At 39.2% G+C, this 121,896-nt stretch overlaps 1 protein-coding gene and 2 long non-coding RNA genes across 5 annotated transcripts; 2 read left to right on the plus strand and 1 right to left on the minus strand.

Moving 5' to 3' along the window:
* Positions 1-7,125: 7,125 nt before the first annotated feature.
* LOC309707100 (A-type voltage-gated potassium channel KCND3-like) lies at positions 7,126-116,865 on the minus strand. 3 transcript variants are annotated; one of them, XM_082534217.1, is made up of 8 exons: positions 116,398-116,865; positions 114,357-115,516; positions 33,494-33,656; positions 21,037-21,138; positions 14,735-14,830; positions 13,612-13,713; positions 13,019-13,272; positions 7,126-11,301 (listed from the first exon to the last, which is right to left on the minus strand). In XM_082534217.1, exons 2-8 carry the CDS (start codon positions 115,457-115,459, stop codon positions 11,064-11,066), a joined length of 2,058 nt encoding a protein of 685 aa, XP_082390343.1. In that variant the 5' UTR covers positions 115,460-115,516; positions 116,398-116,865; the 3' UTR covers positions 7,126-11,063. The 3 variants fall into 3 exon arrangements, with proteins under 3 accessions (XP_082390343.1, XP_082390344.1, XP_082390345.1); XM_082534218.1 differs by lacking the exon at positions 13,612-13,713; XM_082534219.1 differs by lacking the exons at positions 13,612-13,713; positions 21,037-21,138.
* On the plus strand, positions 57,970-58,796 carry LOC309707181. The gene is made up of 3 exons (XR_014276929.1): positions 57,970-58,142; positions 58,216-58,274; positions 58,606-58,796. It is a non-coding gene; the product is annotated as an uncharacterized lncRNA (long non-coding RNA).
* Positions 64,934-66,310, plus strand: LOC309707182. The gene is made up of 3 exons (XR_014276930.1): positions 64,934-65,656; positions 65,730-65,788; positions 66,120-66,310. It is a non-coding gene; the product is annotated as an uncharacterized lncRNA (long non-coding RNA).
* Positions 116,866-121,896: the final 5,031 nt, after the last annotated feature.

Here is a 121,896-nt window from a genome sequence, read left to right on the forward strand (position 1 = left end):
AACAGTCTCCTCAAGGTGCTATATATTGTAAGGTAGACCCTACAATAACACATACAGAGAAAAACCCAACAACCCCCTATGAGCTTTGGTGACAGTGGGGAGGAAAAACTCCCTTTTAACAGGAAGAAACCTCCGGCAGAACTGGGGTCAGGGAGGGGCGGGGCCATCTGCTATGGGAGAGAGAAGGAAGACAGGATAAAAGACGCTGTGGAAGAGAGACAGAGATTAATAACAAGTAATGATTCAATGCAGAGAGGTCTATTGACACATAGTGAGTGAGAAAGGTGACTGAATAAGAAAAACTCAATGCATCATGAGAATCCCCCAGCATTCTACACCTATTGCGGCATAACTAAGGGAAGATTCAGGATCACCTGATCCAGCCTTAACTATGTGCTTTAGCAAAAAGGAAAGTTTTAAGCCAAATCTTAAAAGTAGAGATAGTGTCTGTCTCCCGAATTCAAATTGGAAGCTGGTTCCACAGAAGAGGGGCCTGAAAACTGAAGGCTCTGCCTCCCATTCTACTTTTAAATACTCTAGGAACAACAAGTAAGTCTGCAGAACAAGAGCGAAGTGCTCTAATGGGGTGATATGTTACTAAGGTCACTAAGATAAGATGGGGCCTGATTATTTAAGACCTTGTATTTAAGGAACAGGGTATTGAATTCAAGTCTGGGTTTAACAGGAGAAGCCAATATAGGAGAAATATGGTCTCTCTTTCTAGTCCCAGTCAGTACTCTTGCTCCAGCATTTTGGATTAACTGAAGGCTTTTCAGGATCCTGATAATGACGAATTACAGTAGACCAGCCTAGAAGTAATAAATGCATGAACTAGTTTTTCAGCATCACTCTGGGACAGGATTTTTCAAATTTTAGAGATAAATTTTGCCCAAATGGAAGAAAGCAGTCATCCATATTTGTTTAATATGTGCATTGAGGGACTTTCTAAGCTTGTAATTGTTTGGCTTTGCTGTGTATTTAACATGAGCTGATAAGAGTACCAGTTTCAGGCATGTGTACAAACTTTAAATGGTAAATGGCCTGTATATGTATAGCACTTTACTAGTCCCTAAGGACCCCAAAGCGCTTTACACATTCAGTCATCCACCCATTGGTGATGGCAGCTACATTGTAGCCACAGCCACCCTGGGGCGCACTGACAGAGGCAAGGCTGCCGAACACTGGCGCTACCGGGCCCTCTGACCACCACCAGTAGGCAACGGGTGAAGTGTCTTGCCCAACGACCCAGACTGTCCAAGAAGGGCTCAAACCAGCAACCTTCCAACTCTTGAACCACGATCGCCCTTTACTCTGAAGCCTTTTAACAATCTTGTATGTCAACAAACAATTGCAGGGACAGCACTGTTGCATCACAGCCCCAGGAAAGGAAGACCAAGAGTCACCTCTGCTGCTGAGGATAAATTAATCTGAGTCACCAGCCTCAGAAATGACAGGTAAACAGCACTTCAGATTAGAGCTCAGATAAATGCCACACAGAGTTCCAGTAACAGGGACATGTCTACATCAACTGTTCAGAGGAGACTGTGCGAATCCTTTATGGTCAGACAGCTGCTAAGAAACCACTACTAAGGAAAAGCAACAAGCAAAAGAGATTTGTTTGGGCAAAGAAACACATGGAATGGACATTAGACCAGTGCAAATCTGTGCTTTGGTCTGATGAGTCCAAATTTGAGATCTTTGGTTCCACTTGGCGTGTCTTTGTGCGACACAGAAAAAGTGAAGGGATGGTCTCTGCATACATGGTTCCCACTGTGAAGCACGGAGGAGAAGGTGGTGTGGGCTTGATTTGCTGGTGACACTGTTGGGGATTTATTTTTCAACAGGACAATGACCCCAAGCACACCTCCAGGCTGCGTAGGGGCTATTTGTCCAAGGAGGAGAGTGATGGAGCGCTGCACCTGATGGCCTGGCCTCCACAGTCACCTGACCTAAACCCAATTGAGATGGTCTGGGATGAGATGGACTACAGAGTGAAGGCAAAAGGGCCAACAAGTGCTCAGCATCTCTGGGAACTCCTTCAAGACTGTTGGAAAACCATTTCAGGTGACGATCTCATGAAGCTCATCGAGAGAATGCCAAGAGTGTGCAAAGCAGCAATCAAAGCCAAGCGTGGCTAGTTTGAAGAATCTACAATATAAAACATGTTTTGAGTTATTTCACACTTTTTGGTTTTACTTCATAATTCCAAATGTATTTATTCACATTTTTCATGCTTTCAGTAAGAATCTACAACGTAAATAGTCATGAAAATAAAGAAAAACCATTAAATGAGAAGGTGTGCCTAAACGTTTGACTAGTAGTGTATATTAGAAATAAAAAAATAAATTAAATTATCTCAACCAATAAATTTCTATATGAATGATCTGAGGGGGCAGCAGGGTGGCATGGTGGTTAGCACTGTTGTCGCACAGCAAGAAGGCCCTGAGTTCATCATTCTGGGGTCTTTCTGTGTGGAGTTTGCATGTTCTCCCCGTGTTTGCGTGGCTTCCTCCCAGAGTAAGCGAATGGATGGATGATCTGAGAACACTCATCATTAAGAGTTTTTTTTTTTTTTGCAGTACCAGATTAAAAGGGACTTTTTCTCCTGCATGCCAGCTTTAGTCAAATGTTTCAGTCACATGGAAAAAAATGACTCCATCAAACTTTCTTTGTGCCTGCAAACTAATTTTTTTTAAAGGAAACTCATATGAGAATGAGTGTACTGTCCTCCTCAGGACTGATATGATGACACATGTGTCTATTTAACATTTAGCAGGCTGGTTCGTGATCAAGCAGATTCATAGCAAATGTGATCCAGACCTGCAGCTGTTTCTTGTTCACGAGCCTACTTCCTCCCAGCTGTCAGCATGAGCATACACTAGATAAGGCAGCGTCTCCTCAGATCACTCAGCACGGCAACACAGGCTGCACAGCGGCAACTGCCTAACTGCACATCAGCACAGAAAGTTTTATGATCCTCACTGTGACTCACTTACTGTGATGACTTGTTTTGGTTTTTGCGTTCAGGCCAAAAAGGAATTTAATCACTGAGAAAAGAAAAAGCATAACAGTATGTGGATTTATTGTCATTAAAAAAAGCAGAACAATAAGCCAATTACAGAGCTGCTCTGCTGAAAATAAGACACCAAAAGCTAAACCATGAAACTAAAACATACTGCACATCCATTCATCCATCCAGTCCAATGCAATCATGTGCATCTCTTCATTTTAAGTGGCCAGAGACTTGTTTAGCAATGAAAGCAGTGAAAGATGACTTTTGATATCTATAGTTGCTTTGCCAGCAGCTTACCACCTCAAACAGAGCACTTATGTGGAAAGCTACACAAAGGCTACTGCACATGTTACTACAAGTTGCGCCTTTGGATTGCCTTTAACCAAATGTACAACATTTGAACAAGTTTGGCTAACAAGCTCTCTACATGTGCATGCCAGTGTGCAAAATCCTGTAGGACTCAGACGTTAATCACACTAATCATCTTTTCTTTCAAATAGCTTCTGATAGTTTTTAAGAACCCCTACGCTGGTTGAAATCCCACTATTATCAAAACATAAGATGTAAAATTACTTGCTGAAGTCAATCAGTGTAAACTGAGGGTTAACTGTGCCATCAGAACCAGTAATCTCTCTTCAAAGCTCAAATAAATTATACACCTGGTCTTTTAATGGTGGTATTGTGTGTGTGAGTGCGGTTCTCTCCGTGTGTTAAGTTACTTCATTTTACTGAACTGCACAAGATGCATGCTTTCATGTTTTGCATTATAAACAGCAGGCACAGGGATGATGTAATATCTGCCAGTTACTGTGAAAACCGGTAGAAATTTAAAGCTGTTGTTCTAAAACATGTAATAAAACCACATCGGCGCTCTGAGCTGACAGGTTATTTCTTTGGACCGCGGCACACAAAGGAGCTGATGAATGATGTGTTTGTGAGAAGATTCTGTAACTTGCACAACTTCGTAATAACAGTAACAACAGTGCTTGCATAATTTTGTTAGTATGTGGTAATTGTGATGTTTTTCTTATGGATGTAGAAGACATTTTTTTTTCACAGAATAACATTTTCTTTTTCTCTTTAAGTTGATTTTATCTGTAGAAAGATTTCATTTTTCATGTTCCCAATTACTACTTTAGTTTAATATCATAGTTTGCACAAAAATGGGAACTGTTAAAATGTGAATTATGTTTTATGAACACATCAGTGTCTTAATTAGCAAAAAAAGCATGGAAGATTTATCTAGTTTAATAAAAAGGACATCAAAATGATTACATTTTATACTACATATGATCTAAATGGGTCTAAATTAAGGGCTAATATGTACTGTGATAACCAACCATTTGGTAGTGCTGCATGGTCTACCAAATATTTTAGTGCACTGCCATCTAAAGGCTCGAATGGATAATTACAGGGCTTGCGGTAATCATGGTTAAAATTAATTAATCATGATCTGCAAACGATTTGGTCCAAATAGTTCCACAGCTCCGTTCTCAGTTCTCCAATCCAAGCATTAAAAGGTCACTTTTCCAAAACAGCTTGATGTCAGTGCAATTTGAAATGAAACATCAATTTTTATTTTTATGTCTTAATATTTTCAAACGTTTCTATAAACTGTGCCATAGACATCATCAGTCACTGGATTAAAATAAAATAATAACATGAGAATAAATTAAGTTCTCACAGGAGCAGGGTGGTGATCAGCATTTAACAGCAGTATAACACACTGCTTAGATATTCAAAATAATTCTGCTGACTATCTCTTTTTAGTCTTCCTCCTTCTTCCTCTCCCCCCTCTCCCTCTTTATTCTTTTGTCTTAGTCTCTGTGGAGTTACCAAAGAGTGAATGTACCAGTAAAACAGATTTTATAACCCAATTAAAGGCTGATATACATCACTTTATAACAATATTCTGATATGAATATGAGATACTGCTGGCCATTGAAATGCAACATCCCTCTGACTCACTGGAGCTGTACTGTACTGTTAAAGTAATACAATTAAAGTAATAATATACATTAGTTCCTTGGCAAATAGCAGCATGGCACCAGACTACTGAATAAGAAAGCTAAAGTTAGCTCATGGTCTCTATCTAGCATACATTAGCTAACTTTTTGGACACTATTTAAAGATCAGATGTACATCAGAAGACATTTTTCACATCACAGCAATTACCCTGCATTTTAAGATAAAATGTGTTTAAAATTAGCCCATGAAATTACATCTTCATCCTCTTTCAGCAGCAAAACAAGTCCTATTTAACAATTTATGTTTTAATTTATGTTTACATCATGACAGCGAGAAAACTAGACATTTAGACCTGATTTCCTTGTAACCTTTACCTTCTGCAATAGACAAGTTGAGAATATATATAAAATTAGAGACATCAGTCAGAAAATAATATCAAAATACACTATTATTGCTACCATAACTTAGTTATTTTTATGGGTGGTATGTTGAAATTTAGGGGTACCAGAAAATAGGGTCTAAACTCACAACAGTTGTACCTAGTGCAAAATCTTCCAAAACTAGTAATGCATAAAACTGAAGTGGCATTTACTTTAATATCTTCAAAGCGGGTTTGTAAAGATGTGTTTGTTGGGTATGTTTGTGTTTACTTCAAGCAGTGTTAGTCATTGAGTTTGAGTCATGCAGTTCTTCCATGTGCTGATGTCAGTCACACAACCACTAATGGCAAATATTAAGCTTCAAATGGTTGTCAAGACCACACCTGTGGCTGAGAGTAAGCTGACATCAAAACACTCGTGCACACATGAAAGAGGTGTTTTAGAAAAATAACATGACTCAAACAGCATTTTAACGTAATATGATATGTAATTTATGCAGCGTTTAAATTCTGTTTTTCAAAGCATTCCTATCATGTCTGCTGCTTTAAGTGATGTGCTTACTTAACTGGGCTAGTTTTATCATTGAATAATACACCATCTGATTGCTACAAATTAAATTTTGTTTCATAATGAAGCACCTTCCCTGCTAAAATCACCACATGCTGAGTAACTGGCTGTTTTATAACAAATAAATCCTAAGAAGTGCATTAAAATAAACAAACTTGTCCTCAATTACTAAAAGATTTGTTAACATGAAAATTTTTCTGTATCTGCTAAAACTCTGCAAGATTAAAAGAACATTAAAACGTTGTTGTATTAAAATAAATGTGGTCGCATGATCTTAGATACAGCCTACAACCTTACCCATTAAATATATTGCATTAGTTTTGGTGATAAAATATTTAATGTGTGTTTGGTAATATGTTTAGTAAACACAGTGGCATCGATTCTACAAAGGCTGATTCATACTTTCATCTCGTGAGGCATTTACTAATGTGCAGACAGATTCATGTTTGTGGTTATGTAAAATATTGAAGGGTGTAACATTTTGGCAATGCTAATCCTGCTTTTGAGAATATGAAACGTACGTGAACAAACATTCAGTGGTTTTTAAAGCTCTATTTTATAGTCACAAGAAGAAATGTGGTGTTTATTCACAACAAAATAAATGTAACTGACACAATAAAAGATTCTGCAGAATATTGGGTTGAATAGACTTAATGGATAAAAGTATCCGGGCACATGACGCTCTGTTTTCAGTCCTATAGCCATGCAGCTATGCAGTCTGCTTTCACAAACATTTATGACCGAACAGGCCATTCTCACTACATTTGAGTAATACCACACTAGATATTACATGATCAGCTGTGGTATTATTGCAAAGTGGAACCACAGCAAGTCAGCCATGAAGTAGCAGACCACATAAAGTTACAGACTTTACGTGGGGTCACTGTGCCAGTGCCGAAGTGAATAGTGTGCAAAAGTCTGTGTATGTATGATGCATACATGGGCTCTGCTTGAAGTCTGTGAAATACTATGTCAGTAATTCCACTTTTATAAAGCTCGACTTGAGTTGGAGATTTAAGTGTAAAATATAAGAGATGATGTGATTTATTCCTAAATTTAAACAAGACTGGGCTCATCTTGAAATTTCAATCTGTGTAAAATGAAACAATGAAACCAAAATGAAAATGCAGATTTCTATGCAAAGATACTGGTGACGGGAGCGAGAAGAAAGACAGCGTTTGACTGTTGTGGCAGAGTTTAATTTTCTGACACTTCATAGTTCTTATAACAAACAAACTGACAGAATACCGTACACACAGCAAACAGACAGAAAAAGCTCAGTTCAAAAAATAAAAAGAATAAGAAACAACACAAACAGCAATGCCAAGACTTTTAGAACAGACCTCAACGACGCCTTTGAAGTAAAGTCCATCAGATAATCACAACAAAAATCTTCATATATGAGTCACTCTGGTGTGAGAAAGGTGATTTCTCTTAATATACATTTTTAAAAAAGGTGAACGTGGTCTATGAAGCTGCAAAAAAGCCTTAATATGTAAATACTGTTTTAATGGTAACCAAAATCCAGCTTATGAACACCACGGCCGGGCAGATGCTCAATATTTCCAACAATAACGAGACAAAAAGTGTCTAAAGGGTTTGTTTTTGTAAAGCAGCATAAATAATACCACTACTTTGTTGTTCTTACAAAGGACAGAAAAGTGACCATTTTCACACAATACTTTCACCTCGTTGTTAAAACGTGACAAAATACAGAAATGCAACACAAAAAATACCAGTACAGCAAAAAAAGACCTCACTTGGTCCCTCAGGTTCCACGTTAACAAACAAAACCAAGAGAAAAATAAACACATTGTATAATTGATACAGATAACTATAGCACACTTGGCACAAACTATTCCAAACACGCATCTACCGACTTCAAATGTGCAACAGTGTGCAGCAAGTAGGTCTAGAAATGATAATCCAGTGAGGAGTAAGGCCAGAAATCAGTCCTACGGGGCTCAGCTCATTTTGATTTAATGTTAGAAAGTATCTCTGCTGCCATCCTGTGAGCATCTCTGAGACTGACCGAATTATTAGCTGCATATTCTTTAGAATGAGTTTGTTTTTGACCTTAAAAACAGCAGTTTGACAAAACTATGCCAACTCCAGGGTCACTCACATGTGCTGTTTATCCTGCTCAGAAGCTGGTATAATATTGGTTTAACTGGCTTTCAAGATAAACACATTTAATGTAAGAAAAAAAAACATGTTTAAGGTGGAAATCACTGAAAACATTAAGTGGATTAAGTTATTTTATTTTTCTAAACATTTGAGAAGATATGAGTTGTGCTTAGTGTCTCATGAACAGCACACAAATATTTCAAGTCATCAGTGAAATCACATCTTTTCAGAGACATTTAGAGAAGACACAGAGGGCTACAAATATGTCAAAAAGAAAGTAAAAAATAAAAAATCAACTAAAATTTTTAAGGTAAGACAGAATACCTGAAAAAACAAATAATTTTTTAGCTCTGGGTATTTTATCTACACTTAAAATATTTTCAAATATTCAGCGGATTTCGTTTTAGTTTTAGTTTTATAATGCCGAACCGAACACGAATACGTTACGTCCTGTAATTGTCCAGGTCGAGTGGTGCTCAACCTTCATGGCATTCAATACCCAAACATTCATGATGAACATGCACAGTATTATTTTCCATTTCAGTGTCCTGCTCAACCTTCAACGTGAGTGGCAGCAGCACAGTGGGCATAAAGCGTCAGTGTGCTATCAAATTCATACAAGCACTTAACCACAATTTATTTTTTAATATGAATTTTGTAGGTTGTTTGTCAGGATAAGCCCGGCAATATTCTCTGTTTCTGTTCCATAAGATGGCAACAATGTAACAATGAATTTAACCTAGCTCAGTAATTCTCAAAGTCTGGGCTGCAGCCCACTTGTACCCACAGTAGGTACTACAGGTGTTCTGTGAGAGGTATTTTATAATAAATAAAGTTTAACCTTATTTTTTAGTTACAAAAAATTAAGATTTTTTTATGATGGCTATTTAAATGTAAACATCCTATCAATTCATGCCATGTATGTGACCTAATTTGATCTGTAAAGTTTCCCCAATGTTGCCAATGGCAGGAAAAAAGGTGAAATGCAGTGATTTAAAACCGGCAAATCAAGAGACGATCAAAGTGAATCTGTGCAAACACAACGATTTCCAATCTTAAGTTGTGAAAAAAAAATTGAAAATAATTTTTGATATTTGAAATTAAATTGTGGTGTTATTAAGATCGGAAATTGCTACAGTCACACCAGGAAAGAGTGCTTGGAGAGCATGACACCAAAGATATTGTGAGAGTGTGCAGTTGACTTGGAATCTTGCTTCCTTCAAAATGGCTTTTTCAAAGATGGGGACCAGGTCTGCAACCCCAGTTGCTGTCTTCAGTTTGCTGTCAGTTTGTGACAGAAGGGGCTCCAGTTGGCAAATTGTGAATCTGTTGCTGTCTGTTGCAAATCTGTTGCTATCTACATACACAGAAATTTACACTCAACAGAAATTTAAATGAACTACTTACATTCAGAGTCCAGTTACAACCTCATAGACTCAAAACAGAAATTTCTCCACAAATAGCGATGTGATGGTTGCTGCAAGACAGCGAAATGATATAGATGCAGCTTTGCTTTTATTTAGGAATACAAGCAGTTGGCAACAATTTGTGTTAAAATCAACTGCAAAGAGATGAGGCACAGATGAGTCCTGCACAGACTGACTCAGATTGATTGCTACTTGTTGGCAATCTGTCTACATTTATAAATTAGACGGCAATTATTTGCAAGCTTTAACCAGTCTGTCTGAGAGTGACTGGAGTCAGTTTGAGTCAGACTGTTTGGACACAGGCTGCCACGGAGCAGGTAACCTACAAAATCACCTTAGGATCAAAATTGGGCACCCAGTTAGTTTTTGAAACTACCTGCAATCGGTTGCTGAATGCAACAGTTTTACTGTAGTGTGACTGAGCCATAAACGATACTTCATTCTGGGACACTGTCGATACAATCATGTTATTCAGTATCCTGGCCTTACTAACACTTGCTGTTGTACTGAAACCAAATGTTGTAGTATTTCCCCTCCCAAAATATGCAATGTTATATACCTTTTATTATTATCACTGTTTCACTGCATGGCTTGTTTCTTCTTTACATTAACATGTCAGAACCCTCATGTACATTGTCCTTCTGCTGTACAAACTACTGCAACACATATATTAATCTGCAGGAGAAAATTATTTAAAACAAGTTATTTTCCTGTGTTTTTGTAACACAAACAGTTAAGACTAGGATGAATGAATTTCAGCTAATCAAGTGGTTGGTTTTGGTCTTTTCATGGGATGTACTGTAACCTCATCCTTCAACATTAAATTACACATTTGCTTTATAGTAATTCTCCGGTCAGCTCAAGGCTGAGAACCACTGCTCTGTTTCAATGCAGTACGACGACCGTCAGCCTTCAGTCCACATTCAGTGGGATTTTTCAAATACAACTAAAATCACAGTTTGGTTTGAGGAATCAACATAATGTATCGATACAATTATCCAACGAAAACAAAGAAACGCTGTTTCCAGTCTGCAACAAATGAAATACACATTTCAGGGATGATATTAGCAGCATCAGGCATGGCGACTTTAAACTAAAACAGTTTATGTTTCTCAAAATACTATAGACAATCACATAACACAAACATGACCAATCAGATTCAACAGCTTTGTTCTTCAGTATTTAATCCAACAAATCTTCTTTTTCACTGTGAATTCACGTCAAATTTACTGTGAATTTGTGATGGTCAACAGGGTTTGTTGATGTTTCTGCCAGTTGCACAATATCATCAGTTATTTTCCACCATCTCCACTGCTGTAAGAAACGTTTAGAAATGCAGCAGCTCTCATCGTATCTACAGTACATACACGACATGACACGAGCGTGATTCTCAGGTCACATATCTACAGTCCTCTACCTCAATAATGTCTCCATAACTGGTGAGTCCTCTGGAGTACACCTCTCTTCTCACTGACCCTGTATTAGGGAACACGGTACGTCCATGAATGTAGTGTTACCTGCTTCCTCCTCCTCTGCTTTTCTTCCCCCTGGTAGGGTGAGTTACATCTTTCAGCCACACAGTCACAGAGCCGAGACTTTGACGATGTTGGCGCCAGCTGAGCTTGTTGTGGTCTGAATGCTCAAGGGTGGTGGGTGACTTGGAGGTTGGGGCGGCCTCCGCTGTGGGGGCCCGTGGAACCCGTCTCCATCAGGGGTTAAAGCAGGGGGTGTTGGGAGGCTGATGATGGCTGTGGTGATCCGGCCACTTTTGCAGTTGATCCTGCTGCTCTCGTCAGTTTTAAGGTTGAGGTTGGAGCGGCTGTTAAGTATAATTAAATGTGGTTAATGTCTAGTACAAACAGTAGTAATTGCATATGTAATTACATATGATTTTTAAGCAAAACATGTTCTGTAATTTCTATAATGTTTTTGTAAATTTGGGCAGGAAATGAAGATTCTGGAGAAATTTATATACCAAAGTTTTATCAGTTAACTGCACTCACAGTCAGCTTTATTATTTATGCCTAAACAAATCTTTAAAACAACACTTTATGACTTTATGGACAGAAGTACTGGGCCACCTACACATTACACCTACAGGAGCTTTTATGACATCCCATTATAAATTCATAGGCATTAAAATGGAAATGGTCTCCCCTCTGCAGCAATAATGGCTTCTACTCTTCTGTGATGACTTTCTACAAGATTTTGAAGTGTGTCTGGGAATTCTTGCCAATTCAACCGGGAGAACATTTGTGAGGTCAGACACTGATGAGGGGTATGACTCACAATCTCCACTCTTGTTCATCCCAAAAGTGTTTAATGGGCTCTGTGTGGGTCACTCAAGGTCTTCAGCACTATCAGCTGATCATAATGTTATGGCCCATGCTTTGCGCACTGGGATACAGTCATGCTGGAAGAGAAAAGGGTCTTCCCCAAACTGATTTTTTCAACACTGAAGCATAGATCAGTCCAAACCAGACCAGACCAATCCTAAAAATAAACAACCCTATAAGGTAAAATTCGGTGGAGGAGGGGTCTGGCATTTGCCAAACCAAGACTAATCCGTCATTCTGCCTGGAACTCCACAGAACATATTTCCACTGCTCCAGAATCCAGGGGCAGTGGACTTTACACCATTCCAGCAGACGCTTGGCATTGTGCTCGCATGCTGCTCTCCAGACGTGAAAACTCATTCCACGAAGCTCTCGTCAGACAGTTTCTATGCTATCCCAGAGGAGGTTTGGAACTCTGCAGTTATTCAGTCAGCAGAGCATTGGTAAGTTTTAAGCCCTGTGTGCCTCAGCACTTTGTAACTTTACTTGATCTGACACTTAGTAGCTGAATTGCCGTGGGTCCTAAATGCTTCCACTTTGCAATTTGCATACCACTTACAGTTTATCGTTGAATATTAGAAAGGAAGATATTTCAGACAGACTTGTTGCAACAATGGTATCCTAGTACTGTACCGTGCTCAAATTAATTGAGCTCTTTAGAACGACACATTCTTTCACAAAGGTTTGTGAAGGCAGAAGTCTAAATGCTCGATTTTATACATCTGTAGCAATGGGACTGAAAACACCTGGAACCAGAGACCAAGAAGTGTGACCAAATACCTTTGTCCATATAGTGTATCTAGTGATGCATTTGAGAAGTAAAATATGAAACATGTGAGTCCTTAAAATACCTTTTATTTTGAGAGGAATTTGTGTAATAAAGCTGTACAAAACTAAAATGACATTTTTAAAAGTTAATGTACTCTGCTAGTTAAAAAGTATAACTAATTTCTCAAAGATATATTTTATTTAATTAGATTATTTAAATGCAGCTGGATTAATGTTGACAATTGCCTATTCAGATCCATCTATTAAATGTCTAGAGTCGAGTGAGGGACTTCAAAGTGTACCCCCAGAGATGTGTTTTGGAGTGAAAGATTAATGCTTGCACACATAAAACAGTTTCAATGGCCAAACACCAGGAGTTTGAAATTTTTGCCAAACCTCTGATGCTTGCCCCTGCATCTGTTTTTGTTTCACCTGGCGGTGTGGGACAGTGGGTCACCACACTGTATGTGGATGGCACTGAGCTCCTGCAGCGGGCCCTGGTGTGTTGAATGGGTGGTGGGCAGGCTGGTGTTAGGCAGAGGAACATTTCTCTTTCTCTTTCGACTACAACAGGTACGTGTGGAGCTGTCATGGCTGGATACAGAGGGACTGCGTGAGGGATAGGTCTGCAGAGCCGTTTCCAAACAGTTCTGCTCGTATATCTGCTCGTCCACAAACTCGTGAGCCTGGAGAGAAAAAGATGAATGAAAAAAAAACATGGGGATAGCAAAACAGGAGAGAGGAAAAACAGCAGTCTGTAAATAGGCTACACAACAGCGTTATAGGACATGTTGCCCAGTTGTACTTCACTTATAATTTTACAAAAGGAACCACACCAAAACAAATACAATTTAAAGAAATTATAAAAAATAACCTTCATCCTATCATACAAAAATCATGCACCTGGCTGATTTCCTTTATTGGCTGCCTGGATAACACTGTCAGTGTTTAATACAGATCTTAGCCAACATCTTTTGCAACAGTAGCTTTAAAGACTTTACAGTGGATGCAGATTTGAGACAAACCTTTACATGACGATCTAAATCCTGTCCTGTCCTCAAACTGTAGTACGAACCAGTGTCTTCTGTGTCTTGTTGCACAGGTCTGCACAGGTTACCATAGCTAAACTTTAACACAAGTATACCACAGACCAGGTTTAAGTGAACTTAGGGGTAGTTATGTTTAACAGATACTGTGAATATTCCTTTAATATCATAATTTAAGTTCAAGAGTAGTTTCATCCTCATACAGAGACTAAAGGAATACATAAATGTCCAACATTATGATGTACAACTGTTAGCTTGAAGCCAGAAAGTTCTAATTCAAGCTCGACTGACTATCACAAGTATAAACTGACGTATTCTGTCTAATAGGGAACCTTAAATTTAATGTGATTCAGTACTGAAAGGAAACTCATTTAAATGTTGAATCTTTACTTCATTGTCATGCCTGAAAATCTGAACAACTGTGTACAAAAACTCAGTTTGAATAAATATAAAACAATATAGAAATGTGAAAAATAGTGACAACATCGCAAATCACAAGCGACAACACAGAGAAAATAATAAAAGAGAATATTCCTCTGTCCAAATACACACTGGTGTGCCGTCAGTGACGCCTCATCTGTGTGAACTGCATGACAAAACTGTGGTGGGCAGTTCAGAAACCAGGTTCACTGCAGTGTAGCAGATTTGGCATCGTAATATGCCAAATGTAGTTTATGGTGCAGCTGAGTTGTAAAACCCCGCAAGTTCCAGTTTTTACAGACCCACTCTAAACCCCACACCCACAAAGTCCCATAACAACTGTCAACCTGGCGTGCAAACATTATGACATTTTTTTTAAAAATTATTTATTTTACCAAGAATGTGTTTTTTGCTTCCAGCTGAACTCAAACCACAGATTTGAGAGCAAAGAACACCTTACTGTGACAATGACAGACATTTTTGGCAATGCCCTAAACACCTTTTTTCATCTGTTTTGGGGGAAGTTGGCAGCTACATGCAAAGTCAGTGTGAAGAGCAAGCTTCTGATAAGGTAACATTTGGAAAATCTAAAAAAGTTTCATCGCTAGCTTCATTAATGTTAGCCAAGTTTTCAGCCATAGCTACACAGTGGACATGTATATTTATAACAGAGTGCACTTACTGTTGTTTTCTCCAGACAGTGCAGTAGGTGGTGGTGTTGGCTCTCTAACAGAGAGATGGACTTCTGGGTCAGCTTCTGCTCATCCTCTTCTGTACCCTGATTGTACACACACGCACACACACACACACACGCACGCACACACACACGCACACACACACACACACACACACACACACACACACACACACACACACACACACACACACGCACGCATGCACGCACGCACGCACACACACACAGTAGGTATTAGTAGGTATTATGAAATTATTCAGGAAGTTGCCCTTGGACATAAATCTCTAGACATAAAGACCCAGATGCTGAGATTGCTCTTTGATATTTACTCAATACTTAATACTTTGAAAATGAACTTTTAGTAATGAAGTAGTAATAAAAAGCCGGAGGTTCTGCTTCATGGCATTCAGTTTCATCTGAACTCTTTTTGTTCATGTTTGATGAGTTTCTCCTCATTTCAGTTATGAACAGGTAGACAACAGCTCCTGCCAATTGCTTTCAAATAATTTACTTGTTACATAGTGAACCACATTCCTGTTTGGAGTGAATTGATCCCTTATCTTTAGGTCTGCTTAGCAAGTGGTTTGTCCACTTTCTCCAATTTGTAATTTATTTCCTATTTTGTAGTTTTTTGTTTTTTTAAAAAAAATCCACAAACAGCCTACTGTTTTTCTTTGATTTGTTTCCTTGTCTAAGCAAGCAGCAAAATAACTTCCAATTTCAGTTTATTGAGCAAACAACATGCAAATTATAAAACCGTGCTACTGCGAATCCTCTAACTTAATTGTCTAAGTAGGTACTGCTGAGTGTTATTTGATGCTGGAGGCAGCTAAACAGTTATTGATGTCAGAAGCTTCAGAAAGAAGAGAAATCGCAGAGTTTGAGGAAGGGAAAAAAACCCCACTGAAGCAGAAACTTATGGAACCCTTTGTTGGTATTTTTCCTGACAGGCTTAGTTTGAAATTCAGCCTTTAATATTCCTTTGTCTCAAAGTAACTGCAATTACCAAATAACATGAAAACTGAAAATGGTTAATTCTCTCCCCACACTGTTCATTGTTACTCAGAGGATTGGGGTAGGAGGCAAACCAGCCCATGGACTCTCATTTGGATTCCAGGAACATGAACAACACCGTCACGTGGGCACGTTTTCCGATCGCTGGATTTGTGCATTTATCCTCTGGCAGAGGACCTATACACACATAATATAGATACAGAGCGAGATTCAGTGGTCTTTCATGTAAATAAAGAAGCTGACTTTGTGCAGTCAGTAAAAGGAAGCTGATCACGATAACCGTGCTGCTAATGAATGATTGGACAATAACTAAATGTGTTTTTTCCCAATGTATTTGTAATAAAAAACTCCCCCTGAAGCAGTGGTTCCCATATTTTGTTATATTTTATTTTCAAACTCCATTGCATTTAGTATATTTAGTAAACAACTAAACAAATACAAGTAAACTGCAGTAAATTACAGGTAGCAATGAAATAAACTACTAACTGTTTTACGTCCACATCTACACGGGTATTTTTGAAAACGCAGCTGTTTCTACGCGTTTGGGCCTTTCGTCCACACATAAATGGTGTTTCGAATCACCGAAAACTGCGATTTTTTTAAAAACTCAGGCTACGCCCACGTGTACACGGGTATTTTTGAAAACGCAGATTTTTCTATGTGTTTGCACCTTTCGTCCACACTTTGGGAACCTCTGCCCTTAAGTATTCAGTGTTATTCATGTGATGTCCAAAACTACAACAGTAATAATGAGATGTGTATAATTATGTGAACATATCTTTTTGAGGGACTGAGTAAATGAAATAATCCAAAAATTAATTGTCTTGATTAAAGATGTATTCAGGGATGCAGGACTCTTTTTATAGGTTATTTTATTTAATATTAAATGATGTATCAATTAATTTTGTTACTTTGTAGCAACTCAATTTATTTATTTCAGATTCAAGAAGGTCTTCTACCATCTGGGCATTTTTCAATATCCTCAAAATGGATGTATGACCCAAATGTCAAGTTCCTGGAGATGTCATTAGAGGGCTGTGATTTGTCAGTCTGGCTATCCAACTAATGTTGTAACTGCACTATTCAATCACATATTACCATAAATAGGTGTTCAAATCAGTTAGAGAATGACATTAATGCACTTTATCCAATGTTAAGTTACTTCTGTATTCTGGAGCTGGCCTGGCCATTGCCTCAATGGAAGTGTGAAGGGTAATATCAGTTAGTTTGGCATTTAGCTGTGAGTCAGGTCCAGGATGCTGTGAGTTCAGGATATATAGAGTGCTATGTGCTGTGGCCTCAGTCACACAGGCCTAGACCAGCTGGTCACCATCTGGCAATCACCGGTCATGAGGATTAAATGTGTATTCCTTGAATATGCCTCACCTTTGTCACAAGGTGAAATAAGTCACAAAGAGGTTTACACTGAACACCTGCAAACACTTGCCAACTGCTCTCTCCAAGCGGTAGTGAAAACAGAGAGTTGTACCTCAAAGTAAAAGGCATAACTTGACTTTGAAGGCAAATTTTCTCCATTTTTGGTAATAGTTAGGTTATAATTGCAGACAAGATTTTCTATACAGAACACAACAGCAGTTGTCTCAAGGCACTTTAACCCCAACAATCAGACGACCACCTATGAGCAAGCACTTGGTGACAGCGGGAAGGAAAAACTCCCACTCCCAAAACTACCATAACTGTGGCAGCCATGGCAAACTGCTAACGACCAAAGCCATCTGAAAGAGGTAATCGGTGCAGCATCGTCTTTGCAACCAATTTCACCAAGTGACTCATAATGACCTCCATGCACCCAGTTTTCCTGGTGAGTTGTGGATACCGGATCTCTAGGCCTTTGTGATTGAGGTCTAAGCTAGCTGTTGAGTTACTACAGCAGTGCCTCCCTTTAAAGTTGGGTCTGCTTGTTGTCACTGTTTGTGCAATTATGCATATGTTGAATATAAATAATACAATTGTGAAGCTTCCCACCTTTTTTCATTTCATTTGCTGAGTAACCAGTGAAATAATAAATATAGTTTTATTTAAGCTGATGTCCGAGTTGTTGCATACTTCTATAGCACATTGATCAAGATAGTACCTAAACTCAGATCTTATTCAAGATTCAAGATTCAAAGTGTTTATTGTCATGTATACAGAAGAAATAGAATTTCTCTGTGCAATGAAATTCTTCCTTTGGTGTCCATACACAAATGCCAAGTTAGGTAAGGGTTAAAGGAACAAGATAATAAAGATAAAAATAAGGATAAAAAGTGTGCTGATGTACAAATTGCAGTTGGGGTAGGTCAGCTGTTCAGGAGTTTTATAGCATATATTCTGGATGTATGCTGCTATTTGAAAAAAAAAGCCATTGTTTCTTAATAACAATTAAAATAAATATCTTGTTATATTTATCTTGTTATGGTCCAGTGTTCCACGACCAGGACGAAAACCGCATTGTTCCTCCTGTATCCGAGGTTCGACTAACGGACGAACTCTCCTTTCCAACACCCTGGCATAGACTTTCCCAGGGAGGCTGAGGAGTGTGATCCCCCTGTAGTTGGAACACACCCTCCAGTCCCCCTTCTTAAAGATGGGGACCACCACCCCGGTCTGCCAGTCCACAGGTACTGCCCCTGATCTCCACGCAACATTGCAGAGGCGTGCCAACCAGGACAGCCCTACAACGTCCAGAGCCTTCAGGAACTCGGGGCGGACCTCATCAACACCAGGGTGAGGGCCTCCAGCTCGCACTGGAACGGTTCGCAGCCGAGGGTGAAGCAGCGGGAATGAGGATCAGCACCTCCAAATCTGAGGCCATGGTTCTCAGCCGGAAAAGGGTGGAGTGCCCACTCTGGGTCGGGGATGAGTTCCTGCCCCAAGTGGAGGAGTTCAAGTATCTTGGGGTCTTGTTCGCGAGTGATGGGAGAAGGGAGCCCGAGATCGACAGACGGATTATGGCTGCAGCTGCAGTAATGGTGAAGAGGGAGCTGAGTGTAAAAGCGAAGCTCTCAATTTACCGGTCGATCTACATCCCTACCCTCACCTATGGCCACGAGCTGTGGGTAGTGACCGAAAGAACGAGATCGCGGATACAAGCGGCAGAAATGAGCTTCCTCTGAAGGGTGGCTGGCCTCTCCCTTAGAGATAGGGTGAGAAGTTCGGCCATCCGGGAGGGGCTCAGAGTAGAGCCGCTGCTCCTCCACATCGAAAGGAGCCAGCTGAGGTGGTTCGGGCATCTGACAAGGATGCCCCCTGGGCGCCTCCTGGGTGAGGTGTCCCAGGCATGTCCCACCGGCAGGAGGCCCCGGGGCAGACCCAGGACACGCTGGAGAGATTATATCTCTCGGCTGGCCTGGGAACGCCTTGGTATTCCCCCGGATAAGCTGGAGGAGGTGGCTGGGGAGAGGGAGGTCTGGGCCTCTTTGCTTAGGCTGCTGCCCCCGCGACCCGGCCCCGGATAAAGCGGATGAAGATGGATGGATGGATAAATATCTTGTGTTTCACCTTTTTGAGCTGCCAGACAGATAATTCAGACTTATTTCAACAGACTTATTTATGTATCCTTACTTTCTGTAAAAGGAAAAAGTTATTTCTTTTTTTTTTTTTCTGAAATGGAGATGCTGTAAACCTTCAAAAATAAGTGGGTGACATAAGGTATAATACCTATGAAAAATTTGATTTGGTCTAAGCGCATTATCAAGACTAGGAACACTCAGCTCCTGGGGCGGAAAGTTGATCATTTTGGAAACCTGAAAGTGTACTAATGCATAGCTGATGGCATGGGCATGCAGGAAGTACAAATATATGTTTATATACATATTTCAAGGCTTGATGGCATCAAGTAAATGAGTGACCCACTCATTTATTTTATATATATTGTCCTAGTTCACTACAGCCTTCTTTTTTTGCGTTCTTGTATGTGCTGATTTTTGTATAAGTGAAGCTGGCTTTTATGGGTGTGTGGCTTCTTTCTTTGTTTCTTTAGTGCATGACGCACCATTCCTCTGTGATACTGTTTTGAGCAGTTTTTTTATAGATTTAAATGACTCCAGGAAAAAAGATCAGATAAGAGATAAAGCTGTAATGCCTTCGTATGCAAGATTACCATAAAACTCAACAGGATTATCAATACCCGTGATCTAAGTAACAAATAAAAAAAGCCAAGATGCAACCAGACCCCGAGTGAACTTCTAGTCTAACTAATGACTGTGACAGAATCAGTGATTTTTGTCATATATCTCCACTCACTCCTACCTCGGACCCACGCAGCGTCACCGACTGTCAGAATTGACACCATCGTAATTTGATGCATCAGGACTCTGGCAGCTTCATCACAGACACGAAAAGGAAAGGGGGGTGCTCAGTGCTCACAGATGGCATTTATATGATAATTCTAACCACTTGCAGACACCCATGAGCTTTCATACTGGACTCTATTAGGTCCAAATGGATTTTAGTAACCATCTGCAAGGAGGGGAGTGTGTCACTGAAAACATATATATATATATATATATATATAGTATAAAAGAGTGAGGGGATGATTGATTTAAAAAGTAGAAAGTTCTGATCTTTATGCGCAGACATGCATTACAGTAGAGCAAATAATTATTTATGTCCTCTTCTTAGGCTAGGCATTAGAAACTGAATTTCAAAACTACTTTCAAGTTAATCTCTATTGTCTCCACTGTTTCATTGTTCAGCGGCTCCGTTTTGCTTTGAAGCCTCCTTTAATGCACTAACAACCTAATTATTACCAAGAGCGACTCGACAAGCAAGTAAGAACAATCTTACATCCTAGATAACCTCAGCTTACCGTTTTCACAGACACAGATTAAATCAAGTCTCAGACTGATGAACAACCAAAAAAAGCACTTTGTGTTATTACACAGATAACACTCACATGGGGCATTATTAGCCTCTGCTATCACCTCTGCCCTGCATAACAACAAGAATGTAATGGCTCCAACTTCTTCTTTTATAGCCTCTAAATTACTTTTAAATTGTTCTCTGTTTATTTGACAGTAATTGCTGCCACTTTGCTTGTGTTTGCGTACTGCAGATGTGAAGTTGTTGCCTCCAAGCAACTGAGTTGCAGTGAACTGAAATAATTAGTACATGGGCGTTTGACAAGGAACAACATGATTAATACTGAATTACAACCTGCTGGCATTGCACCATTTTTAATGAGCACACTTAATTAAAACAGCTTCCAAGAAATCATCGCGCCCACTTTGCTGTTGGTGGATCTTCGCATTCAGAGGGTCAGGGGTCTTTCTCACCGTCAGCTCCAGCAGTTCGTTGAGAAGTCCGTTGCGTTTGCTCTGAAGGAAGGCGTTGGCGCTGCCGGACTTGGCTATTCTTATCCTGGCCAGTCTGGCTTTCTGGGTGTGGGACGAAGAAGAAGTCACAGCATCAGACAAGGTAGGCGGGAGGTCGGAGAAGATGACTAATACCTATTTAATGATAAGAATCTGCCAACTCATCACACAAACTCTGTAGTAATTTTCACAGCTACTACATGACTGCTCTTATCTCTGCATTTTCAAGTTTCTCTCTTTCATTATATATGACAGAGACTGCTGTCATGTTCTTGTGTCTGTAACATGCTGCTACTGAGTATGTCTGTAAGTCGGCACCCAAACAATACACTCATTTGGGATTGCTGAAAATTTAATTTCAAGTCTGAAATGAGCATAAATATGTTGCTATCTAGCTGCTGCAGATTTTTGCTCACATTTAGCTGAAATCCCAGTAGTGATGTTGGGCGATAAGGCCTGGCTCAGTTTCCAGTTTTTCCCAAAGATGCTGACTGAGGCTGAAGTCACCAGCTAGAAAAAGGTTTTAGACAGCAAATTCTACGATAATGGCTTGTCTTTGTGTTTGGGGGAAACATGATAGGATTTCAAGTTACTGGAGGCTTATACCAACTCTAGATTACAGGTGTGCAAGAATATGAGGACCTTTAAACAGGTTTAAAACAGTTAAATAATATGTAAATACTTTGATCAGTTTTTAGTCTAACACAGTGCTCTTTTTAAATATATAAAGATCTCTTATGTTTTATAGAGAAAACAACAATCAAAATCATGAAAGCAATTCTTGGGTAGTTGTAGCTTTAATTGGGATGTCTAACAACAATTTTGCCAAGGCAGTGTAGATTGAATCACAAAGCTTTTTTTAATGAATGTCTTCTTTTAACTTTTTATTCTTTCATCTGTAACTTTAGCCCTTATATTTTCTGATTCTTTACAGCTTCGCTTTTTCTAGTTTTTCCTTCCAGTCCATTGATACAGAGTTTTTTTTTTTTTTTTTTTTATAATTCATTTTATTTGGATCCCTGGAAGAGCAGCAAACTCTGACTAATCGTAAATAAAGAATGAAGAATCACGATGATCTCTTTGAAACTCCAATTTTTGGCAGAAAGTTGTGAGACTTTTGAGTCTGAACCCTTCAGATTGATTCTTCTAAAAAGGATAAAACTAAAGAGTCGGTCCACCAAGAAAAGCAACAACAAAAAAAAATGGGCTCAAACTAAGAAAAATATAAATGCAACATGAAGCCAAGTCTTGCATTTAATGGTGCTGCAAGCACAAATTGATAATTTGCTGCATTAGTGCCAATTATGCCCATGAGAACCTACTGAGTTCACAACATTGCAAAGTCTGTTTGCCAACATTTATCAGTTTATTTTATTCCCTTTCTGTTGCAGCAAAAAGATAAAATTGCTTTAAATAACAGATAAAATAATAGAACAAAGGAGGCAGGAAATGAGAGAGATATTGCATTAAGGATTTCATAAAATGAAGAGGATATTATGACAACTGTAAGGTGAGCTTTATCTTTAACCTCACCCCACTGTGCTCTCTCTCTCTCACCCCCTTTATATACATTTAAGAAACAGGAGATACCGAAGAACATCTGCTTTCCAGACATGATTCAAAAGTAATATTTAGACGCTTCAAAAACTGCCTGTCAGACTAGTGAAGTTGTATGAAAAGCTGGAACCTGAGAGGTAATAATAGTGCTTGTGTATGTACGTGGTCAGTATGTGAAACAGGGGTAAAATGGGAGGATCATTGACTGCTTCTTTCTGCAGCTGAAGATTGAATGAATTAGGAACCAGTGAAATTACCGTCACAAGCTGCCTGGCTTTATGATTGATCAAAAGTACTACTTGACACAAGAAAGGGAAAAATATGAAAGAATAAGCGTCTCTGATTCTTCTGTAAGTGCAAAAGGTTGTGCTGAGCGTCTGTGATGAGCTGCTGAGCCCAAACAGTTCTCTAAGAAACTTTTACTCTAAACACATGACAACTCCAGAGGTGTGATTGAGTCTCATTTAGTTCAAAGTTAAAGACAGTGGAAAATATTGAAGCAGATTAAGTCAAACTGCTTTAAAATCAAGTCCCTGAATAGTTAATAAAGGTATCACACATGGATCAATATCTGTCTATCTGCAATAAAAATGATTTGTTTTCCAACTGAGCACTGTAGTGTTCATTTTTATGCTGTAAACCATTGTGTATGCTCTTGAACGAACTGCAAACCAGGCCTTTTAAAGGTCAATTTGCTTTTGATGGCCTTAAAATCCCATTGATTTAAAAGTTTGTCTGAGCCCCAGAAGGACTGAATGAATCTTTCACTGACATGTTAGTGAAAATGTAACTGAAAATTCTCTACCAATGATAATGAATTTATTGTTTTGTCCTACAAAACTCATCATCATGAAAATGCCAAACAGAAAAAAATTATGTTTACTTAAAAGTAAGTAAAAAATGTAAATAAATAACTGAAACAAACCGAGGAATTTTCATATGTCAGATCAGGGCCGAATCCCAGTCCTCGAGAGCTACTGCAGCTTTTAGATGCATCCTTACTCCAACACAGCTGCATCAAATGGTTGGATTACCTTTTCAGCATGCCACCAAGTTTGGCAAAGGCCTAATAACAAGCCATTCATTTGATTCAGGTGTGTTAGAACTAGAGATGGCACGATACCACTTTTTTATGTCCGATACCGATACTGATATCATAAATTTGGATATCTGCCGATACCGATATGAATCCGATATAGTGTTTTTTAATCAACAAAACTGTTTTTTTTAAATATCTTGCTGCATTTTGTATAAGTTCATACTCAAGTTTAAAACAACAACTACACTAAAGCTATTCTGTTATACCTGTATGCAAAAAAAAATATTTCATAGTTCAGTAATACTGATCAATCTAATAAACTTAAACCTACACCATCCTTCCTATTCTGGTATTTTAAAGAGTACTTAGCGTAAATATTAAGCAACCTAACTAATAGGGTTCCAACTCCCAGCAACAACAAAAATAAATAAATAAAAAATAAGGAACCACCCCTCACGCTCCACCTCATGATGCTTAATCGACGTAATCAACCTTAATTTGATGCAGTGTGAAAAAAAATGCACAGAAATCAATTATTTTTCAAGAAATATTAAATAGATTCAACATCTTTCTTCAGCAAAATTGCAGACTGCACAGATGGTACCTTCCCAAAGGAAAAAGTACTATAGCTTACTAGGGTATATTAGACTTAACAGTTACTATATACAGTAATGGACTTCTATACATTTTACATCAGATTAAAACTTTGGGTGTCAGATTCAGATAATTATTTATTAAAAGCTCGACATTTTAAATGAGAATAAGAAAGAAAAGTATGTCTTTGTGCCCCCTTTTCCCTGTTCATGCCCTATCGGCTCCCCTGGCTAAACTTTGCTAGATCCGCCCCTGCACAGTTACAGCCGTCAGCTGCGTAGAAAAAGATCCTGGTGTAGAAAGTAATATTAAATACATTCTAACAACAGGGCCCTGTTTCAGAAAGCCGGTTTAGTGCAAAATCTGAGTAAGTATACCCTGAGTTAACGAAAACTCTGGGTTTTCGGTTTCACAAAGCGAGTTTAGATTAATTCTGAGTGAGTTACTATGACGACACACTCCGTGAAGCTAACCTGCCCCCTATCAGGTTTACTTCAACTAACCCTGACTTTCTCCGCCTCTTTGTCAGAAACCTGTAGATGTTGAAGCCCAAATTCTCCGCAGAGCTCTCCGCCGGGAGAGAGTGATTAGAGTGCATTTTATCATTTCCTGATGATTTTCTGTGTGAACGTTACCGTTTTTCAGCACAATCCATAATTTATTTGGATAACATCCTCAGGCCATATATTGCTCATGTGACACATCGCGGACATCCTCTCAGTTCTGTACATATTATTTGTATTGCACTTCGGTTTTTTGCAAACGGGAGCTTTCTGTATAATATTGGTGATGCTGAGCACGTTTCCAAGGCTACCGTCTGTCGGGCAGTCAGGAATGTTACAGTTACACTGAAACGTCTCGTGTACTCGTTTGTGGTGTTCCCCGGTCATAGACCCACAAGATTTATCAAAGAGGGATTCCACAAAATTGCAGGTATCAGGATGAACAAAACTTAATTCATGATGTGGTGATACTTGGACTACTACTTAAATTTTACATTTATTCTCACGGTTCCCAGGCGTGATTGGCTGTATAGATGGCACTCACATTCCAATCATTGCTCCTTCAGTAAATGAAGGAGACTATGTGAACAGGAAGTCTTTCCACAGCATTAATGTACAGGTACATAGTTCCCTGTAGCATTTCAAACTAACAAATTATTTCATTATAGTAATGGATGGTAATTTGTGTTCTCTGCACTGTGAAGATCATATGTGATGGTCAAAGGAGCTTGCAAAGAAAAGCGTCTGGACTTCTTTAAGTTGCTTGAAGACGTTTCACCTCTCATCCGAGAAGCTTCTTCAGTTCTAAGGTCAAATGGTGGAGAGTCCCAGATATAAACCTAGTGGGAGAAACCCCCCACAGAGGGACAAAAGGACCCCCTGATGATCCTCTAATCGCCTGAGCCAAGGTGTGAAACAGGGTGTGGGTCCCAATCAGCCAGAGTTTCGGGTGTGTTCATTGTGAAACCTGGCCCCACCTTATCATGCGAATTCCTGAGATCAGATGGCCCAGGATGTGAGTGGGCGTTAAGGCGTCTGGGAAGGGATCTCAAAACTGGATTATAGATGGCAGAGAGTTGGTGTCGTAAACCCCCGCCTCTGTTCAAAGATGGTCGCTCACAGTGGACTCTTTGTTTTTTAAAGTGTGTGTTCTCTTGTGCGCACCACGGGTCCATCCGTGTTAACTCCGTGTTTTCTCCCTGTGTATCTTAACCCATGTTTGCTCTGCTCTCCATCTCCTTCAGGTTTCAGATTTGTTTGTTTGATCCTTAGTTTTTCTAGTTCAGGTTTTCTTAGTTCTGATTTTGCCTCCCTTGCTTTTGTTTAGCTTTTGTTATCGTAAGTAAAGCTCAGTCGCATCAAGTAAGTGCCTTCATTTTGGGTCCTTCTTCATAACTCCACGTGGCTTGCCTCGCTAGCCGTTACAGTACCCAAGTTCATCATGAGAAGAATGTCTTCAGTTCATTGTGCCTCATTAATGTATACTAAGAAAGTGTACTAGGAAAATACTACTGTATATTAGGCTTTGGCTGCACAATTTGCAAGTTTAAAAGTTCAAAAAAAGGTAAAAAAAAAGAAAGAAAAAAAGATGGGCATTAGTAAGTAAGTAAATCTCACTTGAATTTCTTTTTGTGCATAATAATTTGTTACTCTTTAAAAGAAAAGATACAACATGTCAATCTTGTAATCAATGCACAAAAATGTCCGCTGTTACTGTAGCCAAAAAGCTTCTGTCTTTATCCTTTATTCCAAAAAGTCTTTGCGTACACGTTAGCAAGCTGCAGTTTTACTCTAATGTTCATTTTGGATAGAAAGAACTTTTTAATGGCAAGCTTCACATGCAGGTTAAGCTTGTGATTCTCTTTCAGACTATAAATGTGTGCATGCTAATAGCAACAGTTGCAAGCATTACCTGCACATCCTGTAATGAAATCTTACATTATCTGAGGCTTCTAGTCTAACCCTGGACAGACTGGCATTTTTTTCTCATGTTGTTGAAAATCTTTTCTACTTCTAGAATATTTTCCTTGGACTGGAATGGTTAGCTTTTTTTTTTTTTTTTTTTTTTAACCTCAGTACCAGATTCATAAATATCCCAAAGGTCTCAGGAAGCTCTTTAGATGTAGGCATGATGATGCTACACATTTCAATAACAAAGAGAAGACACTGGATGTTTGGTGTCACATATCATTCCCTACGGAGAATCTTACAACCTTACACCCAAGCTGAAATGTGATTGATCTGCTTTAACTTCATTTGACCAGGAAGTTCTACTGAGATCAAATTTCACAATTCTTGACCGAGGAAGCAAACATTAAATACAACCTCTACAACACAATATATTGCATACAAATACCCACAACATGAAGCATAAAACACAAGAGGAAAACACCCACAGCTCTAATTCCCCATATTCCCTACAATGCTTTTAAATTCACTAGAGGCCTCTTTTTTCTGAAATGTTATGTCATTTATATATTCAAATTATGAAAATGATTAAAAATTTTCTGTCTTTTTCATACAGCTTTCATCTAAAAGAGCTGTTTGAGAGTTGTTCATATGTTTGCTTGTTCAAATATGTTGAAAAAGTCCACAGAGTTTAATTGATATACTTTACTGCTTTATTCCTTAAGATTCTACTGTAAAATAAAACGGAAAACCCCATGAATGAATGTGTTATTTTTATGGCAAATACACTCAAAGCGCTTTATACAGCATCTCCCAATCACACAAGCACTTTCTAACATTCCCACTCTAATGAATGCATTGTGAGCAGCTCGAGGTTAAGTATCTTGGCCAAGGATACTTTCACAGGCAGACTGGAGGATAGGGATAGAACCACCCACCCTCTTATTAGCAGATGACCTGCTCTGCCTCCTGAGCCAAAGCCACCTGAATAAACCTCATTCTTCTATTAAAGTATAAAAATTCTGATGAAAGTATCAAATACTTGATACTTTGTTATTCTGATACATCAAATTCCCTCCATAAAATTAAAAACAAAGCATGATACTGTAAAAGGGGAGGAGAGGTTATGTTAAAAATCCGTCAAAATCCCAAAAATTGAAATTCACTAAACTCAACTTTAGAAGTAAATGCCTCCTAAAGGGTGATGAATAAGTATTTCATGGCTGGGGAAGTTCTTTAAGAAATTACTCTAAAGTTTGGTGTGCCCCGAACGAGCCTCTTCAACATCCTGACTAAAATCCAGTCATGATTGTGGTGATTTTACTTCATCGGTGGTCTCAGTTGACCGCACAAATCAGACCTATATGCTCCAACATTACCACCCACAGTCTGACAGTCAGACAGCAGAAAGGTTCAAAATGTTCACTTCCAAGACAAGTGAGCCTTGAAACTACTGCTATATAGAGCCCTCTTCCTGTTTTTTCTTTCTTCTGCCCCAATAAGACCTCTCTTACACTTCCTCCTTCTGCTTCCTCGGTCTTCTTTTTATTCTCTTACTCTTTTTACTCTTGTCAGACCTCCATCCCTCTTTCCTCTCTTGCTCCCATCGTCTTGTTTTGCCCTCACGTCTCTGGTCTCAGGACTTTTTTTCCTTAACAACCTGCCATCTCTCAGTGTGGCTCCACTTGACTTTGCTGTCCCATTACCGGTGTGACCTCAGTCCATTTACTGCCTCGACACTTATCGGCACTCTGACTGCACTGTGCTGCAGTGCTGATTTGCTGAAGGAATAAAAGAGGAACCTGTCTTTGTCATCTGCACGTTTGGTTTTCAAATTATTGGGGAATTAGGAACATTAGTATCAGGGCAGGGGTTGTTTCTGTGGCTAGTTATATCCTCAATGGGTTACTGAACTTCAAGACAGACTGTACTTTGCACTGAGGCATACACTCCAGTAGTTAGCAGGCAATAACTATCATTAAGCCCAATTTGGTTTCTCTACTTTCTATTTAATGACTGAGAAGCCACAATGGATACACGAGAAGACCTTTTTGTAAAATCAAATCCCCTGATGACTACATAATTGTAATAAGAACCGAGAGCAGTGTGTGGTTATAGAAGAATGAAGACGAATGAGTTCTGGAGAGAAATGGGAGGCCAGAACATATAAAGTAATAAAAGGAAAATTAATTTTTGAACAGAGTTACCATAACAGATATTTCCCCTTGATTTTTCTTCCTATTGTTTTAAGTTATATTAAAGGCAGAAGAAGAAGAAGAAGCTACTTCATTAGACCAAATATAGCTCACTGGGGGACACTGTACAAAAACCATGAGCAGTAGTCCATAATTTTTTTATATTTTGCTGGAAAAACAAGGAATTGTTTCACTGGTTTATTGAAACATGTGCCAGCATATGTATACAGCCATCTTTATTCTTCAGTACAGACTGAACTCTCAGAGGGAAACTTTCCTGTAGTCTTCAGGAATACCCCCAACCCCCCAGAACATTTAAATCTCTTGGCTGCCTTTTGTTCCCAGACTGTTCTAGTTAATGTCAGGGTCCAGGCTCTGGGCAGGCTGGTCTACGACTGATAGTGTTGCTTAGTTTTTCTGCCCAGATCCCCAACATCACCTTTGACAAGGTCCCCAACGCCACTTGCTGAAATGAAGCTGCAAACCATGTCAGAGCCTCTGCTGTGTTTAACAGATGATTGTAGACACTCTTGTACCTCCTTTGTACATATTGACAATGAAACAGACAAAATAAACTCAGCTATGTTCCTGCTCCTGCCCTGCATTTGTGTTGGATTTCATTGTTGTTTTAGTTCATTCCTGTATTCAGAGTCCTGCATCAGGGTCTGTTATTTTGCCTGCTATAACTGTCATATGTCAAGAAGAGCTTCTTGACAGCCACCCTTCCACCATTTCTAATGAGGCTTCGGTGAACAGTAGATGGATCAATTGAAGGGCCAAATGCATCTCTCAGGGTTGGTGTCGGTGTCTTGTGCTATTTTCTAAGGACATTACTTTGACATACTGTTCATTTGCTCTTTTAGGCCTGCCACTTTTTCTTTTGTCCTCCACTTATGCACTTTAATCATTTTGTTACCGACACACTGCACACTAAATAATCTAAATATTCCAAATCAGCGGTCCCCAACCCCCGGGCGTTTGGTACCGGGCCGCGAGAGTTGAGGCTCGGGTGTGAAATGTATGGTTTTCAGGGTTTTTATCAGTTTTTTGTTATTGTTTTTATCGTTAACTCTGTTTTCCTCGGTCTTTTCACGTGTGTTATGAATAAATCTTCTTTTTTCGGTACCGGTACTAGTTTTATTTTGTTGTATTTATCTGCGACACCTTAAAGGCCGGTCCCTGAAAATATTGTCGGGCATAAACCGGTCCGTGGCGCAAAAAAGGTTGGGGGCCGCGATCTAAATAGCAAAAACACTATTTTATGCTAATTAACCATGTTGTTTTTCGCATCTTTTAATAAATTCAACTAAAGAAGTAGCAAGAAATTATATATTTTTGGGATGGGTTCTTGTTTCTTGTGCCTAAAATTTATAATCTAGAACTGGTTTGTTGCTAACATGTTTATTAGGTGTAAGCACAACACTGGCTCATCCCTTGAGTTAGGTGCCTTTTTTCTTCTTGAATGATTCACAGGTCAGTGTTAAGAGGCTTAAAAAGCAAAAACATTCCTCTGAAAGTGGTCAGATAGAAAGACTGGAAAAACTGAAAATGAGTGAAAAAGCAGACAATGACCAAGATAAACTAAAGCTTCACAAAAACACCAACGTGTGTGAGGGACATTTTTGTTGTGTAATAGGATTAAATCCATTTAAAGCCATGACAGAGTGCAGCTTGTCATGTTGAAATACCAGAACAAGTTATTTTTTCATTTCCTATTAATTGCAAGGTAACAATTTTTTTAATACAATACCAAGTCCAGACCTACTTTCTTTTTTTAAAATTTGTTTTATTTACGTGACACTTTAGATACAAACATTTATGCTAAATTACTATATTAAAGCCACCTATAGACCTTAACTCTAATTGCTGAATCAGATTTCTTTCTAAGCACTTTTGCACTTCCGTGTTTGCTTACATTTTGTTGTCCTGTCCGTTGTTTCAACTTTGAACATTAGTTTTTAAGCCTTTAAGCTTTTAAAATGTGAATAATGGTTTACTTGCATCAGGGATTTCTATTGAGGGAAGATCCTCAACGACCACGGCAAAAAGCAGCAATAAAATGTTATTTCTTTTTAATTATCCTTTAACAGCTTAATAATGTTTTTGTAAATTAATTCCTCATTGAGAGTTTCCCAGAGAGCCTCCTCACTGCTTTAATAGGCACTATAAGCCTGAAAAGCATCAAAAAGCTAAAAGAACTTCATTAGTGTGAAGAGTTTATGGTCCCTTTGTGGTCTAAAAATGTTTTACAACCACTGAAAGATGATATCTAAAAAAAAAATCCTTCAAGATCAATATAAAAAGCAACTTGCACAACAAATGCATGGGGAAAAAAAGCTGCTGGGTCATGGAGTATATTTGGTCAGCCCTACTGTCAGTCGCTGTTGCTTAGCAACAGTACGACCATGCCCACTTAAGCATGTCAATATCAAAACAATAGACATTCTGTCAATGAACAAGTAACTACGCATCTGTTATGAAAGTGTTACAGAAGAAGTGCTGCAGAGGTTGTATTTTCTGTATACTACATCAGTGAGAAACAGTGTTTTAAAGTAGCAATGACACGATAAAATTATTTAGTGCGTCATATTTTTATGAAACATACACAACTGGGCAGCCTTTCGAAAATATTATGAAACCAGATCTAAGTACACAAGGTTTTTCTCAATTTCTTGAATGTAAATATTACCAAGACTGACTGAGGTTTGATCTAACAGGATGAATCCAACTTCACCAGTTCACCATTTCATTACCTCTATCAGACCTATTTTACTCAGAACTGAGCCTCACTGGACTCAATAAAGGTGCGAGAGAGCCCATGCTGTTGTGTTTGAACTGATTGAAATCAGTATATTAATTAGAAAACCACACACCTAGGATTCTAATATCAGTAAGGATTCAAATCACACTTTTCCCTCCTCAATTAGCTATCAGCAGCTGCTCTCTAACTTAATAGCGCTCTTATCTAGCCCCATAGAAAGGTCAAGCCTACTGGGGGAATTGTAGTGAATGGCTGGCTAACATTTGGTACTTAGTGTGTGTCTAAGAAACTTGTGTGTGAGTGTGTCTAAAAGTATGTTATGTTAATGTGCATCTGAAGGGCAACACATTTCTTGTGTGTATGATGGTGCTGAAAAATGTGGGATGAATTATGGTGAAGGACATTCATTCGCAAAGCAGTTGTACAGTTCCTAATTGGGGTCAGTCCCTTTCACCAGCACCTTTTTTTAAGTTGGTAAAAATACCCGTGTGCCTTCCATATGAACGAAACTCATCTGTCATCAAGATCTTTAAACTCACATCCATTATTTTAATGATGTGAATAAAACAAAAGGACTTTCAAAAGTTTTTATTCCCATTTTAGGACTAACTATTAGTACAGCACATCCAAAAGTTTTACTCAACACTTCATCCTTCCATTTATTCTCATTAATTTATTAATGTGTCATATTGCATTACAACTTCGGCCTTTTGAAAATAAAGAGCATGCACTCCTCTGGTAATATTTGCACATGATTTAACACAGCCACTGATTTCAGCCACACATATTCCTTAGAGGTGCAACAATACTCGTATCGATATTGAACCGTTCGATACAGTGCTTTCGGTTCGGTACGCATGTGTATCGAACAATACAAAATTTTTAATTTATTTGATCAACTTTTCTTCTGACGATGCTGTCTGTGTGAGCGCTCAGTGGATCTGCGCTCGACAGTGCAGCCTAGGCGGAGTAGCCGAACGCAGTGACGCACTGACCGCAGGGCAAGCTAGCGAGACAGAGCTCTCGTTGCAACATGGCAAATTGAACCTCCCCCACCCTCATTCAGATCTGGCGTTTGGAATTATTTTGGTTTTCATGTGACGTATGACCCTGAAGGTAAGCGCGTCATGGACTAAAGTAAAACAGTATGTTGGATGTGCCACGCAATGCTCAATTACATGGGTGGGAACTAGTGTGTTAGCGCAGTTTGCTCGTTAACGTGTTGATGCCGTCCAGCCCCATGCACGTGGCGATCCGCCGTAGCTCGTTAACGGAGATTTGCCGTGTTGTGGCGTTAACGTCATTTCAACGAGATTAACGCTGACAGCACTAGTGGGAACACAACGAATATGACTGCACATTTACGCCGACATCATCCTAGTGCAAAGACAAGTGGAAGCAGACAAAAACAACAAGCATGCATGCTACAAACTTTACCCGAGTCATTTAGACAGCCGTTAGCACATGATTCTCCTTATGGGGACCTGATATGTTTAATATTCTGCTGAGAATATAGCCCAGAAGAAGCGTGTAGTATAGCTTTTATTTTGGAAAGAGCCATTTCTCTGTAACAAACTCTCTTTTCCAAAGATGAGTGATTTCTCGATCATATAGATTTATTTTTTTATTACTTTCAGCAACATTAAATTTAAAAACTGTACTTTTGAGTTAAAACATATATTTATAATTTTAATAAATGACAAAGTAAAAAGGCATGAACATTTTTTTCTATCAAAAAAATATCGAACCGTGACACCAAAGTATCGAACCGAACGGAACCGTGAATTTTGTGTATCGTTGCACCCCTAATATTCATTGTTGTCCCTGTCGAAGCACATGAGAAAAAGACACTAACTTGTACCTTCTGAGCACGCCGTTTATCTGCTCTCTGGTTCTGGTGGTAGATGCGGCTGAAGTTGGAGACAATGACAGGGACGGGCAGAGCGATCACCAGGACGCCACTCAGGGAGCAGATGGAGCCAAAGATCTTTCCAGCAATTGTCTTTGGCACCATGTCCCCATACCTACAAAAGGAGATAAATGAGAAAGGTTAGGAAAAAGATGAACGTTGATGCATAGTTTCAAATGCACTTTACTGTGTAATTATATGCACCTGTTTTAATGTGTTTCGAATATGTGCATGAAGAAACGAGAAAAAAAGAAAGAAAAGAAAACACTTTGTATAAAAAGTCCTTGCTCGTTGACTGATGTGAAAAAAAGCTGGCATATTAAAAGAAAGGCTATAGTTTTTGAATACACTTGATATTGTGGTGCTTGCTTCTGCTACTGTAGACAAAGCAGCAATTCACACTGCCTGCCACTCATCAGAAAGGTCAAAAAATACAGAATAAACACTGCAGTGGAAAACTGTAAGGACTCCCCTTTAAAGTCTGGACTTTTGTTACACATCACTATAGCAGAAGCAAAACTGAAACAAGGCACATGAGACGAGGGACTGACAAAATAAAACAGGAAGTAGCACGCATACGACATGCAAGCGTAAAATCTGTGAGATATATATATATATATATATATATATATACAGTCCTGTTCCCAGGACTGCGCTCTTCTGGACAGAGATCTCCGATGTTATTCCCGGGATCTGCTGGAGCCACTCGCCTAGCTTGGGAGTCACCGCTAGGCGAGTGGCTCCAGCAGATCCCGGGAATAACATAGGAGATCTCTGTCCAGATATATAAGATATATATATACACACACACACACACACACACACACACACACACACACACACACATATATATATATATATATATATATCTCACTGACTTTCAGCTTGTTGTGTTTGTGGATATATGACTGACTTTAATTATTAAACAAATAAGTGACGTCATATTCAGTACTTTTGACAGTTCACTCTTCGGCCGCTCCATCTCATTAGGGAAATTCCATATACATAAATTTCAAAACTCAACCCCATCATTTAATTTGCTTTTGATTGAAATTAAATATTACTTAAACTCTCTTAAATTAACTTCCAATAAAAAAGGTTTATCATTGATTGAAGTTAATTCAGAAATGTTTAAGGAATGAGCTGTCACAACTTTCAAGTACAAAGTTGTTATGAAGTCTGTCACATTCCCCCCCTTTTTTTTTCTTTTTTTATCCTTTATTTATTTATCCTTCTTATTCCATTGTACTGTATATTGTTACTCTTATTTGCCTTGTATGTCTACTGTACAAACTGAACTGGAATGACTGACTGTTCGCGTTATAAGTTCAATAAAGTTTGGAAAAAAAACAAAAAACCCCTCTTCGGCTGCTCCCTTCTGCCGTATTTTGCGGCAAAATTATCCACACCCACCGCCGCACTATGAATTGTGGGATATATGGGACCAAGAAGCGTGCACCGGACCACGCTTGATATTTGGGGAAATCGACGGCGCATTTGGAGTATGCATTTGAAGTACACTTCGAATTGGGACAGCCGTCGTCGCGTGGCGGTGACGTAACCGCACTTGAAATGCGTACTTCAAGCGTGCAGACCCTGAATTGGGACACAGCCATGGAAACAATAGATTTAACATGGAAGATGTTGAGGACAAAACATAAAGACAGGTGTAAGAAAACAGGAGGAAATCACTAAACAAGAAACACAGAGACAGGACTAAGGGAACAGGAAAATAAACTGATGACTGATGACCTAAAGTAAGTAAAAAAGAAAACCCAACATAATAACATCCAGAAATAGGCCCAGTTCTCAAACTCAAAATGAATTTAGCAAAATTAAAAAGTCTAAAACACAGAACACAGGATGTAACCATGACAGTTGCATCCTGTCAACGAACTTAATGAAGGCCAAGTTTTTTTTTTTATGATAGTAAATAAATAAGCAAATTGATTTTCTATTTTCCATTTTGTTTCTTAAAGAAATTTGCTCACAACTGAATTATGCGCCTTGAATGCAGTGCAATTACTGGCTCCGCATTGCAATTCTCAACCTTGAAAATTTAATTGTTAAGACAAGCGCCAGAAACATTCTTGTCATGCTGTTATTAAAGTGGGATATATGCTTTAAACACACAACTGATATCACCTTTTAAGATGCAGTGATGTATTGAAACATGGGCAAACATAATTTGAAACAGAATATAAGACAAAAACAAAGTCTGTACAATTCCAATAAGCTTGAAAGTCAGTATTTGGTATGACCAGCTTTGTTCTTCAACACAACTTTCTTCGGGAAAAGTTCTCCAGGCTTCTTGAAGGACATTTGAAGCTCTTCTTTGGATATTGGCTGTCTTTTGGTCTGTTCTCTCTAAATCACTGTTAAATATTATATATAATGTTGGGGTCCGGGCTCTCAGGAGGCCAGTGCATGAATGGTAGTGCTCCATGTGTGTGTTTTCTCTCCAGACACTCTATGCTTTTAGGGATAGGCAGTGTTGGGGATCATTGTCATGCTGAAAAATTAAGTTTTCTCTAATCCAGCATTTTCCACATGGAATTCCATGGTGGATCAAAATCTGACAGCACTTTTCTCTGTTCATAATTTCATCAGTTTTGATAAGATCCCCACCATTTGCTGAAATGCAGATTCTATCTGTTATAGATAGCCGTAGACACTGACCTCGGGACGTATTGACAGTGACTTGAACCACAAATTAAAATTTTAGATTCATCACTCCACAAGACATGTTCACACTGATTTTTTTTTTGTCTTGCTCGTGAGTAATTTGGCATTTCCTCTTTTTTCCCCTCAACAATGGTTTCTTCTGGCTTCGGAGATTAGTCAGAACAGCAGTATAACAGCGAGTGTTTTCAAAGCCATCCACACGGTTCAAATCCACTCGCTGCTGAGACCTTCTCTGTGGCGGCTAGCTGTTCTCCCTGTGCCTTTATGGGTTCCCCCCAGGTATTCTGGCTTCAACATGGATGTTAGGTTAAATGATAAATTAGCCATAGGTGCAATGTTCCCTCTAAGCTGCGCACGTGCGCAATTGCGCACCCCTGGCACAGTCTCTGCGCACAGAAAATCTGCGTTGCGCACAAAAAAAATCTAACCTGAATTGAAATTAAAATTAATACTTTAACAATTCTGTTTTGCAGTGTTAGTCAGTAAGTGACTGGCTGCTCCCGTATGGGATTAGAACGATGCCACCTTATCCCATAGTCCAGCCAATAATGCGATTCACATTCGTATATACGCAGCTAATCAACGTGGTTGACAGGCTATGACAGACTGATGTCGCTCACAGTGGTCCAAGGGATCGCTCAGGGAGTTTGTGTGTTCGCTCAGACACATGAAAAATTAGAGGAACATTGCATAGGTGTGAACGTCTGTCTCCCTGTTAACTCTGTGATAGATTAGTAACCTGTCAAGGGTGTACCCTGGCTTTTACCCTATGACACCTAGGATAGGCTCCAGCCCCGTCATAACCCTGAACTGAATATGGGGAAGAAAATGGATGGAAAATGTAATCAGTGGGCGTTCCATTAGTATGTAAATGACCTTGAGAAAAAAAGTAAATCTAAGAACTAACGGGAAAGACAAGTTAAAGTATATGAGCTACAGCTAATTTTAAAGCTAAATAAACCTAGAATACCTCAAGTAAAAATAAATCAATTCAGCTATAATTATGAAAAATCTGCTTTTGTCATATGTTAAAAATAACACAACCAGTGCTAGCTAAAAGTCCTTAATCACATCATTGTTGCTGCTCTGAACCTTAACCCTGTCCTTGGCCACAAAATGAGTGGAAACAACATCACATGCATGCAGGAACATTAATTATTTCTGTCTTTACACTCCTCAATTTTCAGATAAATTATAAATACTTTTTATTAAATGAAAAAAGTACAAGAGTACTGAGCTCTGTACAGCTAAAGGGAAATTAAAAGTCAATTGTTCTTTGTTGGTTCATTGCTTCTGGTCTAGGTATTTATTACTGATTTACTACATCAATAATATGCAGTTATATAATTTTGGACATAGCATTGTACAGAAATCTTTGCTTCTTCTCCTTTCTTTGTTCCCTATTTTAATGCCTGTTGTCGTCTGCTTCTTTTGGGCCCCTGATAATTTGATTACACAGGTGAATGACTGCTGTGACAGGTGGACAGAAGCAGAAAGATAGGACCAGTGCTATCTATGTGGCTCAGACCAGGCATAACAAAGCCTTGCCAGTGGGCTCTGAGGCGAGGAAGAAGCCAAGGTGTACTCTCTGGTGAATGCTGTGAGCCATGATGGCATTTGGGGCAACAAATTGATTTAATAACGGACTTCCAGGACGTGCTTGTAAGTTGGCGAGAAGAGACACAAAATCATCACCTGGAGAGGATACTTACATCGACTTTAAGTACTGTGACATGAAACGATGTTCACCAGTGTTTGCTTGTGCACTTTTTTGTGTAAGAAGAAAACAGAGAGGACTATGCTGCATATAGTACCTCTGACTTTGGTCAACCCATTTACATAAGAGTCACTTAAAAAAGGCTCAAGAACCGAGTTGATTTTAATCCTCTAGGCTTCACTGGAACACTTGCACTTGTCAAAAGACCCTTTTTGCCTCCTCTCTGACTGTTTGGCCTCTTTGGCTCCAGAGTTTCCTCCCCACTGCGTTCTCGACACCAAGAGACCTATGACAGGTAAGACCCATGCACTGTTGACCACTGGGCCTCTTGAGGGATGCTCTCCAACTTTCTGACTCTTGTTTTTTTGACCTAAAGCTTCCACCGTGGCCTGCTCTCCTTCCCGAAGAGCAGTATAATACCAGTCTTACCCACCTCCTGCTCGCACAGAATGAAGACATGAGGGATTATCACAAACGCAGCCGTCGGCTCTGCCTGAGTCAATGCGCGCAGGTAGGGAAGAATATGTTTCTCAAATCGTAATTCAAAATGACTTTCCATTTTTGTTCTCTACACAGTAAAGACGAGGACAGATGATTCAGACCAGAAATAACAGAAGTAATGTCAGATATAATGAAAAAAAGAATTGAACAGACTGCTTTTTATTAACCACACTGAAATAAATTGGGAAAAATAAAGTCAATGTAGTCCATGCCAAGTTTAGCGATTTTGCAGAATTGCCATTAAAAATTTTAAATTCATTGCGCAATTTACAGTACGTTTGATTCATAGAAAAGGATGTGGTGATTTAAACCAGTTTCTAGAGTTCATGGTAATTAATTTGTAACCCTGCTTTGGTCTACCTGTATGTATCTAAAGTAAAGGACTCAGTGGTGAAAAACCAAAGAATACTGAGCTTGTGTTTTATCCATCCCTGTCAAAATAGAAAACTTCAAAGGCATAGCAGCATGAAAGTAGGGGACAGGTTTAGCTATCATCAATTATGATGGCTCTCTATGAATTATTATTTCTGTTCACATAAGAAGAATAATACATTTTTGTTGCTCTTCATTCACCAAACTGAATTTCGAACAGCTCTTTTTTTCTTTGAGGAGAACTTTCTCTCATGATGTTTCCTGGCAGGCAGGTTGACGCGTACACCAAGCAGAGAAGAGTCAGAAAAATGAAGGATTATTAACAAACGATGGAGAGATGACCACAGGGCTTGTTGTTATTGTTGCTGAGTCCTGCTCCTGGCTGCCAGACAATGAGACAAATTATTTCACAGTTCGCTTCGCGAGCTGTCTGTCAGCTGATGAGAGACGACATTCTCCTGGCTGTCTCCGACTGCTTTGTTGTAATAATGTTTGACGTTCCTTACCCGCTACGATGTGTCAAATATCATTACGACTGCGAACTGCATTACCGTGAAATATTCAAAACTTAGCTCTCTGCGGCGAGTTAGCTCACATCAGGCCGTCATGTTTCAAAGAGAGATTGGTGCCTAAACACTTAATGAATTAAGGGTTGTGGTTACTTTTGTGCTGGCATCAATGGATTTTGACCTCGCTTTCATTATGGAGGCACCCCTTCATTCACAGTGATGACTGACTGCTGTGCAAAATAGAAACATACTTTGTAATGAAAAGGTCCATTCTGGTGGAAATGTTTTTTTAAACTTGCTTCCAAATAATTGCTGATGATTTGACTGGATCAGTCTGGGGGTGAAAAATTATCTACAACCACAGAATGTTGCATATCCTCATGTGCCAATGCTCCATAAGCTACGTTTAGAACAATTTTATCTGTGTGTCTGTAAAAACTCAGCCACCTCATTAATTTCAATGAAGTCACTTTCTTCTTGTGGGAGATGGTGCCAATACTGTACAGAAGTTGTGCCTAAACACTCAAGGGTGCAGCAGATGTATTTGAAGGGAATGTATTATTTTTCCTGTTTAGAGATTTTTGGTGTTTGAATAACAGAACTGTAATTTTTCAGTCTTTTCTGACTGGATTTGTTCATATTTAGTTTTTCATATTCTTATTCCTAGTGCTACTACAAGGATAATTATCTCAAAGGTCAATCAAGAACTACCAAAGAACATAGTATTTTCTCTCATCTGAATCCCTGTCTAGAGGAATCACATGACTCCAGTAATAAACAGTATATCAAAAATGTCTTGTTGGGCCTCATTTACACAGGACTAGAGACCAGTCAGCAACACCTTGCAACCTTCGGTTAGGCCTAATATTTGTATTCAACCACTGCTTGGTGGTTAGGGTTGCTTGCTGGTCGTTGCTTTCACTAGGTGAAAGTGGTTGCAAAAAAGGTGCTGCACCATCATTGCTTTGCTTACTGGCAGGCTACCATGGTAACATGTAGGTGGATGGAAGACGCTGACTTATCTGCCAACAGTGGCAAACTACTCGCTGAGCGATAGTGAAACTTGGAAAAAGTGTGACACAAAGCCGAATGTAGAATGTTTGCCTTCAGTTACCGCATTTCTACTGCTGTAACTAACACATTTCAAAAGCCATGATTCACTTCTGCTTGGGGAGTACCTGGACAGTTTGCACAGAGCATGCACACTATGGGCAAATGCTGCAATCTGCTGACAAAAAAGCAATTGCAAGGAGGCTTGTGGTGCAGCACCATACACCTGTATCCAACCAATTTCACTTAGATGCTGCCAGTAACGACCATTCGCCAACTGGCCAGTGAATAGACATGTTTCTCCAGTGTGCAGGGGTTGCCAAGAGCCTGCCAAGCGGTCTCTGTGGCCTAACGCTTCACAACCTATTTCTGAGATCATGTTGTAAACATAATAGTTTGCCAAGCAAGACAATTTAAAACACTAATGTGGCTGGACCATCGTAATTAACTTTTACTTGGTTATGCTAAAAGCCTTTAGTTCATCCAAAATACTACAGAGAGAGTACTAACAGAGACTAGAAAAAGAGAGCATATTTCTCCCATACTGGCTTCTCTTCGTTGGCTCCCTGTTAAATCCAGAATTAAATATAAAATTCTTTTCCTCACATAAAAGGTCTTGAATAATCAGGCCCCATCTTATCTAAATGACCTTATAGTACCGTATCACACCAATAAAACACTTCACTCTCGGGCTTACTTGTTGTTCCTGGAGTGTTTAAAAGTAGAATGGGAGGGAGAGCCTTTAACTTTTAGGCCCCTCTTCTATGGAACCAACTCCCAGTTTGGATTCTGGAGAAAGACACTCTCCTTTTAAGATTAGGCTTAAAACTTTCCTTTCTGATAAAGCATAGGGCTGGCTCAGGTGACCTCGATTCATCTCTTGTTTACACTGCAATAGGGCGAGGCTGCTAAGGGCTTCAAATGATGCATTGTTTCTTTTCACTCACTATGTGTTTATATACATTTCTGCATTTAATTATGAATTATTATTAATCTGTGGCTCTCTTCCACAGTGTGTCTTTCCCCCCTCTCTTCCCCCCAACCAGTGGCAGATGACCACCCCTTCCCTGAGCCAACCCCTTCCTGTTAAAATGGAGTTTTTCCTTCCCACTGTTTCTAAGTGCTTTCTCAAAGGTGGTCATTTGTTAGATTGGGTTTTCTTGGGGTATTATTATAAGCAACTGTTGTTGTAATTTGATGCTGTATAAATAAAATTACATTAAAAAAACAGAAATTAATATGTCTTTACTTTTAGCATTTGAGATGTCTCAATTTCCATGGTTGTTTCATAAAAAGTTGCATACTAGCAAAGTTTCACATCTGAGTGGAGAAGCAGACTGGGAGCTAGAAATGTGACAGCTGCAATTCCAAATGTTGTAAGTTATAAATCTCCTCACTCAATTATAATCAATTAAACATCCAACTCAGTCAGAAAATATACTACCAATGGTGTACCGGCCAGGCAGGCGCTTATCTGCCAGATAAGCATTCATTTTAGTTTTTCTTCACCTGTTAAAATGAAATAAATCAAGATAAAAAGATAAATAGTGAACTGATCAGTGACAGGTTGACTAAATGGTGTAGTGAGGTACAAAACACAGCAGTACAACCTTTCTCTGGTTAATGGACATCTGCATCAGAAGGACTCATTTCCTTGCTTTGTCCTCCTGCCTCATTTTAAAATTAAGACAGTAGCAGGTGGGAAAAATCATTTATTTAGTCTTGTGTTTAATCGTTTGAAATTGCTTGTTTTGGACTTTATTAAAAGAAGCTGCTGTTGCTTCAGCAACGTGTGACAGGAACAACATGATCCAGATAGTTATGATGGATATAAAATCAAAGAGATTCGAATGGACAAGCTGCAAAAAGCCACTATTGTTGGTGAATGGCTTTGCTTATGAAAAGCAGACTTTGGCACAGCCAAACCTCCATTTGGAGGTCCAACATTGTTACAGCTGTGATAAAGAACATTTAAAATCATTATCACAAGAGGAAACAGGCCAAAACTAGTTCTTAATTATACAGGGCCTGTGTTATTCTTAGTTTGACAGTTTACTCCGAGCTTACACTTTAATTTATCATTCCTATTTTCTATTCATGAAGATTGATCACCTCTATGGGAGTATCTAGAAAAATACGCTGAAAATCTGTAAAACAACCATTGTTGCTGGTCATCAATCAGTGCACACACTCTCACATGGGCCACTTTTAGCAATGAAGCCAACACCAAGTGCCAAAACAAAACAAAGAAAAACTCTGCAATTCTTGGAAAATTTCCACTTTTGGAAGCTCCCACGTCACAGCTATAGAGCCACCAGCAAATAATTAAAGCATCTTATCTGTCTGTCTGTCTATATATACACCACACACACCTCAAACTAACAAAACTCTTTGCTTTTAAATCTCTACAGCAAGAGAAGCAAATCAAAACCACCTGGAAAACACCCAGCAGATACAACTTATGAAGCAGTGGAGAAAGTGGCAGATGGGCGGTCACTGAAGGATTCTAATACTACCTGCAAAGTGATGTAAATTGTTTCTAATACTGCAGCTGAAGTGATTCCCAGAACTGATTTAATGGACTACTCTAAACTAGCAGCATATAATAAATAAATTACACCTTGATGCTGCAAGACTGCCGAGTCTTTTTATATTGTGAGAGGAAAAATTAAAGAGAAAAATGAACTTCAAAAATTTTAAAGCCTATTTTTAACTAGAACTCATCTCGGTGCTTGTAATGACACAGAATGCAGCACTTGGCAAAAAAGGGCTCTAAATTTGAGTTCATTATTATTCAAGAAATTCATTACACGTTGTAAACAGTGAAATGTCTCTGTTGTCCATCTGCAGATGGACAACAGAGAGCAATTAATGGAGCAATTAATTTAAAATTAACAAGTCATCTGTCAGCTTATAAACAGTTTTTCAGGTGGTTTCCATGGATGAAAAGACATATTTTATAATATAAGTTTATTTTAATTCCACAAAGTGAGACCGAATTCATTTTCTAAAATAAAGTAGCAATTTTGAAAGATAAGGCAACAGCTATTATTACCTTATGGGAAACATTGTCTTTAAATCTGCCACATGCACATGTAAAGTTTTGAAAACAGTAATTTGGATGGATTATCCTTTCATGTCTTTAAAGGATTAACTATAACAAATTTATATAAATCTCCTGCACATTTGCTAAGCTGCTCAATCCTGATTGCTTTTGGTAAGAGGCACACATTTGCTGTGTGACAGCGCAGGTTAACACAAGATCTCTGCATGATGTTTATATAATCTGCCTTCAATCTGAATAGCCCTAACAGTACAAGAATGAGTGTTGGATAATCTCATTGTAGATACAAGTACACAGCTTAGAGAATGTCAATCCACTTTGTCAGGCACTCCAACAATCGCCTAAACAAAGACACAATGAGAAGGCCCTCTTTCAAACACATGAAAGGACCAAAACTTTGTGTTAAATAAAACAAACTATCCTGTCATAACTGATGCACTGCGATAATTGTGGCAGGTCAAAGCTGAACCAGCAGAACTTTTCTGTAAATCTATTTTTTCTGTCTTAAATTTTGCCATTTATTTTTATGTCATTTGATTATTTTAGTCAACAGCTGTTGCTTTTTAAGTGCGCTACATAAGCAAACTTGAGTTGACTTAAAAAAGTCTTTTTTTAACACTTTTGTTATAATGTCTGTATATTAAAAAATGTACTAAAAACAAATGTATAATAATCTGAAAACATGCTTTACTCGTTAGAGTATGGGCTACAACTGTGCGAGGAACTTAAAGATGCTAATGTTAACTCTAACACTGCATTAAACACAAACTACACAATGTCAATAGGCACAAAAAACACGCTAATATTTGCTGTATGAAATATAAGATTGTATAAGAGTTGCCCTTGGGCTTTTTATACCCTTTCAAGTAACACTGCATCAGTGTTTGAGAACAGATCATGAAATAGCAAAGCTGCATGAATAACTTAAAACACTGCTGAGAGATGCTGTGTACTGAGAATGAGTAAAATTACCGCAGTTTTCTTTCCCTGCAGCTAAAGCAGCATTCACAGGTCAAACAGCACCCTGCAGCTCCACCATGTTTGTTGCTCTCTCTTTCACATTTCAGGACACATTTACGACCCTTTTCTTTTCCCCTCATCAGTGCGGGGCCAACCCTGAAACCAATCTGCCCTACTAAATCTCACAGAAGTGAACATGAGAAATGGGTGACTTGACCATCTATCCAGGGGGGACTGCAAGCTTATACCTGCCGTACTGATATTCACAAACAAGCTCACCTTCCTGTTTTCTACTAAAGGCAAACAGGAGATGGTGTGATAACAACGGAAACAAGCACTAGGAATGAAACGGGAAAGGGAGGGGGTGGAATGGGATTAAAAATGAGGAAAAGAAACAATTTCATGTCTGTGTGACCTCCTGCCACTGGAAAGAAAACACCATCCATCATGACCTCCGTGAGCTCCTTTTCAAATTAGAGGCTGGTTCATTTTAACAGGGCAAGTTAACATTGAGGACAAGCTAACCTGCCAAAGTGGGCTGATCTAAATGGCCCCAACAATAGTGAGTTTATTTAAAAGCATGAATAAAGAGGGTTCAACCATAGTTCAGTGTTAGCAGAGGATGATGTATGAGATTCCAAAAGCTGCACAATAGCTAAAAATGAAAGTAGAGAATTAAGCGTTTTGTTAAAGAAAAAAAAAATCTACTCACAGAAAAAAAACGTACTAATATTGATTTGCACTACCCAGTAATGTCACTGTCCTTTTCTTTGTTGCTCATTTGTTTTTCCTTTCCAGTATTCTTCTGTTGGTTTGTAGTATTTGCAGTTATAGTGGATTTTTACAGCACACCACAGATTTACAGCTGCATTTTGACATACTATGAAAACTTAAATCACTCAGGATACAATCTGGGTTTTTTCCCCTCTTGATCTTATCAAAGCCTTACAACTACACTGCCCAGTAAATAACTTCTGACTAATCATTCAGAGATTCAATGCAAGTGGTAGAGTACAGTAGTCTGAGACAGCCTGAAAAACGGATAGTGTGGGCTACAGAGGTCGAGCAAGCTCATTTCTTACTCTGAACCACAAGGTATTTTAATTAATTTAGCATTTCGCAAAGTTGCACTGCATAAGAACATAAGAAGAAATGCTTTGCTTTAATATTACAACCCTATAAGGCATGCCCAACTGTACGGCCCAGCCAGGTTGCCAGTCCAGGTCTAACACAGAAAGACAAAAAAACATTCACACTCCTATTAACAACCAATTAAGGATCACCAGTTAAACTACCACGCATATTTTTGTGCAGCGTGCTAATAATTAAAAAATGTCAATTCATGTGAATTATTCCCTCCCACAAAGGAGGCTCTTGAGTCAGGGACCACTAAACCGTAATGACAATCACACACTGTTCTCTTAATTTGAAATGCTCTTCTTACCAGTGCACCGATCACTATTAGTTCCTCCCACAAGAACTGAGCAGCACTATTGAGTGATGGTTTCCTTTTATGTAGCAGTGACAATTTGATGCATCCAAAAGACTAATCCACATTTGGAGAACAGGCCCCAGGTTGTCACTGTCCTCCATCTGCTTCCTTCTTTTTCATCCGCTCTGTGATTCTTTTTTCTCATCAATATTTTTCAGTCACCATTGTTACTCGAGACCATGCAGTTCTGAAAAGTAGTATTTCAGTGTGTTCAGTCAAGACATTTGCCTTCATGCTTAGTGACCATGCTTCAATCTAAAAACGTACCATTATCAAAAAGACTGGAGAAACAAACACTGGCTTATTAACAAGGCCCAGGTAGAATTCTGATTGTGCCTAAAAGATGCTCTACACACATTTGTTACTTTACTGTTGGTAGGTTTACTGATTATGACGGTCATCCTATTCTCTTTTTTGTCTGGAAGACTTACAAAAATCTAACCAGCATTAACAAATACGTTTTATTGTACAACTTAAACAAGTGTAGCATGAAACATATATTTTGTGTTTCTCCTCCATCCTAAAGGACTATATTTCTGAATCCTATATTCTCTGTTTGTTTCCTCTTGTTTTAGACTGCACAGGCTTCTTTGTGGAGTTCTCCCTGCACTTTTAGGGAGGTCTCATTGACAATTTTAGCTACACAATCATAAGAAGAAATGACGCATGGTGTCCTGAGGATATGACAGGAAATTCTTATTTATTTTTTTATTTTTTTGTATTTCACTCTGCTGTAGAAATGCAGAACTGTTTCCAGCTCTGAGAGGTGCTCAGTCAGTAGAACATTCTGAATCGCTAGTGTATCAGCGGTGGGCAAGGGAACAGAATTTGTCTACTTTCATTTACAATGATATAAAAAGTCCACACAGAATGAACATAAAGCCGCTAAGCCTTGAAGAAACAGAAGATCTTTTCAGATGTCTAAACACGCACATAAAGCACGATGTCATTCAGGAGGCTCTACTTTAACTGGCTTTCATGGAGTTCTTCCTAATGGTGAACTGAGAGTTTGAACTATTGCACTATACAGTACGAGTGCAGTGAATGACAGACATACTTACGAGTGCCAAATGATTAAAATTTCAGCATGTTTTGGATGCTTCAGGATGATGAAATACTGGGCAAAAACCACCTGAATGCTTGCAAAGACTTTAAGTATTTTAATCAAGGACTTATGCTTTTGAATGCCAACACTTCAAATCCTTTTGGTATAAAATATCTTTATCTGACAAGTCAGAGCATTGTTGGAGCTCTCTTTTCTATTGAGTTATTTCTTTTGCAGACAAACAGCAACACAAAACTCAGAGGAAAAGCTCAATATTTGGGGTTTGATAGCCTGTAATTGTACTGGATATCTACAACACCTTAGAGTATTGTTATAATACTTTAGGGTGAATTATGCTGTTTCTGTGAAGGTAGATGTGACCAAATAATCCTTCGCTATTTTATTCAAAAATTAAACCTGGTCCTTGTTTACAGTGCACAAATATAATGCCTTTTCCCTTTATATATGCTCTTATATGTTAGACAAATGCAGCCAACAATTTTAAATCACAAACTTTTTTTATTTTTAAATCTTCTGCTTCTCCTCCTCTTCCTCCTGGCCTTAATCACCATCACCATGAGTGTATCCAGTGGAGGGAGCTATAGCTTTTGATCAATGGCTCTTGAATTTTTGCCAGCATGATGTGATGGAATGCCACACAATTAGCAGTGAATCTGGGGAACTTGCCTCCTGTGTCATATCAGGGGCAAAGAAATGAAAATGTGGCAATTAATAAGCAGGAAGTCCTGTTCTGTCATTCATTCCCTAATGGCTAAATCTGGTAATTCTGTGACTGAGCTCCATCACTGAAGATATGACACACTCTCTATGCAGTGACTGTGCAGGGACCAGAACTACTATCAGAGAATAAGTGGATATAAATGCAGTGACAAAGCTAACATGGTGATGATTAGCAGCTGCATCACATTCCCATGGTCACCATCTAATTTTAGTGGGTAAGAGTCATATTATTAGTTAATTAGCAATAAAAACTTAATTAGAACTAATAGTGAGACCATTAGTTTTGTGGGTATTTAAAAAAAGTAAAAAAAAATGCGTATACAAAAAACAAAACTGCTCTCTCTAAAATGTCTTAAAGACATGAAAATTTTACAAAAAACATAAAATTTGAGGTTATGGTGGTTATGGTGGTTATGGCGTTAACGTCATTTTTACGAGACTGGCATTGACAGCACTAATAAAAGCATAAACTAAACTCAATATATTGATTGTTTTAGGAATTTCATGTTTTTGCTGGAAAATAATACTTTATATATTCACAGTATAGTGACCACACAAGCAGTTAATGGGTCTTTTTACCAAACTCAAAAGGTTAAAAGGTTATTGTGAAGAGTTAGTCACAGGTTATCAGTCTTATACTGCTTAGGTAAAGGAAGGGTTACTTATTCATTTAAGAGCTAGTTTTGAGATTCAAGACAGTATTTTCTCAGGCTGGCGTGACACAATATTCTTCAAGAGAACGTCATGATACTTTTAAACAAGTATCAGACTGTAGTCAGACAAGTAAAGAAGCTGCATTACAAAAACCAAAACAACACAGACAACTTAAAGACCGGGGAAGAACTTGGCAGGAAAAATCCAAAACTAAATGAGAGGAAACAGAAAGTAGGGACCTGCTATCCACCCAGATGGTAAACCAGACGCAGCTGATGACTAGCAAGTATGTGTGTTGAGTGGTTTACTGGATTACGGCCACCAGTCTGGACAAGACTCTCCAAACAGCTGCCCAATACAGGTCATCTTCAAAATAAAGGATTTTGACCATTAAAGGAGTATTTTCACAAACTCTCTCCAGTCCAATGACTTAACACTGCACCTTTTCTTCATTTGGTATGTGGCCATCAATGGAAATAAGTCCTAGGTCCACACCCTGCCCTCCCTGTGAAAGCGTCACCTGCTAGATAATGGGAGCCACGGGTCCACAGCGTTGAAGCCAACATAGTGGATCGGGAGAAATAAGTGGTCATAAAATGCATCAAAAAAAAAAAAAATCCTGCAGCCAGGTGTAAGCTTTTAATACTAAACAAAACTCACAACAAAGAACAGATGGATTGACATTTATGGAATGCTTTTATTGCACCTACATCATCAAGTCTAGTAAGGTTATCTGCACTTCACCTGTCTCCTCTCTGCTCTGCTCAAAGTCTGTTGTACCATGACAAACAAAGGGAAGCAGAAGAGCAACACAAAAAATGTTAAAAAAGCAAACAGAAGACAGGAGAAAAATAAAATAGTGACCGCCTTACTGAAATGAAAAACGCGCATAAAAACAAAGGACTTTATCAAGTAGCTAATAATATGTTGCCAATGTTAGATAAACCTTGTTTCCTATCCTCAACTCTGACAAGTTTGTCAGCGGCAAAGAATTTATTCTTTAGGTCTGTAAAACCTTGGCTGTCTGAATCCGTGTTTTATTGGCACAGCACTGCGCAAGGTGGAATTACACAGACGTGGTCTTGACTGCCTGTTTCGATTATGCGAATAAGGTCACTAGAGTGAGTCTTTTCAAGAAGGAATGCAGTAATATTTCATGCTTGGTTGTCTGAATGATATACTGTGTTAAATAATAATAAATAAAAGAAAAATATCCCTATGTGATGTGACAAGAATGGCTGGTGAATTTTAAATCCACAATGCTGCAAAAGGAAAACTGTCAACAGGAAGGGCTTGACAGAAGAGACAGCACTGAGATCAATATCATGAAGGCTCGCTGCAGAGGTGTAAATCGGTATTACTATGAAGTAGCACCTGCACACTGTGCTTGTTCAAATTTCCAAACAGTATATTTTACCAGAATTTACTTCCCACCTCAGTTTACCTTTGTTTGGCTGAGAAACGTCCTACTGATGAGCCAGTACTGGTTGCATTGCTCTCCAGTAACACACGTCTCCCTTTCCACGTGTCGGCCTTTACTGGTGGTATATCCCTTCTCACGTTCAACCTCCAATCAGCTGTCTCTCCCATTAGGTTCCATTAGTGAGTGTGAGATGAGAACAGAAATGAAAAAAGCTTTCTTTGGGATCTTTTTAAAAAGCCTCCTAAGTAGGTTAAATGAGAAAGTAGGCTGCCAGAAAGGCTCCAGAGACCCAAGGAGCTACTGTTGTATCACTCGAGAGGAGTGGCATCCCACTTCAGGAGTCTACATAAAGAGATAGAGGATGGGAAAGGAGAGATGAGGTATTTGTGATGAAGCAGTCTGAGCGTAATTGGCCTCAAATGTATCAGCTGGAGTGAGGAGATGGCACATGTATTGCTTTGAGCAACACACAGTATCGATGTAGGCAATTCATTTAGGCTCCAAGCATTATTATGATAATATCTTGGAAATAAAACGACTCCCTTGTTAATTTTTAAGGTTTTTTGGCCCTTGGTGGTTCTGTGGTGGATGCTACTGAAATATTCCTTCTTAAGGTGGGAGAAGCCACAGTCTATATGTGGCTTTGCAGCAATAGAAGACTCCTCTCTGGTATCATATAAAATAGAGAAATATCCTATGCATTTGAAATGTAAATTTCACTTCCATAACACAATATCCCATATACACACTGCTGGGATAGATTCCTTTCATTGCCAGTCCTAGATAAACAAAGAAACACATATATAAATACATAATTTTTTTCCAAAGATTTTATCTTTAGGCATTTTCACTTATATTTTGGACAGGAGCTTAGTGTAGACAAAGGGAGAGCCAAGAGTTGCTGGATGTAAATGTTCACAAAGAGATATACTGTGTTGCTGGCGAGCAAAGAAACCTTTTTGAGTTTCCTTTGGTCACAGAACATTACAAGTGCTAAATCAGTGACTAAAGCATATGAGACATGAATTTATGCATTTTATTATTATTATCACTTATACTATTGTTATTTCCCCCCCGGTGCAAAGCAGGAAATGGTAACCATGTAACCACTCTGTGTCATACTTTTGTTTCTCTCTGTTTCTCTGTTTTGTGTCTCAGTGGTTCAAAGGTGTGACAAATCATGTTTTTTGAGAGCCATCTATCATGAGCAATAATTAAGCTATAGTTAAAGAAAAAAAAAGATGGCATCAGAATATTTGAAGAAGATGGCATAACATAAAAAAAATCTTATATGTGCACAAATCAAGTGGAGATAAAGGTGATAATATTTACAGACTGTCAACAGGATTGTTTGGAGCACCTACTTCACTCAAAATCCACCCAAATAAATTCCAGCGAAACAGAAAGGAGGTGCTTTAATGAGATACTTTAATTAAAATCTGGAGACAAAGATGGAATCTAATTTACAGGTAAAAACAGCAGTTCAGCAGAATGTTTTTTACAAGGGATGCAAAACTAATAACAGAAAAGGACTTCGTGTAGAGAAAGAAATGACAGCTTGAACTGTAAAAACAACTGTTCAACAATTTACTGAAAAAGTACTCCTACTCATTCAAATTCTTATTCACATATTCACTGAAATTGTATAAAACTGAATGGTTAAAAAGGCTGGACTAAAAACTTTTTTGAAAAAATGATATAAAATACTTGGCCTTTGCGTCCACTAATGCCGCAAGAAACTGAAAGAAAAGGAAATATGATTTTATGAAGCATGAATACAAACTGACGGTAAGTGAGTTTTACAGAGGTCAAAATGCATAAAAAATTGTTTCTGGAAATTTCATCATGAAGTTAACCTTGGAGCCTGAGGAGGCTTTCCAAGATATGCAGTACTTCAGTGCTTTTTCATTAATATTAAAAAAATGATTCACTCCAATACAAAAATGACTGACAGATATAGTTTTGTCAGAATAAAAGATACGTAGTGTCGCGAATGTCAAGAACATAAAAGTGGTTCAACCATATTTTAGTATCATAGACACTGGAGCCATACATGAATATGTATTCCAACCTGGCTGGAGCCTACAAAGCCACATCCCTCCCCCACATTGGACAATCGGACCATCTCTCCCTGTTCCTCACACCTAGGTATTCACCACTCATCCAACGTGCTCCAGGACAGATTTAAAAACACAGACTGGAATATGTTCACCCACACAGACCTGGACCAGTACGCCTCATCTGTACTGGATTACATCTCCGAAACCACAGACAGTGTCACCACCCAGAAACGGATCACCATGTACCCCAACCAGAAGCCTTGGATGAACCGGGATGTTCGTCTCCTCCTGAAGGCCCGCAACACTGCCTTTAGGTCAGGAGATGCACACACCTACAGCACAGCCAGGGCTAATCTAAAGAAGGGCATCAAAAAAGCCAAACACCATTACAAAAAGAAGGTAGAAGAACACTTCTCCAACTCCAACCCCCGACGCATGTGGTAAGGACTCCAGACCATTACAGACTACAGGACCACCAAACCCTCCCCCGCATCCTCTGATGTCTCCTTCCTCAATGAGCTCAACAACTTTTATGTTCGTTTTGAGCGAGGGAACCTCACAACCACAACCGAAGCAGACGTGATGCCAGACCACCAACCTATGACTCTCTCCTCCACCGATGTAGGAGCGGTGCTGAGCAGGATCAATGTCCACAAGGCTGCAGGTCCTGATGGCATCCCCGGGCGTGTTCTCAGAGCATGTTCTGGGGAGCTTGCAGGAGTGCTCACAGACATATTCAATCTGTCCTTGGCCCACGCTGTGGTACCGGCCTGCTTCAAATCCACCTCCATCGTCCCGATACCCAAAAACTCCAACCCATCTTGCCTCAATGACTACCGCCCAGTAGCACTCACCCCGATCATCACTAAGTGCTTAGAGCAGCTGGTCCTAGCACACTTCAAATCCTGTCTCCCCCCCACCCTGGACCCCCACCAATTCGCATACCGCCAGAACAGGAGCACAGAGGATGCAGTCTCCATTGCAATGCACTCTGTCCTCTCACACCTGGACAACAACAACACCTACGCCAGAATGCTGTTTATAGACTTCAGTTCAGCATTCAATACAATTCACCCCTCGCAACTCATCAGGAAACTGACAGACCTGGGCATCAGTTCCCTCATCTGCAAATGGTTACTGGACTTCCTGACCAACCGCCCCCAACATGTCCGATTGGATAACCACTGTTCATCTACAATCACGATGAACACCGGTGTACCACAAGGCTGTGTGATCTGTGTGATGAGCCCTTTCCTCTACTCCCTCTTCACCCACGACTGCAGACCTGCTGATGGTTCCAACACCATCATTAAGTTTGCAGATGACACCACGGTGATTGGCCTCATCAGTGACAACGATGAGGCCGCCTACAGGGAGGAGGTGGATCGTCTGGCTGAGTGGTGCGACACAAACAACCTGCTGCTTAACACCGAGAAGACCAAGGAGCTCATCGTGGACTACAGGAAGAATGCTGACCCACATCCACCCATCCACATTAAGGGGATGGCTGTGGAGCGTGTGAGCAACTTCAAGTTCCTGGGAGTCCACATCTCCGAGGATCTCACCTGGACGACCAACTGCTCCAAGCTGGTCAAGAAGGCTCACCAGCGCCTCTTCTTCTTGAGGACTCTGAGGAAGAACCACCTGTCCTCAGACATCCTGGTGAACTTCTATCGTTGCACCATCGAGAGCATCCTGACCAACTGTATAACAGTCTGGTACGGGAACTGCTCTACCTCGGACCGGAAGGCGTTGCAGAGGGTCGTGAAAACTGCCCAGCGCATCGCCGGAGCACCACTTCCTGCCATAAAAGACATCTACAGGAAGCGGTGTCTGAAAAGGGCTGGGAAAATCATCAAAGACCCCAGTCACCCATCACATGAACTCTTCACCCTCCTGCCCTCTGGGAGGCGCTACAGGAGCCTCCGGACTAAGACCACCAGGTACTGGAACAGCTTCTTCCCCACAGCCGTCAGACTCCTGAACTCTGCCTCCTGACATCTGACCCACGTTAACACATGGACTGAACATACACACACCCACAATGGACAACCGTACCCTCAAACACACAATAATAACATGGACTGAACCACCACTCACAACCACTAGCACTTTATATAGCCTCTGTAGAAATTATATCTTACTTATCTTAACTGGACTACTGTATAGCTCTGTGTAAATAATCATTCTGTACATTTGATAATTTTTAATCCTACAACTTGTTTACAACTTGCATAGTTCCCATTTCTGTATAACAGTATATCTCAGATTTCTGTAAAGTTATTTATTTCATATTCTGTATAGTTTTTCATATTTATATCCTGTTCATAGCCTGTACATACTTATAGTTATAGAATATTCACAACATACTTCATACCGTGTACATTATAACATACCATAATAGACCCATTTCTGTAATGTACAGAAATGGGTCTATCACATATCATTATTATTATCACAAATCATTATTATTGCTAATATATATTGTAATATATCTATATCACTAAAGCACTTCTGGATGGATGCAAACTGCATTTCGTTGCCCTGTACCTGTGACATGTGCAATGACAATAAAGTTGAATTCTATTCTATTCTATTCTAAAATATGAACACAATCTTTTTTCCTATCACTGCATCTTAATAGAGATGTACACCCTACCCACAGCCATCTGTAAAGCTCATTCACAACAGCAATGACTTTCTTTCCTCTGATGTTTCTAATTAAGGAATCTGAGCTTCAGGCAATTTGTTTTCCCTTGCTGGTTCAGTAGACCGTGCCCCTACGCCGACTGAATTCACACATGATGAAAAAAAAAAAAATAACAAGACAGGGTAAACTTCTTTGCATATTCTTTGAACCCAAAGTAAAACATTCAGATTGCAATTATTCCTGCTAGATTAGTAAACCTGCCTACTCATCATCCAAATACAACTGGGAGTCTACAGCGGTGAACTTCACCTCTCTGTTGACACTTTAGAGTTAAAATGTATTGAATGACAACAATCTAAAAGTGGCTGGTGTGACAAAAATACAGAGAATTTTGCATTTTAAAGTTTTTTTTTTAATTTTTTCTGTTTGGTTGATTCCCCCCATTCATTTTTCTCCTGGCTTCCCAAATGCAGCTGTGTCACAAGATTTGGAACTGATAGTAGATTTGTGCTGTATCAAGTCTCACTCCTCACCAAATGGCAGAAACACACCAACACAGTATACTACAATAGGTAGAAGGCTATTAAAGTAATCTACTCATTCTAAAGTAATGTGTAAATGTGCAAATGTTTGACCCTAAAAGCAAGACACAGACAGCATGTGTTGTGCTATAAGTGCTGTTGTACACCTAGAACACACATTTTTGCTTTATAATGTACCTGCATACCAACGATATCAGTTGTAGCTGAACAGCAACATTCCAGTATTGTTTTGTTTTTTTACAGTCTCCACAAAAAGAAACAGAGCGCCTGTTTTCTTCTGAACATTTCCAACATGTGTCTGAGATGTGATCAAGATGGCGCCGAGTATGGCAGCCTCGTCGCGAGCTCCCCCAAGCAACGGCTTTCTTCTGTGTTTAATTTTACTTTTCCTTTATTTTTTCACGAGCAGCACTTGTCTCCTTGTGTACGACCGACAAACCTTACTGGACATAAAAGACGGTCTTTCTTATAACTTTCCGGAGTTCAAGTTTTGCAACACGGACGCTCCGTTTGCAGACCCCCCATTCATCTCACCTGAGACGCCTTTGTTCTCTGGCCCTGGAGGCCGCAAACGCCGACGCAGAGGGAGAAGATCTGGCGTTCTGGTTCGACTGAGACGGCGCACTTACAGACCACCGTTACCCAGTTTATTACTGGCTAATATGCAGTCTCTGGAGAACAAGCTGTGCGAGCTTCGGGCACGGATCTCATTCCAGCGAGAGATGCGGGACTGCTGCGTGATCTGCCTCACAGAAACCTGGCTATCGGACAAAGTACCGGACTCCGCAATACAACTGCCGGGGTTCTCTGTGCACCGCGCGGACAGGTCACAGGATCTTACTGGGAAAAGCAGAGGCGGTGGTGTGTGTTTCATGATCAACAACAGCTGGTGTGATTATGCGAACGTGCACCCGGTCAAATCCTTCTGCTCACCGGACCTGGAGTACCTGATGATTAAGTGCCGGCCATTCTGGCTACCGAGGGAATTTACAGCAGTGATTATTACGGCTGTTTACATTCCCCCACAAGCCGACACTGACCGTGCACTCAGGGAACTGTACAGCGCGATCAGCAGCGAGGAAACCGCAAGCCCAGAGGCAGCGTTTATCACAGCCGGAGACTTTAATAAGGGAAACCTGAAGAAAGTCTCACCAAAACTCCATCAACACATCCTTTGCAACACACGTGGAAACCGGCAACTCGACCACTGTTACACCTCTTTCCGGGATGCGTACAAAGCCCTCCCCCGCGCCCCATTCGGCCAATCAGATCACTGCTCCATCCTGCTCCTGCCCGCCTACAGGCAGAAGCTGAAACAGGAAGCTCCAACCCGGAGGGCGGTGCACTGTTGGACGGACCAATCGGAGTCTGCGCTGCGGGACTGTTTTGATCACGCGGACTGGGAAATGTTTCACGTGGCCGCCAGAGACATTGATGAATACACAGACTCAGTCTGTGGATTTATCAGGAAATGCGTGGAAGATGTCGTCCCATCCAGAACAGTCAAATCCTTCCCAAATCAAAAACCCTGGATTAACGGAGATGTTCGCGCGGCACTGGCGGCACGGAACACCGCCTTTGCCTCCGCGAACACATCGGACTACAAACACGTACATTACCAACTCCGGAAGACGATCAAAGCAGCCAAACGTGAGTACAGGGACAGGGTGGAACAACAGTTTGACAACCCTCGGAGTATGTGGCAGGGACTAAACACGATCACAGACTTTAGAGGGAAAACCAGCACACCGCAGACCACGGCCTCTCTGTGTGAGGATCTAAACGTATTCTACGCTAGATTCGACACAGCGAACACCATGAGACCGGACAGTGTGCGCACCGCGGATGACGTCAGTGCGCACACTGTGTCTGAGGAGGATGTGCGGAAGTGATTCAGGAAGGTGAACGCACGCAAAGCTACTGGTCCGGACGGGATTCCCGGCCGCGTCCTCAGGTCATGCGCGGCTCAGCTGGCTGGAGTGTTCACGCACATCTTCAACCTTTCCCTCTCTCTGTCTGTAGTCCCAGCCTGCTTCAAAATGGCCACCATCGTCCCTGTACCCAAATCCTCCACCATCTCCTCACTGAACGACTGGCGACCTGTAGCCCTGACCCCCATCGTAAGCAAATGCTTCGAGAAGCTGGTCAGGGACTTCATCTGCTCTGCACTACCCGACTCACTGGACCCTCTACAGTTTGCATACCGCCACAACAGGTCCACTGATGATGCCATAGCCCTGACACTACACACTGGCCTGTCACACCTGGAGAAGAGAGACACGTATGTGAGGATGCTGTTTGTAGATTACAGCTCAGCATTCAATACCATCGTTCCCTCGAAGCTGGACAGGAAACTGCAGGATCTAGGACTGAGCAGCTCCCTCTGCAGCTGGATCCTTAGCTTCCTGTCTGACAGACGCCAGGTGGTCAGACTGGGCAGCATCACCTCATCCCCCATCACACTGAACACTGGTGCTCCACAGGGGTGTGTACTGAGCCCTCTCCTGTACTCACTCTACACCTACGACTGCACAGCCACTAACAGCTCCAACATCATTGTGAAGTTTGCGGACGACACTACAGTGGTGGGTCTTATCACCAACGGTGATGAGACGGCTTACAGGGAGGAGGTCAGCGCCCTGACCCACTGGTGTCAAGACAACCATCTCACCCTCAACGTCGCAAAGACAAAGGAGTTGATAGTGGACTTCCGGAGGTGCAGAGAAGTACACACCCCCATCACCATCAACGGCGCTGCTGTGGAGAGAGTGAGCAGCTTCCGGTTCCTTGGTGTACACCTGGCTGAGGATCTTACGTGGTCAGTACACACAAACAAAACAGTGAAGAAGGCCCAGCAGCGCCTCTTCTTTCTCAGGAGACTGAAAAGATTCGGCATGAGCCCCCGCATCCTCAGGACCTTCTATCACTGTGCCATTGAGAGCATCCTCACTGGATGCATCTGTAACCCAGAGTGATTTCCTGCACTTATTTCCTGCCATTGAACGCATCACAAATGCATGACTCCAACCACATGACTTTGCTCAGCCAATCGAATGGCATGTAGGTCATAGTAAGCCTGTCCCGGCTTCCTCCCGTCAGATGCGTGGAGGCAAGCCAGGTGACAGAGCTGTTGCAGGTGTGTATTGGCAAACATTTGCTTTTCCCGTTTTAATGCATTTTCTTAACACCAACTAACTTATGCAACTTAGATGCTGATTACTGTGAGCCAGAGCCATAATGTTGTTGTGCACTGAACAGAATGGAATTGGTGAGTTTGAACTTTTAATTGACTGTTTGTATTGCTACCAGCTGACCCTAATCGGCTGCTGCCGGTCCAAACAATTTGATTTTGATTTGACTGATAGTTGTTGAATAACAAATGTTGTGGAGCTACATAGTATGTATGTATGTAGCAGTTGAAATGTTTTCAGTTAAATCCTTATTGGTTAGAAATATTATATTTAACCAATATATTGTTTGTTTATTTTTATAAATTGTGTACACAGGAACAAGAATAACTTAATGTATTTAGCTTAATTGGCTGACATTTTTGTATGTTATTCTTGTGATTTCTTATTGGCCTTGTTTATTTAATGCAGGCCAGGTGAACCTTTTTTGGGTATGGAAAAGGATGGCGAGCCAATGAACGGCTAGGAGCAGGACTCATTCTGCATTGAAGCTTCCACTGGACTGGTAGGAAGCTATCAAAGGCGACGCTCTGTCCCGTAATTTCCGAATACACTGATTTCCACAATCATACACACCAGTTCCCCCGTTTATGGACAATAGCGCTCGGACATTGCTCATGGATATTCAGATAAAACTCATGGACTTCAGTGTGGATCAGTGTTTTCGATGTTAACATGTGTTATTTATGGGGAACTTTTTTTTGAGAATCTATATTGCTTGGTATAAGCCGGAAGAATTTGCTTAGTTGTTTTTGTGCACCCCCACTGGGTTTTTCTATTAATTAAATAGCTACAGCAGGAATGATTATTTAAGCTTTCATTTTCTTTTCTTAATTTTCTTTGCTTTCGGTTAAATACATGGTACCTGCAAAAGCATTTTGTGTTGTGTGTATTTAATTACTGGCCATCAGCTCCGGTAGCATTCCTAAATCTTCTGATTAATAATAACCACAAAATCACACTCAATCCCTAGCCTGTATTAACTCATTAGCGCTACATCAGTGTTACATTACTTGGCGAGCCAGCCAGGAGCTGATTTGGTTAGTAATTAATATATATTCAAACTCACCAATTCATTTTTCCCCATAATGGAAGTTTTTGAGACACTTGCCATTAAGATTCCAAATGCGGTTTTAGTTGACGGAGTAACTGAGCACTCAGTTAATGAAGTTGTACATTTCCTTGAACAGTATGGTGACATAGCTCGCAAGGTTACTATAGATTCACCAGAATCTGAATTTAATGACATGCTTGTCGCTGAGCACGCTTCGGGTTTATCTTTAACGCGGTTGTCTCAGTTGCTACCGCACACATCTATGTCAGATTCAGGTGACAAACTCCATATTGAAAGTCTATCTGAAGTTTATGCATCAAAAGTTAGTGGTTCCAAGACAAATACTTACTTGGCAGACTTAAAAAGAATAGCCAAATTATCTGGGAGGGATTATGCAGAAGTCCTCAGTGAGGGGATGACCCAGATACGCCGGTCCCTTGCAGAGCTCAACCCAGAGACTCCAGTGGTTGCAAAACCAGAACTAGAAGATTCAAACCCTCCCGATTCAGTCTTTCCTTCTTCACTACCAGCCCCTCTTCCATCTAAGTCCCCTTCTGTTGCCAGTAGTGCTGAAGCGCACGGCGGAGAGAGGCATTCTGCCTCCATTCCAGCGGCTGATCTCAACCCTCCTGAAGTACAACGCTATGTTGTGGAACACGTTGTTCGGAGTGGGGACAGCTCGCTGCATGCATTCCATCGACTGAGAGCGTTTTCTGGTAAAGTGCCCAGGCCAATTCAAGAGACAGATTATGATATATGGCGGTCAGGGGTCGAATTAGCCCTGAAAGATCCATCTATATCTGATCTGCAGCGCACCAGACTGATTCGTGACAGTCTACTGCCTCCTGCCTGTAATATGGTAAAACATCTCAGCCTTGACACACCACCAGAGGTCTATATGAAACAACTTGACTCAGCCTATGGCACTGTGCAAGATGGAGATGAGTTATACGCCAAGTTCATGGACACCTTCCAGGACAGCGGAGAAAAGCCTTCGGCCTATTTGCAACGTCTGCAGGTGGTATTACAGCATGCAGCAAAAAGAGGGGGTGTTTTAGAGAAAGACATAGACAACCGACTGTTGAATCAATTCTGCAGGGGATGTTGGGATAACAATTTAATATCGGAACTCCAACTTAAGCAAAAGAAGCACAACCCCCCCAAATTTACTGAGCTTCTATTACTCCTTCGAACTGAAGAGGACAGAGAGGCAGCAAAGACATTAAGGATGAAACAGCATTTGGGACCAACAAAACAGAAAGCCACCACTAATGCCCAGTTTGCCAATACTGGAGAAGAAACTAACCTCTGTGCTGCGCTAACCACTCTGACTAAACGGCTCTCACAACAGATGGCAGCTATACAACAGCAGCTTTCAGCTTTGACAGCACAGCAGTGTAATGTCAAACCATCGGTTGCTGCCTGCCCAGCTCCAAAGCTCTATGGGCCAAAGAAGGTTGGTAAGAATCCAAAACCTAGCGTCTCCAGCCCTAAACCAGGGTTTTGCTTCCGCTGTGGAGAAGATGGTCACATTAAGCCGCAATGTGAAAATGCACCCAATTCAGCATTGGTAAGTGCCAAGCGGAAGCAATTTGACAGCAAACAAAAGTGGCAGAAGCAAAAGTCCTCTGCTTCTGAGGATTTAAACTAGTTCCAGTTCCTGTTGAGGGGCAAACAGGAGCTGAGCTGGACCAACCTTGTCCCGCTGAGAACAAAAAGCATGCCAAGTGTGCAAAGTCGCAGACAAAGATCCACACTAGATTACCACCAGGATTAGTTGGATCCAGATGTACAGCAGAAGTCAACATTGCAGGTTGCAACTGCCCGTGTCTACTGGATACTGGTTCCCAGGTTACCACAATTCCAGTTTCATTCTATAATGAGCATCTCTCCGATCAGCCAGTCCACCCATTGAATGAGCTTCTTCATGTGGAGGGGGCTGCTGGTCAATGTGTTCCATACCTTGGGTATGTTGAGGTTGCCATGACATTTCCAAAAGACTTTCTTGGGAGTGACTTCCCAGTTCAAACGCTTGCACTTGTTGTTCCTGATGTGAGACCTGATTATCCAACCTCAGTACTTGTTGGCATGAATACACTTGAAATTCTTTATGAACAATTCTCTTCTAGTAACTGTTCATCATTCCAGCCTACCTCTTACGGGTACAGAGCAGTTCTGCAAACTCTCCAAGTGACATACCAACAGAATTGGAATGATCATCTTGGTGTTGTGACGACCCTTAGTAAATCTCCTGTGCTAATTCCAGCTGGCTGCACAGTTGTGGTCGAGGGTTCTGCCAAGCTTCTCAGCCCAGCTAGTCAATGTGTTGTCATTCAGCACCCGGGTTCAGGCCTGCCGGGTGGTTTGTGTGTCAGTAATTGTCTAGTCGCTCTTAAAGGTGGTACACATACTCAGGTTCCAGTTGTTGTGTCAAACAGAACAGAGCAAGACATCTATATACCAGCTTTGAGTGTCATTGCAGAGCTGGGAGCCTATGACTGCATAGTCTCTGAGCACAGTGTGACCAACCCCCCAGATCGGGAGATGGTGTCAACACCACTCACTTTCAAATTTGGCGAGTCACCAATACCAGCAGAATGGAGAGAACGGATCACAACAAAACTAAATGCCATGTCTGAAGTTTTTTCACATCATGACTTGGATTTTGGTTGCACTAAGGAAGTGAAGCATCACATCAAGCTCCATGACAATACCCCTTTTAAACACAAAGCAAGACCTATTCATCCCCAGGACATAGAAGCTGTTCGTAAACATCTTCGAGAGCTTCTAGATACTGGTGTTATCAGGGAGTCGGAGTCATCATTTTCATCACCAATAGTGGTTGTCAAGAAGAAAAATGGAGACATTCGACTATGTATTGACTACCGCAAACTCAACCTGCAAACGATCAAGGATGTGTACGCATTGCCCAACTTGGAGGAATCGTTTACAGCACTCACTGGATCGAAATGGTTCTCTGTGCTTGATCTCAAATCTGGTTATTATCAGATAGAGATGGATGAAGCTGATAAAGCCAAAACCGCTTTTGTGACGCCAATTGGGTTTTGGGAGTTCAACCGAATGCCTCAAGGAGTTACTAATGCACCTTCAACGTTCCAAAGACTCATGGAGAAGTGCATGGGAGACTTGCACTTGAAAGAGGTCCTCGTGTTTTTGGATGATTTGATCATATTCTCCAACACTCTTGAGGAGCACGAAGACCGTTTGCTGAGGGTGTTGAATCGCTTGAGAGAATTTGGGTTAAAACTTTCTCCAGAAAAATGCAAATTCTTTCAGACATCCGTCCGATACTTGGGCCACATTGTTTCAGAAAATGGTGTTGAGACAGACCCAGAAAAGGTTGCCACCTTGAAATCCTGGCCAATTCCAACCAACCTGAAGACCTTGAAATCTTTTCTGGGATTCGCTGGCTACTATAGGCGTTTTATTAAGGGATATGCCATGATTGCCAAGCCACTCAACAACCTCACACGTGGATATCCATCCACACACAAAAGCTCCAAAAATGAGACTTCTAAGAGCTCACAGTTTGATCCCAAGCACTCCTTTGGTTCCAGGTGGAGTCCTGAATGTCAGTTGGCTTTTGATACCCTCATTGACAAACTTACCACTGCACCAGTTCTAGGTTTTGCTGATCCGGCACTGCCTTACATTCTCCACACAGATGCCAGCACCAACGGATTGGGCGCTGCCCTTTACCAAGAGCAAGAGGGGAGACTTAGGGTGATAGCCTATGCTAGTAGGGGGTTGTCATCCAGTGAAAGTCGTTACCCAGCTCACAAGCTTGAATTCTTGGCACTGAAGTGGAGCGTGACAGAAAAATTTCATGATTACTTGTACGGAGCAAGCTTTACAGTAGTCACGGATAACAACCCACTTACCTATATCTTGACATCAGCAAAGTTGGATGCTACCGGCCATCGTTGGCTGGCTGCTCTTTCTACATTCTCGTTCAAGATACAGTATCGAGCAGGCAAGCAAAACCTGGATGCAGATGCACTTTCCCGTCTGCCCCATGATGGTACTTCCTCTGGGGAACCTGCTCAAAAAGATGAGGAGCTAATTAATCAGTTTACTCAACAACATCTCTCAAGCAGCAGTGATGGTGAAATATCAGCTGAAGTTGTCGATGCGATTTGCCAAAGTGGTGTTGTCAGGACCCAAGCTGAGAATAGTTTGGTTGAATCCCTGTCCATCAACACAGCAGTGCTTCCTGAGAATTACTCAGAAGAGTCACATGGACTTCCTGTTATTTCCACCATATCCCATTCTGAGCTTTATGAAAAACAGAGAACTGATCCAACTCTTCAGGAGGTTATTCACCAGTTGGAGTCAGGAGAAAAAGTTCCTCTGACAGCCAGGAAAGAGCTTCCTGAAATTCCTCTTCTCCTTCGCGAACTGAACAAATTGGAGCTGATTGATGGTATCCTCTATAGGATAAGATATGAAAATGAACAACCATCATACCAACTGGTCCTTCCGACAGAACTGCGGCAAACTGTTCTCCACAGCCTCCACAATGATATGGGCCACCTGGGAGTGGAACGGACCCTTGACCTTGCCAGGACTCGGTTCTATTGGCCAAGAATGGCAGTGGATGTGGAAAATAAAATAAAAACCTGTGGCCGGTGTATTCGCCGGAAAAGCTTGCCGGAGAGAGCTGCTCCTCTGGTTAACATTCGGACATCACGTCCGCTTGAACTCATTTGTATGGATTTCCTCAGTCTCGAGCCCGATACTAGCAACACCAAAGACATCCTGGTACTGACAGATCATTTTACCAAATATGCCCTTGCCATTCCAACACCAAACCAAAAGGCAAAAACTGTGGCTAACTGTCTTTGGGAAAACTTCATTGTTTATTATGGAATTCCAGAAAGACTCCATACAGATCAAGGGCCAGACTTTGAGTCGAAATTGATAAAGGAGTTATGCGCCCTGTTGGGAGTCCAAAAGTGTCACACAACACCGTACCATCCAAGAGGAAACCCAGTAGAGAGGTTTAATCGCACTCTACTGGCCATGTTGGGAACTCTTGAATCCAAACAGAAATCCAAATGGAAACAGTTTGTGAAACCACTTGTCCATGCCTACAACTGTACTAAAAATGAAGTCACTGGCTACACCCCATACGAACCAATGTTTGGACGTTGTCCTCGTCTCCCCATTGACCTCGCTTTTAATCTTCCTGTACGTGAGAAAGAACAACAGACACATTCACAGTATGTACACGACTTAAAAGCTAGGTTGAAAGAAAGTTATCTGCTATCTTCAAAGAATGCTGCAAAGAACGCTGAGAGGAACAAGACTCGATTTGACCAACGTATTATACCGTCCAAGCTAGAAGTTGGAAGCAGAGTTTTGGTACGGAACATGAGGCTGAGGGGCAAACATAAACTTGCTGACAAATGGGAACCAGATGTCTTTGTAGTGCTGAAATGTGCCAAAGATCTCCCCGTCTACACTGTAAAACCAGAATGCAAAGACGGCCCAATTCGCACATTGCACAGAGATCTCCTTCTTCCGTGTGGGTTTCTTCCTGCAACAGAGTCAGGACCATCAGATGAGACTATTCCAATCACACCCTCTTTAACTCGACAACAGGCCAAGAAACAACAGGAATCTCCTGAGTACTATGTTGAAGAGAATGTATTTGAACCGACCTTTGTCCACCTTGCCCCGCTCCCAATGGAGTTTAGAGTGGAGAAGTCTCTCAACCCCCTACAGTCTTTTCCCAGTGGTGAGGAGGAAAGACTTCCTCCAACATCTACACCTGAAATGGAATCAGCTGGAGAAGCTCTGTCAGGATCCCAGAGGGAAGACCCATTGGAGTTTGATGCTGATGAAACATCAGGGGAAGATTTGCTTGAAATCTTACCCGAACCCATTCTTGAAACCATGTCTACAGACTTGTCCGATCCTGGAGTCTCTGACAACTTAGCGGCCGAGCCTAGTCCTGTGACATTACCAACTCTTAATTGCTCAGATTCGGTTGTTGACCCCCCTCTGAGGCGGTCAACGCGTCACAGATCACCACCTAGGCGACTTCAGTATGCCCGCTTAGGCAATCCATTGATATCAGTTGTTCAGTCTCTGTTTCATAGTCTGTCAGATGCTTTAACCACCGCAACCACCAATTCTAACCCTTCAGTCGTACATATTGTGTAGTGTTGTCATGCAACGGGACGTGCATGTATTCAAGGGGGGAGGGTGTAACCCAGAGTGATTTCCTGCACTTATTTCCTGCCATTGAACGCATCACAAATGCATGACTCCAACCACATGACTTTGCTCAGCCAATCGAATGGCATGTAGGTCATAGTAAGCCTGTCCCGGCTTCCTCCCGTCAGATGCGTGGAGGCAAGCCAGGTGACAGAGCTGTTGCAGGTGTGTATTGGCAAACATTTGCTTTTCCCGTTTTAATGCATTTTCTTAACACCAACTAACTTATGCAACTTAGATGCTGATTACTGTGAGCCAGAGCCATAATGTTGTTGTGCACTGAACAGAATGGAATTGGTGAGTTTGAACTTTTAATTGACTGTTTGTATTGCTACCAGCTGACCCTAATCGGCTGCTGCCGGTCCAAACAATTTGATTTTGATTTGACTGATAGTTGTTGAATAACAAATGTTGTGGAGCTACATAGTATGTATGTATGTAGCAGTTGAAATGTTTTCAGTTAAATCCTTATTGGTTAGAAATATTATATTTAACCAATATATTGTTTGTTTATTTTTATAAATTGTGTACACAGGAACAAGAATAACTTAATGTATTTAGCTTAATTGGCTGACATTTTTGTATGTTATTCTTGTGATTTCTTATTGGCCTTGTTTATTTAATGCAGGCCAGGTGAACCTTTTTTGGGTATGGAAAAGGATGGCGAGCCAATGAACGGCTAGGAGCAGGACTCATTCTGCATTGAAGCTTCCACTGGACTGGTAGGAAGCTATCAAAGGCGACGCTCTGTCCCGTAATTTCCGAATACACTGATTTCCACAATCATACACACCAGTTCCCCCGTTTATGGACAATAGCGCTCGGACATTGCTCATGGATATTCAGATAAAACTCATGGACTTCAGTGTGGATCAGTGTTTTCGATGTTAACATGTGTTATTTATGGGGAACTTTTTTTTGAGAATCTATATTGCTTGGTATAAGCCGGAAGAATTTGCTTAGTTGTTTTTGTGCACCCCCACTGGGTTTTTCTATTAATTAAATAGCTACAGCAGGAATGATTATTTAAGCTTTCATTTTCTTTTCTTAATTTTCTTTGCTTTCGGTTAAATACATGGTACCTGCAAAAGCATTTTGTGTTGTGTGTATTTAATTACTGGCCATCAGCTCCGGTAGCATTCCTAAATCTTCTGATTAATAATAACCACAAAATCACACTCAATCCCTAGCCTGTATTAACTCATTAGCGCTACATCAGTGTTACACATCACCACCTGGTATGGCAACAGCACCGCCTACAACTGCAAAGCTCTCCAGCGAGTAGTGCGGTGCTCTGAACGGATAATTGGAGGTGAGCTTCCCTCCCTCCAAGACATCTACAGGAAGCGGTGCCTGAGGAAAGCGGGGAGGATCATCCCCGTACCAGCAGACTGAGAGACAGCTTTTTCCATCAGGCCATCAGACTGCTGAACACGTCATAGACACCTCAGCTTCACTACTGGAACTTCAACATTATGCACTCCACACTGTATATAAATGCCACTTGTTTTGCACATATTCAACTCTGTATATTTTATATATTTTATTATTATTATTATTATTATTTTATTTTATTTTTTTACTATTTAATTTGTAAAAATGTGTATACACACACACACACACACACACACACACACACACACACACACACACACACGTAGCACACGTAGGAAAATATTTAGTATACACATCCAGAAATGCATACACTATTATATATTGTACATATATTTATTAGTTTCAGGTTGGCCATTCTTGTATTTTGCTCGTTTGTGTTGTTGTGTTTGCACATCTCTGTTGCTTGTGGGGCTCGCACACAAGAATTTCACTCGCATGTGCTGTGCCAGTGTGCCTGCACATGTGATGTGACAATAAAAAGTGATTTGATTTGATTTGATTTGATTTGAGATGTCAGGGGACCAAAGATTCAGCTTTTCAGGGTTGATATAAGTTCTCATTAACCACTTGCGCTGTAATAGCTTTATTCTTGCATTCACTGATTGCTTTGAGACTTTAAGCACGCTGTTTCCCAATCAGCTTCTCGTATGTTTTCTTCTCCATGCCTCCAACCCATCTTTGGTGGTCTTTTTATCATAATACATCAGTTGTGAAGAACATAGAAATTTTACCCTTCTGGTTTAGATTTTTAGGTGTGAGATTTTCAGTATGTGATAGTGCTGTTTTGGGGGTTAAAGGTTTATATTGGATGAAATAAAGTCTCTTAAAGAAATACATTTGGGGAATGTTTAAGTTTGACAAAGTTTGACATTTCATAACAGTTCATATGGATGATTTCCATTTGGGGGCTCCATGGGAGCTGTTTTATGTTAGTATTTGCAATTTTGTTGGGGGCTGATTTGTAGGTGTGCACGTGTTGCTCACCTCTGAAATGTAGTAAACTGACTGGCCTTTCTTTGGAATGAATAAAAATAAGGGCAAATCAACTAGAAATAATTCATTAAAGGACAATAATATATCCCAACTTTTATATCAACCAGTTTACTGCTTAAGATATTTGATGCAATAAGTTAAATATAGACTAGAACTAGATCTGCGGATTGTAGGAAGGCTGCATCTTAAATCACCTTCTAGTTTTCAATTTTTAACTTGTGCTGAATAATAAAGAAACATAACACATACATGAAAAACTGTGTGTATGTACTACATGTACACATACCTACATCGTTAACTACCAGTCAGTGTAGATTAATTATTCCTAATGCTTAAAATCTGATCTTGCAACTTGCAGGTAACAGATCAGCAAATGAGAAATAAATTAGATTTTCCTGAAATATGAGCATTTCTAACACAGCTACAAACTGTAATGTAGCAGTGAGGTATAGCAAATTAGACTTGAAATTCAATATTGTTACATTAAATTATTAGAAGGAATGATTGTTATGATATTAGCTGCAGGGCAACTGATCCTTTGCTGTCAGGCGAGGTCAGTCAGCAGACATTTCAAATCAGTTACTAAGGCATTAGGCAGCTAAATTGTGAAGCGCAATAGCTGCACCCCAGACAAGGACTTTGTTATAATGTCAGTTTTAGGTGTACGTTTAGGTAATTCCAAGACTATTACCATCTGTTTGTGCTTGTCGCTCCATGTACTAGGCCTTTAAACAAACACTATTTACTTTGCCATTTCCCTGAGCAAACATCTGCTCAGCTGTGATAGGTTTTAAATATTAGGCAGAAAAGCTTCCCCGAGCTACCTGGCAGTCTCAGAATAAATTATAGTTGACATTTTCCATGAGGGTGATAATGCAGCGATTCTGTGCCGCTGGAAAACAGTTTATTTTCTTGTGTTATTTACATATGGGCTTCTTCCCCCTTTTGCTTGGCTTTCCTTAATGTGTGTGTCAGCTGTGAATGAATGAATACAAAGTATGAATACAGACTTGTGGACTTACCATTTGTGTCCCTGCAATTTTCAACATGTTTTTTGACTTTGTCTCTCACCTTGTATTTCATTTTAGTCTCTACATCTTCCGGTCTCATCTCTCAATCACTCTCTCTCTATGAGTCCATCCAACTGCAGGCAAAAGTGTGAGCAGTATGTAATAGCATGGGAATATGAGTAACCCTACAGGGAAAGAAGATGTAGATCTGGTACATGAGGAGAATAAAGATGGCATGGAGTCTGTCAAGTTTTCCTAGCTCTCCATAGCTTAAAGACTTATTTCATTTTATTATAGCCTTTATTGATAATGTATTTCTATGTTACACTTCTCACATTACTAAATATTTCAGTGCTTAAAGAAATGTCTTACACTACTAACCAGTGAAAAGTTTATACCACAGCTGCCCAAATTTAACAGTATTGTTAATTACAAAATTATTTTTTGTTTCTGTGGTGGTTAATCCACCAGTGTGGTCAAGCTATTTAATGGAAATTATATTTTTTAATGCTAAAATATAATTATGGTTCTTATCCATGAATTTTCAAATTTACTCTTTTATAAAAACAATCTGAAAAAATAGTAAAGCACATTATTATTTTTGATTAGGATGGCAAATTGCAGTTATTTACTTTCATTCATGAACAACAAAATTCGTTTTAGGTTTTGAATGCTTGTTTGATTCCAGTGTGCCGGCTCATTCCTGTATATATAACTATTCATTCAGCTTTTTCTTTTCCAAATAAATAACAATATAATTTTTTTTAGCATGAACCAGGTTTTGACAGATTTCTATAATGGACATTATGGACAATGCCAGGCATCCTCTGCACACGGCCATAAACAATCAGAAGAGTCTGTTCAGTGACAGGTTGCTTCTCCCAAAGACAAGAACTAACAGACTTAAAAACTCCTTTGTCCCACACGCCATCAGACTGTTTAACTCCTCTCTGGTGGGGAGAGGGAGGGGAAACAGGAGGACAAAGGAGGGGGGAACAACTAAGCTGTAGTGCCTCTTCACCTCACTGTACAATACCTTTTGTGCAATACTTTTGTAAATAGTCAACAGTGCAATAGACTCAATACATGAAATGTGCAATTCACTTGTATTTTTATTTTGATTCCTATTTATTCTATTTATCCCCTTCGTATATTTTATTTATATTGTCTCTGTATTTATATATATGTGTGTGTGTATAACTCTGTAACTTCTGTCGTTGCTGTGCTTTTTTGGAAATCGAATTTCCCAGAGGAACCCACCCGAGGGATTAATAAAGTTCTATCTTATCTTATCTTATCTTATCTTAATGTTTTTGTTTTTACTTGTTTTTATGATTGTTGACTTGTTGTGCTATAACTGTCTATAGTTATGTTAATGCTCTAATGCTAAGCTTTACCATTTGTATACAAACAAGCGTGACAGTAATATGGCAGCTCTGTTGTCAACAGTTTCTCGCATTCTACCCTGTTCCACCATTAAAAAAAATCAACACTAGGATCTAACTGGGTAAGAGCCTCTCGTTGAACAACCTACTGCAGTGATTATCCAATTACCACATTGGAAGACATATCCCATTTTCTTGGAAAACGTGTTATTCTGTATCGGAAGGGTCAAATTACTGGCTGCCATCAAGCCACAATACAACTAAGGAGATAGAAAATGACCAACATTGGGTTAAGAGCTGCCCAATGCATCACTGAAAACATGGATGCACAGTGGTCTGTCATCTTTAATGAGAAATGTGGCGCAAGCATTTGGTGAAATCAGATTGTAAAAAAATTGAATATTGCACGTTTCTACATATACAATGCAAGGAGAACTCAAGGGATTGGGACCAAACAGCTGTGTAGCATTAAGTAAGCAACGTATGAATGAAGTTACTACTCCATCATGCCTAGTGTCTACTATACAAGCCCATGAGTGCAGGGTTATAGTCTGGGATTGCGTCAGTTAGTCACATCGGGGTTCAGCAATGTCATGTGTCCAGAAAATGTTGCCAAACTACCAAAATACACTGAATCACAAGGTTTTTCTATCAATGGATTTTGTTCTGCCCTGATGGCATTGGCATATTCCAAGATGACAATGCCAGGATTCATCAGGCTCAGACTGTGAAACTGTGGTTCAGGGAGCATGAGACATCATTTTCACACATGGATTGGCCACCACAGAGTCCAGACTTTAACCCCTTTGACAGAATTTGGGATGTGCTGGAGAAGACTTTACACTGTGGTCCAACTCTCCCATCATTAATACAAAATGTTGATAAAATATAAAAAGTGTCTCTCTGGATGGCTTATTAAATTATGCCACAGCAAATGTGTGCCATTATCAGAGGTAAAGGCAGTCCAATGAAATGTTAGAGTGACTGCTTTTAGCCAGCGGTGTATACTGAAGCAGTGTTGTGTGACTTATCGTTCATCCCTACCTTGCTGTGTGAATCTTCACAATCATAATGTCGTTGCTGTGCTTTTTGGAAGTCGAACTTCCCAGAGGAACCCACCCGAGGGATTAATAAAGTTCTATCTTATCTTATCTTATAAATGCATGTTACCATTATTTAAAAAAGGAAACACATGGCACCTGAAGAAAGAACAAGTCAAAATGTGTTTTACCAATGCATAAATCTTTTTCTCTCACCAGTCGTTATAATGATCCAGTATTAACTTTTAGAAGCTTGGAGAGTTCCTTGGGAATAGAGGATGGTGAATCTCACAAGAGCTGGATATCTGAGTGAACTACATCAAAATTAAATAAATCTCAAATAAACTTGTAGTTAAGTGCTTTGCCTCTTCTGGTCAAATAGAGAGCTAATCAGACCTTTGTTTCAAATGCCAGATTAATATTGCACTGGACTTTAATAACCGGTATGCCCATTTAATCAGATCAGGTGAGAATAATGCAGTTTTTATTCGTTTTGCTGTATTTCACGAATTTCACTGTGATGCACCAAACCACTTTTCTTTACTATGGGACAAATGCATCACAGAACATGTTGGGAGAAGCCAATAAACATGATAAATGAACACATCGGCACTGTGCCTCCGTGCCTCTTTCTGATTACATACAATATTGTCATTATTTAGCTGTCACACATGATGATGTGTTTGCAGGCTGCAGTTAGTGTTTGGACATTGTGGATGGAGAAGAGAGGTGACTACATGCATGATGAATATCGTTACTACCATGAATGATTGAGAATGTGAGGTACAAATCCTGCTTAATGCTTACTGTAAGGTGGATTTTATAAATTGAAAATTTATATCCACTGGGCTAACAGCAAGATTTGATGATTACAATAATCCATCAAAAAGCCTTTTTATTTTGAAAGTCTTTCATACCTGGTTTACTGGATATGGTGTGAAGAGTTAAGTGCAACAGTTAAAAAGACTACAGTCTTTAAACCTCGACCGGAGGCCTGCAGAGTTGGCAAAGAGACTGTATACAGACTGTATATAAAACAAGAATTTCTCTTTAAAAGTGAAGGTAATGCATAAGTGCCTTACACCTGGATTCTTTCTAAAGGTGAAAAAACTTCCTGTAGTTGCTAAAACAGGTCAGACTGTATATATGTCAGGGTTAAAAAAAAGTACTATACTTTCCTGATAGTTGTGATTGCCGGTTTTGAGTATTTTATCTTACATCATGCTAAATTTTTAAATTAAGGTCCAGTTTATAGTAAAATAGTCAGAGTTAGGGTGTGTCTGTCTTTTTTTAAATTAATAATTTACTTATACAGCAGGAGCTTGGAAGTACTGAGCAGTGTAACTAAAATTTGTTTCAAAGTATTCTTACAGCAAATCTGTAAAGTGTATCTTTAAAACAAACTCCAAAGTTTTGACTTAACGAATTAACCTGTCATTAGAAAAAACAGCCTTTTAATCTTGAGTAACACATGCTCTTACCTTGACCTGGTCCCCTGTTGCTATGTACAGATGAGCTGCTTGAGACTTGAAGCCATGTGACAGAAATAACAGAAAAATATATTTCATTTCTGAAACCCCCCAAAACAGCTGACACAGCTCCTCTTGGTCACATTTTGTAGCATCTTTGCTCATTTTTTCATCATCCTCCATCTGTCTTCATTGTTTTTGAATGCAGAGGCAGAGCCACTACCTGCTGGTAGCACACTGTCACACCACCTGGCCAATTAGCTAGCATTATCCAGCATGCTGTTTATAAATGTTGCAAATCGTCTGCTTTATAAATTGTGACTCATGATGCTTGTCCTTTTAAAAACAATACATTGTGGAGTGTTAACTATCATTTAATTTTTCTCAATTTTTGCATCATATGAAGCACGTGTTGTAAATATAGTTCTCAATTCAGCATGCTCCACAGTGCTCCTAGAGGTCAGTGCTCCAGCCCAAGCGAAAGCTTTACAAGTAAGTACATGAACCAATGGATGACATTATGGTGGCTATATGGATTATTAATTCAGAGTAGTGTATAATCTTGTAACAAAGAGTACATTGTTTTTTTTATTAGCTTGCAAAACATTTGCAAATGCATACATAAACAAAAACAAGTACACAAAACTTACACATTTTGCTCCATTTCATTAATAGGACTATGGCAGCTATGTTAATGTTGAACCTCTTATACTATCTATAGTGCAAGGCATTTTTGAAAATAAATCTAAGCTTTTTTCCCCCTTTTTCACTGCTAGGCTTCTATTTTGAAGTGTGCCAGGGGACGAAATGTCCATTTTAATCTCCTGAGATCAGTTCCAAGTCTCCGACAAGGTGGGAAGAGGAAAGCAATGCAGGGTACGCTTAATAAAGACACAGAGGTGAAATAAAAGTATGAGGCTCATTTTGAACAAATCCCTTTTGTAGCTGGAGGCTTGAGGATATAAGATGAAAGAAATGCAAAGCCATATCACAAAAGTACCGTAAAGATAAAGCGAACATCTCCGTATTTCAATGTATAGCAGGAAAAGGGAAACACGTTTCCATGTATGTACACACGGCCCTTCCCGACAGCCAAAAATAAAACAAAAGACAAAGCATAACAGTTAGAAATATACTATTATCGATTCCTCTGAAGCTGCATACTCCCCCTCACGCCACGTCTCCACCATCATCCCCCTGCTTTCATCTTGCAGAAGCTGGGGTTGGTGAGAGAGAACAGAACGTGCTTGTGCTTTTCAGAGCTCTCCACCCACCGTGGTCCACAGCAGGGGGAGTCTATAACTCCAATGTACCCTCCCCATCCCACTCAAGCTCTGAGGCTTCATGTAGTACCCTTTCAGCCTGACCTCAGCCTTTAACAGCAAGTACAAAACCATAAAGAGACCACCTCCCTGGATGCCATCGCATTGCACCAAAGCCTCTATTACCGAAACAATTTTAGGTGAATTCAGGGAAAACTGTCAGAGGTGAGGAAGGTAATATCTTGCATTCTGACCTCAAAGGTAAGTTAGCTGAAATGATTTCTAACATCTAGCAATAATGAGCCAATTGTGTTATATAGGTTTAATTTCAGTTAAAGTGTTGTTCTCCCTTGTAGAGAGCTGTATCCCTATTTTCACAAGATATTACATGTATAGAAAAAAAAATAACAAGGAGCTTCCAGCTCTTTAAAAGTGAAGCGAATCCAAAAGGGCATCTTTCTAAAGGTGAAAAAATTCCTGTAGTTGCTAAAAAACGTCAAATTGAAGAGTAGTCTTGGTTAAAAAAAAAAGTATGTAGAGTAAAAAATTAATTATCTGTTAGGTAAATGCCAAAATATGTAAAAAAAAATTCTCTGAAAATACACAAAAACAGATCGACCATTTCTCCAGTGCTAGTGACACAATACAAAGGGCAACGCAGGCATGAACATCCAATAAAAGCATTTGAACTTTAAGTTTGTTCACTGGTGCTCTGTTGACAGGTGAGCAGCTACAACTGAAATCAAATAACTTAGTCAACCTTTGCCAGCACTCACTGGTACTGAGTGCAATTAGAACAAGGCCCTGTAATTTACAAATCACCTTGTTTTGCTGTCTGGGGCATCTACGGTGTCCAGCTGTCACTGGGAGAACGAGATGTTTGTTTATCGCAATCAAACAAAGCAGGCAAAAGCAAAAGATTTCACAAATTACATCCAGCCACTTAGGTGCACCTATCCTACTTGGGAAGGAAAAAAAACTGCAACAGCGCACTGAGATCGAGACACTAGTAAATTCAGAGAATGAGAGATGAACCTGTTTTCTGTTGTATACACAGGAAAACAGAAATTAATCCCAGGACACACTGTAAAGAAAAACTCATACAGGAAATAATCATTTCATTTCCTCCCTCGCCTGTCTCTTTTCAGAATTCAATTTATTCTAACTCTTAATACAAGACATGCCCGAGAGGACTTGAGAGGTCAAAATTATTAACTTTTTAAAAGAAATTGCTCTCTCCAGTATCTCTAGCTTTTAGTGTTTAAACTGTGTATATGTGTGAGAGCAAAAGGTTCACGTTTCCCTATTCTACACATACAAATACAGACACTTTTACTATGGAGCTCTGAAAACTGCAGCCATGAAAAACAAAAGCTTTTTTTCTCATTTTCAAAAAGCAGCCACACAATTAATCCTGAATTAAATAAACATATTGCAGCATTAACGTATTGTAAGAATATATTAAATCCTGTGTGAATGAATGCTTACATATATTTACCAGCCAAAGCTGATATACTTAATCAGAATGAAAGGTAAAAGAAAAAGGGGTGATAGACCTTGTTTTTCAGTCTAGAAAGGCAATGGTCTTCTATATAAATATAATCTGTTGTTAGGTTGTTGCTAGGTAACATGGTATTAACTGATATATATATTTACCTTTGCAGATATAAATTACTGTAGCCAAATTAAAATGATACAACGCTTTCACAAGGTACTATACTGTTGATGCAGAAATGCTACAAATGGCTAATTTTGCCCTGTTGGCAGGTGGTTGCTAGGTGATGCTAATGTGGCAGTATGTCTTATAGATAAGAACCATAGTGGTCTAAGATATACCTGTTTTCCAAGTTTGGTTGCTCAAATCCTGATTATGTAGGAAGAATTGGGGGAGAGATGGACAGAAAGTCAGCTCACATTCAAAGCCATCTTCTTGTGCACCTCAGGACCATTTGCAACAGCTGCTATGTTTGAATTTTCAGTCCTGTTATGTTTCCTTGTACCCCTGTGTTGCATGCAGGATCTCCTTTCTTTCAAAAAAGCAGTCTTTTGAATTTAGTGGAATTCTACACTTATAGTGTGATACTGTGGCAATAAATCACAGTGTGCAACATGATGAATGTCGGAGAAAACGATGCGCATTCTTTCACTCTCATTTCTCACCTGATTTGCTTCCTTTGTGTTTGAGATTGTGGAAAGAAACAAACAAAAAACTGTTCAGTTTTAGCCAGATCGCCAGTTTAATGAGCCTTCAAGCAGGTAATCATAGTTTGAAACCAAACTGATTGTTTACTCTCAGCACACGTTTGAAGTCCCTGGTGAGATTACAGACTGATCTAAAAATAATAGCCACACTGGAAGCTGTCTGGATATGCCAGAGAGGATGACCTTTATTGGGAGATCATCCAATTATAAATTTTTTAGGGTCATTTTCTCAGTTGAATGTTTCAATCACACTTTGATATTAGTCTATATTTGTTAGTCTATTCGTTTCTTATTTAATTCTATACACTATGTGAGGTTAGCATAACTGTAATTCAGTTGTTTTTACATGACAATAAATTAAAAATCTTGATTTGAAAATGGTGACTGTAAGGAGCTGAGTGAATACTAACTGAGGCAGACTGTAGTGTGCAGCTTCTTTAAAACTCATCCAAATAGTATGAAGTAATTTTTCAAAGCCCTGTTTTTCACTCTGTATGTGTATGCCTCATGTTCTACACGCAGAGCAGAGCGAAGCAGTCAAGAAAAAGGGAAACAATGTTAAAAACAAGTCGTAAGATGCTATGTTTTTTCTCTAAGAGCTAACAGAACTATCATGAAGTCCTTGGCCCAACCGTTAAAAAAATGTAACATCCAATATTTGATATTTCTGCAGGTCTACAGATTATCCTGGCATGTGTCATTCTGTCATACACAAAAGAGTGAAATACAGTCATAATCCAGTCGCCTGAACTGAATATTGTCTTTGAACTGCTATTGCCCAGTTTTCACTTAAAACTTTTCACTGATTTAAGCGTCTGGGCAATTTACAATTCAGCCTGCCAGCTGCTCAGAAATGGAGCAACAAGACTGATTTTAAAATTTTGGAGCTGGAGCCTGGGATATTTATTATTCAGAAGCTGGGCATAATTTCCACAGACTAGCAGCACACAGTATTTTCTGTATCAGAATACAAAGCATTTTAAAGACTATTCATAGTTTAACTCTAATTTTTAATCTTATGTATTAGGTTAAGTGGGTGCACATGTTTTGCCCTTCATTTTAGAGATTTGCAGCTGTGCGATTTTGCAGAAAGCATAAGAACACATGATTAGAAACCTAATTTCACATCTGGTGTGACAGCTATGGCATCATGTGGAGCTTGTGAGTAGTCACAACACTACTCATAAGCTCCACGTGAATGCACATTCCAACTAAGACCACACTGAACTCAGTGTTCGTGGAAGTCCCTGAAGGATCACGGAGCGGTGTGATCAGGCACTCATCTGGCTCAGCCTCTGCCTGCAGCCCAAGGGACCCAAGTCTTGTATTAATGGCATGACAGTATATGTACACTGTACTACCACAGAATTAAACTCGCTTTAACAGGTGGCCTATTTGGCTACAGCACTTTAATTAATACCAACGAGGCTTTCAGCTTTGAGTTTTGGGTTCATCACTCAGTCAACTGTGCATTTGTGTATTTTGTTTTTCAGCTGCTTACGGCTAATTTGAAATATTGCCTCAGAGATTATCACTCTCTTTCATCCAGAGCAGTTCAAGAAGAGTTTTGATTGACTTGGCAATAACTGCACGGGAAAATCATAATGAAATTTAGGCGACATACAACAAACACACATCATTTGTGTTGTGTTTTTCTCTCACTAAGGAAGAGAATCAATTATAAAGCCAAAAGTAACAAATATCTGAACATACAGTACAGTTTAAAAATTCGTATTTTAATATTAGATGTTTATAAAGCATGTAATTGTATACAGTTTTCCACAATTAATCATAAAATGGCATAAAAAACAGTTCACACAGCCTACATTTTTAACAAATCCTTGCAAAATTCTCATTACACTGTAGTTGGTGTATTTTTACAACATTTCTAATATCACCCATGACCTAGACTTTCTAAATGTATGTTTTTTTCTTCTTCTGTCATTTCACACTCTATTACAGCACTACTTATTTCACCATTACCCGGCAGTGCTGTCTGTGAGAACGCAAGTGTCTGACTCAGCAGATCAGACATTTATTGGTCATTCTGATTGTGATCTAGTGAGAATAGAGCAGCTAATTTCACAGTATCCCACTGGGATTCACGTGTTTCCCGTTCTGCAAAGTCTACCCAGAATTTTCAGTAGTGGGGAGACATCAGACTCGAGTTCATGTCCTGACTTGAGTTCATGTGTGACAATAGCTTTATTTGGCTTTCTGATTTTTAATGTTCTGTTCCAAGTATTGTAAATTCAACATCACAGTGACCAAGTTTCATTAATGATGCACTGATTCTGAAGGCTGTTTACCCTGCTCTTCTACATGACAGTGCAATTAATCAAATGTTTATTTTCAATTAGAATTTTGACTTCCACCAATTCTGAAAAAAAAAAAACAACCCATACAGCAATTATCCTAATTATTATTCCTTTTCGTAATAGTGCTCTTGTTTTGTGTTGAGGTATAAATGCAGAGCACCTCTTTCTGCCCACTCTAAAAGCTCAAACTAACTCCCCACCATACTGAAGCAGGTTTAGCTCAGGTGCATGGAAAACGATGGAAAAAGGCCCATGATAATAAAAATGTAATTAAAAGTTTAACAAGTGCATGACGTTTCAAAAGTAACCGTGCCCTGAGCGATGACCATAATAAATTGGTACCTCTTCATGCTGGGTCTGGCTGTAATCTGAGAAAGTGACGTTAGCTGGTAGCAGAGATAGAGAGGCTAGCTACTTTCACAAGAATACAACACAAGTATATGCAGGATATTATCAAACATGCTTTCAATTACCTGCACTGAAAGAGACAAAGCAAAACAAACAACTCTTCCTGGTTTTTACCTTTAAGCAAAACCGCTATTTTATTTGTGTTGTTATTGCATTTTGGAAGTCTGAGTGAGACTGGATTAATTCAAAATTGCCACTGCAGTGCTTTTTCCTGTCATTAGTTTTACACCCTGATTGCATTTATGTCATTATTCATTAGGCTTTAAATCCAGGTTGCACCAATTATTGTTTTTCATTGATTTTGAGAAAAAAAAATGAACGTGTGCCTGTGTGTGGACTTTGTTGGCACTGTGGAAATGTGGGGCTCATTCTTATACAGGTCTGCTTCAAATGTCCTAAAGTAATCAATCATATTCACTTAAAAATGAAATTAATCTCCCAACAAACATAGATGTTTACATCTGCGCTGTAACTGCAATAAGTTAATTAACTGATTCGCACTACAACCTGCTTTGCCTCTTATCTGTAGTTATTTTTATTTAATTTAATAACTGTACAGTACTCTCTGTATATAGTAACCATTGTCCTTAATGTAAATATGTAAGAAAAATTGTGTATGTTTCTGTTCCGTGTCCTGTGTACTGTTTGTTTGTATATGTGTCTTTTTGGCTGCTGTTACAACCAAATTTCCCCTTGTGGGACAATTACAGGATTATTCTATTCTATTCTATTCTATTCTATTCTATTCTATTCTATTCTATTCTAACCAGCAAGCATACATCAACCTCTAAATGCAATGCAACAAAAGTGCCTAAAGGTCACAGAATTAATTTCAAGTCTTAGACTTAATGACACACGATGCTCTTTAGGGTGTCAGCCTTCCTGACATGAGCATATTAAAAGTGGTAATGCCTTATTGTGGCTCCCAATTTAGACTTGTGTTAAGTTGTTTTAGCATCTTGCTTCACAAGTTGTACTGTTCATTTATGATACTACATGCACAGACAGACACACACATGCACCTATCTTTGCATTTTTCAAATAACAGACTTGAATGTTAACAGAATATTAGTTGGCCAACGTCTTATTGATGAGGTTGTGATTGCTTTGCCTGCAGGATGCCACCTGTTTGGGTGTAGGTGGACATCTATCAGTGATGCTGACGTACACAATCATTACCATTAATGCCTTCCACTCCCTTCTCTGTTTAAACGCAATAACAACATCAGGGATTGCCATGTGTGACTTTTCCTTAAGTAGAACCACATCAAGTACCTCCTGACACTGCATACATATCAGAGCATTGGCTCTCTGCCTGATCTCAGCACCGCAAATGATCTAGTATGAGCTCTGCATCTATAGAAGTTCTTGGAGTTAATTAGCATCAATATTTTTTTTAGTGGCTCTTTAGGAAAGGGTACATATCAATCTTAATGTGTTTCTGAACACCAGCTGCTTTATGACTTTACCTGTTTGCTACAAGGATTTGTTGCAACACTGAGTAATTATGTTACGCATATTTCCGAAGCTAATAAATATTAGATTGAGAAAATAGGGTCTAATGGGCTCTGAATGCAGAATTTGGAGCAGAAGGAGTGGGACGGAGAAAAACAGACAAAAAGACAGACGCAAGATATGAGAGTTTTGATTGGTGGGCTCGATAAGTTCATTTGAAAGCCTGGAACATTCATTGTGCTCAAGTGGTCATCTTGTGGCTCATTTGTAAGAGGGCTGAGCCATCATCATCAACCACTCAACCATTAACACAATGCAGTCCCTCTGTTTCTCATCTCTGCTTGCTGATACTTGGCTGTGTGTGAATCAGAGATGTTTAAAAAAACACAGAGAAAAGCTGGCCGGATCAACAACACTAGAAGTTCTGTTTTGACCACTCAAACAACAGATGCTGTAAATGCGTGGGATCTAAAAAAGAAGTACAATGAATGACATAAAACATGTATAGGTTTAAAGTGTTGCTGTGTTAATAAGCAGTTGGGCTGCTTTAAACTCAAACAACAAGGTGCTCCAAATTCATCAGTGGAAATCTAGTAAAGTACTGAAGTACAATTGTGCATTACGGCCTGGTTCTGCCGGAGGTTTCTTCCTGTTAAAAGGGAGTTTTTCCTTCCCACTGTCACTAAAGTGCTTGCTCATAGGGGGTCATATGATTGTTGGGTTTTTCTCTGTATCTATGAAGCGCCTTGAGGCGACTTTTGTTGTGATTTGGCGCTTTATAAATAAAATTGAATTGAATTGAATTGAATTAAATTACTTATATTTTACTTGAATATTTCCTCTTCATTACACAAATTTCAGTCAAAGCATCACAGAACCTGTAATGTGCACAAAATATAATTAACAAAATAAATACCATGGCAAAGGCAAAGATTTACAGTTATTTGTATCTGATGCTGCAGACTAAAGAAGGAGATACAGGGAGTGCAGAATTATTAGGCAAATGAGTATTTTGTCCACATCATCCTCTTCATGCATGTTGTCTTACTCCAAGCTGTATAGGCTCGAAAGCTTACTACCAATTAAGCATATTAGGTGATGTGCATCTCTGTAATGAGAAGGGGTGTGGTCTAATGACATCAACACCCTATATCAGGTGTGCATAATTATTAGGCAACGTCCTTTCCTTTGGCAAAATGGGTCAAAAGAAGGACTTGACAGGCTCAGAAAAGTCAAAAATAGTGAGATATCTTGCAGAGGGATGCAGCAGTCTCAAAATTGCAAAGCTTCTGAAGCGTGATCATCGAACAATCAAGCGTTTCATTCAAAATAGTCAACAGGGTCGCAAGAAGCGTGTGGAAAAACCAAGGCGCAAAATAACTGCCCATGAACTGAGAAAAGTCAAGCGTGCAGCTGCCAAGATGCCACTTGCCACCAGTTTGGCCATATTTCAGAGCTGCAACATCACTGGAGTGCCCAAGAGCACAAGGTGTGCAATACTCAGAGACATGGCCAAGGTAAGAAAGGCTGAAAGACGACCACCACTGAACAAGACACACAAGCTGAAACGTCAAGACTGGGCCAAGAAATATCTCAAGACTGATTTTTCTAAGGTTTTATGGACTGATGAAATGAGAGTGAGTCTTGATGGGCCAGATGGATGGGCCCGTGGCTGGATTGGTAAAGGGCAGAGAGCTCCAGTCCGACTCAGATGCCAGCAAGGTGGAGTACTGGTTTGGGCTGTTATCGTCAAGATGAGCTTGTGGGGCCTTTTCGGGTTGAGGATGGAGTCAAGCTCAACTCCCAGTCCTACTGCCAGTTTCTGGAAGACACCTTCTTCAAGCAGTGGTACAGGAAGAAGTCTGCATCCTTCAAGAAAAACATGATTTTCATGCAGGACAATGCTCCATCACACGCGTCCAAGTACTCCACAGCGTGGCTGGCAAGAAAGGGTATAAAAGAAGAAAAACTAATGACATGGCCACCTTGTTCACCTGATCTGAACCCCATTGAGAACCTGTGGTCCATCATCAAATGTGAGATTTACAAGGAGGGAAAACAGTACACCTCTCTGAACAGTGTCTGGGAGGCTGTGGTTGCTGCTGCACGCAATGTTGATGGTGAACAGATCAAAACACTGACAGAATCCATGGATGGCAGGCTTTTGAGTGTCCTTGCAAAGAAAGGTGGCTATATTGGTCGCTGATTTGTTTTTGTTTTGTTTTTGAATGTCAGAAATGTATATTTGTGAATGTGGAGATGTTATATTGGCTTCACTGGTAAAAATAAATAATTGAAATGGGTATATATTTGTTTTTTGTTAAGTTGCCTAATAATTATGCACAGTAATAGTCACCTGCACACACAGATATCCCCCTAAAATAGCTAAAACTAAAAACAAACTAAAAACTACTTCCAAAAACATTCAGCTTTGATATTAATGAGTTTTTTGGGTTCATTGAGAACATGGTTGTTGTTCAATAATAAAATTATTCCTCAAAAATACAACTTGCCTAATAATTCTGCACTCCCTGTAAGGACTCATATCAGTTGGCTAGGCAGAGAGACTGAGCTGAAAAGGATATGCAGCAGGTTAGGCTGATTAAGGATAGAAATGGAAACGTAGTAACAAGTGAAAACAGTGTGTTGAGAAGGTGGAAGAAGTATTTTGAGAAACTGGTGAATGAAGAAACTAAGAGAGAGAGGAGGATGGATGGAGGCGCAGAGGATTTCTAAGGAGCAAGTGAGGGCAGCTATGATAAGGAGTGAAAATGGAGTTAGCAAACCTGTGAAGATATGGAAATGTCTACGAGAGAGGGCAGCAGACTTTTTTAATGAGACTGTTTAATACAATTGTGGAAAGTGAGAAAATGCCAGAGGAATGGAAAAGAAGGGGACTGATACCAATTTTCAAGAAAAAGTGTGATGTGCAAAGTTAGCTAGTAACCACAGATGGAAAAAACTGAACAGCCATAGCATGAAAATATAGGAAAAGAGAAAAGCTAGGTCAAGGACAGATGATCAGTGAACAGTAGTATGACTTTATTGAGAGAGCTGGTGTGAATGAGGAGAATGCTAGGGAGGCAGATGATGTGCTGTGGTCACCCCTAAAGGGAAGAGCTGAAAGAATAACTCAATAGATTTCAACTAGGGGAAACATTTTTAGTTAATGGGTCGTCTAGATTTGATGTCATATTACCATTATGTTCACTTCCACAACTGCATATTGATTATTATAGATTAACCTTCTGTTAATAAGCAGTAAAGCATTTTTAAGATATCTACTAAAATTTGCATCCCTTCAGGCTCTCAATATTCCACTTTTGATTGTTAATATCTGTTGTGCTAAAATGCTACCTTAGAAGACTGTGTAGGGTATGGAGTAATTGCTGCTCCATCTGATTTATCACTGCTGATGACTGCAGACAACGAGCCTGCATCTAAAATTTAACACAACCCATTCGAAAAGTGATAAATGGTGAGATACCAGACAACAAAGCAGAGAACGAAAAAGATATTTCAGCAAATAAAATACAGTTCTCTTTTTGTCAGTGGTATTATTTTCTGTTCAGTGCATCACACAGAGTTACTGTATACTTGTTTAAACAACATTCTTACCTGTGTATATTCTAACTCTATTACTGTATCTAAAAAATGTAAAATTATATAAACATTCACTAAATGATTTTCATTAGGGTGATCGTGGCTCAAGAGTTGGGAGCTTGCCTTATAATCGGAAGGTTGCTGGTTCGAGCCCCGGCTCGGACAGTCTCGGTCGTTGTGTCCTTGGGCAAGACACTTCACCTACTGGTGTTGGCCAGAAGGGCCGATGGCGCGATATGGCAGCCTCGCTTCTGTCAGTCTGCCCCAGGGCAGCTGTGGCTACAACTGTAGTTGCCTCCACCAGTGTGTGGGTGACTGGGTGTGTAAAGTGCTTTGGGGTCCCCGGGGGGGACTAGTAAAAGCGCTATACATTTACCAAAATCTTTTTTGTATTTTTTTAAATCTTTTTTTAAGTTCACATTAAGCTATTTATATAAGCTATTCAGCTATCTATCTATCTATCTATCTATATATATATATATATATATATATATATATATATATATATATATATATATATATATATATATATATATATATATATTCATATTTAACAGTCACATAGATGGGTCTCAGCATAAAAGAGGGTACCAATTATGAATCTTTGTCTAACTAAAGAAGTTAGACTAAATATGGAAAGTTGTGCAGAAAACTATGAGTTTGACACATTGGCAGGATGAAGTCAGAACCCAAAACGAGTGGCTTCAAAATTGTTATAGATATGTTATAATGAAAATGTAAACTGTAATGTAAAAGTTTAGTTAGATCATTTGCCTTAAAATTGATAAAGAATGCCATTTCTGGGGAAAAATCGATACCTGAAAGAGCTTTTCTTATGGCAGCAGCAATACTGTTTCGGAGCCCAAACTCCCACAGTCACATTGCTTTCCAGGAAAAGCACCAAACAAGGCAGCCTGTCTATTGTGTTGAGGACAGTAGAGGAACACATTCCTGACAGCTCAAGGGAATGAAGCATTGTGCTGCTGCTTCGTCTGAAGAGACAATGACAGACGAGAAAAGGCCACAGGAGACAATTTAAACTGAGTTGGTTCGTCTCCATGGTGACTCCCTGCTTTGAAAAGCTGCCCTGGTTCTTCCAGTCTGACTTGGTGCTAACAAGAGGTGTTGTCTATGCTTAAGTCTAAGCATAGACAACACCTCACAATGATGAGGTCTTACAGGAATCATCATGAGTTATTGGAACTTTAAAATAAGTTGAGAAATGTGTTTATAAACCTCCATAACTTTTCTTTTTGGTCAGACAATTGATATTTCAGTAAGATGAACAGATGAAAACCAGATGTTCAGTAAAGTTTAGATCCAGAATCTTAGCTGTAGACATGTTGTATACACCAACTGTAATATGTTTTTGTTATTGCATTTCTTTGAAGTTCTGAAGCTCTGTGGTTGCGGCTGTAAAAATAGTTAAAGCCACTGAAGCTATTTAAAAGCTAAAATCTTTGCACTTCACTTACGCTCATTTCATGATTTGACATCAGAACATTATGAACTGTGAGAGGTTTGAGGGCATAAATGGGTGGAAATAGGTGGAATTATTCCACGTAGTATAAGTGCAGTGAACTCTGTGAATTCTTTCAAGAAGAAACATCTTTGAACACCTTGAATGAAACGAGAAAAAGAAACATTTGGTTACCTTGTTATCATGAACCTAGAAGAGTCAAAAAATGGTTCAGTGACACTGTGAAGCCCAACCAGAACCAGTCTTCTGATTCAGCTTGATTGTGGAAAAAGAGCAACTACCCAATGACTTCCATTTATGTAGTCCAATTCGTGTTCTTCTATTCTTCTTGTGAGAGTTTCCTCCTAACTGAGAACTATCTTCCAGTTCTTATGCGTGCTTTCTTGCACAGACAGAACAGTAGAATTGTGTAAGTGCAGTCACTTCTGTGCAGATATACTAACAAGGAGAGCTAAATATCAGGCAGTTTGCTTCCCTTTTTCAGATAAGATGAGCAGGGGTCACACCACTGGGAGAAGAGCGTTTGCATACATCAAGAATGATTCTGCCAGTATAAATCTTGGAAAAAATTCTGAAACACAGCATCTAACCAGATACTTAATATAGATGGCATTACCTTCCCCTCCGAATCTACTGTGAGGAATCTTGGAGTAATTTTTGACCAGGACATGTTTTTTCAACACACACATTAACTCTCATCCCACCGACCTAACATGAGGTCCCTGGGGACCCCTAGAATTATTTACTGTAAGAAACAATCATAATAGCAAAATCATAATAACAGCAAAACTATCTTCTCAGAGCAATATTAGTTGTGTAATACACGTCGATACCATTAATTTGTATATTTTCTAACATGGAAAGCTATGCTTTTTCTTCAATACAACCTGCAGCTTTTATTCAAAGTACAAAGGCTTTTTCTTTAGCCTCTGGTGTCCCTTAGTTTTCAGCAATATCAAGTAATTATTTGTGCTGGATTTACATGATGAAACCAGTCAGGGTCATTTTCACTATAAAATAACTGAAATAAACATACTAACATAATAAATACCGGCTAGCCCAGAGATGTAATCTCTCCAGTCTGTCCTGGATCTGCTCGGGGCCTCTTCCCAGCAGCTGATGGCTGAAACATCTCACCTAGGAGTCCAGGAGGCATCCTTGTCAGACACCCATCCCACCTTAGGTGGCTCCTTTGGTAAAGAGGAGTAGTGGGTATACAGTATTCAGAACCCCTCCCAAATGAATACATTTCTGCCACTTGTATTCAGTCTCATTCTTTCAGTCACTACCCAAAGCTTGTGAGATAGTTAGATGAAGATTCAAACGCAGATTGATCTGTAACTCAGCAGCTTCATTTTCAACATGCCAGCACAACATCCTCGTCACTGCAGACACCACACCACTGCTCCACACTCACACTATACATGAACAGGACACTGCTCTGTCTACAAAAAGTAATGAAGAGAATCTTGGACAAAGGGCAGCTCTGCTAGAGACCAACAACCACCAGGAATGAATAAGACTTTTGCGGACAGTGTGGTCCAAGCTGTCACTTTGGTTGTACAGGGACCAGAAACAACTAAAGCTAAACACACAATACAGAAATAACATCTACTTTGCCTCATGCTATGCTCAGGGCATGCTGGTATATCACTAGAAGAGCAAACAGTTTCTATCTTCCTGTCATTGTTTCAGGAACAAACGTTAACAATCTTTTCAGTGTTACGTTAAGTATTTTTTCAGTATTTTTCAGAGACGTGTTTGACAGTAACAAGCTTTTTGTTTTTTTTAAAACATTTTTTATTGTTCAACAAAACCTTTTGAGTTAATTTGCTATAAATGTCATACTGTCAGGAAAATACTCGCAAATATTATGTTTATAGTGCTCTTAGAAAGACAGTTAAAGTGATATCTTTTATTTTATTAAAATGTATTTATTATATTATTTATTTATTAAAATGTGCCAGCCGCTAGCTTTGTTAGCCCAGTCAAATTTAGTATTAATATTTATGTTACCAACCTTATGGACATTTTCAAATCACACATGTGGAACCAGTGTGGTCCACTGCATAGAGGTCTACTCTAGTACATGTAGAGTATATGTGTTTTTGAATATGCTATAACTGTGGTATAACAAGGTCCACAAGTAGGTGACATATACCGGACAACAACCCATACAAAGAAAAAAGCACAATAAAGTAGTGAAAAGTGGCATTATTGTACTATTATTGTATTATTATTGTAATTTATTAAAGGTGTCAAATTAGGGCTTATCTGTCTGAAAAAAAATCTTGTGAAAACAACACTCCTTTATCTCAACATGCTTTCCACAGCAGGAGACTAGGACATTACACACACGCTTACTCGTCAATGATGGGATTAGAGAGACATGCTGTATCACGTACGTAAGAGTATGACTGCCCAGCATGCTGGCTAACTGAGTCAGCCAGGGAGTACTCAGATACACTGCACAGAAACAAACCAATGAAGAGGCACTGAGAGAGCAAAGATGCTACTGTGCATATGTCTGCAACAGTTAAGGCTCTTGCAGAGTGAACACAGGCGTCCTGCAGAGCCTCTGATCCTGTTGTGTTGTGTGGTTGTCTAATAGCCAATGAGACAAACACTATTTTGAAAGAAAGTTATTTGTGTCAGATGAAAAGTTCTTGCATCTGTCTGATGGTGGCTATATGCCAAACATAACGAGCGTGCACCAAGCACCAAGCACAGCAGGTGAGATGACTCTTATGCGTCACTCTTTAAAGGTGAGAGAAAAGAGACAACCCTCACCCTAAAAGAGCTGTTCATGCTGTTAGGCACAGTATGTACAGTAAAAAGATGGTTTTGGACGTAAAGTAGCAATGCTCCCATCCATATGATATTAAGGGAGGATGGCAAGCACATATGTCATTCACTATCTTAACTGAAGTCAAGATTAAAATTAAAAGAGAGTATTTTAAGAGGTTTGTGCTACTGGATTAAAAAGGGACTGCAGTCGGTAAATTACACAGATGCTTACAGCAGCTCTCCATCCCTTGGACCCTTTAAGGAAATGCTTTATTTAAAGTGCACTGTTTGTACCCAAGACATAATCTCTCCAGTTTAATCGTCATGACAAATAGCTGATTTAATACAGACGACACATGGATGTAAAAAGTGGGAAACTGAAATTTTTTCCGCCAGTTTATGCCAAAACCAAGTGTTCTACAAGAGGCACTCTGATAAATGGAAGGAGGCCATTATGATCAGGTCACCCAGATAAAACCACCCCTTGCAGAAACCTTTCTGCATAGTGACTTCAAAGAAACTTCTACACAGTTGGAGATGGTGTGCAAAGCAAGAGAATGGCTGATATATTAACTGCGTGTGCTAATACAGTGCTCCTGTCAACGTGCAGGAATCTTCTGTTCTTATGAATGATTGGCAGCTTTCTGCTTTTTAGATGTGAATGAATCACCAGGATGCATATTGTTGAGCACATGTTGATGGGCAACATGTGGGATGGCCACTATTAAGTTGCACATGTTGAATGGAAATGCCATTTTCTTTATAGAGAAGAGATTTTCTCCTGGCAGCCCTTAAACACAAACCATACTTATTCAATCTTTTTTGATCTTACTGAATAACTAACATTAAAGTCTAACATTTAACATGCTAACTGAGGCCTGCAGAGTCTAAGACGTAGCTTTTGGGGTTTTTGCACTTTCTCTGAGCATTGCACAACCTGACCTTGGGGTGAATTTGCTGATATGTCAACTCCTGGGAATATGTGACATTGTGTTAACACACACCTGAATGGTCCAGACCAGCACACTGCCAGAACATCTGCTTTTATCTGGCTGCGACCTTTTTAATTCCCAGCAGTAAGGTTGTATTAAATATTTCACACGATTGCATTTAGTCCCGTGAAAACATAGTTTTTCTTTTTTTGTTTTATTTCATATTTTCAGCAACTTAATGTTTTGTGGTTCATCTCATTGCAATTTTAAATTCTTAAGAATATCACAACTAAAATCAGGTAAAGCACATTTTACTCATATAGTATTATATGCATATGTACTTTATGCATACTACTATGGGCCAGACTACCTACAACTTTGCATGTTGCTTCTTCTGTGGGATTCATCACACAGACACAGCATCCTGTGAGGACAGTTGGCATTACATATATGGCACAGTCTTTTTTGCATATGTATTTAAGCCAACTTTGCACAAATAATTGGAGTGAATATCAATCAATATCATGATGCTTTCACTTTGAATCAGTCAGGGTAAGTTTTGCTAGTAGTTACAGGTATATTAAAGGAAACCTGGTGATAAGAGCGAGAGTAGACAAAGGTGGGCACGCCACAAAAAATATATATAGTTGATCAATTTATTTAAACACTCAATCACAATATGTGTCAGTGGTTAAGTTGTTGCATAAATAAGAGTTAAAATCTGCTGCAAGTTATAAAAGATTTAAAAGTTCTGTCATAAAGTAGTGACACTAGCTGAATACCTGAATAAATATTGTAATTGTAATGATTATTTGTATCAATGGTGTTTAACAGTGCTAAGAGTCTGGGTTCTTAATATAGCCTTTAATATAGCCTTTGTGTTAAGAAAAGGTTGGTTTTTTTTTAATCAAATATGAATAACTACACATGCATAAATGTTTAAAAAAGAAACAGTTGTAATGTTATTTAAAGTTGTTGCACACATTATATATTTAAAAAAGCTTTATTTATCTTCAATTACCAGAATATAAACCGTATAAACATTCTGGTAATGGAAGCTTCAGATTAACAGAGGATACCACAATAATTACAAGGTGGATTTTATTTTGAAGGTGAAACTGAAATATACTCAAGTACAAGAAAGTCTAACATTTTATAACTTCAGAGAATAAAAACAAACAGTTTGAGCTCAGCACATGATATTCTCTCTTATGCTTGAGTGGCATCTGCCAAAGACCAAGATTATTGCTTCTCAGTAAGCCTGGGTTCCATCTTCTCAATCCTTTCTTAAATTATTAAAACAAAAATGTTCAGATACTACAAGCAGAGATGTGCTCTCCGGAGGCGGCAAACACAAGAAAAATCAATAGTGGCAATCACTGTTAGATGTGAGGTGACAGCTATGTGGAAAACAAATCTATGCAATCTCCTGAAGAGTTTTATAAAGAATTGATAAAAAGTAATTCACAGCAGCAGAATAAATAGAAACAAAATGGTCTTGTTTGGCACACACACAGAGCCATGAGCAGCAGCGGGGAGCGTGTGTGCACTCTTTATATTTGACCCTTTGCCACTAAGAAGAGCCATCAAATTACACCAAAAGTGCAACTGACATTGGTTCCTCATTATGGGCCACTTAGAAAAATGCAACAACCACAGCGGTGTCCAAACAAGCAAATCAAGAATACACAATAGCATAATGAGACCAATAATAAGTTTAATAGCCCAGGAAGTAAAGGCCTAGAACTATCGTTGAGTTCAGTGCTGAACTTCTGGGTTCAGATGAGACAGGGGTATATAGCTGAAGCTGTGGAAGAGTTAGATTACATAAAACACAGAGGACTCCATAGACAGATGTGCACACAATGACAGAACATTAATGGGAAGCTTTTTTTTGTTTTGCACTTTCTTTTATAATTACAGTAGAATCAAGGCCATTTTTGTTGCCACATGTAGCAAATAATCAATCTGTTGTTGATGGGATATGTGACTTTATCAAGTGGAAAGAAACATTCAGTACTGTGCAAAAGTTTTAGGCAGGTGTGAAACAAATGCTGTGAACAAAGAACGCTTTCAGAAATATAAATGATTTTTTATTTTCCCCAAATATATTCTGCAGCAGGACGACGACCCCAAACATAAAGCTAAAGTCATTAAGAACTATCTTCAGAGTAAAGAAGAACAAGAAGTACTGGAAGTGATGCTATGGGCTCAACATCACCGAGCATGTCTGGGATTACATAAACAGAGGCAGCAGGATGTGAGGAAGCCTACATCCACAGAAGATCTGTGGTTAGTTCTCCAAAATGTTTGGAACAACCTACCAGGCAAGATCCTTCAAATACTGTGTGCAAGTGTACCTAGAAGAAGGCAAAGCGTGGTCACACCAAATATTGATTTGATTTTGAGTTCTCCTTTGTTCATTCTCTGCATTTTGTTGATTGATGAAAATAAGTTACATTTTTGAAAGCATTCTTTGTTTACTGCATTTTTCCTCACCTCCCTAAAACCTTTGCACAGTACTGTATATTCAACGTTTAAGTGATGTAACAGAAGTGAAGACATTGTTTTATAATTTTGACCTCTGACTATTAACGGCTGACCGGGCATCAGCATTGTAAACTGCTCAGTCAGGCAGAAGTGGAACAGCAGAACACACTGTACAGTAGCATAATGCTGCGAAAAAAATACTACACAATCACTCCCAAAAGGGAGTATATGAGTAAATGCTTTTTGATGTAAAGAAGTCTAAATCAGATACGCACTCATTGGCCACTTTCTTAGGTAAAATTCTTCAACTGCTCATTAACGCAAAGCCAATTAGATGTCAGCAACATTCACTGTCAGTGCATTAGGGATGTAGACATGGTCAAGACAGCCTGCTGGAGTTCAAACTGAGCATAAGAATAAGGAAGAATGCTGATTTAAGTTACTTTGAATGTAGCATGCTTCTTAGTGGCAGAAACTGCTGATCTACTGGGATTTTTTCACACAAACATGTCTAGAGTTTACAGAGTGTGGATAGGAAAAGAGAAACTATTCGGTGAGCCGCGTGAAAATGCATTGTTGATGTCAGAAGTCAGAGAAGAATGGCCAGACTGCTTCAGGCTGATAGGAAGGCAACAGTAACTAGAACTCATTATAACCATTATATGCAGAAGAGCATATCTGAAGGCAAAACACAATGTAGCAGATGGGTTACAGCAGCAGACAACTGGTGGTGGTGGTATCTATCTATCTGTCTGTCTGTCTGTCTGTCTGTCTGTCTGTCTGTCTGTCTGTATGAGAGAGAGATACAGATGATGCAAATGATGATACTGGACAGAGTCACGGTTCATGATTACTCTGTTGCTCACATGAAAAAGGAATATCAATCTTCCAGCTCAAAACTGCAATTTATTATGGAGCGCTTCGAAATGGGTGCAGGGCTTTGAAATTCAAATTTGATATGCAATTTACTTGATCAATTTAGTTCTCCAGTTGGTTCCAGCTTGTTGCTATGTCCTGTTGACCACTCAATAACATTTCAATGGCTTTAAAATTGGTGTTTTAGTTTCTACATGTTTCCTATTGCTTTTTCAAAAAGGAAAATGTATTTTCCTGTTCTAAGAAAAAGGTGAAAGTACAAGGCCAAATGTATCAAAAAGGGGAAAAATGATTAATTGAATAGTCAAACTGCAAAAGACTGAAAGGCTGAGTGTTGGTGGGGCAGCCAAAAAAGCTAAAATGCATGTGCTTGTGTAAGTGAACAGCTATCATGAGATAGTATTTTTAGAAATGCACTGAATCCACATTTTATTGACAGTTGCAACAGTTAAAAAGTACTGTTTAACAACATTTGCTTGTTCAAATACACAAAATTTGCCTTAAATAGACTATCAGCTCAGTTTCACCTCTTTGAGCTGAAACGTTTTCTGTTGGAACATTTTGGAATTCATAAACAAGTTCCACCCAGGCTGGGAAGTCAGCACAGACAAGGAATACAGGTATACATTAAAGGTATGCTTGAGGAAAAATAAATGCCTTGCTGATGCTTATGGCTGAAACTGCTTGGTGCGTCTATGAAGATATGTCATTTGGTCTCATCTGTGGGCCATGCCTGTGTGTATTTCACATTTATCAGTCTACTTTTTAAGCTTTTCAGCTTGACATTTTTAACTATCTAAAAGGATTTAACACAGCTGCATGGTGAATTCAACAGATGCAATTCAACACTTGTCAAAAATATAACAGTCAGACAAATTTCAGCACATGGTCATTACCACTCCTGTCATTACAGATTAGCAGTAGATAAGCAGAACACACCAATAATTACTCATCTGGTCATAATGATCTCTGCAGTGACTCCAGCAGTTCAACAAAGGACAATAACATGCAGGCACCGAATAAAGATCAAAGTTCAGAGATGAGAGAAGCATCAAAAATGAAGACATGTTACTGGAAACAGACAAAAAATCAACATGTTAATTATGAGGGAAGCAATTCATGCTGCACAAAACAATTTTGTTTAACAAGCCGTATTCATAATGATCTTTATGTCTATGCTGAATATAATCAATGTCATTATCACCAAAACAAGAGATTAAGGGCTGTTCTAATCAACACACTTACAGTAAATAAAGAAAAATGAAAATGTCATGAATTAATGTATTTGTGAGCTCTGACAAAATAATTTACAGCCTCATAACGATGCAGTGATGCAACAATCATTAGTCATCAAAATGACGATTAACATAAATAACATTGCCTGAACAGGATGTTTTAGTGCCAGGTGATTAAAAAAATAAATAAATAAAAATGAAAGAACAAGAAGATTACCAAACGATCCTCAGTGGCTGAACATGCCCTGTAACTGCAGTAAATGCAGTTTGAATATGTAATGATGTTTGTCTGACAAACTTTGAAGAGGCTTCTTGTGGTGAAAGGACACATAGAAGTCAGCTTGGTCTGTAGATGCCAACATAATTGGCATCCAGAGCAGCTGGAGAGATGCGACATGTTGAAGTGGCCACAGACAGAGCCGGGCCCCTGTTTGACAGACGATAACAATTCTAAATGGAGGCTCTGCATCTGTAAGAATGGTAATCAAAGCACACCTCAAGGCTCCTGTTTATCTGTTTACTTATACTTTGAATGATATCATAGCTGTAGAAGATTTGAAAAGTAGGCAATACTTGAAAACAGTTAAAAAAAAAGCCTAAAGCAAACTATCACAAGATTAAGACTTGTTGGAATTTCATCAAAAAAGCTGTGGTTGTATTGTTTACTAGCCCAGTGGCGTATTAACCTAACCAGCGCAGACAATCTGCAAACATCATGTAAAGGCAGTAATCTGTGAGACACATCTGTTTCATTCTTTAGTATGTTTCCGCTGTTTCATATTTAAAAGTAATGTCACTGTTCACTGGTGGCTCACAGGCAGTTTAGAAAAACAGCACAGCTGGAGACATTAAAAAGCAAAATCAGGCCAGCTGTCAGACTGTCACCTTACAGTCCTTTTATGGCAACTGTTAGTTAGGCCACCCAGCTTCTATGCTCTCAAGGGTTTAAAGGCTTTGACAAAGCGATGGCTTAGTAGCTACGATGTCCAGCTGAGTGACAGCTTTCACATTTTAGCATCATTATACAACTACTGTACATTTTGGTTTGTTAAACTATCTCAAGGGAGCAAGTTTACACTAAGAAAAGAAGTGGTAGTTCACTGTCTCAACAATTAGCTTTCTCTTACATAACTTTTTTGTTGTTGTTACATATCGTGTGGTAAAACTGGTTCATTCCTCATTTTTTAAAAAAATACTTGTTTTGGAATATTTATTACTTGGTAATTAGGGCCAGTGTTTAATGCAAAAATACAAAATGAGTCAACATGTGTATAATTACTAAAAAATGACTTCTGAAATTTAACCCAGTACTTTTGACTAATGACAAACTACCAACATTTATATCAGATGGAGGGAAATTTCCAGGGTAGGGAATGGAAAATGTCAGAGGGGAGGAGTGGGGGAAATAAAAGATTAAACACATCGAACATGTCACAGCTTCACTACTGGAGCTTTTGCAACAACTGCACAAACAAAAATCATGACTTCCTACAGGGTGACATGATGGTTAGCACTGTTGCCTTTTTGCAAGAAGGTATGTGTTCTTTCCATGTGGAGTTTACATTTTCCCTGTGCCTGTGTGGGTTGTCTATGGATACTCTGGCTTCTACCTACAGTCCAAAGACATGATTAGGTTACCTGGTGCTTCCAAATCAGCTGTAGGTTTTAACGGTTGTCTGTTTCTTTATGACAAACTGGCAACCTGCCCAGGATGTTCCTCACTTTTTTTTTGGCTTTCCTGTGGAAGTTCCAACCACTTATGACCTCAACTGGATCACTCCTATGCAAATACAAAATGAGTCAGTTTACAAATTTTTCAAAAGGTTTTTGACTGAAATTATTACTTTTTCTCTTCATAAGCTCGAGAGCGCAGTGACGCTCCTCACTCCAATAAATTCATGGAATGCTACTTAAATTATGTGTTTGTATTTGATTAACTATTTTGATCTGTGTTCAAATGAATGCTTTCAGAAATCACTAGTGGAAATGTGATAGCATTTCCCCAGTTTATGAAAGCATAGACTGAATAAAAAACAGGTACAGGTAGAAATTATCAGAAAACTCTCTTATTACATGTTAACATCAGACATTGGTTTGCTAATGAGGCCAGATTAAGGTATAATTATGGTAATCACCACTTTGCTTTTTCAAACTGGTGCTTAAATTAGCCAGAAAAGTAACAGAATAAGTAACATTGTCATTCACTTATGATGGCACAATATAAATGCAACACCCCTCTTCCATATGAATATGCTGTTTGTCCTCATTATAACTGATTTAAATGATGTAATGTTGATTACTTTTGACATCCAATCAGAAAGCTTATTTTACTTCCTTCATGACTTGACTTGCAAGTCTGATATTGAATAAAAAATAACACTTGATTCGAAACATGTATGGAAAACCAACACTGTGTATTATTTAACCATCTGCTGAACTCTGGCTGAATATAAATTGATATTTAAAGGTGAGGTTAAAAAAAGAAGGAACTGAGTCTGTATCCTAGAGCTACATTTGAGACAGTAATGGAAAACATAAATAAACATGATGGTGTTATTTATAATGTCAGTTAGATATATGCACTGGAGGCTTGGACACACACACACACACACACACACACACACACACACACACACGCCAAGTAACATTCATTTACATCTCATTTAAATTAGCTCACACAAAATTCTACAATCAGACTTTTCTAATTCTCTCTTTGTTTCATGCATTTTATTTTATCTTTAAGGTACGCTCAGTTAACCTTGACGGTCCACTCAGATAATGTAACTGTTCCAGTTCTGTTCCCCTGTCTGCATCCACCTTCACATCACATTGAAGGTTATTAATACATTTTCTTTACCTTTTCTGTGAGCCAAAACCTTGCCAGCTGTGTAGTGAGATAAGGGCCAAGCATCTAAAAATAACGCACTTATTCGGAGTAAAGAGCATGCTGTGTCATTCAAGGTTCGTCTTTGTGTCCTGATACAAACATCTTGAGATAACTTGCAGCGAGCTATACTAGATACAATCACATCTTCTATCCTCCTTGCTCCCTTTTGTCCTTTTCTTTTTAATTTGATGTTCACCTACTTCCTTTTTCCTTTTTGCCTTTCTACTACTTGCTTTCTTTTTCCTACTTTCTCTCATCTATCACTTCCCAATGTCACATTCTTCAGATAATTTTATCTAAAAATGTTTTCAAATTCCCAATCCTTCTTCCCTTTGTACATGTTGATTTTCCCCTAACCTAATTTTACATAATCTTCCTACTAGAGATGGACCGATCCGATATTACGTATCGGTATCGGTCCGATACTGACCTAAATTACTGGATCGGATATCGGAGAAAAATAAAAAATGTAATCCGATCCATTAAATATCACGAAAGCACCTCACAAAACTTGCAACACGCCGTAACTCACCTCAGAACGTTAGCACGTCGGAGCAGTATGCATCACGTGATAGAGCGGCTGTGGCATGCGGGACCTGTAGGTGGTCTGGATAGCATTTGGAGCTTCGCTAGCAACCCGGCATTTCATCTCCGACAAAGTTATCCCCGAGAGAAGTAAAGCAAGTGTGTAAGTCCATCTCTGAATGTTTGTAAAGCATTCCTGCGTTAAGCTTAACAAGCGATATATGGAGCGACTGCCTCTTCTTGCTGCTACTTCAATCGTGAAACTGCTTAACGATCAGCTGATCGGCTTTTCTGTCGCGAGTCCGTGTCTCTAGTTTGCTTTTGGCCCACTTTGCACCAGAAAGAGGAAACCAGCGGCTGAACAACAGCAGCACGTTTAAGCTTGATCAGCTGTTGTTAGAATGTATTTAATATTACTTTCTACTTGAGGATCTTTTTCTATGTAGCTGACGCTGGTAACTGTGCAGGGGCGGATCTAGCAAAGTTTAGCCAGGGGGGCCGATAGGGCATGAACAGGGAAAAGGGGGCACAAAGACACACTTTTCTTTCTTATTCTCATTTAAAATGTCGAGCTTTTAATAAATAATTATCTGACACCCAAAGTTTTAATTTGATGTAAAAGGAATAGAAGTCAATTACTGTATATAGTGACTATTAAGTCTAATATATATACCCTAGTAAGCTATAGTACTTTTTCCTTTGGGAAGGTACCATCTGTGCAGTCTGCAATTTTGTTGAAGAAAGATGTTGAATCTATTTAATATTTCTTGAAAAATAATTGATTTCTGTGCATTTTTTTTTCCACACTGCATCAAATTAAGGTTGATTACGTCGATTAAGCATCATGAGGTGGAGCGTGAGGGGTGGTTCCCTATTTTTTATTTATTTATTTTTGTTGTTGCTGGGAGTTGGAACCCTATTAGTTAGGTTGCTTAATATTTACGCTAAGTACTCTTTAAAATACCAGAATAGGGAGGATGGTGTAGGTTTAAGTTTATTAGATTGATCAGTATTGCTGAACTATGAAAAAAAATTTTTGCATACAGGTATAACAGAATAGCTTTAGTGTAGTTGTTGTTTTAAACTTGAGTATGAACTTGCAGACTTGCAAAATGCAGCAAGATATTTTAAAAAACACTTTTGTTGATTAAAAAAACACTATCGGATTCATATCGGTATCGGCAGATATCCAAATTTATGATATCGGTATCGGTATCGGACATAAAAAAGTGGTATCGTGCCATCTCTACTTCCTACACTTCCCCTCACTTTGTCGAACTTTGTGTACCAAATTCAATCATATACACTCACTCAGCCAAGTGCAACAGACTGCTCCTACTCTCTCAGAGGGTGAGATCATACAGCAAGCAAAACATGTCATGGACAATTTCACAAACATGCAGAGCAGACAGCCTGACCTTTTTTTTTGTGTATTTTTCACATTAAGTAGCAGAGAAACAAACTTAAACTTGTTTAAAGGAGGCAAACTTGTGCCTTTGTCACAAAAGTTGCCATATGCTATTAAACAGCCATCCTTTTAGTGTTCGGTGTAAGACAATCCATAGCGACAGACAGACAGACATGTCCACACAGTTAAACTGTTAAACCAGTGGTCCCCAAACTTTTTTTGCTAGGCCCCCCTTTGTTTTACAAGAAAAATGTTCGCGCCCCCCCTCCACGCACAAACACATCCTCCAACCACACACACCCATATTTTGCTCGATTGCGGTTTATTTCACACTTCAAACATTCAAACAATTAAGCAAATACAAGTAATCTGCAATAAATGACAGGTAGTAATAAAATAAACTGCTAACTCTTTCACGCTACGTCCACACCTACACGGGTATTTTTGAAAACGCAGCTGTTTCGTCCACACGTAAACGGCGTTTTGAATCACCGAGATTTTTTAAAACTCCTTTTTTGCATTTATGTGTGGACGAGGAATACAGAGTTCATCACGCAACGTCAAAGGTATGTGCCTTTTTTCATGTGCGCCACGTTATTGTTTACATGAGATGAAATGCAGAATGGCAGATAGAGACAAAATACTGTTACTGTTAATCTTACTATCCTCAGGTTTTACACGCTTGCATATACACACGCAGTTACTGTCTCTCCATTTAGAAAGGCAGTGTGATAATCACGGTGTGATTATTTTACGTGTAGTTGGTTTTTTTCCTGTGTAATAATATTCAACATTGCTATCAATACATTTTTCAAAAAATGCCTCTCTGTGCAAAATGGATTTAAAAACATAAACAGCTGTAGGATACTGTTTGTCCGTGATTTGTACAGGGGGAACAAATCGTAGCAGGATCAGCCTGATATTATTTGTATCCCACTGTAACTTTACTGTATAAAGAGCTAACATCTCCAAAATGTCAGGAGTAGTTAGTCATTACAAGAAGTGTTTGTGAACTAAAAATCAAGAATGTGGGATACTGTTTGTCCGTGATTTGAAGAGCCCAGGGCGCTCCCGACCAAGGGAAACCCAATTCTGCAGGGGAGACCTACCTTGGCACTTGTGCAGGTGAAACCAAAGGGCAGATATGCTTCACCATATTTTCTAGTCTTTGGCTTAGAATGAAGTTGGTTTGGAAACATATTCAGCGATGCTTCACTTCCTGCTTTGCGTTTGTGTGGGCGCCCCATGCTAGCAGTGTCCAAGCAGTTTTTTTCTCCCCCTTTTCATACCGCGCTCCCCCCTGCAATGGCTCTGTGGCCCCTCCTAGGGGGCGGGCCCCACACTTTGGGAAGCTCTGTGTTAAACTAACATTTAAAAAATATATTCATTCCAATCCATATGAGTTAGAGCTTATATTTATATTAATATAATTATTATTTATTTAATTTAGATTCACACTGGCATAAAATGGCCTAATAAAAATGTTTACAGCTCCTAGTAAAAATTGTGATCTTCAACTCTTTTACTTTGTAGCAACTTTACTTTGTAAACAAACCACACATATGAGACAACCCATTTTTGTTTAAAAGGAAATTCTGACTTTGTGAAACACACCTAAAACAAATTTAAAAACTATATTTAATTTATGTTTTTCCCAGATTATTCAGAGAAAAAAGTATGAAATCATCAAAAAATCCATCACAATTAATGCTTTATTGCTCGCCCTCAGGCTGTAAGCCTTAGAGGTGCCATACCTCATGGTCCGTACCTCAGGCTGTTGCACCTCTTAGGTCGTGCAGCCTGAGGTATGAACTTCTCTACTGAAAAATATTTTTCATCCAGCTGGTTCCAACTTTCTCATAATTGTAGCTGACAGATCAGCTGTAATTTTTTCCCTTGGGTTACACCACTAGTGTCCCTGCAGCTCGCTAAAAAAGCAATCCCTCCATATTTCTGCTATGACTGGCACATAATCCACCTGGTTTGTCTGTGTTCTTAATTACTGTTTTATCATAGTATAAGATGTGATCCCAGGTGTTATGTTGCCTGGTGCAATGTTACCCAACAGGGCCTAACCCCAGCCAAATAGCTTCACCCACTTTTGGGCTCACCACCGGTAGGATCTCATCTCTTTGGTGGAGGAGGCCCAAGCTTCTAATGTTGAGAGATACAGGCAGTCGGGTTTACGTCAAGGCGTGGCTAAAGAGGGGTGGGTGTACTTCTGTCCAACCATTTTGGTTCGTGTATGTTAGCGTTTCTTCCATGTCCATTTAGGTCAGGGAATGGACTCTGAGCATCATGTGTGCTTACAGGCCAAACATCAGCTCAGAGTACCTGGAGTACTGGAGTCTCAGGGTAGGTTACTGGAAAGTGTTCCATCTGGGAGACTTCAGTTCTCAAGTGGTCATTGAGAGGGAAACCTGGAGTAGCGTGAGGGAGAAATGACCTGCACTGGCTGAACCAGAGAGGTGTATGTTACTGAACTTCGGTGTTTGTTTGTCTGTAACAAATACAAATTTTGACCATGATGGAAGTCATAAATACACTTGTCACCAGGACACGGTAGGTTTAAGGTTGATAATCAATTTCTTTTTTTACTGTGGTCATCTGTGACTGCATGTCTTGGACATTTGGGTGAAGACAGCAGCTTATAGTCTTTATGTCTATATCACAGTTTTAGTTTATAAAATGTTAACATACCGGTAGTCACATACACTTTACACTTGCATGGATCGTCTTCCGTGGCAAACAGCACATGTTTATATGTAGCCTGTAAGTGAAGCACTGTGGCAGACTCTCTGTGGAGTGTTTTGTAACACACTCCCACTTATGACTTATGACACTTAATGTCACGGCACCTCCACGCAAAACACGCAACTTGAATGGAAGTGGGTAGAGAGAGCGTGCACTATAGGTCATGGTTAAAGGAGGCCCGCTGACAGCTCTTGTTTACAGCAGAAAGACTTTTACAAGTAATCTGTCATGAAACAAATTTGAAACCTAAAAATGTAGCGTTTTCAAAATGCAATGACTAGAAAGAAAAGGAAGAACTTTATAATAAGCTTTTGTATAAAGAAGTTTTCAGCTGTATCAATAATCATTTTTATGGCTATATTCAGACTATATGAAGAGAACGTTTTCCCCTCACTGCTTAAAAACTAATAGTGAATGGACTGCAGTATGTTTATTACTGCAGCTCAACTGTTAAAAGCAATCAGGCCTTACTGGCAACAGAGCACAAAAAAATCAGGGCCAGAAAGAAAAAAGAGATGAAAGAAAAGAAGATGAAAGAAAAAAAATTGGAGTCCAGGGACAGCAGAGAACGAGAGTGAATAGTTCAGCCTTTTCAAGCTGGATTTCTATGAAGATAGATAAAGGACTGTTCAGTAATGCCCCAACTGCTTGTTTTAGGCAAGTGGTGTCATAAAAGAACTGACTTTTGAAATAAAAATAACTGAGAAGTTTTTACAGAGCCCGTGGACTGATGGTGTAAAACTATTAGATGTCTAGGAGGGAGAGAAATGGTACAAAAAACTCAGTTTAAGGTTGCAAAACTGTGAATATAAATGTATTAATTCTTTTTTTTTTTTTTATAAAATGCCGCAGTTGTTAAGACACTCTAGCCAGCACTGAACACAAGAAATATCATTTTGAACAAACTGAAGTAGTTATTACCTTTTACAAAAAGAAAACTGAATGTATCTCAGGGGTTCCAGGCCAAAAACATCCTTTTAGTGGGAGTATACTATGCTTCTCAGCATCTACAAGATGTGCAAGTAAGCAACAGCTTCCCAGTTTTCCACAACTGTTTAATTTCCAGGTTATAACTTTACCTGCCAGTGTTCCTGTCACTGGATGTTTATACCTGGGTTATGCAGAAGTAGGTGGAATTCTTTGACAATATTAAAAAGAAATTTAATGGGTTTAGTATTACATTATATCTCTGACAAGCTCGTTAGCCTTCTCACTCCTGTAATGTCCTCTAGCTATGGCATTTCATACACCATTGTTTATATCATTTGTATTTAGAAAAGCTCTTGTGAGAACTTACTTTATGTTAGATTTACCTTTAAGGTGGTATTTTAATAGGTTATTGTAAGGTAACATCTTCGAACCAAGGATAATTGCTTTATCGTAGTAAAAAAGCGAATACCCTTCTTCTCTTCTTCTGGTGCATTTAACCTCCTAGGACCTGTGGACATCACATTTTGGGTTATTTAGACCAAAATACTGAATTTTGCTCTACAAGGGCCTGATATCCACTTACGAGGACATTATACTGCCACTGTTCTATCAAAATTTTAAACAAATATCCTCATATGTGGCTCTTATTTTTAAACGTATGCCATGGAAGAGTTCGGGTCTTAGGAGGATAAGCAAACATTTTTCTTAAAAGCATTAGCCTAAAAGTGAGGCTAGTTTTGTACACAGATAATAATGAGGATTGTTAGTATGACTATTAATCCTGCTTCTGCATATATTGCCTCATGATTCATGCAGAAAAAACACAACTTGATAATTGGATGAGCAATTTTTTGTACACTATGCTGTGCTGCTGCTCCACCAGAGAAATGATGTAAGCACACTGCTGGTTAAACATAGTTTGAAAAAAAAAAACCCTTTGCAATGTTACCTGCCAGTTTCTCTTGTTCCCTGCTGTCAAACTAGTATCTGAATTTCATATGGGACGAAGCTTTGGCCATTTTACAATCCCAGTAAGAGAAAGAGAAAAATGTCAGGAGAGTGTAGGGGTTGTTAAGCTTGCCAGAGACCACTATCCTTTGCAAGTTTAATTCCTTTAAAATGAGTTTAGGTGTTAAATGAACCCGTACTGGAGCTAAATTAAATTCCACAGCTATCATTAGAAAGGTTTCTATTAAAGAGCCTTGTGTTGGGAAATTGGCTCCAAGAGCATCTTGGCCCGATAAAGGCAGGAATACTTCTAATTTCCTACTAGCTGCACTCATTTTGACCCCAGGGGTTCTGCAAGGCAGCAAAATAGCCCATTAATTTTGTCTGAAAGCAGACTGCCATAGAAAACTACAACAATCTGTAACAACGTCAGATGATTTGTGTGAAGGAATAATCGCACTTAGAAACTAGAAAGCGCTGCCTCCCAGTTCTGTTTCAGCTTGGCACAGAGATCCTGCATTATTAACAAACGTATGACATTCCACAATTAATTGACATTTATTGCTTTCTAAAATGCAATCCAACTCCCCACTTTTGTTACCAATGATCCATAATTAACTGCAAACACAATTTGCAAGTACTAGGGAAATAGACAGATTAGCATAACAAGCAGAGGCTAGAAATCAAATTCGCATCCCATTTTCTTGCACAGTCATAATCACGTTTCCATGGAAAAACAAAGAATCCTTCAGATAGTACATGCAGTCTTTAAACAACTATAATACTCAGCTTCTTTTACAGACTGTTAATTCAGTCCCAACATGAGAGGCTTTGTTCTTCCCAGTGTTAATTAATCCCTTTACACATAACTGAGTGCTGAACTAAGAAAGGATTTAAGAGTTAAAATCAGGTCTAAGATTGTTGCTTTCTTTATTGCTTTCTTTATCATCACCAAACTTAGTGCTACAGACTTACTCATTATAATTTAACATTACCCTTGGGATCGGTGGTGAAGTTGAGCAATTAAACCTATTTAGATTTTGTGAAATATTCATAGGGTGCACAAAGAATAAGAGTTTTGGAAAAGCTCAAAACAACAAAAATATTTATGTGATCCTATGCTGAAATATTATTAATAATAACATTCAAAAAGACAAACACTGTGTGATCTGAGCTCTTTTTGGGGACGTGTGAATAATTTTGTCAGTGCCTCCTAAGACTACTAAATAAATCAATGAATGTATTTTGCACATTTTGCAAATATCAACCTGCAGGTGTATTGATGTGAACCTGCCATAGTTATGCTGTTGTTTGGTTTACGTAAGAAAACAGCTGGTATGAGATCAGGAAACCATGGTATTATGACTAGGGGATGAGGTTGACTGGTTAGAATAGGTACCCCATGGTGAAGGTCAAAGAAACCAGACTTGACTATTGGAAAAGGAAATCTAGCAGTGCAGAGATTGGTATCTTGGGACAGAACCTTGAGAAGTCATTATTGCAACATGGTTTGTCACCTGAGCCATGTGTTGTTATTGCATAAAAAACGAATCCCAGTTTTCATGGATTGCAAACACACATGCTGAACTTTACACTCAAGGCAAACATTTGCAGAGAGGAGCATTGGAGCAATATATGATACACACATATCAGTTATCAAGTCTGTTGCTGTTTATTTGTTTTTTGGTTGAATTTTGCTGTTTTAATTTTACTGATTAAGTGGTCTCCCTCCTTGAAAATGTAATTCAGTATCAATAATTAGCCTTTAAACACAATTAAAGGCATTTGCTAAGTGGAAGTGCTAGTTGGATTGAGGCCACATTATGCATATTATTATTGTATTAATATTTGTCTTTCACAAAACTGCCCACTTTCCAACTGACACACTAGTTTAAGAGGTACTTTGTCACTGCTGGATGAAAACCACACGGTGGTACCTTCTTGCTTTTTTAATGAATTGACACTGGTTATGTTGTTTGTGTTCTGCTGTTCAAGTGTGACTTGCCAATGCAGTGCCACGGAGACCCGGTTCCTTTCTGAGATAAAAAGTTATTCTGGTGCCTGCCATTGCAAATTTTTCACCAACCCCACCACACCTTACAGGTTGGACCTTATAGGCATACATTTGTTCATTTGCTTTCACTTGAGTCAGTTTGATCGAGGTTTGAACTCAAATAACCCAATTTAAGTAATGTGTTTGCAGAACCTTCCTGAAAAGTTTCACACGCACCTTCACTTATATATCAGCCAACGTCAGATGCTGGACTGAAGGTAACCAGTGGAAAAAAAATTAATTCCCACCTTCACGGACAAATAAATTTACATTAGGCAATCCTTCATGGTTCTACAGTGTAATTTGAGCCTAATGGACACACTGAAAAATTAATCCCTATCTTGATCGATGATGAAAATAATGATTAGTTTCCTCTTCAGGTCTGCATGCTTATGGTTGTGTGGTTTAGGAATTTGAGCACTGTATTAAAAATAAAAAACTGAAGCAACGTCTATGACAGGAGTGACTTTGGCGAGTTTTGTTTGTCTTTCTCAGCCTATTCATTTTTCCCAATACTAGAACAAAGAGCGCTTTTGAACAGGAAGCACAACTCATCTGAACTCTCTAGTCCTGCCTTTGGCCCCTAGGCCCAGTCTACTTTATCTAATAGAGATGTTGAGCAGAGAACACAGAGGGAAGCGAGCTTAAAGTCTCTCTGAAGAAAGAAGCAGATTATATATAGCCACTGATTAAGGCAGAGATGGGAACATGACCTACATGCATAACAACATTTTCTCTCACTTTCTGCTACAGAACAAGCCTCCGTCCAGGACCAGGACTCTACAACTGGGAGAATCAATCTAATTATAACACCAGAGTCAGATTTCAATGCACACCTCATTAATATTTCTCTCATTATTGGGTTAATAATGTTTTTAGAGGTGTGGGAGACTTGGGAGAGATGATACCTCACCAGTGAACCTTTGCTTTCAGTGCACCTGTCATGCAGGTAAAAATGACTGCTTTCATGCATTGTGTCTGGATCATGTATCAGATTATAGTTGAAACTGCTAACTCCCTTTCACACACAGTGCATGTGCTCTCAAAATAGCTGTTCCCCTGGGAGACTCATGGGGGATGAGGGGAGGATGGGGGAGAAAAAGACAGTGGGAGGGAGAAAGAGAGCGGGAGAGAGGGATTTCTCCTTCCTCATCAATCTTTCGGATCCTGTCCCACTGATGCCGGTGCCCGCGTATCCGACAGCGCCAGCGTCGGCAGGCAGCGGCAGGCAGCAGACCTTGCTGAGATTCAATCCAGATTCTTTTATCAGCCACCTGAGGTTGATTTAACACCCCTGTTCCTGGACAGTGAAAGTGGCTGATTATACAGCCAGTCAGTCCCTTTCCCCCCTCATCTCCCTCAGCTCCAGCCCATTACCCAAAACTGCTGTGCTGTGCTGTCTGGGCTCATGAAGACGTGGAGAGGGCGCAGGGAGGCAGGTCATAAACCCGACAAGATCAAAGGCAATAACTACTTATGCGTGTAAATGAATCAAAATCTGAATGTGCATATATGCTCTTTGGGGTTATAATTTAAATGCGGCTGATAAATAATTGACAGACTCAATTATTGGCTATCAACATCAAAGACTTTGATTTTTTTGTTGTTGTTGCAAAAGAAACTGGTAACTGAGTATTTTTTATGCAAATCTTAATGGCTTTTTTAAAAATTCCAACCCATAACATAATAGCCCACATCCAATTTTTTTGTAAAGGTGCTTGTTGTTTTGTATATTGTGTTTCTGGACTTTGTAGCAGTCTCACAGAAATATGATCGCTAACCAAATTGAATGCAGTAACCATTTCACCTTATGCTGAACTATAAGGGTACTTCACTGAATAAGTATATTCATCATTAGAATCACTGTGTTGAAGCTGGGCATGAGCTGTGATACTCAAAAAGTTGTGTATTTCTAACGTGACAATGTGGTTGTTGAAAGATGTCGGAATAGATCTAATAAAAGACAAGTTTAGAATTTCAGTGGTTTTGAAGCTGTTTCAATCTAGGGAGAATATTCAGACCCCCTTTGTTAATGTTTCTTTTACAACTTTGAGAAAATATGCAGCTTTAGGTTGTATGAAGGCTAAAGCTGAAATTCTATCAGAGGGTTTAGACTGAATGTTTTTTATATGGTATAAAGTGTGTGGTTAGCTAGAGTAGATGGGTGTTTGCTTGCAAGTTCAATGGTAACTTTATTGTGCCCAATGGGCAATTGATTTTCCTTATGTCCACACATGATCCAACCCCCCCTCCCCCCTCAAAAAACATTACCTACATTACCTAAAGATAAAAATAAAAATAAACTTACAGCAAGAAACTTTTTCATATCAATATCTGCTAAAAGCATTTTTTTGATAAATAAAAAATGGAAATACAAACTTAAACTGATTTGAAAACAAACACTTTAAATGGTTTTTATAGCATTTATAACATATAAATAATAAAACACAGACAAGCAAATATAAACGAGCGCAGATAGATTTTCTCAGAAATCAAACAGACCAGTTCAAACAGAACTCAAGGGAATAAAAAAACAGTGTTAGATAAAAGATTTTCTTCTCCAGAGCTTTTTATATGCATTGACAGATGGGATATTGGTGACCTCATCACCTGAGCATATGTTCCTTCAGTAGGTGAACAGACTGACAGGCGACAGGCAGGAGGGAACACTGCGCCTCATGAAAGGCTGGTGAGTTTGTTCAGTTGCAGTTGTACTCATATGTACATATTTACCCATACTAATTGAAATATAAGAAGCTTTAGAGAGTGGGGGGTGGGTGATGTACAGGCAGAAACATTTGAACTACTTTCACCTGACTTGCTTTGATTTTATAGGTGTGGGTGTAAGCTGTAAAAACAAAGGGTGTACTATACTGTGTCTTTGCTTGTTTTTTGGTTCCCCTTTTAAATATAGAGTTTTTGTTAGAAGTTTACATCATGACCTTATATGTATGGTTATTTATATACGGTTAAATGTAAAGGTTATTTGGCACTTTTTTATAATTTCTTTAAACTGTTCTTTTTTCAGGGTGGATTAGCTGTACAGCATACATTTTCAATGACTCTAACAAATAATAATTGGATGCACAAGTTTGAATTTATTTTGAATTTTCTGTAATCCACACAAGTATACATACAGTCTCTGATACATACACCCAGTAATATAAGGTTAAATGTTCATTCGCAAGGTGCAGGTCAGATCAGACGATTTTAGTAGCCAGCAAGACTTTGGGCATAATTCTGGCTGGATATTTGACTTGATGAATCAGTAAAGTTTATTTAAGTTTGATAGTGTGTTGCAAAGAATGAGGTTGGGGCTTTGGGAAAGCCATTCCAAAACCTTAGCTTGTTTTATCATGAGCATGGCCCTAACCGCACCATACTTGAGAGTTGGTACAGAGTTCTTAGGTTTAAAGCGTCACCTTTACACTTCCAAACATACCTATTGTAAGGCAATTGGCTTGTCCATATGGGCGGCAGCAAATTTCAGTCAAGCTTAAAGGTGTCAATTTGGAGTAGAATCTTCCTTTGTTGGGACCCTCTCAGTCCACGGCAATTCAAAACTTGTTTCATTGTGGACAGTAATGCTGGTATTCAAGCAGTTTGCAGTTCATGGAAGGCTTGGTAGATCCTGAGTTGTTCCTGAACATCCTAACCAATTTCCTCTCATGTGAGGGTGACCATTTGGGTGGCGATAAACTATACTTACATGCAACTGTTTGTACAGATGATCCTCAAATCTGCAGTTGGATAGAAATGGCTTCAAGCAACCTTCTCCCAACTTGTGTAGATATATAGTTCTCCTTCTTAGAGCCTCAATGAATTCCATGGAATGTCCCATTGTTCTGAGTGTTACTCATAAATTTTGTTGGGTCATTAAAATATTAAGTGCATTGATGTCTTGTGATCTGGCACTATATAAAACTAAACTGAATGAAATTGAAATTGGTCAGTCTAGTGTGTGCAGACAAACAAATTGCTAGTTGTAGTCAACCATGACCACTAACGAGAAGCTAACAGGCCTTGGCCTTGGCAAATTAAAAGACACTTTAGAACATTCAGCTCCACTTATTAAAAGTTGAAATGATTGTATGTGTATATTTGAGCCTATACGTATAGTTGACCCTGTGTGGATTACAGAAAAAACAAAATAAAGCCAAATTCTAGTTGTTTAAAGTCATTAAAGATATATGCTGTACAATCATTCCACCCTCAAAAAAAGAAGATTTCAAAGAAATAATTAAAAAGCCCAAAATGACCTTGATGAGTTTGTGAATCTATTCTGATATATGTCTACTTTATGATGTGTACTACTGCACACATGCAGCCCACCTCAACATAGGAGAGAATGGTGAAGTGATTATGATATTACTCAAGCTGAATACAACTCTTATAATATTTTAAGATTTACTATATACTATATTATACACTATAAATATATACAATATACAGTAAATTACACAATATAATATATTTTACAATATTGCAACGGATCTCAGTGTTACTTTGCCTAAAAGCACAGGGGACAATGACTCAGATTAAAATGAATCTTTTACTTACAGAGTCAATAATACTGAACAGATCTTTTTCAGGTAATTATACAAAACCCTATGGTATAAACTATGGTATGAACTGTATGGTATAGTTTAGCTTTATACTGATCTATACCCTGACTTTAGGGCTGTTCGATATATCAATATATATCAGATGATGATATAAAAACATCTATCTTTCATTTTACGCTATCGTTTGTTTCGTGGTGTCGCAAAATAAACTGTTTACGGCAATATTTTTTCATCGTTTTGATGGTCACTGTAGTGGCTATATTAATTTCGTAAAGTTCTCTCTTTCTCTTATATTTTATATAACCACACTATGGACAGACAAGTGCCTGTTTTTATTTGTTGTGGTTAGCAACAACGACGGTAACAGCATCGCGTGTCCGCTTGTTTATGTTCCACATAAACCTTTCACAATAAAGCTCAAGATCCTGTTGAGACCTTTCAAAATAAACAGAATCACGTGAAAGAGCAGATCATTTACGGATGAGAATTTAAAAAAGAGCCGCCAGGTGTTAAAAAATAAACCTTAGACTCAAACGTTAGAACAGGCTTTTCCCCGCAGCACGCTGTGTAATAAATACTCACAAAGAAAACGGCGGCCTTTACAACTTATGTCTAAAAATATATCGTTTCATGCATCGGTTAAAACACTCGACTCCAGCTACATGATGCGCAGCTGGAAACACTTCCCGCAAGTCGAGCTGCCCGAGATTCACATAATTTACAGAAAATGTTAAATTTTTGTGATTTATATCGTTATCGACGATAGAATTCTTATATCGGGATATGAGATTTTGGTCATATCGCACAGCCCTACCTGACTTCATACATTCGATTTGCTGCAGAATTATTTCCAACAGTATCCAATGTTAGTTTTTGTAATAGGTATTGAATTTCAGCCCTTGAATTCAGCACTTACAAAATGATGCGTGTGTTTGCTTTGAACGCGCATCAATTGATAGTTTTCCCAATTACAAATAACTGTCCTTGGGTAGTGATGAGGCTCACTTTGTCAGAGCTGTAGATAGACTCTCAGTGTCACTGCCTATTGTGCATCACACATAATGGGTCTTTGTGAAAACACATTGTTCAGGTTTACAATTTACATAATGCTTTCACCTTGGCATTTGTATCCTTTAGTATGTGTGATACAAAAGAAAGCACTTGTACCACACACAGCAAACCACACAAATATTGCACAGGTAAGGTCAGGCAGTCTGTCTGGCTTTACACAGCACAGAGACTAACAGGACTATTATGGTCCATGCTTGTCTTTCGCACAATACTGTATATACAACAAAACAGAAAAAAGGCTGTTTGCCACAAGTCAAGCTGGGAAATGTCTAGTTCAGGAAGTTTTAGGTCGACTAGCAAAACATGTCATTTGACTCCTGACCAGGAATCTAACCATACTTTATTTAATTTCATTTTAGTTTAGGAAAAAGGCAGAAGCTCGTGACATTTGCAGTGTAGTTATCTGTAGTAATCTGGTGCAGCATGACAGCTCCCACACATGCTGTCCAATCCAGTATTTATGGTTTTCTCAATGACTCAATGATAAACAGCATAATTATTTTTGAAAATAAAAATTATTATGTCACTAAACATAAATATTTGTAGTTTCTAGACAATATAAATCCTGATAGACGGTAAAAAGCCATTTTTCTATAAGGTTTTAAACTCTATGTATAAAACAAAACTTCCACATATAAATTAAAGCCATTCTTTGGTTCATCCAGCAGCACTAATATCTGCACAAACAATATCACTTTCACCAAACGGTACAATTCAAAGTCCTAACTAAAGCTAGGATATGGCTTTTGTAGTCAAATAGATAAATAAAACAAATGGTTAAAGTGCAACGTTAGTTACTTTGCTTTGAATTAGAGATGATTTCCTGTAGTGAAATCATCTCTAATGATGATTGCATCATCTCTAATGATGATTTCACTACAGTGTCTTTCGTCTTGAACTCATCTAACCTTGTGCCTTCTTCTCGCTGGGATGTAGGAACAGGTCATGGTCGGTCAAGCTAATGCTTGTGATTCCTCCAAATATGCCACTTTGCATTTCAGAAGCTCCCCACAAGTAGCTCTGCTAAAAGTACACTGATGGAAGCAACGGCAACCTGCACAGAGCTGATGAGCTGGGCAGCAAGTCAGACACATGAACAGCATAGAACATCTGGTCAGTTTAAAAAGAAATGTTATGGAAATGTAGACTTCATTTCAAAGAAGATCTCAGCAAGGCGGCATTTCTCTATGAGGATGGCCAACTCAATAACAAATGGTAAGCTGACTGGTCTGCAATAGGATGTTACACAAACTTTTCTGCTTAACGCTTGTTTTAGAGAATAAGAATATCACAATTGTCAGATTTCATAATTTCTTGTCTAATCTAATCAGATCATTACAGCAGACACAACCAGTGTCACCTTGTGACAGTGTCACTCTCACATGTGAGGCCTCCTGTTCTTAATCAATACAGAAAAATTAAAAGGGGAATTCGTAGTTCATAGCACCTATTAGCTTTATTCCTTGATAGGAATAAAGATCAGTGTAGGTTAAAGTAATTTAATGTTGTAAATACAATTCTTAATGTCTATTTATTAGGTTTATAAATATGTATAAATAAAAATTTATTAAGGCTAGTAGGCTACCCCCCAGCAATCGGGGCTGTACAACATAACTATATTTATCAAATGATGAAAGAAAAATGTCTATCCTTGTGGTCATTATATAAAATTATAAATTCACTACATTTACAGACATTATGGTAATAATTGGTTAAAGAATTGGTAAAATTTCAGTGAGTAAGGCATTTTTTTAGAGTTTTTCCTTATTTTTTAAGTTGATCAAATATTGTAAAAGAGCTGAAATAATTAATGAAATGTAGAGTACATATGTATTTTTAATAAATGTTCAAAAAGTTCTCGATTCTCACTTGTTGATAATTAGAAAATACATATCTTTGCGGTCACATAAATCAAACAATGTAAAATCCAACCCATCAGTTCTAGTATAGTAATAGCATCTTTCAATGTTTCTCTAAAAAAATCCAACTCATAGAAGTTTCAAAAATATTCATAATAACTGGTTACCACCAGTTATTGTGAATATTATTATCTTAAGTCCATTTTTCACAATTTATTAAATTCTTGAAGACTCATATAAACTTTTCACAGTTGCTGTGGAGAAAATGAAAAATGACAGAGGCCAAAAATGTTTTCAATACATATAAAATGTAGGTATTCCTTTTAGACAGACTTAAAACGATAGGCATTTCCTTTAACGCGTTTCCTGCTCACTTGAAAGTTTTTTATAGTCAAAAATACATTTACATTACCCATGTGAGTCACAAAAACCATTAAAATTATTTTGTGTCATGTCATTTCTTTCCAAAAGCACATTTTCCATTTACATACATAGCATTATCTACAAAGAGAGCCTGAGGGAAGAATGCATTTTTAGGAATTCGTAATTATTCTTCAATTCTGCTTCTTTAATAGAGTAGTACACTCGACCAAACTTCGGGAACACTTTTAAGTTCACCTTGCCATTCATGGCACAGAATCTCAGCGAGCTCGAAGGAAAGATTAAGAGCAGAGTGGAATCATAATAAAGGTGACAGAGGATGCCTCATGGGACGCTTTGCCTCCAGGCGTACAGAAGAAAATCTCACTTTATAATGCAGTTAAATTATTTCACGCTTGCAAAGCATTTTTTAACTGAAGCTTTAGCTGTGCATACGGAGCTCCTGGTTTAGCCCCAATTAGCAAAAGGAAAATTTGTTGAAAAAACTGTAGAAAAGCTATTGTTTGTCCTCTGAAAACAATCAAACTTACTATTTATTCAAAGATGATTAGAAGTCATGCCATAAGAGTGTGGAGGTGGAAAAGAGTTGTTAGTTAATTGGAGGGTTATGAATAGAACTGTTTGTTTCAATATTAGTAAAAATGTTCAAATGTTTTGGTTGTGGCAACCTAATGACATGTGGAAACTTTTTTTTCCATGAATTTACACTGATCAAAAAAGAAACTACAAGATGTGGCTCTGCATGAGCTGTACATCCCTTGCACAAATACAAATCTATTATCTGAGCATCTACTTGTGTATTGCATGTATTCAAACAGTGTCTTCTTATTTGGAGAGCTCTAACTAAGGCAAACAAAACGCCATGAATGTTTGTGCTGATAGATAAATGCTACACTCCCCACCATTAATCACACTGGCAGTTTCAAATAAGCTGTAGCGTACTGAAGTATGGGGGAAGGCTGTCTTAATGCTCATTTGAAATTCAAAGTGGTTTTCATAAATTATTCAGTTTATTAAAATCATAAGCAACTCTGTTATAATTCCACAAACAAAAATACACATATACCACAACGTGTAACTGTGTGTGAATGCATTTACCTGTGTCAGTGTGCGTGTGTGGGGGTTGCATATGTCTATTACTCACCCCAGCGTCGTCATGGTGACAATAGTGTACCAGAATGAAGCTGGGATGCTGGTGAACTTGCTGGAGCTGGAGCCCTTCTCTGCATAAAACATGACCGTGGCAAAGATGATGATGGCCATGGTGAGTGAGAAGAGGAGGAAGCCCAGCTCCGAAGCGCAGCTCTTGAGTGTATAACCCAGGATCCGCAGGCCTTGCGAGTGGCGGGAGAACTTGAAGATACGAAACACTCGAAACACACGCAGTGTCACGAAGGCGCCGCTGACATCCTCGTTGTTGGTCATCACTAGACCAATATAATATGGCAAGATAGCCACCACGTCGATGATGCTCATCACAGAGCGCATGAAGCGGTAACGACTAGGTGCGGCAAACAAGCGCAACAGATACTCCACGGTGAAAATCATAACACAGGCGGTGTCCATGCAGAAGAACGCAACAGTGTAGCGTTCGCCACATGGCATGTCTTTCTGATTGGCAGTAGCACCACAGGGCACGGTCTCCACCACATTCGTAATGACCGAGACAGCAATGAAGAACCCAGTGACATAGTAAAAGACCAGGGCCATGGTGGAGGTGTGGGGGTTTTCAAAGGCGCGCCACATGGTCTCTCTGAAGTTCATGTTGGGCATCTTCAGGTCCATATTCTCTTCCTGATCATCCTGCAGCCGCTCTAAGTTCTCCCTCTTTCTGTCCTTGTATTCTTCATAGCAGCAGTCACCGATGATCTCAGGTATGATGCCAAAGAAAGTCAGCTCCTCATCATAGGCCGAGATGCACTCGTGACGAGGATAATGGAGCTTTCCCGTTCGGTAAAAGTTGAGAATGCTTCTGAAGGCGTCAGGGTCCCGGTCGAAAAAGTACTCCTTGGTTTCCTCGTTGTAAAAGAAATCTTTCTCAGAACTGCCCAGTAGGGTGTCTGGGTAGCGGTCCAATGTTGTTCTCCAGGTCTGAAAACGACGGCCGCTGACATTGAGGATGATAAGTTCATCTTGTTTCTTGCTGTTGTCTCTTGGCGCGATAGGCATGGGGCAGTTGGCCACAGGCATCCAGCCAATTGCTGCAGCCCTGGCAAAGGGGAGCCACGCTGCTACTCCTGTTGCCATTGTGAAGCAAAGTCTTCCACACCTTCAGACTTAACTGCCCTGAAAATGATCTGGCATCTGAAGAAGAAAACACAAAAAAGGGAATGTGGATAATTAACAGCAACACATTCAGTCTTCAACCAAATGACCAGTGCTGACCATCAAGGTGCTGTGTACCATCATGCCTATTCTACTATGAGTTTCAAAACATTTTTCCTCTCTGTTAAATCTCCTTTCACTTTCAGCAGTCTCTTGTTTAAATATCTGAAAATGTCATCTATACAAAATGCCACCTGAGCTGCTAAAAATGGAAAGAACAGCTAAAGGTGGATGTAAAAGTTTGTGTGAAATGTAAAATCTGATTTCTATGAAAAAAATAAAATGTGCACGAGTTCGACTTAGACCACAATGAATTGGTATGCATGTGAATCAAATGACTCGCCTTTTGTGTCCAAGCCTATGTCGAAAAGGAACAATTAGATGTACAATTTAACCAGCATCAGCGACATTAAGAAACAACTATAAGGCTTCTGTTCTGAGCAGCTTCATTAACTATCCTACGGTGAAAAACAGTGACAGCCAAACCTGTTGAATCTAAATAAGGAGGAAATCTACTTCAGAGTTCTCCATGCGCTGATAACGTTACGCGGTTTTCCCTGTTAGAATTTTAAAGTAGCCTACATAAATTACACAATGACCTGATGACGTTTCTTTACTGACTTGTATTACCTGGTCGAGTATAAGCAAACATCTTGTGTCCGTGCACGTTATACTCAAAACGTGACAAAAAGTGAACGTTCACGCCTTAGAAACACTGCTTTTCGCCTCCAGCGCACGAATCGCACAACTTCCCCAACAAACGCATTTATTCACCTGATAAATGCAAATTTCTAAATTTATATCAGCCCTTCCAAAGATAAGAACTGAATAAAAGGGTCGGCGAAAACAGGAATACTCACAGAAAAGGAGATGGAGTGGAGGAGGGAACAAAATCCCAACTCTTCCAAACCGAGTCCTCAGTTGTAAGTGAGAAAGGATGAGCTCGGATCCATCCAGCGAGCTGAGGCAGCGAGCAACACCTCTCTTCTTCACCTCGGTCGATCGGCAGACTCCCGCACCGAGCAGAGCGAAAAAACTGAAAGCAGCAGAATTAACCGCAAGACTCTGAAGAAACGGTCTGTGTCTGACGGATTCTACATCCTGCCTTCTTTGATTCCCCGTCACTGTTTGAAAAAGTGAAATGTGATGGAGAGGAGACGCACGCTTCCCTTCCTTCACCACAAAGTACAATGTACGACTCGCTCGCTGTGCCAGCTCCGTGTCATCAGTCCTCCTCCCCTCTGCCTCACTTTGCCATCATCTGTGACAGACTTCAACTCACTTGGCACTTCCAGTATGGTGGTGATGCACTGTAAAGCAGAACGTGACGTTGTGATGCAGGAAACTGGACTTGATCAATCAATCAACTTTAAATCCGATTTAAAATTTCAAGTTATGCATTTGTTTACTCATTATTATTTTTATAATCTCAAAATGAAAAATAAACCCTGTTGGCAGACAAGAAACTTCTATTCTTCTTCTATTATTATTATTATTATTATTATTATTATTATTATTATTATTATTAGTAGTAGTAGTAGTAGTAGTAGTAGTAGTAGTAGTATTATCAATAATTCCCCTTTGCACATGTTTCATGCCATGCAGGCCTAATGTTTTACACCCCGCCTTAACCTGCTTGGTACCCTTGTTAACGTTTGACCTTAACAAGTCCCTCATCTAAATGATCAAATCGTCCTTTCACAAACAAGCAAACAAACAGCTCGGAAGACTTCCTCCAAGCTGAAGAATTATAGAAACTCTGCTTTTGCCTTTTCCTGTGGAGATGAAAAAATAAAACCTTGCCTTACAGTGTCAAAGGTGTGCGCTCTCATCTCCTTTTATGAAGTCAGTTATATTATCACTTGATGCGTTGGCATGCTGCTGACAGTTTTCTCGTGGACAAAATATTTGACAAAACAGCGCTTGTTTGGAAGGAATTTAAAAATACCTCTGTCTGTGTTGTCTGAAGAAATGTAATATACTCCCCCCCCCCCCCCCCCCCCTTTTTTTTTTTTTTTACACAAATCTGCTCGAAGGTATAACGGTTAGATTGTTTCTCTGGCATAACTTTCATTTTGGAACTGTTCCTATACCAAATGTCAAGACAAGATTGTCAGCCAGCGGTAATTCATCGATTAAGTGTTTGCTGGGACATGACAGATATTCAGGTTTTTGCACTTTTCAAAAAGTGGAAAAGTTTGCATTAGAAAGCAGGAAGGGTAGCGGGAAGGTGGCAAAAACACATCTAACTTTTACCTCGAATGTTGGAACGTGACTGTTGCTCAAAGCCACTTTAAAGTTTTATTTTAATTTCTTGTTTACTTTCATTTTTTATTTATGGTAGGTGACATTTTGGCATATAACTGCTTGTTAGGGATAGGACAACAACGTGTTTTGAGTTAAAATACAGCTTTTTACTAAATTAAACACACAGAGCTCAGTGTTTGTTTTCAGGTACTACTTTCCATCATGAGTACAGGTGGGACACCCGTGGTGCATATTATGCAGTGATTAACACAGCAGAGGTCACTTCACTTTAAAACATCACCATGTACTCTAGGACGTAATATTAAAAACTGCTGTCTTGTATTTTCATTTAAACTATGTTAAATTACCTTAAAATGCAGCGTGGTGTAAAGTAATAAAGTGCTGTTACATACAGTCATGTGAAAAAGACTTTTTACAGGACCCTGTGTAGCTTGTATTGCAGCTAAACTACATTTAGCTGCAATAATTTGAAGTAATAAATTTCAGTATGACTTTAACATGCTTTAACATCATTATGGAGGAATTTTGCCCACTTTTCTTCTAAATGTTGCTTCAGTTCATTAGAGTTTGTGAGCATTTGTTTATGCAAGTCCCACAACAGCATTTTAGGCCAGTTGAGGTCTGGATTTTGACAGGGCCATTGCTGCACCTTGATGCTTTTGCAGCCATTCTGTTGTAGATTTGCTGGTGTGCTTGGGATCATTGTCTTCTTGTATGATCCAAGTTCAGCCAAGCTTTAGTTGCTAGAGAGATTGCCTGACATTTGCCTCCTGAACACTTTGGTAGCCTATACATGGTTAACTGAATGACTCCAAGGTGACTAGGTCCCATGGCTGCAAATCAAGATTCAAATTGTCATCCCTCCACCAGAGTGCTTTGTGCTGATCTGCTCTGTATGTTTTCGTCAAGCTTGGTGCTGCGTATTATGGCAAAACATTTCCACAATGGTCTCATCTTTCTGAAGGACATCTTTTGATTTGTTAAGATGCAACCTCGCAAACCCAAGCTTTATGGCATGCTCTTTTAAGAGAGACAAGGCTTTTATTGGAAACCCTTCCAAACAAGCCATACATATTCAGACTTGTTCCAGTTGTATTGTTATGAACTTTAAGATCTAACATACTAGCTGAGGCCTGTAGATTCTGAGATGAAGCTCTTTATTTTATTCATTGAATTTCATTCTAGGATACTGGCATACATTAAACACAATGTCGCATTTAGACCACAAACAGTCCATAAAGGAGTGTTTTTGTAATGTAACAGCCTTACTCTTTCATCCATGCTACACTACGTGATTTATAAAGAAACGATATTGGCGTTGCGAAAAACTAAAAGTCAATTACACGTTCTGAATAATGCAATATGCCGAAAGAAATCACCTTAAATTTGTGCCATTTGATGACTCATTTGATGATGAGTGGTAATTTCAAAACACATAATTTGGGCAGACTTAAAATACAAGCAGTAATGCAAAAAGTCCTCAGTAATAATCAAAACAGTGTGATGCAGTTTATTATACCTTAGTGATGCATATTCCTGGAAGAATTTTCTATTAAATCCAGACAACCCAGCTGACACAGAGCAGACTGTCCAGATATTTTTGTTGGTACATAAAAGCAAAGTACCGCATGAACAATTTAGAGTAGTAGCTAGCTAAAATCACAGGACACCTCTCATTATGATTTTTTTTAACACAGTTAATGTGAAAGAAATACAGGGCAGGATTATAATGCAGTAATCCAATTGTTAAATGCTTTTAACTATTGGTCTCTTATACTGTACAAGAGAATAACATTAATATAAAGCAGCACCAAAAACTCCATCCTCTATAATTTTTCCTCAAATAAGCCTTCATCTTCAAACTGTGAGCCAAAGCAGAGAGGGGGTGTCAAAGGAAGCCCTACAGAGCCTCGCCATCAGCTAGGAAGAAGCAGCAATCCCCACTAGCTACTTCTATCTTACACTTTAATCCCAGGCAGCATGGTCTGAACGTATAGACGCCTCAGGGGACTGCTGGGGCTGGACGAGGAAGGCCTTTGAATGGATGGCCTTGTGTGTGGCTGTTGGAGGGGAGAGTCAGAGGGAGAAAATGAAAGGGAGAGAGAGGCTGTGTGGCTTTGGTATTAAGACAGATAGGCTATTGATGGACTCCAGTACATTCAGATATTCAGATCAAGTTCTGCCACATGATGTACAACATCATGCCCAGGATTTAAAATTTTAAGTTGCATGGATTTTTCACACAGGGGTTTGCTTTTGTTTTATCTACCATGTTATGGTGCTGTGGCACATTTGTAAACCAGTTTTCCAATTTTCCTGTATAAATCTGTAAAATTTAGTGTAAACATAGAAGTTTATGCGTTGTATGTTAAGTGTCAAATAAAATGTAGGTAAATGTGCACTATTCCAAAATCTATCACTGTTCCCTGCATAACAAAGACAAAAATAAATAAATAAATGAAAACATTCAGCCTAAAAATAAAGACTAATGCAATTGTTATCATTGTCTGCATCAGAATTATATATTAATATATTAAATAATTTGACATACTATTACCTCAATCTGTCAATTCCCTGATGATTTCTCATACTCTTTACTGTGACACGTTCAAAGCTTTTGGGTGCCATCTGAACTTTAGAGAATACATTTACTAGCAATTTTTCACAGTACTTTACATTAACTAGTGACAGTAGAGACTTTCAAATATTCACCAAAATATAGGATAGCGGGAAAATGTCGTTTAAAATTAATTGTGTGGATATTTTTTTGACAAAATTGCATTTTTGGCAATGTGCTCTTTTTTTCATTGATAAAATTGTAACAGCATATTAAGGTTTAGTTTAATCTTTGTAATTAGATTAAAAAAATACAGGTGCATTCAGACTATATGCGTCATACGTTCCAATCTTTCACAATGACTGGGAAATATCTTAAATAGTTAATTGCCCATAAGGCTGAGTTTTGAAGGTTTTTCTCATGTCACTGTCCTTCACCTGGGGCAATGCTTGCTGAGTGCATGAGAGATATTTGTATGTCATTTAGTCTTTTTATAGCCCCTTATAAAACAGAAAAAACAATCTCTACAAGGGTACCACATTTATTTGGATTGATTTAAACTTGAGTGTGTGTGTGTGTGTGTGTGTGTGTGTGTGTGTGTGTGTGTGTGTGTGTGTGTGTGGCGGCACAGTTGTTGGTGACAGATGAGCTGTTCTGAGCATTTCAGAACCTGCTAATCAGCTGCATTTTTCCCCACACAACAGAGAACGTTCTAAAAAAGAGAAAATATCCAGTGAGCATTCACTCTGTGTGGGAAAATGTGTTGTTGATGCCAGAGGTCAGAGGAGAATGGCCAGAATGCTTTAAATTGATAGGGAGTTAACAGAAACTCATTAGAACCAAGAAATACAGAAGAGCATCTCCAAATGCAGAAGAGCATCTCATCTCTAAATGCAGAAGAGCATCTCTAAATGCTAAACATATCAAACTTGAGGCAGATGGGCTACAGCACAGGTGCCACTCATCTCAGTTAAGAACAGGAAACTCTGGATAGAATTTACACAGATTCACTAAAACGGGATAGCAGAAGATTGGAGAAATGTTGTTTGGTCTAATAAGCTTCAATTCAATTCAGATGGTAGGATCAGAATTTGTCAGAAACGACATCAAAGCATGGATCCATTCTGCCCTGTATCAGTGGTTCAGGCTGCTGGTAGGTATGATGTTGTGCGGGTTATTTTCTTCACACACTTTGGGGCCATTAATACCAACTGAGCATCATTTAAACACCACAGCCTATCTGAGTATTATTACTGACCATGTCCATCCATTTTTGACTGTGTCCCCATCGTCTCATGGCTGCTTCCAGCCAGATAAGGCACTGTTCCACATCATCTCCGGCTGGTTTCTCGAACATGGAATGAGTTCACTATACTCAAATGGCCTCCATTCACTAGAGCTCAGTGCAAAGAGCACCTTTTGGGATGTGGTGGAATCGGAGATCACGGATGTGAAGCCAACAGATCTGCAGCAAATATGTGATGTTATCATATCAATATGAACCAAAATCTGAGAGGAATGTTTCCAGCACTTT

Source organism: Aulonocara stuartgranti, assembly GCF_965226115.1.
Source record: "Aulonocara stuartgranti genome assembly, chromosome: 5".
NCBI classification, from domain to species: domain Eukaryota; kingdom Metazoa; phylum Chordata; class Actinopteri; order Cichliformes; family Cichlidae; genus Aulonocara; species Aulonocara stuartgranti.

What these genes read in the sequence shown, in the direction of transcription:
- LOC309707100 (XM_082534217.1), bottom strand. Translation starts at nt 115,459, where the DNA reads ATGGCAACAGGAGTAGCAGCGTGGCTCCCCTTTGCCAGGGCTGCAGCA. An exon ending in ACGAACTGCTGGAGCTGACG is followed by an intron (nt 14,831 to 21,036) that starts GTGAGAAAGACC and finishes GTGTACAATCAG; the next exon opens with GGTACAGAAGAGGATGAGCA. An exon ending in ATTTAGATCGTCATGTAAAG is followed by an intron (nt 13,273 to 13,611) that starts GTTTGTCTCAAA and finishes TTTTCTCTCCAG; the next exon opens with GCTCACGAGTTTGTGGACGA.